General features: G+C 33.2%; 1 protein-coding gene across 2 annotated transcripts; it reads right to left on the bottom strand.

Annotated features, from left to right (window-relative positions):
- Window positions 1–10,024: 10,024 nt before the first annotated feature.
- Ugt50B3 (UDP-glycosyltransferase family 50 member B3) lies at window positions 10,025–110,820 on the bottom strand. Of its 2 annotated transcripts, none has more exons than XM_072530099.1 (6): window positions 110,792–110,820; window positions 34,890–35,221; window positions 21,637–21,945; window positions 16,335–16,526; window positions 15,277–15,505; window positions 10,025–10,548 (listed from the first exon to the last, which is right to left on the bottom strand). In XM_072530099.1, the coding sequence occupies exons 1-6, from the start codon at window positions 110,793–110,795 to the stop codon at window positions 10,034–10,036; spliced, it is 1,581 nt and encodes a 526-aa protein (XP_072386200.1). In that variant the 5' UTR covers window positions 110,796–110,820; the 3' UTR covers window positions 10,025–10,033. The 2 variants fall into 2 exon arrangements, with proteins under 2 accessions (XP_072386200.1, XP_072386201.1); XM_072530100.1 differs by lacking the exon at window positions 110,792–110,820 and adding an exon at window positions 89,573–89,914.
- Window positions 110,821–118,598: the final 7,778 nt, after the last annotated feature.

Genomic DNA, 118,598 nt, shown 5'->3' with positions numbered 1-118,598 from the left:
TCATTGTGAGTCTATATGGATCTTCGTTTTCCCCAAGGTACTTCTTCGTTTCCGTTAATATACACTGCGCGTCATTAAATAGAAGCCACCTAAATTTTTTGGCATTTTTTAATTTTTATGAACCGTACAAAAAATTAATTGTCATTAGATGTTTGTGTAATGTTTAAGAATATGTTCTAAAGCAGTATGCAACCATTTCTTAAGTAACAAATGTCAAAAAAATTACTTCTCCCAAAATGAAGGTATTAATGAAAAATTTCAAAAATTAACATTGTAATTTTTGCTGTTTTCTTTATAAAAATTACTACAAAGTCGTGATTTTTAATATTCTGTATTACCACCTCTATTTTGAATTACACTCCTCATTTGACTTAATTAAATTGATCAAATTCTGGATGTTGTCTTGAGGAAACGCTTCCCATTCTTCCATGAGCGCCAACCGAAGCTGCTCACGATTTATTGGAGCAGGTATTCTGTTTCTTACTCTTCATTTGAGTTGCTGCCAAACATGTTCAATCGGGTTAAAATCTGGAATTCATGGCAAATTCATTTTTCCAGGTATTTCGTTACCATCCATGAAAATAAAGTTTTCTCCCACAAACCCAGCAAAAGGCATTACGTGCTTGTCTAGAATTTCGATAATGTATCGGTGAGCATTCAACGCTCTTCTACCAATAAATACAAGATCAGTACGGCCTTCGAATGAAATGCCTTCCCAAAACATTTCTAAGCCTCCAAAAGCAACACGTGCTCGTCGAACACAAGCACCATGTCGTTCCCCCAAACAACCGTCCTGGACTCATCACTAAACAAAACTTTTTTCCAATCTTCTATCGTTCAATGCTCGTGGTCTCTAGCAATCCCAAGTCGGTTTTTTTGATGTGCTGCTGTCAACAAAGGTCCTGTTGCTGGACAGCGAGCCCTTAGACCAAATTTCCTCAACCTTCTTCTCACTGGGGAAGTGCTTAATGTCCACCCGTAAGCATATTGAAAACGGTTTTTTGTTGCTCTAGCCGCAAAGAAACGATTTTGCAAAGAATTGCGTTGTAAAGAACGGTCTTCTCTGGCCGTCGTGATTCTTCTCGCGCCTGATTCTTTTCGTCGATAGTGAGATTCAGTCTCTACGAATGATCGGCATGTTTTTTGGATCATACGACTGACTCCAAGCTGTCTGGCCACGTCTCTTTGACTCATTCCATTATCAAAGTAAATAAAGGCTTTAGAAAATTTATAAAATAATATAGGTGTTGTCTTTAAATGATTTAGAGCGCGCGTATCACTCTTACCTATTCCATAACAACACCGCTTCGTTCCTTTTCGCACATGTATCATAATAATAATCGATTAAAAAAATGATTTGCTAATTGTGACACTTTATTTTTTCAATAACCACTTTCTTTGGTATTGTTTATATTAATTATCTATATTATTTATATTACTAACCTAACCTGTTTGTTTTTGACGAAAAATCATATTCACAGCACTTACCATTTGAATATGTGTTAGATGCCAACGCTCCATGACTGTCGTTGCTTTTAATAATCTTGTTTTAGTAAAATTTTAAAGTAAATACAGACTATCTTTAAAATTTGAAGCACTTTTTCTTTACAATTTGAAGCTATTAATCGGTCGAATTTGAGGTACTGTCAATTTTGCCTTAATACAAATTTTTTCAAATCGAATTATATGTATCAACAAAAAATAAGTTTTTATTGAAAAAATTGGAATGATAGTGGTGTTCCTTAGATTTTTTTTGATGTCTGTAGTTTAATGTTTACCTTTATGTTATTTAACTCTCGGCATAGTTCTAGTTATTTTGTTTAGAGACTTCTTAAACTTCAGGTTGGTAACGCAAGTTATACCTAATCGTTTGTCCTTGTTGCACTTGGGTCGTGTTCCGTTACATCCATCTATTTTGTCTTTTGATGATAGCTTACATCCATAAATCAAAGATAACTATCGGCTGTAAAAACTGAAACCCCAGCAAACCAATCAAATGGTATTATAAATTAACATGTAGAGGAGGAGCTTTTAGTTAAAAAGTAATCTACTCTGAAATTCAATAGTTATTTTAATATTTGCTTTTCTGAAAAATTGGTCGAAAACAAAACATCGACTATAAAAAAATCGACATAAATTAATACATAATTTAATAGAAAAAGGTAGAGTATGAATAAAGTATAATTTAAATCACAAGATAAACTATTGTACGTTTATGTCTCTTCAGTAAATGTATGCTTATCTTACTCGAATTATTTTCCTAAACTCTTTAATTTATTGAAATGAAAAATTACAAACTCGCAGAAATTCTAAAAAATAAAATTGCTGAAAGCTGATAGGAATAGATTAAATAGTGGGACGTTTGGAAACAGGACCTATACTTACATAAAAAAAGACGTGACGATACACCACGGTGGCCTATTAGAAATATACAATTTTACAGTTGTTGAAAGTTATTGCTATTCACTTCTTTTATATTGTTTTTGATCAACGAATATTGATAGATGATATACACTAAAAACTAAAAAATAATTAAGCTACAATAAGAACATTCAATCATTTTAAAGAGAAACTATAGTAATGTCAAATTAAGAATCACTGTACGTCAATTTTTTTATTGGTTAGCATAAACTTGCAAAATATTCAAAGATCAAGTATTTAGAACGTTAATTCTTTATTTTCCAATAAGCAATCAATTTGGTCAATAAAATTGTCGCACGATTGAGGTTTCGCTGTTTGTAGCTCCTTTTTTTCATTCTTCATTAAAGGACTTTGTTCCATTGTCACAGTGGTATACGACTATCTTTTTGGTGGTCTTCCTAGTTCTATTTTATGTTATCTCCATTTATCTTTTTAATCAGCTATCTGTTTATAGCGTACATGACACATAACTGATGTTCTAACTTTTTGTTTGGTCTCTCTTCTGTAGTCTTTATGTTAATTCATAATAATAAATACAGGATAAAAAATATATTCTGCATCTTTTCTTGTTTTATGATGTATTGTTTGTTTGTTCCATTTATTGTACTTCATATTGTCTCTATTTATAACTTGAGTGGCATTTAAAGTTGACAATTTTAAGGTCCACCGTTCATCATAGGATCATGTTTGTTTTTGCTGATGTATAGTTAGTTTCTTCTGTTTCTTGTTATTTGCAAATAATAGAACACTTAGTGGGTGTCTCGATCGAGTTATCTACCGTAGTATTTTACTGATTTCCAGTGCTCTTCTTGCTGTTCGTCATAACTCTTCTATTTCTAGTGCTTGGTCATGGAACCTTTGTACTAAATCCTCTACTCCCTTTAAACTCCACCAAAAAGTCCTGTTTAACGTCCTGATGGAGACCTAAGGACTTCTTAACTCAATAATTGTTTTATCTTTGTAAATCCTCCTCATGTCACTAAGCATTTCACATTCACAAACGACATATATGGCAGATTCTTCCTCCATTTCGTTTTCCTACATTAATGTTCATTCGATATATCTGTGTTGTTGAGGTATTTCTTCATTAGCCAGCGACCAGTCACTGCCTTTTTGACTATATGCAGCTTTCGCCTTCTAAAATCCTGCAGACTAGACGAACGGGCCTTGTTAATTTTGCTAATGATTTTCATCTTGTATCTTCTTTTTCCAATCACTTTTGAATTTAGTTTCTAATGGTATCTTTTGTGATACTGTACTGTAGCTATTCAAAGATTCCTCTAGAGCTTTGCTTTGCCAGATAGTCTGCTAATTTGTTATTTTTGACTTATTCAAGCACTGGAATTCAGTTTAAAGACACCTTATTGTTTCGTCTCAGTTTATTAAGGAGATCCTCATAATTTTTTATCAGTTTTGATTTGATAAAGTTATTTATTGCCGGCTGTCGGTAAAGACATTTATTTTTTGTTCTGTAGGCCCCTAGTAATTTCTTTGGTGCATGCTAATGCTTCTGTCTGGAACACTAAGAAGTGTTGTATCAAATTGTAGTATCCGCTGAATTTGTTTGTCCCTTCTAGGACTCCATTTCCAGTTTCTTATTGTCATCAGTATATTTTAAAGATGTGAAGATAACGTGGCAGCTACTGTCTACCTTTTGTGTATATTGTGCTCTGAACAACTCCATTACAAGACTTTTAATTTTCGCAATTTACTCCACTTAGGATTTTAGTCGATGGTTCTGTAGCAGAATTTCTTTGAACCAATATCTGCGCTATTTCTAAACATTGGTTTATTATTTAATTGTGTTAACCAATTAACTAAGTCAACTTGATTCCTTCAATTATTTGAGCTTTATTTCCTAAGTCTTAGGCAATCATTTAGTGTTTTAACAGCTAACTATAACTGTAAGTGTGAATATTGTGATAATTTGTATAATCAGCCACTTTTGAATCAAAAACATATAGAGTAGTTCAAACTGCAAAATTGGTTTGTAATTCTGTTTTCAGATTTCAGTCATCATTCTTTACATTTAAACTAGGATATACAATGATTCTTAGTTTGTATGAATCATCATTCTTTTACCATGAAAATATTTCTGGTATTTCTGGTTTCTTGATGAAACAACTATTTCAATACGACAAAATAAATAGTATTTTCCAGAAATAAGAAATGCATGAACGTAATTTTAAGTATTTTATTTTTAGTTGTATTTATTGTTTATTAGATCATTTTCAGTTTAGATATAATGGTAATATTTACCTACTACTTTGCTCAGTGAATTCTTGTATATAAATTTAGTTAGTGTAATTAGTTTTTTGAATTTCATTTTGTCTAAAACACCATTTGAAAATATGCGAACATTGCCACTAAATACGGTATCCACCAAAATAACCAACAGAAATGTTGAACGTTGAATAGGTGATCAGGCAAGCAGTTGTTACTTTACCAATACACACTTCATCAAATCATTGTTCATTTTAACAATTTTTTTTTATTATTTACATTACACTGTTTACACAGTGCGCGTCAAAAGTCTCCCACGAACAGTGTTTTCGGAACCATAAAACAATAAAATTTTGGGTAACTAAGGAACCTATTCACAGTTTTTATGACATTTTTAATGACGTCATTATTAAAAATGGCGAATGACCATTTTGCCAAATTATTGAGACCATTCGGCTAGTAATGCTGCATTTAAAAGTTTGTTTTTAACCTTTTTCCACGATGTTGCAAAATTACTATAAATAATTAAACAATTCCTTATTTACGTAACTATTAACTAGTTTTTGATGGGATTCAGTGATTGAATCAGTAAACATAGAAGATGACTCCCATTTTGTAAGTGTTTGGATTTTATGGCAAATAATACATAAGTTGAAAGCTTAATTAAAGGTATTTTTATAATACCTATAAGTTTAAACATTTTCAATCCAATTTAAAATGATCATACTAAATGGCGCCCAATTTACTAATTTTAATACGTTATACTGTTTATTTTGGCGAATATCGTATTTTTCCTTTTTCTATAACAACTTTAGCAAATTATTTATTAAAATTAAAACTCTAATTGTAAAATTTTTAAACTTACTCCTTTTTAACGGAATTGTGTCTTTATGAAATTGTTTCCCACTATTGCTTTTAAAAGTTTCCTTTTCCCCTTTTATTACTTCCAGTGATAGTATTTTTAGTTTTTTAAGTTAGGTAGTACTGGCAAAAATCTTTACACGGTTATTTAAACAGCAAATTTTAAATAAGTGTTTGATTGTTAAGATGCGATTAATATTTTACCATACCTTTTAAGTTTTATTAGTCTTTTTAGTTTTGTGGCATATATTTCACGATTGATAAAGTAGTTAACTTTGTTTAAATATGTATGGTACAAGATAAATGACAGGTTAGGACCTTGCGATACTTCGTAGTCTTTTTAGCAGATATTTTAATGTAATACTGAATGGACTGGAATATATTTTCTAGCTATCAGTGATCCTCTGGTATTCTATTAGCGCAGCATCATCAGTATATTGTACCACACTATTTTATTGTAATTATTATAATATTAGTACAATATGAGTTTGAAGTACATCTACACAACACTATCCTGTCATAGCTATTGACTCCATCTCCAAAAACATCTAAAGTATTGCAATCCCCGAACAGAACTTTTATTTGAAAGTTCCAACGTTGATCTGTAAAGACGTATAAATAGGACTTGTCGTCTAGCTCAATCACGATTTTGCTTTAGGCTGCGTTAGACTAGAACAAAGACTTGTTTGCATTGCAACACCACCAAATTTTCATTGAAATTTACGTGCAGGCAATCGTGGATTAGTAGATTATGTGGAAGCCAGTAGATGTACGAACTATTTTCAAATCTTTCAAGTTCAACGATCAAATATATTGTAGTTGATGCCTAGGAGATGTTGATCAGTTACTAAATTGCGCATATCTCCTGAAATATTACTCATATTTAGATAAATAGATGCAAACCATGTGGTCATGCGCTTTTCCGTTTAAGGAAAATTATGTGCTGCTCACATTAAAAAAATTAAATGGGCAAGGAATTTGACAGACACTGCTCTAATATTGCTTGCCTTTACTGCTATATAATTGAGAAAGAAACAACCATTTATTTTCAAGTCTTCACTAAATGCACTCCACTAGGTATTATCCCACATTATTTAGTGACCATGTCTACATATTGCATGACTTTAATATAGTAATCAGGCGGTACAATCGTCTAATTTACTCTGATGAACTTCATAGATTCTTTCACCTTCGTTGTTTTATGTCTATTAATGATATTTTCTTCAAAAGTTACCAGTAATCAGTAATATTAATCCTAAAATATCTTTATAATGAGTGAAACCGCTAGACTTAGAATGACGGAAGTATCATTTCAAAAAATGTCAAAACCCTTGTGGGTAAAATTTGCGGTTTTTCGAACTAGTGTAAATAGTTTTTGCCGGAAGATTAGGTTTATTAGTTTAAAATGTACAGGTATTGCATATAATAAGACTGAACCTAGATATACGCAATGCACAAGGTAAACGTGTGTCTTTTTTATTTATATGTTTTGTTATTGTGACTGTTTATATTTTCTATAATATTTTATATAGACAATTGTACTTACACATTTGGTAATTATATTTTAAATATTTGAGTGTGCAATACTTATAAGTCCATTGTAACAAGGTTGTAAAAATGTACTTTGTATTTATATTTGTGTATATTATACATAACAGTATTTCGAAATAAGGCAGCTGTAATGTTTAGATTGTGTGGCAACATTACTTATTAGCTGTACTTTTTTACCCATGGCTTTTATTTACCAAATATACATATATTGTATTTTAATAAAAATTTATCTGAATAATTTTTTTTGTTTTTATTGTATAGTTATCTCTAGCGAACATTAATGGAGAGAAAATCAGACGAAAAGGTTTTTCGGAAGATTGCTAGAAAAATTGAAATGGTGTCACAAATAAATTAAAAAGTCTGGGCAGCGGAGATATAATAAGTTTACATATACAGAGTGTACCAAAAGTCTGGAAATGCCATGGATGGTCAGAATTATACAAAAACAGGGATACACTTATTTTGCAATATTAAGATTTGATATTTGTGACGTTGACAGATTTACCATTTTCCTGATATCATTAGTAACTTTAGGTTTTTTAAAACAACACCAAAGATACCTATTGTACCTTTATTGAAATCTCAGGAACATCTTAAAAAGATAAAACAAAAGCCTAAAAACGCCTAATTGTCTCAATAATTTTTTTTTATTTAAACTATGTACAACTAAATTTGAACATACTTTAATAAATACCTAAATTTAATACATTTCTAATTCAATGTCTACCTAATCAAGTATTCAAAATGTCCGTTGTTAATTTGACACTGTCCTAAACGACAGTAAAATGCGACTATTACGTTTCTCCATGTTTCTTTGGAAATTGATATGGATTCATCGATAATTCTTTGCCTTAGTTTCGCAACACTGGGTGGTTTCGTTTTTTAAATTCTACTTTTCAAGTATCTACAATAAAAATAATCTAGGATTAAATCGGGTGAATGAGAAGGCCATTCAATACTACCTAATCTACCAATCCATCGTCCGGGAAATCTAAATAACTGTATATAAATCTAAGTCTGATCTAAATAACGCCGAATATGTACACCAATTAGAAATCTTTACTGGAACCAGACAGCAAATCTCAGAGTTGAAGGTGAACACACTGACTATATGAAAATCATGCGTGGAGTGAGACAAGGCTGTATTTTGTCTCCTCTAATCTTCAATCTGTACTGTGAAAAAATATTTATCGAAGCTTTGCACGAAACTGAAAAAGGTATTCTACTAAATGGTTACCGGCTAAATAATATCAGATATGCAGATGACACCATAGTATTTGCGGAAACTTAGAAGACCTACAAGTTCTTATGAACAAAATCACGTATTACAGTCAACAGTATGGACTCACTATAAACGTTAAGAAGACAGAGCTTATGATAATAAGCAAGAAAAGGATAACAGAAGGTCAACTCTTCGTCAACCAAGTCACTGTAGAAAGAGTGACGCAATACAACTACCTCAGCACCATAGTAAATGAATAATGGACCAACAACCAGGAGATTAGAGAACGCATAGGAAAAGCTAGATCCACCTTCAATCGGATGGGGGCCTTCTTCAAGAGTCACAACCTCTCTCTTGATACAAAAGTAAGAATGCTGCGATGCTACGTCTTCTCTGTCCTTTTTTATGGTGTTGAATCGTGGACCTTGAACGAAGCTATGTGCAGAAAACTAAAAGCATTTGAGATGTGGCTATATCGCAGAATACTTAAGATCCAGTGGACTGACCAAGTCACAAATAGTATAAGTCTTGTCGCATGGTTCCTTCTACGACATACAAACGTCCCATACCTTTGCCACTAATCACCGACCATATCATTACTGAAGTAAGATGTTTAATTTGTATGAATTACACACCCCTTTTCATATTCTTCCCCTGGACGTCTTCAGATAAACTGGGCCTTGTGATCCATAATTTAAAATGTGGCTTCAACGCTAAAGCAAACCTGTGAATATGAATAACAATTATAAAGTGCAAAAATAAAATGATTATTGTAATAATTTACCTTACGCCGATCATCAATATACCAGTCTTTATGGATTTTGGCTCAAGCTAAGCGTTTTTGAGCATTTGGTGTTAGTTTAGCATCTTATCATAACGGGCCTGTGACATTTGAAGCCCATGCCATACAAATTTCGGCGTACGGTGGCCACCGATACTGAACATCCTGCTTCTTCCAACTTATTTCTTAAATCCCTATGGGTGGCCCTTCTGTGTGTTACAGCTAATTTTTTTAAAATTCATTGCGCGTTGGGGAGACTGAAGGTTTTTTGCCACACCGGCCCTTCCGAACTGACGTCACAGGTCGCCTCTCTTTGAGTTTTTGACTTAATCTTCTCACTGATGACTGGAATACACCACATTTTCGTGCTATCTCTCTCTGACTAAGTGCTGTATTTTCTAATAGATGAACTAGATTTTCTCAACACAAAAATCTTTAGATATACCCATCTAATAATTCCAATCCAAGATTAATCGTAACACTATTATGTAATAATGTCAATACTTACTAGTGCACATTTTAAATGAACTGACCACAAATGAATGTTTTGAGCAAAAAAACTCGAAATGTAAAACAATTAGTTACTCCACACTTTGAGCACATTCTACTGTCATCTGTAAATTTTTGACACTTCTAAGAAAAATTTATAGCATTTTCTACGTAACTATGTACCCAATAGTTATGCAACCCATTTAACACCTTAGTATCCAAGTAAACATACTTTCAGTGCGATTGAAATCGAGAAAACTGAAATGGTGAGTCTAATAAATTGAGCAGGTACTATATATATATATATATATATATATATATATATATATATATATATAATAGTAAAGAATATTGTAACATATATTATCGTTGTAGACAATACACATATATTTTTTTAAATATCAAAGAATTGCAACTCAAAATTACAAGTAAATAACAAAAAAGGGAAGTAATCCATAAATTTATTAACAACCAAATTAAATGTGTCAGTCTACTTTAATATTTTTTTTCACAGAATTTACAGAACTACTTAAAAAATATTTTAAAAACAATTTCAAAGTAAGTATTAACATGGTATATAAACAAAATGCTCCAAAAATAATCACAAAAGCTACATCTATTAAATAATATTCTATAAATCCTAAATTACGAGCAGGCGATTGGAGATGCTTAGCTCCATCATGCCTTATCACATATTCTGTCCAATACACAGCCTTTTGTAACGGAGTTTCAGGCTGATCCCTCAGTAAATACTGTCTCTTCTTAACTTCTTCCTTATATTTCGAATTGTATATAACTTGCCGGATGGCCCATAGTAGTTTCTCTGCTGTCAGAGTTGAAAAGTCAAGTTTCAGAGCATATCCATCGATTTCAGCTTTAGCGGCATTTGAGTCATGATCGCAAAAGACTGGAATCGATACTATTGGAACTCCGTGGTACACCGTCTCGAACATACTTAGGAGACCCCCATGTGTGACGAAGACTTTAAGTTTTGGATGACCTAAAAAAATTGTATATTTCTTATAAAAATTATTTGATTTACTCATCAATTTGTGTTTTTGACATAACGGTATGATAACACTATTCTATTTACTGACTTTATCTTAACATCTCCTATTGTACCATATGAATTGTTTTATATATGAATGTAGAGAATACTCAGTTGGCTTAGTGTAGTCGTAATCTTCTATTTTATTTATCGTTTCATTATCCAATTTTTCTATTTTTTTTATTTAGTATCATTTATTAACTTTTGCCATACGTAATTTTTATTTTTAGTCGACTTTTCCCTGTATTTACAAATATACAGTGACATGTTTCCTATATTGGGACTCATCACATAGTGGTAGGTGAACAACAAACTTGACGTTAGAAAGGCAGGTTCCTTACCAAAATTTCTCATCATTTGCAAAAACAATGAAAAGGCGCAATCTACTTTGGACGGCAGAAGTTATTGTTGATGGTTAGTGTTAGTGATGGGACGTAATTTCACTACCGGTGATTTCAAAATCACCGGTAACTACCGTTACTTGCTAACTTCGATAACCGTGACCAGTGACCAGATAATAGGGAGTTTTTGTAACTACCTAACGTAACGTATCTCCCTATACGTAAAGAACTAACGTATCGAAGAAGATGAACTTTAAATTGAGAGTTAATAGAGAATTTGTGTGCAAGCAAATACGTATACGTAACGTTCCTTTTTGACATATAAGCATGCGCATTAATGGTTGAACTAACGTTTCTGGATACGTATTACCTGACGTAACGGGCTGATACGTTACGTTCATACGCATCCCTATCGAGCCGAAAGTAACCGATTGCACAAGGGGATCTTACCCGATTACCAAAATTTCAACATCCACATTTCATCAGCACACGTGACACGTGTTTTTCATATTTGTGGTTAAATATATTTGTTTTTAATTTTTATAAATAATGAAAAGCAGTAGAAAACGACTTCACTTTAGCAATGAAGATGATTTGTTCTTGTTGAACGAAGTCGTAGGCCAGAACCCTTACGACCATCCAGAAAGGTGGAATTTAATCCAAAAGCGAAAAAGATTTTTACATTGTATATTAGACATGGTATCTAAATTAAAGCGGCCGTATAGTCGTGCAAGATGTGGAGAAGAAACGCATTTTCTATGTCTTCGTATTCTTTATCATCAATAAAGGCACCTACATTTAATATCGCGTCCATCTCCAAAATTACAAATTATTAAAAAAAATTTTTGTTGTTTATTTTAATATCAAAAATACAGTTAAGTGACAAGGACAAGACTGGCACTGACAACTTATTAGTTTATCACAAATTTGATAAGGGCAACACCATCGTTATGTTACGTGCAGAACTTCGCATCCCTTTCGGCTCGATAGGGATGCGTATGAATGTAACGTACCAGCCCGGTACATACGTATCTAGATACGTTAGTTCAACCATTAATGCACATGCTTATATGTCAGAAAGATACCTTACGTATACGTATTTGCTTGCACAAAGACTCTCTAATATCAGATATCAATTTCACGGTCACTGTCTCACCAAACGTGTTTTTTTGATTGATAATTAAAAGGTTCTGAACTGAATAGTCAGTAGGTTGTCGTTTACAAAACAAACTTTCATAGGTATTTTATGTTATTATCTACTAATATTTCTATTTTCTATCAAATTTCATTAAATGTATTGAATATATTTGTCTCTTTCACAAAAAAATTCTTAGAAGCTTAAAAAATTGTAATTGTAGAGTTAATTCTAGTGATAATGTTGTTTAGTTTACCAGTACTTTGACTACCTGTTACTGTACATAAAAGACCGATGATCACAGTGACCACTTAAAATATCGTTATTCGAAAATCATAGTCACTGATCACGGCGTGATTTAAAAATCATCACTTTTACCACCACTAGCTAGTGTTGATAGAGACTTTTCCTTCCATTGTTCCATAATTAATTATCGCTGTGCATATCTGCAATATTAGGCATCATGAGAGCGAACGGATCTCTCCTTATCTATTTTGATTTATTTAATAATCAAACTTCTAGCTGCTCTATTGCGTAACAGTTTCTTATTTGGTGTAAGCCACCTTTTGAAAGTCTTCAAATTTATACTTTCGAAAGATTTCCGAGAATAGTACAATTAAAAGTAAAGCTAAGATTAATATTACAAGAATTAATATTAAACTCAATAGGCTTCCGGGGTGAACCGCGTCGATTATCACTGCACCGAGCTTTCGACATCCTCTCTGATGTCTTCTTCAGGACTTCCGAGGTCTACGACTACCGAACCCCCAGACACTACTACAGGGATAACCAAGCAATCCACTACTGCTACTGAGAACAACGGACGGTTCACTTATACCATCGATGGTAATTTGGTTTGGTTAAAGGTTGCCGCGAACATTTCTGATGGTGGGATTTTGATTGGAGGGTGGAGTGGACGATATTTTCTTTATGAGTCGAGCCGTGTCGAATGTGACCGGATGCCGTCATTTTGTATATTGAGGCAATTTGGCCTTTTTTTCAATTTCTATGCCTTCTCGGATAATTTTTGGTATATAGAAGTGTATGTGGGCTATGGTTCTGGAGTTTTTAAAATCAATTTTGTGACCTATAGGAAGATGGTGTTTACCTAGAGCTGAAATTGAATCGAAATTGCGAACTGAAATAAAATTTTCATAAATCCTATTTTCGATTCTACGATTGGTTTGGCCTATATAAGATGGGGGCAGATCGGAATTTCATAAACTCCGTGTTGTTTATTTTGAATGTTGTCTTTGATTGATCGATTGATGACAGTTTTTGTTGGAGCGTAAATATTGCCGTTATCGTAAAGAAGAAAAGCTTTCGTGTGACAGAAAAAAAAAGAGAAGGGTCTGAGTTTTTGGGTTGAGATTGATGTCTGTGGATGCTCCTATTGATATGATTTTCTCGGTAACCGTTTTGGATCAGGGCTTATTTTAAACTAGAGAACTCAGCGGGTCTACTTCATAGCAAAGGCGTATTGATCTGGGGACAAGGGTATTAATGACTGAATTGATTTGTGAAGGTGGATGATAAGAGTTGGTATGCAAATAACGATTGGTATGAGTTGGTTTTCGATAAACAGAGTGATGAAAACTTTGGAATTGGTTTTTCTTTATAATGACTTCGAGAAACGGTAGGTATGAATCAGTTTCTACCTCCAACTGGATACTAGAATGTATACCATTCAAAGGGGTTTGAAAAGACATCAAAGCATCCATACCGTGAGGCCAAATGGCAAATGTGCCATCAATATATCATAGCCAACATGTGGGTTTGATCATTGATGTGGATAGTGCTCGGGTCTCGAAGTCTTTCATAAAGATATTGGCAATTACTGGAGATAGTAGAGAGTCCATTGAGACACCATTTATTTGTCTGTAGAATTGATTTTGAAAGATGAAATAAGTGTTGGACATACAATGCTTATTGAGAGTTGAGTGGACTTGCTGGATACTAAATTTAGTTTTCAGAATGTTTAGAATTTCGTCTATAGAAATGTTTGTAAAGAGTGAAAAGATATTGAAACTTACTAGAATGTCTGATGGTGAGATAGGGTATTTTTTAAGCAGTTCGATAAAATAAAAAGAATTTTTGACGAAGGATAAAGCATTTTCGGCGACAGTTTGTATTGTTTTGGTCTAGTACTTGGTTAATGGTTGTTTAGGTCAGAAGATGCTGAAATAATTAGACAAGACATCGCTAGAGTTCTTAGAAACTCAAAGCCTCCTACTCCGAACATTATCCAAAAGCCATCATGACAAAACAACAAAAGCCGTCATAAATTAAACCTCTCTTCCTGTCGACATAAAACAATCTCTAATTTTTCGTCCAAAGTCTTCCAGAACACCACAAATATATGGTCCACCCAAAATTCACAAACCCGATATTCCTCTAGTCCCATTGTCAGTGCATTTAACTGCCCTAAACAATCATTGGCAAAGTACTTGACCAAAACTCTATAACCTCTCGCCGAAAATGTTTCATCCTTCGTCAAAACTTATTTTAATTTCATCGAACTTCTTAAACAATACCCTATCTCACCGTCAGACATTCTGGTAAGTTTCGATATCGTTTCACTCTTTATCACTTATCTCTCATTAAACATTGTATATTTAACACTTATCTTCCAAAATCAATTCTACAGACAAATAAATGGTGCCCCAATGGTCTCCTTACTATGTCCAGTAATTGCCAATATCTTTACACATCAAACCCATATGTTGGCTACGATCGTCATTTGGCCCCACGGCAAGGATGCTTTGGTGTCTTTTCAAACCCATCTGAATGGTATACATTCTAGTATCCATATCACGATAGAAGTGGAAAATAATTTATTCCTACCGTTTCTCATAAAGAGAATATCGTCCGCTTTACCCTCCAATCAAAATCTCGCCGTCAGCAATGTTTGCGCCAACCCCCGCGCCAACCCAGACGCCAACCTATCGATGCTATAATTGAACAGTGCGTTGTTTTCAGTAGCAGTAGTGCATTGATTGGTGCTCAGTGTAGTAGTGTCTGGGGGCTCGGGAGACTGAGACTTCAAAAGCTCTGAAGAAGACAGCAGAGAGGATGTCGAAAGTAATAATCGACTCGATTCAATAGAGAATCCTGTTAAGTTTAATATTAATTCTTATAACAGTATTAATCTTAGCTTAAATAAAATAAAATTTACATACAAGAGATTGCTAAGCATATATTTACCTAAGATGTCTTGTTGTGGTAGCCATTTGCCCAATTTTACGTTACTAGGTAAATCTTCCAAGATGTTTTCAGATTCATATTTCCATAATACCCTCTGAGGTAGACTTTTGAAAACAGCAAATAGTAACTGTCTAAGATATACAGGCATATTGGCAGCTTTAACTGAAGAGCCCATGCTAAAATATATAAAACCAGCATCTCCTGCTCCTCTAACGAATTCTTCTAAATCCTAAAAAATAAATTGTGGAAACGCTATGTGGTTTAGCGTCTAGATTAGAGTATGATGGCAGAGAAGGGAGTTCTCTCAGGGATTCCTGATATTTTTAGATCTTACTTTACTCTAAAAAAGGTCAGGAAGAGGACAGTCAAAAGTACTCCTGAGACTACGAGGTACAACTTACCAAAGAAATCTAGAATACTATTAAAATAGAAGGTCATTAGATCATAACCTGTGGGGAATACACTTATAAAATATATCGTATGAAGGAACATCAACTAGAGATATACAGAGTACAGAGATATACAGAAGATCGAAAGAAAAATGGCAATCCAAAAACGAAATTCAACATATAATACAATCAACTAAATTCAATACGTTGGACTACAAATTTCTCTTTTTATTTTTTGCATATCCTTATACCCATTAAAGATATTAGACCGTCGGATTTCCGACGAAGGTAGTCCACGATTTTATCCCTTATGCCTTTGAGAGTACTGAAAGATGAAATCAATTGTCACATAGCTCTCATCAATTTATTAATCAAAAATGATATTCACCATCGACATGGTTTTTAGAAAAAAATTGACAGAGATTATTTGCAGACATTTTTTGCTATAGAAAGAAGCAATTACTCCATAAAAAGTAATTTAATAACAAAAGGGACATTTTCTTGTAAATTGATGAATGTCTGCTAGATAAAATAGATGAGCAATGACGTGTTTAATAACATTTGTAAGTTTTTAGAAAAAAAAAAATGGTATATTAACGTATTTATTGGTTGCTATGAAATAAAGATCGTTGATGTAATGTAAAACTTTAATTTTGATTAAGTACTTACTTCTGGTAATGGTTTCGATTTCTTGCAATGTATGCAAGCAATTTCGGCAACATTTGGTAAATAAGACCTAGGATATGACATTGTAGCGTAACCGTTTTGTAGAATAAAACTTACGTTTTTGGACATTTCATATATTTGTGGTACGTCAGGTCCAAAATATTTGCTGAGTATATTTTGAAGTGACATCCTAACCTAAAAAATAACTATAATCTCAAATGTTATTTTGAAGAGCAGTGAAACAGTCTAAGCGGTATGAACAAAATATTATTCATAATGGAAAACAACTTGTGCTCAATTAGGTGAAGAATACGCAAAAAAGACATTAAAGTTCAGACATATCCTTGCTCTAGCGCACAAAGGTGCTAAATGAAAAATAGCAAATTCGGCTATATTTAATATAAAATTAGTGTTTCTTGGGTTTAGGTTCAATAAGTGTTATTTAATTTGGAACTAGATTTTATTGTCCATTGAAATCAACGTTTCGGCAGGAAACCCTTGCCTTTGTCAAGATTCTAAAATGTACAAGTTTAGGAACCTAAAATTATTGTAAAATATGTTTAAAAATACTAACCAAAACGTAAATGGGACACTGACATTATCTATCTCTTCTATATTGCTCAAACCAGTCAACTGCTTCAATCTAAAATTCGTTCTCACAAATATGACAAGAACAACATCACTGCGCTCAAAAAACATGAAAATGGAAAGAAACATAAAATTGACTTCGAAAACATCAAAATTTTTAAAACCGAGCAAAACAAAAAGAAGACGGAGATATACGAATCAATAAAAATAAAAAGAAATACCAACGCAATCAATGACAAAAAAGATACACAGAACCTAAATAAAATATATTTTAATGTGATTTAAATAATAACAAATATAACACCATAAAAGACTCTTAAAGTCATAACATATCTCCACTTTACCTTTTTCGAAAACACCAACGATACGCCCATGTAAAAATAATTATATATTAATGACAGTAAACCATGAGATATCAGACATCCATCTTTATTTCTGTCAATTCATTAAAGTCAGTGTCCCGTTTTAGGTTTTGGTAAGTTTTTAACATATGTTACAATAATTTTTTGTTCCTAAACTTTTTAGAAACATTTAGGTAATTTAGTACATTTTAGAATCTTGACAAAGGCAAAGCTTTCCTGCCGAAACGTTGATTTTAATGGACAATAAACTCTAGTTCACTAGATTCACAAGGTACACTAATATATATATATATATATATATATATATATATATATATATATATATATATATATATATATATATATATATATATATATATATATATACAGTCCATCTAATTTACAGACCATTGCACGTCATTATCTACGTCATAGATCTAAGTTGACATAGTTGCCAAAGTATAAAAAATTCCTGAATCCATTTTAAATAAAGTAGGTCACATAATTATTGCAAAAGTGGATTATACAACAAAATAAATTAATATTTAATGTAAATAAATAGAAACAAAACAAGAGTTAAAAAATAATCTTGTTAAAAACAATTTGAGCCGCTTGTTTAAAAAACAACATAGTTTAATTAATAGTAAATAATAAAAACAAAACTAAAGTGTCAACACCGTAACTGTCAACTAAGTGTTACCAATTTATGCCAACACTTCACCTTCGTTCGATTACAGTTACAGTGTGTTCCGAACAAATGTTCTTTATAAAAACGCTTGATAATGCATTTATACAAATTAAATGAAACATATTATTGTGTATTTCTTTAAGTTAACATTAATAGAAATCTTTAAATATTATTTCTACGCGTATATAATAAAATATGTCTAGTGGCTGTAATGCCAGTGTACTCGGCAAAGTGATTCTAAAAAGAACACACCTACCGCCTAAATATTTCGTGTTGGTATCATGTGACGACACGGGCTATGACGCCTATGACGTGCAACGGTATGTAAATTAGATGGACTGTATATATATTACATATACGTATATTTATATAAACATATACAGTGTGTTTCTTTGGGAAAGTTACATACGTTATCTGGAAAAAGAGACAGTAAGGCGAATTCAAAAACCCCATAATTACTCCCCTAGTAAAACCCCATGGGTCTTACTTCATCAATAATAAAGATACTGGGTGTTTCTATTTTATCAATTTCTTATTTGATTCATAACTTTTTAACCACACTGTATACTTTCCTTATATTTGGCACGTAAATATTCTTTAAGGTGTTCAATCGATTAATTTATTTATATATTATATTATACATAAATGACTATAATATAATAATATAATATAATAATATTATATTATTATATATAATATTATTATGACAAATCCAGGTCCGGATTACAGATACTGGATATATATTCCGACACAAAAACAAAACCATCGATTTTTTTTAAATTGATTATGTATTTAAAAACAGGATCAAAACTAAATTTAGTGGTATACTTTGAATTTTCAAGACATTCACAACATGATCCAGAAAACAACACAGCTCAACACTGCCCGAACACATTAAAACAAAAACTCTGCTTTTATTCAGGTCGCCTAAGGAGATACAAAGCTAGTAACAACCGGAAATGTGACAATATACTTTTTGAGTATGTAGAGAAGGCTTTCTATAGGAAATTGAATTCCACCGTAGAAAATGAAAATAAATCCTACCCAACTCAAGAAGAAATTCATGAGTTTTGGGGAAACCAACTTTCGACGCCAGCTACTCATAACAACAATGCTGGATGGATTGAAGATACGACGAACAACCGTCAACACTACAGTAATATTCCCTATGGACCTTTTACCACTGAAAAAGTCTCGAACATTATCAAAAAGCTTCATAACTGGAAATCTGGACCAGACGGAGTTCAAAACTTCTGGCTAAAGAAGTTTTGGAGTGTCCACGAGCTTTTAAAATTATTAATTAATTATGTTATCTCTAATCCGCAGGAAATACCATCATTTCTTACTCAGAGAACCAGTTATCTAATACCGAAGGATCAAAATAACACCCAAGATTAAACCAAGTACCGCTCAATTACTTGTCTTCTAATTTTGTACAAATTGGTCACAATCTTGTGTAGCCTAGAGTCTCTACCAACACTATTCTCTAAAAATATCATAGAGCATTAACAGAAACTATGCGCTAAGGGTTCCATGGGCTGCAAAAAACAACTTATAATCGACTCAGTCATTTCCAACCAGCCGTATACTAAATATTTTCAGTGGAAAGGTTCAGCCCGGAGATTTCGATATGCAAGGTGGCCAAAACATCGAGGCAATGGGTGAACATGACATGTACAAATATCTCGGAGTAAAGCAAGCGCGGAAAATTGACCGTAAATAAATAAAAACCGAACTAACTTTAACTTCCGAGTTCGTACAAAGAGTAAGACAACTAAATCGGTCATTTCTTAATAGTAAAAATTTGTTTAAGGCAATAAATACATACGCTGTTCCGCGCTGAGCTACTCATTTGATATTATAAAGGGATCAAAAACGAATATAGAGAGTCTTTAGCTGAAAGTAAGAACACTTCTCACAAAGGCGATTCATGAAGTGCAGTAGAGAGAACAGTTGTAGATTACGGCAATATCATGGAGGAGAAGGAGTTATGGATATAGGTGAGCAACTGGATAAACAGGTTGCTAATTTAAGAACTCATTTTCAGTCAGAGACATCTACTTTACATCGAGAAATTTGCGCAGAAGATGGTACAACGCCTCTTAAACTAAGGGAACAAGAAATGCGCATAAACCACCTGACTAAGTAAGAAAAAATGCGCACCTGGATAAGTATACTTCTGCATGGGCAACATCTCAATGAGATCAGCCAAGAATATGTCGACAATACAGCGTCGAACCATTGGTTAATATCAGGAAAGATGTTCTTCGAGACTGAGGGTTTCCTACTTGCCATTCAGGATCAGGTTATTCCAAATAAAAATTACCTTAAATATATTGTTAAAAATCCTCAAGTCCAAAATGACAAATGGAGTCCAAGCCCAAGAAACCATCCAACATCTTACAGGGAGCTGCTAGGCGTTTGTCGGTACTGATTATAAAGAATTCCATGACTCAGTAGGAAAGATTATCCACCAAGAACTAGCTGACAAACTGGGACTTCTCCAAACCGACCATCTTCCTTAGTTAATAAACTTACTATAGAGCGTTCCACGTTAAGAAAATAACATTAGGCTTATGGAGATCAGTTTTGTCAAAACTCTCAGGCATGCGGTTTTCTAGATTGTCGATATATTTTTCGAATTTCCATTTTCAATTAACATTTAACTGTAAAGTCAGAATAACAACTGAAGAACCACAAAGCCTTATTATCATTATGTAATCTCAGAGAACGACATAAAATCGCTGACATACGCACACCGTATTATTTTAAGTTGCAATTAGTAATTAGATATATGCATTCCAAGCGGTCCGTTTTGCTTTTAAATCTTTAATAGCCGGCAAAGTGCATGATTTAACTAAGCAATATTTTCTACTGATTTCTATGATTCATGGTATATGATATGCTTACCGAAAAACAAATAAACTGTCGTTACTATAATTAAAATAAGATAAAATAAAATTATCTTTTGAAAATACTATTTATTTAATTAAAATCATTTTTCCTACTTTTCATCTCTTGTTTCGAATGGGCACTTTTGGTCAATTACGTTAAAAAACATTAATTTAATTCATGTATGTGAAAACGAAAATACAAATTATACAACCCTGAATCGTGCTTGTGTTCATCGTGGCATCGCTGAGCTTTTATCGTCCATAAGAAATACATGGCCCTATCTCCGCAATGTTATTTTCTTAACGTGGAACGGTCTATAGGCCAACAACACTTATTATTATGTGGCGATACCCAACACCAATAATTTGCGTGTTAAATACAACGAAAAGATCGACAAGTACAGAGATCTAGAAATACAAATCAGGAGATATGGAGAGTACCCAGACAGTACCTTTTATTCTATCTACTACTGGTGTTATTCCCAAAAACCTTTTGGAGAACATAAAACAGCTGGGTCTAAATGAACATCTCTATAAGGCCAAGCAGAAATCTGTACTCCTCGCGACGTCCAAAAGTGTACGAAAATTTTTGGGAGATACTCAGCATACTAAGTCACCTAGGACTCGATAACACGGAAAGCGTTCCACCAGAGCTCAATCTTTTTAAAACCGTAGGTGTCTGGGATGAGTGAATTTTTCTCTTACAGGGAGTGTGAGCCGTATGGCTAAATCTGGATAATAATATTAAATAGATAATTATACAACAAATATATTTTAATACAAAAAGAACCTACCATTAGTGAGTGAACACCATTCGCTAATAAATGCATCATTGTATTTGCAGTCCTCTGATATAGATTCATGTTATCCGTATAAGCTAGAGATAAGAATGGCGTTACGGCATACGGAGTAGGATTTCCAGCAATGGATAAGGACCCAGTGTAAAATCCTACAGTATTTATGTACATAAACGGTGCATTAAAATGATAAACGAAACCCAGCGCACATTCGGGGTATGCACCATCTAGTATTAATAAATCGAATTTATGTTTCTCTTCAAGAAACATCTGGATTTCGGAATCTGAGAGCAACACATCACATACCTAAAACAGATTAGACGTATATATTCAATTTAGCAATTACTTAAAGTTGTTTAAAAACCTAAGCGCTGGTGGCGCTGTTCGAATTATTTTTTCTCATTTTATAATGGCTGTCATAGATTATAAGTATTTGTTATTTTCCTTTTGAAATATCTTTTGAATTAAATTTCGCAAAATTTTGGGTATAATGAGTCTACAGGATTTTAAAGACTATTAGCAACGGCATTGGCAGAAGAACAAATATTGAAATATTAATGAACAAGCGATCATGCTGTCGAAGTGAGTGGGTTTTTAAAGATAAGAGAAAACTGACCAAAGTTAATTTATTTTTCAATGTACAGTGACTTTTATGACGTTAGAGCAGCGGTTCTCAACCTTTTTTACTCAGCGACGCACTAACGGACTCCTTACAGATTCGCGACACCCTTAGGTATATGTACAAATTTTTGCTAGTGGTAGGTAAGTACAAATGAATATATTTAACATATTATTTTTTATTTCGTTAGAACATAACAAGCAAAAAACAAAACAGAAAGAATACATAAAATTAGTGTGAAATTTGACCCTGATGACTTTTGCAAAGTATATCTATCCGTAGCCGTAGACCGGTAGCTAGATTTTATATTTTTCATCGCAGAAAATGCAGATTCACATAAGTATGAGGTCGAAAACGGCAGTAAAAGGGATACTGCTTTCTTTGCTAATTCTAAGTGAAATCCAAAAAACATCCGGAGCTACTTCTCTAAATTTTGATTTTAAAACTGTGTCAGAATACACTTCAATAAGTTGTTCCTTTTCAGAACAGGTTAATTCTGCCTTGCTTACGTTGTTCTCGTCAAATGCAATCAACCATTCACAGTTAGCACTTAAGACAGAGGGAAAGTATTGAGTTATCCCTTGCAACTTACATAATTGCTCTTTCATGCTCTCCTTTAGTAGAGTCTGTTCTTCAGATTCCAAATTAATTAAAGTTATAGAGGTTTCGGAAAAGCAGTCAAATCGTTTTTTTCTATAACCGAGTTCCAGAATGTAAGTGTTTTGGAGAACACACTTATTTTATCAATTGATGATACTATGGTTTCCTTGCACACTTGCATAGTTGAATTTAAAGAATTTAGCTTATTAAAAATGTCAGAAAGGTAAGCCAACTTAGCATACCAAAGAAGGTTTTTAAGATTTTTACAAAAACCACTTTGGCCATCTTCTGTTTTAAAAAATTCGAGTAGTTTGTCTTTAAGTTCTAAAACTCTATTTAGTATTTTTCCTTTCGAAAGCCAACGAATTTTTCTATGAAATAACAAGACTTTATGATCTTCGTCCATGTCTTTACAAAGTTTCTCAAACATCCTTGATTTCACTGGACGAGTTTTGATATAGTTGATCATAGAAACAACAGTATGAATAACTTCACCCAGTTGGCTTCCATCCGTAGTTTTTCGTAATAGAGCTTCTCGATGTAAAAAGCAATGAGTTATTATTATCAACTGGTTTTTCTTTAGTGTGAAACTTAAAAATCCTTTGACATTTCCCGTCATTGCAGCAGCACCATCTGTACATATCGCAATACAATCCGCCCACTTAAGTCCGTGATTCTGAAAGAAGGTGTCAACAGTAGAAAATAGATCAGCTCCAGTGGTTGTTGTTTCCAATTCACGTCAGAATAGGAACTGTTCAATAATTTCCGGTCCGTACACAAATTTTACAAAAGATATTAATTGGGCCTTTCCCGAAATGTCCATGCTTTGAATAAGCTTTCTTTATCCGTTTTTGGCGGATGAAAAACCATAAAATATTCTGTAATCAGCAAATCACTACCACTACGTTGCACGAATTGATTTTCACTATTACCTGTGACGCCTGCGACGGATACTCACTACTGGGACTGAGAGCTGAGAGCATAATGCAAAGCAAAAACTGGTTAATCGGATCGCGTCCGCGTACGTCACGTGTTGCTCCGTCTTAAAGATAAGAAACAAGATCTCTCGCTTTGCGCAACTATTCATAACGCAAGTTATGTCGGTTAAATTTTAAAAACAGAGAGGAAACAATTACGGATTGGCACTTTATTGATTGGTATAACGTGGTATATACCTAATAGTTAAAAAAATGGTTGAATGCATGATTGGTAATAGTATATTATAACAAGTAAAAAAATATAAATAAAAATATCGTATTCGTAAATCTCGCGACACACCTGATAGGTTCTTCCGGCACACCAGTGTGTCGCGACACGGTGGTTGAGAACCGCTGCGCTAGAGGACTAGAGGAGTATATTGAATTGAATAACACCATTTCTTTGCCAACTATGTTTCGAAGAGAGCAATAGAAACGGATGAGAGGAACACTTTAATTCAAAATTTCTATTCACGCGTTTATCACGCAAAGCCTTTTCAAGGGGGTGTTTAGGGGTGTAAGCAAAATTGATGAAATTTTAGCGGGGAGCTTGAGCATTAACTTAACTAAATACATTGACTAGTGCGTGGATAATAGTAGGAATAATTAAAAAAAGTAGTTAAAATAATTGACTTTTGTAGTACTATACGTAAAACTTCACCCCAGAGTGTATGCTAAAATTGAAGAAGAAATTAGTGTTACTTAATTTGGTTTCCGTAATAATCTTGTGGGGTCTAGAGTTGTGCGTGTAGAGTAGCACCTTTTATCGGAACGACCACATCGATCGTCATAGACGGGAGATGGTTCTTAATAACTGGTCCTCATAAGACAACTAACTCTCACTTATGGCTCCACGTGCCACACCCCGGGAAACTGCATTGGTCTGGGGTTAAAAAATTGATGGCATAAGGACTCCTCCTCCTAAGGCGGAGGAGTTACAAACAAGTAACCAACGGCATAAGGTTGTGGAAAGCCACGGGATGACTACCACATTAAAGATCCTTAAGGATATTCCTAGAACAATCATCATGGCAATGATCACAATAGTAACAAAACCAGTAGACATTACTGATCACGGAAATTGGAAGCCGAGATCCGGCAGGAGAGGAACAAACCTAAAAGATCACAAGGCCCCTCAGGTCGTCAACAAGCGAAATCCCAGTGATGTATTGAGAAAAACATCTACAAGACCAGCCATCCAACTAAATACTCTGAAAAAAATAGTGACTTGGAACGTGCGGAGTTTGTACCAACAAGAAAAAGCCATAATCTTACACAAGAAATGAGACGATTAAAGATAGATATTCTTGGATGCAGTGAAGTCCGATGGCCTAACAGCGGCAGAAGTGTCATAGACACCTACGTGTTTTACTATTCCGGAGATAACAACACACAGAACCGCAATGGAGTAGCAATAGTCATCAGCAAAGAAATCGAAAGATCAGTCAAAGGGTTCATACCGATAACGGATAGAATGGCACTATTAAAATTAAACGCTGTACCATGCAACATAAACATAATTGTAGTGTATGCACCAACATCTCAAAGCACAGAGGAAGAAGTAAACAGCTTCTACAATGACCTACACAAAATATTTAATGACACTAAAAAAGAAGAAGTAAATTTGATTTTAGGTGACTTCAACTCGAAGGTAGGGAAAGGAAGAGATGGAGAAGTAGTAGGAGAACACGGACTGGGAACATGTAATGAAAGAGGTGAAAGACTAGTTCAGTTTTGCAAAGATAATGAACTCATTATCAAAAACACGTAGTATAAACTTCCAAATCGAAGAATATATACATGGAAAGCACCTAGAGATAATGGTGAAATTATAATAAGGAACTAAATAGATTACATAATAATAAATCAAAGATTCCGAAATGCCATAATATCGGCTAAAGCGTACCCAGGAGCAGATATAACAAGTGACCATAATCTGGTTCTAGCAAATATGAAACTTAAGTTAAAAAAGGTAAAAACAACTGCCAAAACACCGAGAATCAATCTGAGAAAACTAAAAGAAACTGATATATACCAACAAATCAAAGAACAAGTGCATAAAGAAGTTCAGGAAGTAGAAAGGCAAAAGCCATTGACAAAAACAGATACATGGAGGAAAGTAGAGGAGATCTTGAGAAATATCACAAAACAAAAACTTCAAGAAGACACATCATCTAAAAATAAACAATGGATAACGCAGGAGATAAAAGAACTGATGGCGGAAAGAAGGGCACACAAGAATAAAAACGAACAACAGTACAAAAAAATTAATAAAATAATCAAACAGAAAATCAAAGAAGCTAAGGAACTGTGGCTATCAGAAAAGTGTGAAGAAATAGAAAGGTTAGATAAACAACATGGCATTTTTAACTTACACCGGAAAATCAAAGACAGCTGGCATATACAAGAAGAAGGGTATCGGAAATATTATGGATAAAAATAACAAGATAATAACGGAATGTACAGATAAAATAAACAGATGGGAAGAATACATAAAAGAGCCATTCGAAGATGACGAGAAAATTAAGGTCATTGAACCAAGAGGAAGAAATGGGCCACCAATCACCAAAGACGAAATTGAGAAAGCGCTAAAACGTATAAAAAATGAGGAGGCCATAGGACCAGATGAAATACCTACAGAAATCCTAAGAATATTAACAAAAAATCATATGGGCACACTAATAGAATTATTTAATGACATTTATTATACGGGAGAGATTTCCAAAGAATGGTTAATATCAATTTTTATTCCAATACCCAAAAAATCGAACGCAATGAAGTGTGAAGAGCACAGGACAATTAGCTTGATGAACCATATTCTAAAAGTGTTCTTACAAGTGATACACGAACGTATCTATAAAAAGCTAGATGATAGAATAGCTGAAAACCAATTGGGATTCAGAAAAGGCTTTGGCACCAGAGAAGCATTATTTACTGTACAAACACTAATCGAAGGATGTCGAGATGTCAATTGCGACGTATTCATATGTCTAACGTATGGTCCTAAAGTTTTGGGAAAAATTTCACCTGGTCTGATTGAGAAGCAAAATGCATTTAACAAAGAAGGCCATGGAATTGAAATGTCATCAGTTATTGACATTTAATAAACAAAGCAGAATATTTTGGTTTGTGCTCTGCAAAATGTCTTATAAAATTGATATTCGACGAGGTGTTTATAATATGGTTGGGCGAATGTCGAAACGAGATATTGTTAATATTTATCGAGATCAAAACATAAGCAAATCGACAATTTACCGCACAATCAGAGAATGTGAAGAAGGGATACCATGTGTTAACTTGCGTAAAAGTGGCCGACCGCGGATTTTGAACCATATAAGAGAGGCAAGACGGATTGAAGCAGCTAAGAACAAAATTGGGGTCTCACAACGAAAACTGGCCAGAAGATTTCATGTTGGAAAGACTACAGTATACAGGACCCTATCGAGTAACAATATTATCTACCGGAAAAGAAGGAAAGCTCCAAAATACACAGAGGATCAATTAGAGAGAATTCCGAGATGTTGTTAAGGCGAGTGCATTTCATCAACAAGCCGAAACTTTACTTTACCTTTGTACCGAAAGCAGACAATCCCCCCAACCTACCACAGGCTCGTCCAGTTGAAGAGTTCTGGGCAATATTAGGTCGGAAAGTCTATAATAACGGATGGAAAGCACAAAATCAGGAACAGTTAAGACGCCGCATATATACAAAAATTAGAGAAATTGACGCCGAGGTCGTCCAAAGGATGATTCAACGTGTCAGGGGAATTATTAGGCAAATCGAAAATAATGGTCCATTGTCTGTCATTTAAATTTTGATTTATAATAAGGATAGTTAAGTTAAATTGTTGAATAATTTAATAAAAATATAAGATTATTGTGGTCAGAGTTATATGCTTTTGAAATTTTTCCCAAAACTTTAGGACCATACGTTAGTCGACTTTCCGAGCTTTTTCGAAAAACACCGAAAAATGGCAAAAATACTGAAGAACACAGAATAAGATGACGAAGACGTGAATATCATTGCCAATCTATACCGATATCAGAAAGCCATAATACGAATAGACCAACAAAAATCGAAGAAATACCTATAAATCGTGGAGGAAGACAAGGATGTGTGCTTTCCCCTTTACTTTTTAATATGTATTCAGAAGAATTGTAAACGAAGGCATATTTTATTAACGGAGCACTTCTGAATAATCTTAGATACGCAGATGACACAATACTCCTTGCGGACAGCAGAGAAGGACTATCATATTCCCAAATACTGCGAAAGGTATGGAATGGCACTGAATACAAATAAAACAAAAATCATGGTGGTAAGCAAAAATGTTTATGCTAAAGGAAAACTTTTAGGCAGGGTGCACAGATATCAGTACTTAGGTTGCGAACTAAATGAAGAATGGGAAGAAAGTATGGAAATAAAACGGCGTATTGAGATAGCTAGAAGTGCTTTTAATAAGATGAAAGCAATATTATGCAATGGAAAACTAAACATCGAAATTAGAACTATAGTATTGAGATGCTACGTGTTCTCTGTCCAGTTGTATGGAGTTAAGGTCTGGACAATTACAGAGGCGACAGAGAAAAAACTCATTAACTTTGAAATGTGGTGTTATCAAAGAATGTGGAAAATATTTTGGACACAACACATTACAAATGCGGAAACGCTACGAAGAATGAAAAAAGATAAAGAAATACTCAACACTATAAAGAAAAGAAAAATGAGCTACTTTGGTCACATACTAAGAAACGAGAAACACAAATTGATGCGGCTGGTCATACAAGGGAAGGTGGAAGGCAAAAGAGGACCGGGGAGAAGACGCAGGTCCTGGCTGAAGAAGCTGAGACAATGGAGTAGGAAAACGTCAATAGAACTTTTCAGAACGGCTGCAGATAGAGTCAAATGGGCCATGATGATCGCCAATGTCCTTAGGGATGGAGCACGTTAAGAAGAAGAATAATCTTGTAACAAGAGAGGCACTATTCAGCGTACAAGTACTGGATGTCAATTATCCTGTGTAAATGTGCTTTATAGACTTTAAAAAGCCTTCAAAAAGGTTAGCCATGCAAAATTGATGTACATCACTGAACGAGTAGGAATAGACGACAAAGACTTATATGAAATCTATTCAATCACCAGCAAGAAAATGTCAGCATTGGCCTAGATAGATCAATTAAAATTTTACTTGGGGTTAGACAAGGGTGCATCTTGTCACCATACTACTACTCACTTTAAAACTAAATACCTATATGATAATCAGCAAACCCCTGGTGGACGACTACATAATTACTGCATATATGGTATTGAAATAAAAAGAAACCGAGAACATTATTTATCTCGGTTCAAATATAAATGACAATTGGGATATGAGCAAAGATAAAAATTCGCATTGAAAAGGTCAGAGCAGTGTCTTTCCGAATGAAAAAAGTAATATGTGGAAATGTTATTAATAATAAATTAAAAATAAAACTCGTCAAATGTTTGACATTATTGTATAGAGTTGAAAGCTTGACGCTCACTAAATTTAAATCACTTAAATAAACTTCAAGCTTTCGAAATGTGGGTGTATCTAAGGCTACTGCGCATGAGCTGGGATGACAGAGTGGTAAAGGTAATTTCAACGTTTAAAAAAAGAGTTTACGAAAATCGTAAAAATGCGAAAATTAGAGTATTTTACCCATGTCATGAGACACCAAGAACGATATAGAGTCCTCTATCTTATTATTTAGAGCAAAATATGTGAAAAGAGTGTTCCTGTTAAAGAAAAACATCATGACTTCATAACCTACGTGAGTGGTTTAATCAGTCTTCATTGTCACTTTTCAGAGCTGCAGTGAACAAAATTATGATAGCCAGTATGACAGCCAACGTTCAGTAATGGACATAATACGGAGAAAAGAGAAGAACGCAGTCACAATATTATTATAGATTTGTAAAAAATATGTACAATTTTTAATTTATTTCTATTAAATAATATTTATAATTACCAGTATAACAGTTAGTTTACGAATAATATTATGGTGACACAGATAAAAGTATTATGTAAAATTAAATGTCAAATGTTACTATAAAATCAAATCATACAGGTCAATATGAGTAGGTTAAAGACTATTGTAGATAAAAACGAATATATAAAATTGTGAAATAGAATCTTTCACGCTAAAAGGTAAAATATAATATTTAAGTATTACTGGAAAGGTTGTTGAGAAGAGAATTACAGTATACTGATAACTAAGGTTTTAATTTTCTATATTTTATATTTGCATAAAGAAAAGTACCCAAAAGTGGACACCAATTTTGTTTTTAACTTTCTTAAAATAGGTAGACTCTGAAATTCATGCCATATGAGCATTCAATGTATACTTCATTTAGTTGTGCATGGCTTTAAGTGATATTTTCAAGAGTTTGAAAACACTTTTTCATTTGAAAAATTGATGCATACTGCGGTCCCTATAAAAATATTCTAATTAGCAATGAAAATGAGTCAAAACGGTCATACAGCGAAAAAAAAAACACACTAAAAGGTAAAAATAATATTTTAATTGAACCAAATTCAACAAAATCGAGATAAAACTAAAATTTTGAAAATTATTCGTCTACCGACAAAAGCCCCACATGTATGTATATGTCTTTTTTAGTACCTGTGCAGTTTGCGTGGGCCCACAAACTCCACATGATGCACATTACCCACAATTCTCCTCTCACGCGTCATCATCATTAGGTTGTACAATTCTTTAAATTACTTCAATCACATCCGACTTTCCGCTGTAAATCCTTGAGTATTCTTCACTACTGCTAGATAGATGATCATCTTCTTTCTTGAAATCAAGTTTTCTTCTTTCTAATTGGAATTTAAAGAAAATAGTAAAATATGTACATTCAAATAATATTTTAATAACGTGTTTTTTATTAACTACAAACACAATTTATATTAAACTTAAAGGTCCATCTTCTTCGATTCACTTGCCACATCATGTTCTGGATAGTATTATTTTATCTACCTCGCGATTTTTTTGAAATATTCGGCATCGCAGCTGTTGTTCGTTTTTCGGCTTTCTATCCATTATCGTAAGCTTTCCAACAATGATATTTTCATATATGAAACACAGTTTATCAAAACTTCTTAATCTATCGCTCTTAACATTTTCTTTTGCAGAATTTTGTATCCTGGTGTTCAATTTTAAAATACCAAAAGGGGGCCCGTATTAGATATATCTACCTTATTTATAGTTTGTAACTTATTTATTTTAAAAGTTTTGCTTCAACGATCCCAATTTTTGCACCTATCGTAAGTTAGTGTGGGTTCCACGCAGAACCGCAGCACCCGCTGTGGCCATGTCTATGGTTGGGGGTCTATAACAAAATTCGTGTTGTTCTAGAGTAGAATAAGATGCAAGATCGGTCCAAAATTAAATTTTATCGTTAGCGTGTAATCTATTAATAAAATTAAAAAATTTGTGAAGGCAATGCTTACTATAAATATTGGAGTCCAATACCTCACCTCTCACCCGGCCATTATAACGCCTTGAAATGTCAGTACCTAACTGGTATGGCACACAAGACTAAAACATTTCTTCAAATTTCTTTTTTGATTTATATTTCAGGTTATTTGGAAAATTTTGTATATTGTAGCATTTGAAAATTCTTTGGATATGTATTAAAATCCTATTGTATTTGCTAAAGCAATCGAAGAATATTTTAGTGTATTTCATTTTCCATTGAATTAAAACACCGAATTCTTCCAATTCATCTTTACGTCGCCAAAGTTAATGTAAACCATTTTATAGTTTGTTTATATTTCACAAGATTCGTATTTTGTCGGTATTCTTTGATCAAAGCCTCTTTTAGGATATTCTGCGTTTAAAAAAAAGTTGTGGTTTATATGTTTTGTTTATACCAAGATTGTGCGAATGAATTTTAAAAGTAAGTGTTCACTCTCGGTAAAGTCCGAATTTATTTTCAAATTCGAAATCTTTTCGTTTTTCTTTTCTTGTCATGGAAATGTATTACAGAAATTAAAAAATAGAAAATCACCAGGAGAGGACAGAATACCCTATGAACTTCTAAAGTACGGAGGACCAGATTTGACCAAACAACTATTAATACTAGTCCAAAAAATAATAGAACAAAAGAGAATACCAAACAATGGATATCATGCATCCTAATACCTCTCTTTAAAAAGAGATAAAAGTCCTCTATTGTTCAACCTGATCGTGGATGAAATAATAAAAAAGGTAAGAACTAAAAAAGGATTCCAAATGGGAGAAAATTAACTTAAAATAATTTGCTGTGCAGACGATGCAATTCTACTCTCTTAAAGTGAAGATGATTTACAACATATGCTGCACAAATTTACTAAGATGTAAATTGGATCTGGAAGGTTAGATAATAGAACAAGTGAAACAGCAAATTTACTAAGATGTAAATTGGATCTGGAAGGTTAGATAATAGAACAAGTGATGGAGTTTAAATATCTAGGCATCACACTATCTAGTTATGAAAAGTCTGAAACAGAAGTAGAAGATCAAGTAAATAGAGCAAACAGAGACGCAAGTTGCCTGAATGAAACAATATGGAGAAATAAAAATATCGGAAATGAAATAAAAGGCAGAATTTACAAATCAGTCATCAGACCTATAGTGACATACTCGGCAGAAACACGACCTGGCACAAAGAGGTCAAAAAGAATGTTAGTGACAGCAGAGAAGGAAATTCTTAGAAAAATTGATGGTAAGACACTATGGGACAGAGCTAGAAGTACAGATATACGACGTATATGCAAGGTGGAGACAATCAAGAACTGGGTAATAAAGAGAAGAGTAGAATGGACCGATTATATAAGACGAATGAAAATAAGTAGAGTAGTAAAGACGGCGAAAAACGGTTCCCCAATAGAAAGACGATCAGTGGAAAGACCACGAAAATAATGGAACAACAACTTATGGAGGCACATTGAAAAACAAACAGTGTAATCTCTACATACAAAGAAGAAGAAGAAGAAGAAAAGAAGAATAAGGAAATTTATTATCAAGTACTTTTCGTCATTCAGTCCTATTCACTAACAACTGTTGCCAGTTTGTCTCATACACACCATCTTTCAATGGTTTTCCTATACCTCTACGACAACTTCCGGGTTGTGATATAAGGATTCGACTCAGAGGGTGGTTCTGTTGTAAGCCACAGTTAGATATCTGGACAAATTGACTGTTTTCTAAGTTTTGCTTCAATGTACTCGACATTACCTGTATTTTCAGTACAACACAGAGATTTTTCGAAAAACATGTTTATTTTTACGAAAACAAAATATGACATATTATTTTGAAATCCATAATACGCAAATAACCCAAAATGACAATGGTGAAAAATTAATTCAAATTTGCGAAAACCATCAGCTAAAAAGAACAAACGGATTTTTTAAACACAAGAAGATACACAAATATATATGGATCCAAGTAACCAGAAATTTAAAATCGATCATAGATTACGTGATTACAAAACAAAATACAACATTACACGTAATGGACACAAGAGTATATAGAGGAGTATCATGTGATTCGGATCACTTTATGGTAAAGCCCGAAATAGTTTTTCCGTTTAGATCCAAGAAAACAAAAGAACCACCTGAAGACACAGAAATTGTTAACACAACAAATTACAACCTGGACAGCTTACAACATGAAAGTACGAGAATACTATATCAACGAAGACTAAATGAAAAATTAGTAGACATAATCGACAATGTATCCGTGGAAGAAGTGTATAAAAATATAATAGACAGCGTGCAAACAGCCGCAAAGGAAGCGCTTGGTTTAAAATCCCAACGGTACATGCCTGCACAGAGAAAGAAAAAAAAGGGAATTGTGAGACAAAGCCCTATTTTTGTACCAGCAGAACTAATTACCGTAATGAAACTGGCTAAGAAAACGGGTAAACCGTACATTGTTAAGGAATATGCAAATAAAGAATTTTTGAATTCGAAGAAGGCATCATAACATATAGGAAAATTTTTTAATATAGATGATCAAGGCACAAAATGCAACTAGAATACTTTCAAAATGATAAAAGTTTCGTCCGAGGACCCATATAAATTTTATTACAAAAATAGATACGATGAAGGATTTAAAAGATTTCTCGCTTTGAGACACAAAGTGCGAGGAAGAAGGTTTGAAAGCTCAAATATGATTATTGAAAAGGCATATAACACCAAAAAATAAAAAAGCGGACCTTATGTCTCTTTGCCAGTCACGAAATATACCTGAAAGGTACTATAAGTTTTATCAGGATCTTAAAGAAGAAAATTCTGATAAAAATCACAAAACGAGACCGAAAACTGACTAATTTTATTATTTTTATAGTAAAATAATACATTAATAAAGAATATATACATAAATTTTGTTTTATTTCCTGTCAATACTAATTTCAAAGATAAAGATTGTTATGAGATAACTAACTAACTTGACTGTTGTATAATTGCAACAGTGAGATCTTTTACAAAAACCTGTAAATAATTCTATCTAACATTTTTATCTTCTTCTTTTGGGGCCTATTCGTTTAGAATATTGGCGATCATTCTGGCTATAATTATTTTATGAACTGATGCTTTAAATATATTAAGTTGTTGTTGTGGAGAACCATTTCCTCAGGTCTTTTAACCATGATATTCTCCCAATTGTTTTTAATAAACATTGAATATGTTTAAATCAAATAACGGATGAGTTACTATTATTACAAATCACCAAAATTGCCCTAATCAGCAACACTAAATTAATAATCAATTTTGAATATTAAATACTCAATAGTAACTTGCGACAATATTTCACTGTTGCTTTGATGTTTAATATGATATGTGTTTGTATTTGTTATTAATTAGGCCAAAAATCTTTAATTGTGAGGAAGCCATTACGATTTTACTAAAGGTTGGAGTTGCTACATACATATAGAAAACTATACTGATTTAGTTATATTTAAGGGGATATAAAAATAAATTGATCATGTCTACATCAAAACTAAAAGCTGAGCTGTTTTGTCTTTTTTTTATTATACAACTTACCTCTGATGCATACCTAACCATATCTAATGGAGGAACTGGTTCCTCTCCTTTCATTCTAGCACCTACCAAGTCCCAATTTGTAAAATTTCTCACGTAATATACTAAATTAATTGGCGTTATCTCTTCTAATCCTTGAAAATGAAAATCTGGAGCAAAAGCATTGATAAAAGTTATGTTGTGTCCACGTGGTATTAGGCCCTTCGCTAGTTCCCAAAATGGAATTTTATGTGATTTTGTGCCTCCCAACGTAATCATCAAAATATTTCCCCCGGCAGAGATTTTTACTAATGTCAAATGTGCCACTAGCATTGCGATCCATATTTTGGACATTTCTGTAAAAAACAGTCTTGAGTTAATAACTGTATATAGTTGCGTAGCAGTATTACAAGAAAAATATAATAAGGTTTGCTACGCTGAAGATGTAAAAATAATAAAACACAGGCGAACGATGAGAAAACTTTTTTGATAAAATTACCTCTATCTTATTTATATATTTATATATGTATTTTAGTGTGCTAAGTTCGAAAATCATATTAAAAATGTTGTATCATCCACTCATGAGTTAAGAAAGTTATTACTATTAAAGTTAGTTGACAGTTTAACATAGTAAGAACACCAGAGATGATATCTTTAGGAAATATATTAATATCAAAGATTTAACAATTTAAATATTTTAGTCAATATCTATCAATATATTTATGAAATTTAAGAAATAATCTGTGAAAATTTTGAGTCATATAATCTACCATAAATGATGACAATCCAATACCGCTTATGTAACTCGTAACAAACAACTTCTAAAAAAATTTTTAAAATCGATTTTACTTTCTTTAACCTCCTGTCTATAGTAATGTTTTTTTTCTTCTAAATTTAATATTTTTAGCTTTCAGACTTGCTTAAGGAAGTTTAAAAAGTATCTGAAAAAATGTTTAAAGAAATCTTAATCCTAAAATATTGATTTTATTAATGTCCTACATAAAGGACAGATGTAGGTTGTTGATCTTTTAAATCAAAAATAATATCCTTCTCATAGGACTCTGGTTGCCTATATTACGAGATTAGTAAAGGTAAAAAAATGAAAAATTATTAAAGAAGTTAATATGTCTTTTATTGTTAAGACTACACAAACAAGATTCATTCTTATAACAAAAAAATGAACATTCTATAAATGTTTGAAATAATAAAAATATAAAATTTATGCATTTTCGTGAAAATTACTAAAACAACGTCTTGCAGTTGTAAAACATAAGAAAATTCAACATTTTTTGCAAAATATTATTGTCTTTATAGAGCAGCCATCTTTTCTGCATCTCTTTTGTTTAGGGGCATAATCTGGCATGTGTATTGCTTTTTCTTACCTTCGTATAACTGATGGTAAAGGAGTAATAGGCGTTCTTTGGTGTCTATGTTCAGGCATTAATTGAACTTTATCTTCTTCATCGCTATCACAATCGTTGTCCATATCATTTTGTTTAATTAGTTTCCCTCCCAATTTTATTTTATAGTGTCTCAATTGCCAAATATTTTCACTGCCTTTACTTCTTTCACGCTGTCTACATTGAAGCCAAGCGTTGACGACTGCTAAATCTATGAGGTGGCAAATAACCCGTATTGTCCATTTTTTGGTACGACTACGCGACAGACAAACGGCAAGCATACGATCTACTAAATCCACTCCACCCATATTTTTATTATACTCCTTAATTACTTCTGGCCGGCAAACTTGTTCATAGGATTTATTTTTTTTTTTGACCACCGCTTACAATAATCTATATTCCCTGAGGAAAAAATAGTATATAACATTATTACTGGTTTGTTGTCCATTCACCGTGTGATGGCCATTTTGCCATAATCTCTATTTTTGATTTCATAAGTACCCTTTAAAGATTTTGAAAAAAGTTTTTCTGGTTGCATGAAACAATCCTCAGGGATCCGGTTTTTCATATTGGTTCCAGTTCCATAAAGTCCACGAGATAATAATTCGGTACAAAGCTTTGTGGTAGCAAAATATCGGTATATAAAGTATATTTTATGTCTTGGTACCAGTGATCTTACTAGATACAATACAGCTGACTCTCCTAATCCAAAACCGTCACTAGATAATTCTGGAAATGTTGAATCCCCTTGATATATAATTATATTACGTACAATTCCTTGTGGAGTGGCCAGAACAAAAGCTTTTAACCCTACAGGATTTGGTTTATTGGGACAATACTGACGAATTGGACACCTACCGGAGAATGGAATAATTATTTCGTCGATACTTAATGATTCAGTGGGTTTTTAAGCGTGACAACCTTCACATATCCTATCAAATTATTTTCCAAATCTTGTCGCGTCTTTGTTCCACATTTATATCGGGATCAAAAACTACTTTTAATGAAGTTCTGATGTCATATCTCGGACTATATATCCTAAAACTTACGGAATATACCAAGAACCAGATATCGTGAGTAATACACATGAAGATATGAGTCTAAGGTGAGTAGGACATGCGGATGGAGCAAAATAATTCCGTACGAAAAACATTCCTTGATCCCAATATGGGAGGTCTCATGGTGTAGAGGAGAAGAGAAAAATCCAGTAAACACTCCTTAATAACATCGACGAAAGCATAAACACATGGAAATATGCGATTGGCGGAGGAATACGATGGACAGAGAAGACGAGGATAGATACAGTATCGTCACGTCTTGGCCCCTTCCTTTCTTCTCTATTGATCATCAGTCTATTCGATCGATCTGAAATGATGTCAATGAATGAGTAGATCTTCGCCAAGAATTGTTTTCAGTTGACCCATAGAGCTCTTTTGTGCACGTGATAGTTTGTTGCGTTTTGTGTTGTCTATATGCGATTTGTTTTGACTTTTAACACGTTCAATGCCGATAAGAATGTTGAGAGTATCGGAAAAACCGATACTAGTGTATTACTTGTATGGACATAAAAACCAATAAAAATTCTTCTTCTTCTTCTTCCTACTTTATAAATAGGCAAAATGTCTGTTTTACTTCGGTTTTTAGCCTCAATTGACGTTGTCTGACCATCTTTTTCTCGGTCGTCCCAATGATCTTCTTCCATTTGGCGATTTGTCTCTTGTTATTCGTACTATTCTGTTTTCTGTCATTCTTTCGATGTGTTGATTCCATTCTACTTTTCTTCTTTTGGTCCACGCGTTTATTTCCTCTATACCACAATTTGCTCGTATTTCCTCACTTCTTACTCTATCTCTTAGAGTTTAGTTTGTTATTTTTCGTAAGACTTTCATTTCTGTTGTTTCCAGTAGTCTTTGTGTTTTCGCCGTATCTGCTCTTGTTTCCGCTGTGTACGTCATTATCGATCTTATTGTTGATTTATATATCCTGGTTTTCGTTTCCGTTGTGAGGTATTTGTTTCTTCAGATTGTGTTGTTGAGACATCCTGCTGCTCTGTTTGCCATGTTTACTTGTTTTTGTACTTCTTCATCCACTTTTCCGTAGCTTGACAGTTTTATTCCCAAGTATTCAGTTTCCATCACTTGTTCTATTATTTTGTTATTTACGACTAGTTTACATCTTCTCGGTTCCGCTGATACCACTATCGCTTTAGTTTTCTCTGTTGAGATCTCCATGTTGTATATGAGCGCCGTATCTTCGAATTCTTTAATAAATCTTTGTAGGTCATCTTCATTTTCGGCTGTTATTATGGCGTCGTCGGCGTAGCATATTATCCTTATTTCCTTTTCTCCCATTGTATATCCTCTTCTTTTTTTAACTTTCTTTATGATTTCATCCATTATCAGATTAAATATTAATGGGCTCAGCGAATCTCCTTGTCTAATGCCAGTTTCATATTTGATAGGTTGTGATAGATTTCCTTTACATCTTACCATAGCTATGTTATTTCTATATATATTCTCAATGGTTTTTACTAAATCCAGTGATATTCCCTTTTCATATAATAAATGTATCGCGTCCCGAATTCTCACTCTATCAAACGCTTTCTTCAAATCTATCAGACACATATATGCTGGTTTGTTGTATTCCAGCGACTTTTCTTTTAGTTGTCTTATTACAAAAACTGCATTCGTGCATGATCTTCCTGTCCGAAATCCTTGCTGGTCTCCTTGCAGAGATATTCGTTCGTTTATTTTTGTCGCTATTATTCTTGTTGTCAATTTGAGTGTTGTATTTAATAGATTTATTGCTCGATAATTATCGGGGTCTTTCTGATCTCCTTTTTTGAAGAACATCACCATGATCGCTCTCCTCCATTCATCTGGTATTCTGTTCGTGGTGATTATTTTATTAATAAGAAGTTGCAGTTATTGTACAAAATGATCACCTCCATATTTTAAGAGTTCTTTTGGTATTTGATCTTCTCCTGGTGACTTTCTGTTCTAAATTTAGAAATAAAAACAACATACATCAATCATAAATATAAACTTATATTGCGTATTTAACAACAATAAATTTAAAAAACCATAAAAAATGTTTTAATTAATATATATTGATAGTATGAAATAGTCTGAAGCAGTCTCCAAGGCAAAGCCCAGGCTTATCGGGACACAAAGCACAAAAAATTATATATTATTCTCATAGCATACACTACATCTTTTCCTCATTTGTCTTCCCGTGGGATCAGAATTGTATTTTTCCGGAAGGTAAGTAGTAGAGCTCTGAAAATTATTTTTTTCTACATCGGCAGGTGTTTCCTCAATTTCTGATAGTAAAATATTTATAATTTTATGCGGAAAATCGTAATAGGAGAGATTTTTCTTTAGAGTGTTTGTTGAATAAATGGAACCTGTTTCGTAACATCGTTGAAATTGTATGAATGCCAAGTTTTTTGTACCATCTAATCGTTTTCCGTTTACTGACATACTATGACAACATCTGATCTTTGCGATCAATCTCTGACATGTTTTTGTTATACTGCACAATAGCATTCGGCTTTTCGATCATCTGTCTTCTCTTGTTCTGTAGACTAATCATTTCACCAATAAATTCTGTAGAAATAAAATATATTTCTCTCTTGTCACGCCATTTTCCTATTGCGACTCCGTCAGCATATTTAGTTATAACTTCCCCTTTAGTCAATTTTTGTGTTTATAACTTCTGTCGGGTTTCCTTTTCTGTTTAATCTTAACGTTCCTATTACGTAAGTTTTTTTAATTAGCAGTTCTTTACTGCGAGCAAGGTTGTTGTAATAATTGTCCATAAACAATGAATGCCCTTGATCAAAATAATTTTCCATCAATGAAAATACTATATGAGCGACATGCCCCTTGTCTCCCTGCATATCTTTCTCTGCTCCACTGTATATTGTTAATTTTAATTTAAGTCCATCTGGTGCAGTTAACATATACAGTTTTGTTCCAAATTTGTCGCTTGCTCTTGATATATTGTCTAAATGCTAAGCGCACTTGCCAAAGAATCATTGACTCGTCTAAGGAAAGCTGTTTATTTGGATAATAAATATAACCTGGCTGGTATACTGCCCTACTAAGAAAGAAGCCGTGTCTCCAAAATTTGAAAAATTGGGATATTTGCACCATATGAATAATTATGATTTATATAACATATTCACATAGAGAAAACCCCGTATTTTTCATTTCTAAATATTTTATGAAAGAAAATAGTTTCTATTATGCTTAGTATAAAAGACTAGTATGCTTAGTATAAACCTGACATTTAACGCTTCGTAGTAAAAACCTGGTATATGCTCAGCAGATACGGGTTTTTAACGTAGGATAAAACGATATGCGACGTTTTTTCTAAGGAATAGAGCAACCCCGCTAATAGTTTCCACCACCAAGTGGAACTATCGTTAAAGAAAAAGAAGAAAGTTTATGATTATCATGATTTTGTCGAGGCCGTTAAAATGTGTAATTTGAATCGTGTGGTGGTGAAAGAAATAGGGGATTCAGATTTTCTTATCTGGAAAGACTTTCATCACAGTCAAAATTAAAGAAAATAGAGTCACGTATTTACCTTATCACAAATTGTTAAAGTAATTGTGAAGAGAAAGAGCAAGATTTTACACGTTAAGATTGACAATAGCGAGGAGTTGATAGATATGGACTTTTTGAAGGCCAGAGTGTTAAAATCTGGGATAAAGGACCCCACACCTGTGACGAAAACTTCTGGGATTGCTAAGAAGAGAAAAGAACAAATATTAAAAAACTTAGGTCAAATTATTCATGTTGTATTTTTAAATAAACATTTTTCGTAAATACTTATGTTTTATTCAACAAATGTTCATAAAAAATATTATTAAAATATTTAACTGTTTTGCCTTTCGAGGCAATTTTTTAATAATTACATAGTTAAAACCAAGCTTAAGACAAATTTGGATAATACGTGGTTTTAGCTAAGTAAACTAGACATAATTCTTTGCTTTGCTAGCCCGTATGTCGCATAATTAATGTCCATATGGTAATTTTGCAATTTTTTTTTTGAAAAAATTAACTACGATGCTACACACTCTACCCTAAATTATTTTGTGTTATTATTGTACCAAAAGCTCAAGGGATTAAACAAAAATCTTTAATAGCATTTTTCTTAAAACTCGCTATAGTGGAGATACGGGGTTCTTTCTTAATAGCGCAGTATACTTGTGGTGTTGGCGAAAAATGCAAACATCTTAAGATTGTAAGAAAACGATTTCTGCTCATAGACTGTCTAAAATATAGAAGAATGTATAAGTTGTCTGTTTTCCAATAATCTTAAATACGATTCAATTGAATATTGCCCATGTGCAACCATAAACCCAAAAATATTTTTAGTGATAAAACGGTTCAGTGGCGCACCCAGAATTTGTTTGAGTGGGGGGGGGTTTGAAATTTTTTTATGCCACCTCCATTTTTAGTCCCTAAAATTTGGGTTTTAGTTTAGTTTAAAGTACTAAAGATAGCAGTGCTAAAGATTCAGGTATTTATTATCCTGCCTACCAACTAAAACCACTGTCTCTTACTTGTGCGCAGTTGACTGTGGCACGTACCGTACTCCGAAAGTGGGATGGCTGCTGTAAGGATGACGACATTTTTAGAACACTCCCTTCTCTTATCTAGATCATATCTATTGTTCTGAAGCTATTTCTTGTGTTATTTTGAAGTAATTACTATTTAAATGGGAACAAGCCACAATTGAAGGTTAAAATAAGTTTATTGACGTTTGACATTAATCCAACTTGTAAATACAATACATTTTACGGCTATCGCCGTATTCCCCTTCTCCTCCGCCAATCCTCCCGGTCCAAGGCATGCTCCTCCTCCAAACCTCTCGATGCCATCGCTCTTCTAATTCCTTCATTCCATGAGCGTCGAGGTCTACCTCCTTTTGTCCTTCCAGAGGGCTTCCATTTGTGAAGTTTTTGGGGCCAGCGTTCGTCAGGCATTCAGGTCTCCAAGTCCGGTGTCCAAACCATTTTGAACCTCTTGTTTCTATTCTGTCATGACCGTTTCTGTAGCGTTCATGTTATTTCTTATAGATTCGTTGGTATTCCTTTCCTGCCGTGATGTTCTAGCACTTCTTCTCAAATAATCCATTTCAACTGCCAACAATCTTCTCTCCAGGTCTGCATTAATTGTCAATACTTCAGTACCATAACAAAGAACTGATTCAATCATGGTTTGCCCTATTCTTTTTTTGTTCCTTTTGGAAATGTTGCGATCCCACCATAAGGAGTTCAGACATCCTACAATTTTACGTCCCTGATATATTCGGTGTTTAATTTCGGTTTCTCCCAAGCCGTTCTTAGCAATGTATGCACCTAAATATTTAAATTTTTCCACTTGTTTGATTTCCACGTCCTCGTCTATCCACACTTCAAACCTTGCATCTGAATTGATAACTAAATATTCTCTTTTCTTCATGCTAACTTGTTACCCCCATTTTACATATTGTTACGATAAATTCTGACCCAAAAACGGTAAATATGTTTATTACTGATATGCTATTCATTCGAGTATTTTCTAGGTCATGTCTACCTGACACACGATGTTATAAAAACAAAGTTCGAGGCGAGTCGATGGGAAATCCAGTTTGCCCTTACCGTTTTCGCCGTCCAGTCTACTCAAGAAGGTTTTAGACTTTTCGAGATAACGGCGATTTATGTATATAAATAAAACATTTTTATATGAAGGAACAGTTGATTTTGAAGACGCGCTCGCGATTTAAATGTTACGTTCGCCTATATAAATTATGTATAATTCGTTAAATAAATTAATATAAATTATTGTGCTTTTTAATGAATTAAGATAAGAACAATATAATAAATTATTAAAGACATTATAAATTAAATAAAGACACAACAGTTAAATAAATTCTCATTTCAATATTCTCTGTATAGACGCTTTATCATAAATTCTTCTTCTTCTTAAAGTGCCCTCTCCTCAATGGAGGTTGGCTACTACAATTTTAAAATCTTCTCTATCTTCAGCTGTTCTTATTAGCTGTTCAAAATTTAGCCCTGTCCATTGTCGGATGTTTCTGAGCCACGATAGTCTTAAGTTGGGCATATTGGTACTTATTATTTCTCAGTATGTGGCCTAGGTATGATGTTTTTCTAACTTTTACTGTGTTAAAAAGTTCTCCTTTCTTGCCTATTCTATGCAGCACTTCTTCGTTTGAGGTATGCGATGTCCATGAAATTTTGAGCATTCTCCGGTAGATCCACATTTCAAAGGCCTCCAATTTATTTACGGTTGATGTTTTTAGGGTCCACGTTTCAACTGCATATAGAAGAGTCGACCAGACGTAGCATTTTGATAAACGTAGTCGAATTTCGAGTTTTATTCGAGAATCACAAAGCAGTTTTTTTATTTTTTCGAAAGATTTTCTGCCCTGTTCTATTCTCGATCTTATTTCTAGATCAGGATTTAGGCTGCTATTGATCCAACATCCCAGGTACTTAAATCTATTGACCTGTTCTAAAATGTGCCCATTTATTGTGCAAGGTTGAGGTACGTTTTGGTTTTTTCGGATTCACATCACTTTGGTTTTTTTAATGTTTATTTTCATACCAAATTGCTCACAGGTCGAGTTGGTCTTGTCGATGAGTCGTTGTAGACCTACGTCGGAATCCGCGATCAACACTGTATCATCGGCGTATCTGATACTGTTGATATTTACGCCATTCACCTTGACTCCATCTTTGGAATCCTCCAATGCTTCTTTAAATAGAAACTCGGAGTAAAGATTAAACAGCAGAGGCGACAGAACACATCCTTGTCTAACTCCCCTTCTAATTTCTACTTCTGCGGATGTGGAACCTTCGATCCTAACTCTGGTGTTTTGGTTCCAGTACAAGTTTTTTAAGAATTTGATGTCTTTTCCATCTAAACCGACTTCTTGCAAACGTTCTAATAGTAGGTCGTGTCTTAATATTCATAATAAATTCATAATTCAATCATAAATTCTAGATCATAAGAATCTTGAGCTAGGATGATTTGGTCATCCGCAAAGTTCAGGGAGAACTGTATATCATTTCCTAAGGGGATTCTCATTCCCTGGCCGTGTTTTTCCAATTTTGGAGGGCTGCCTCAATATATAAATTAAACAGTAAGGGTAACATACTGCATCCTTGTTTTAGTCCTTTAGTTACTTTTATTGGCTCTGGTAGTCTTTTTTGGATTGTTAGGTAGGTAGTGTTATCCCTGTATACTTCTGTGATTATTTCTAAAATGTATGGACTGATGTCGAGTTGTTGTAAAGCTTGCCACAATTTAAGTATTGGAACTGTATAATACGCCTTTTCTAGGTCGATGAAGGCTAGATCTACTTCGGTACCAACCGCTATTCTTTTTTCTATTAATTGTTGGAGTATAAACAAGTTATCAGTGCAAGATCGAAGATTCAAACGTCAATAAACTTATTTTAACCTTCAATTGCAGCTTATTTCCATTAAAATAGTAATTGGATCTTTTCTCTGTCATTGGCCCGGTTGGTGTTTCTCTTCTTCTTTTTTCTTTTTAATGACTGCTTGGATGTAATTGTGAACACTATTCCATCCCTCCGCACTTCCAGTCATCTTCACGATCATCTCTCTTACAGTCACAGGGTTTATACCTATTTCTTTATACATTCTGTTTCTCTCCACTGTACATTTATTACACTCCAGCATTGTGTAACAACAGTATAGGCAACGCCCTAAAACAGACAATCGACCCAGTCCCTTAGGATCGGGATCAGCATCTTGGTCCACTGTGCAACATTTTCCTGGTTGTTCCACTGTTCTTGCCATCTTTCCATTGATTTTCCCTTTCTTTTTTTTATAGCTGTTGTCAAATGTTTTCTTCTCTTATAGAGATGTCTCTTTTCTACTGCTAACACATTCAGATGAACACAACCCGTGATAGTCCACAAGGCCGCCGTAGATACAGTCTTGTAGGTGCATGCTACTTGCAACAGACTCATTCTGTCTACTTTTGTCATAAGCCTAATATTAGGTACCTATATCTAAATATAATGAAAAATATTATTAATTATTGTGTATTTATACAATAATTATTGTGCTCTACATATTTAAAGTGGTAATTTAATTATTCAATTAGCGTTTTGGAATTTTTGTATTGTGTGTGAAAGACAAGTTACATTTTCCTACTATTCATATACAATATATTTTTTACTTCTTATGCCCTGGGGGGGGGGGAGGGTTTTAATTCTACAAATCCCCCTTGGGTGCGCCACAGAAACGGTTAACGGTTTCCAGGTAGTTATTTTGGGGTGCTCTTTTGTTTTTTCGCTCAAAAACAAATTTTCGGCATACGTATTGGTTGCCGCCACTATAAGTTCAAAAAAGTCATCAGTAAAGAATAATTGGAAAAAGTCATACAGGTTACCTGTAAGTACACTTGTTTTTAGCCCAGGTTTACTAGAAAATTTAAAATTATTAAAATTTAGTAAATCACTTCATAACAGCACATTATTTATGTCACGTATATTTTCATCTGAACGAGCATGTGAATCGTTAAGATTTTCTAAATTAATTTCATCTACGGCTTTTTCTTCGTAGGAACTTGGCTCAACATCATCGGGTTCATAGTCACTGCCACTTTCTGAAAATAGTTCGATATTACTATAAGAGGAATTAAGCAATTCTTCCAACTGTTGTTCAGATAAATTACATAGATTTATAGGTTTTTTATAGTCCTTTCGAGCACTCTTAGGTCTACATGATCTTGCAATTTCACCGTCCCGATTAAATGCACTTCACAAACTATTTGAAACCCAGAACTGTAAATATCTGTATAAAATAACTGTAAATATTTAGCAGTAGGCCGAAATAAAATAAACAACACTTCTTGAACGCCTAAGCTATACTGAATCAATTATGTCATACGGTGCACTTGACCCAAGGGTTAAGTCATCGGCCTGTAAGTAGAAACCGTCATGACTTAACTCTTGAGTCATCGGCAGTCAACGAATTAAACGCCAGCAGTAATTTTTTTGGGTTTCAACTTCTTGATTTAAAAACGATTGTAATAAAGTCGTTAATACATTCGGCTCGAAATATTATTCATCGCAGGTTGATCAAGATATGTTTGTTTTCTACATAAGATACCAAACTAATAAACCATAGGTCTGGAATATTTGTAGACTCAGAAGTGTGTTATTCTGAAAAAGAAAGTACCTTAACATAAATCTGTTACGAAGCGACGTCAACAAATTACATAATGTTATCACCGCAACCAAACTTAAGAAACCGATTTCTTCTTTATTATTTAATAGTCAAAGTTTACACATTTCTTAATCTTGGAGTTTACTGTAACAAAAGCTAAAGAAAAATATAGGTTTAGCATTGGAAATTACGGTAATAATAAGAATGTGAATATTGCGCCACGGTATTTCACTCGCGCCAATACGAGTATGCGAATATGTATGTGTGGTAGATAGAGTATGATTCCTATATTTTACTCCACTCTACTTATGTAATAAAATTATTAATGGACGTAGGTTACTTAGGAATAACCACAGTGTGGTCAGTTTATTAAATAGAAAATTACCTAACACTTTAAAGATCAAAACAAATACAAAAATGTATCAATACTACGCATTACATATATTATTAAGTATTATAGTATTAGTACTCAGAACTAATAACCGTACAGTAAAAAAGTATTATTACCCTACTTTAATAAGAACAAATAAAAGTCAACAACCATTACAAATAAGAAAAAAACTTTAAACTAAGAAAATTTATTGGTCATTTTTGTAGATCACTAATAATAAGAAGATATAATTCACAAATTCCATCATACTGTTCCACCTTGACATGGTGCGGAGGATTAGCTATAAAATCGTGACCGCCGGAGAATGTGTGCGACGAGTAAGAGTGCTGAACTGATTCGAAGCTCATTAGTACTCGACGCAAGATATATTAAGTGAGAAAGTGCTCATCCCCTATACACCGCGTCCCGGTAAATAAGAGAAAACGTCCCAATGTATTATATATATATATATATAATATATATATATATATATATATATATATATATATATATATATATATATATAATAATATATATATATATATATATATATATATATATATATATATATATATATATATATATATATATATATATATATATAAATTAAACCTAGAGCTAAGATTAATACTATTTTAGACACTACTACACTCACTGGTCACTTCTATTTCACTCACTAGTTCATTACTACACCTTATGTAGTAGTTTGATGAAATATTTGACTGTGACACGGACTAGAGACACTCGTCTTCAATCATACACAATACATGGGGAGTTAACATGCAAACAGGCTTAAGTCACATAAAAATCAAAGTTGAGTTAGATATGCCAATGCATTGTTCTGTTGTAGCCAAAGTGGTTTATCTGATTGATGCAAAAAAGTTATTTCCAATGATAACAGCATGTTAATAACCACCTTTACATACAAAACAACTTATTTCCACAGTTTTGGTCTATGCAAACCAGCTTATTTGCAACCAAATAATAGATGCGCTGTCACTGCCACTTAGCTGGCACAGTGGGTCCTGCAAATTTGAGGTTATGTAAGGGTTTTGTATTAAGTTTTTATGACTACTGTTTAAATTGGTAACATATTTAGAAATAATTAGTAATTACGTTATTATTTAAAGGAGAATGGATGGTTCAGATGAAAGTGTAAGTGTTGGTGAACTGAAATGAAGGGACTAGAAAGAGAAAAGTTACAGGAGGAAAAAGGAAAAGTGAAAAAATTACCAGGCATAAAGACGCAAATAAGGCCTAATTACATCAAAGCTTTCAAAGAAGAGTTTTATAAAGTTTCAGACAAGAAAAGACAAAGTATAACTGCCAGTCTGATTCATACAACACAAATCAAAAGACATAGCCCTAGGCCGGTAAACAAAAACAAAAATCAAAAACCTGGACCTGAGTAAAAGTACTGAATAAAATACTTCTTTGTCTCTGGATTTAAAACTTCTGTATGTTTAACATTTTTTTGCACTGTTATTGGTGTTGGAGAAACTAGAATAAAAAACATAGCAAAAAAAAATGCATTTTGGGTTTGCTGTTGGAGAGAATGCTTTGTTCGGCTTGAATGTGCTGGCTTAGAGATGCATGGACATAAATCAGGACATGTATTTATGTTTTGTAGACTTTGAAAAGGCATTTGATAAGGTTCAACATAAAAAGCTTGTAGATATATTAAAAAGCAAAAATATTAACAGTCGTGCGTGATATGAAAATTATATCTAATTTATATTGGAATCAAACTGCCAAGGTAAGAGTTGACAACCAGTACACCCAAAATATCAAAATACAGAGAGAAGTCCGCCAGGGTTGCGTGCTGTCCCCACTACTTTTCAATGTCTACAGTGAAGCGGTATTTCAAAAAGCGCTCTCAGACTCAATAGAAGGTATATCTATCAATAGAGAAGTTTTGAATAACTTACGTTTTGCAGACGATACAGTAATAATGACGGATAACAACAATGGTTTACAGAACGTAATGCAATGGCCTAATGAATGCTGTCATGAGTACGGACTGAAGATAAATTTAAAGAAAACTAAATGCATGATCATGACTAAATCTGCACATGCAAATATCCAACTGACTATTGAAGATACTGCAATTGAGAATGTTATCATCATCATTTTGGCTTTACAACCCTGTATGGGTCCTAGCCTCCCCAAGAATTTTTCTCCAGTCGTCCCTATCCATCGCCTTCCTCCACCAAGCACGTATTTCCATATTTCTCATGTCTTCATCGATGTTATCTAGGAATCTTGTCCTGGGTCTTCCTCTTCTTCTTTGACCAATAGGTCTATCAAGGAGCGTTTTTCTAGCTGAGTCGGTTTGCTCCATCCGGATTACATGGCCTACCCACCTCAGACGTCCTATCTTTATGTGTTTTACGATATCTGGTTCCTGGTATATCCTATAGAGTTCGAAGTTGTATCGTCTTCTCCAGACACAATTTTCATTTACCGCTCCATAGATGCGTCTTAGTATTTTTCTTTCGAAACATCCTAACATGTTTTCATTGCTTTTTGTTAAAGTCCAGGTTTCTGAACCATATGTTAGGATTGGATGTATTATTGTTTTTTAGAGTTTTACTTTTGTATTTCTTGATATAACTGTAGATTTAAAAAGGAGATTAAGCCCAAAATAGCATCTATTAGCCGTGCAAATTCTGCGGTTTATTTCTGCGAGAGTGTCATTTTCAGTATTGACGAGCGTTCCCAGGTATACAAATTCATTAACTGCTTCGATGACGTCATTTTCTATAACAAGTGGCCGTAGTGTTTGTGGTTGCGTACCTATTTTCATGTATTTTGTTTTATTGGTGTTTATTATTAAATCCATTTTTGTAGCCGCTTCCTTTAATGCTACGTACACCTCTCGTGCTGCGTTTTCCGTTCTCCCAACAATATTGATATCATCAGCGTATGCTAAGATTTGCACAGATTTGTTATATATTGAACCGGTAGTTGTGATTTGTGACGTACGTATTACTTTTTCCAGAGCTAGATTGAATAGTATACAGGAGAGTGGGTCTCCCTGACGTAGCCCGTTATTTGTTTTAAAAGGTTCAGAGAGTTCCCCCTGGATTCGTACTTTGCATTCAACTTTTTCAAGGGTTAGTTTGGTTAAACTTTCCAACTGATTTGGTACTCCTAGGTCTACCATTGCTCTAAAAAATTCTCTTCTATTTACAGAGTTTTCTCTAGAATTTGTCTCAGGGTTGAAATCTGATGAATTGTTGATTTACCACCTCTGAAACCAGCCTGGTATTGTCCTATTATTCGCTCTGCATATGGTGCAAAGTATTCCAATATTCCAATCATTGGGAAGGGACTTCTGTATCCATATTTCTTTTATAAGCTGCTGTAGCGCTATTATGATATCGTGGCCACCTTATTTATATAATTCCGCTGGGAGATTATCTATTCCAGGTGATTTGTTTCTGGCTAGTTTGTTTACAGCGTCTTTAACTCCCAGGATCGTTGGTGGATCCTCCTCCCTCTCGTTTGCTCTGCTTACCTCGCAGCTTCCGTCTTCCGGGTTTTCTTCTTCTTCCTCTATATTAAGTATATGGTTAAAATATTCCGTCCATCGGTTTAGTACGTCTGTTCTTGTTGTTAAGAGATTGCCATTTAAACTTCTACATTGATTTGTGTTTGCCTTAAATTCTTTTCTGTTGATGTTAACTTTCTTATAGAATGTTCTGAATTTTTTCTCTCTGTTGAGGCTTCATTTTTTTTCTGTGTTGCGTCTTTGCATTCATCGTCAAACCAGTGATTTTTTCGGGTACAAGTTTCTGTTCCTATTTCATCTTGTGCTGCTGACTCAATATCTTCCCTTATCCTGTTCCAGAATGAGTCTATATCTCTCTGGTCTTCTTCGCCTAGACTTTGATTCCTTAACCTATTGGTAATATTTTTCCAGTACTGTTTTGCAACAGTTGCATCTCTCAGCTTCTGTACATTCCATTTCTTTCTATTTATTTCTTTTTCTTTGTTGGAGTTTGAAATTCTAGCCCTTAGTGTTGAGATCACTAAACAATGGTCTGAATCTATGTTTGCGCCTCTATAACTTCTGCAGTTTATTATGTCCATTCCGTGTCTTGAATCTATTAAGATGTGATCAATCTGACTAGTTGTTTTTCCATCAGGTCCAGGTTACCTTGTGTATATTCTTGTGTTCAAAATAGGTGCTAGATACGGTCATGTTCAGTGCTGCTGCTAAGTTTATTAGTCATAATCCATTGAGAATGTTAATAACTATAAATACTTAGGAACAGGGATAACATCAGATTTGGACCAAACCAAACAAATTAGGACACGCATTGAAATAGCACGTGCATCATTCATTACACTTAAAAAGTTTCTTTGTTGTCGGGATATAAGGTTAGAACTACGCCTGAGAATGCTTCGATATTACGTGTTCTCTACTCTTCTGTATGGCTTGGAAGCGTGGACACTAAAACATGTCCATCTGAATAAGTCTGTCTTTGAATTTTGGTGTTACAGAAGAATCCTACGAATATCATGGATTCAAAGAATGTCAAACGTGGAAGTAACTAGAAGGATAGGAAATGAGGCGGAAATAATATTAACTATCAAAAGACGAAAACTTGAGTACTTAGGGCATGTGATGAGAGGGCAAAAATACGTATTATTACAACTTATTATGCAAGATAAAATCCGAGGAAAGCGAAATGTGGGAAGACGAAGAATATTATGGCTTAAGAACATAAGGGAATGGTTTGAATGCAGTAGTGCAGAACTTTTTAGAGCGGCAGTCAACAGAGTCCGCATAGCCATGATGATTTTCAACCTTGGATAGAAGATGGAACATAAAAAGAAGAAGAAGTTGGAGTGAAAAGAGGAGGTGACTCTACCAAAAATAAGAACTATCTAAAAAAAGAAAGTGTTAGAGAGTACATAAAAAAGCTCAGAGGAACTAAATCACATTAGAGCAGAACGAAGTCTAAAAGATTGTATCCGAGTAGTGAGTTAGGTCTTAGTAAACTAAGTAAAATGTATAATGATCAGTGTGAAGAGGATTTGAAAGTGAAATGCAGCATGTTTAGGAGATTTTTTATAAACGAGTTTAAAATAAGTTTTAAGTCACCTGCCTCCGATACTTACAGTACGTGCTGCCTTCTAAAAGAACAAATTAAAAGTGCACCAGCACGGTCTACTAAAAAGGCGCAGCTGATGGTTAAAAAGCGCATTCATTCAAGAAGATCAAAGGCGTTTTATGAGTACATGAAAATGGATGTTCCTCATTCTATTAGCCTTTGCTTTGATCTTAAAAAAATTCAGCCACTACCGAAAAGTCCAATTCAAGAAGCTTACCCGAAACAAATTGGGTTTTGTTGTTCTATGTTCACGTTCTATACTTGGACAGAGAACAGGCAGGAAAAGGCAGTGTGAAAATATCATCTACTCTATTTAAGCATTTGACAAAAGTGATTTTTAGGGCAGTTCTGCACAAGGTTGTTTAGCGATGGTTGTGTTTCTCAAAATTAAAATAATATTCTCCTGAGAAAACTGATTTATTTTTTGGAAACACACAAAACACCAATCCAAATATTTTTATTGTATTTCCCTGTACGCGGACATAGTTTTTTAACCGCCGACCGTGTTTTTTGAAAAGTAGAAAAGCAGTTGCGAAAAAAAAACCATAATTTTAATTAAACAGGAATACCATGACACAGTGGTATAGGCACTAGGAGAAGATTGGCCACTACTTGATACTAAGACGCTAAGTGAATACTATAAGGACACCCAATTAATCACTGAACTGAAGAGAATTACCCTACCGGACACAAGAAGAAACTGAACACCTCCGAAAAAAGGGAAAATGTAAGTGTTACAAAAAGATTCTGTTTTTAAAAGGCTTGAAAAACTACAGGTATGAACGAGAAAAGTCTTTTGTATCATTGAGAAAGAAAGGGAAAAATAACCTAAGATAAGTGAGACTGGAACAACTACCACTTTATCATGTGTTAACCAAAAAAAAAGACCAAAGATGTTGACAAACTTTTGAAAAGAATCTTCGGAGAGGACTGGTCTAATCTGATCCACGCCTTGGTTGCTACAAGAGTTTGATTTTTGATGACCCCACTACAGCAGCTGCTGGTGAGGACGAGGAAGAAATGTGTGACTGCCTTGACGATGAACGCTGTGACTTGCATATTTAAAAAACCGTTTGTTGCATTAACTACCTATTATGACAATGTTTGTCACTTAAGCAAGGCCTATATTATTATCTTATAAAAATAAAAGTTTATTCAGAAAACTATTGTTCCTTTACTTTATTGCTTTATTACTTTATTTACCTGTAAATCAGCTTATGTACATAACATTTTACATGTAAAACGACTTATTTCCACTGAGTTCGTGCAAAAGGACTTATTGCCAAAACAAAATCAATTTTTTAAACTATTTTTTAGCTACCCTAACTAAAATAAGTATTTTAGTCGCATGTTTGGAACCAATACTATTGCATAACATTAATTAGAACTCGTTATCCTTTTTCAAAGCAAAGCTATACGTTTTCCGCCCTCCCTGAAAAATTACTTATTTTTGACTTAAGCTTGTTTGTATTTTACCTCCTCACATATGCAAAACACAACACACGAACACTCACACACAAACGTTTATTAACAATAGCACATATTAATAATTCGGAACACTTAGAATAATCAGAATTTGAAGTTCCATAGGCAAAATGTTCCACCAATGAAGTTCCACCCTCATATCTTTTCAGCCAAAGCGAAACTGTTGCTTATAACACCGCGGCTCAATTGTTCAATTTTGTGAAATGACATAACCCCGTAAACAACTTTGGCAGTTATATATTATTTATAATAAAATTCTAAATAATATTCTTTTAGAACAATCTCCGGAGTGGGAATCAACACGTCAAATTTTTTCTAGCTAAAAGTGTAATTATCATTTCAATCAATTATGGTTTAATCCAATATAAAAACAATATTTAATTTTATTTCGTCTTTCATAATTTCTTCTTCAGCGTATTCATCGTATCATCAACACATATTGTTTCTATTAGCTCTTCAAAATTCTATAAAAAGCAGCAGTGCAGAAATTGAAGTTTAGTAGTGTTTCCGATACATTTAGTTTTTTAAAAAAACTTCTAAAAAAAGGAGTACCTATCGTCTAATTTAAAGAGATTTATAATTTCTACTACGAATATGACAAAAAATAATAAATAGAATGAAGATAAAATCTGCAAATAAAATTTATTGCTATATTATAATACAGTATAGAAGTTTTCTTCAAAAACACTTACAACATTTATACAGTGTGTCCGTAAAATATGGAATAAATTCAATATTTCCTAAATAAAAACGGATATAACTATATTAATTTTTATTGATTTATAATACCAATAAATTATAAATAAATTATAATAAATAGCTTGTAAGTAATTCAGTAATTAATACATGACTTAATCTTAAATGTTCGAATTGTAGCCCTTGTTGTATTCGACAGTAACCCAAACGTTGTACAAATTCTTGTAGAACCTTGTTTATGCTTTCTTGAAAAAAAATATTGTTTAGTTCTTTACGAATTCTTGTTTTTAAGTCTCCAATATTTGCAGGTTTCATTTTATAAACAACATTCTTTAAATTACCTCACATAAAATAATCCGAAGGATTGAGGTCTGGCGACCTCGCTGGCCATTCAATATGTCCACGTCTGTCAATCCATCTATTCGGAAAAATTTCGTTTGGGTACCTTCGAACATCTAAAGCACAATGCGGAGGCGCACCATCCTGTTGAAACCATAAAGTTTTATCAAAACCTCCAAGACTAATTGTACTGGGAAATAATTTAACTAAAGTAGGTACGAGATACCCACTTAAAAACTGAATGTATGCTGGCCTATTTAAATTACCTTCGAAATAGTAGTGTCCAATGATTTTATTTCTTACAATGCCAGCCCATACGTTTGCCTTTTGCGGGTATTGTGTATGATGTTCCCGCATCCAGTTGGAGTTTTCTTTTGCCCAGTATCTACAATTCTGACGGTTGACTTCGCCATTTAATTTGAATGTAGCCTCATCAGAAAAAATAATATTTTGAACCAAGAGAGGGTTTCGGTGGCTGTTATCCATCATTATTTCGCAAAATTGTATTCTTTTATCTGCATCATCCTCGTTTAATTCCTGTACAACTGTGCATTTTACTTAGTTTAATTACTTTTACGTACTTTGTGTAGCGTTATTTTGCAAACATCGAGATCGCTACTAACCTTACGAACAGAAGTGTGTGCATCTTCTTCAAAAGCAAGTAGAACATCTAATATTGTAACATAATTTACAGAGGAATGACCTGATTTGCGTGCATTTTCTACCGTACCTTTTTCCCGAAATTTCTTTTCAATCTTACTTACTGTTGACTGCGTGATGGGTATTTCTGGATATTTATCATTAAATAAATTACACACTTCCATCTGAGTTCGCGATTTGTCTCCATACCCAATCATCATGAGTATTTCAATTCTTTGCTTTACACTCAAATTCATTTCTACTTAAAATTAATTCTAAGCAATAATACAGAACATTCACAAATTAATACAATTATTGTACTACTTAATTGTTATTGAACGTTACTAAAAATAATTACAGATTACCAAAAGAAGTAGGATACTTTTTTGCAATTGATGATAAATAATTTATTTTCTAAGGGCATATATTTCAAATTATATCCATTAGACACGAGTATTATACTTTTTTGAAATCAGCTCATTTTTATCGATCTAAAAATGTCCTAAAATACAGAGTGTTACATTTAAAAAAAGAGCCGATGACGTCATCACTGTAATGTGTATCACCTTGTATAATGAAATTTTATTGTAAAACGTAGAACATTAAATTTAAAAAACGACGTGTTTTAGATTTTTTTAAAAAGGCTTTTCATTGAATGATTTGACAAGAAAAAAAGGGAAGAAAGAAACGTATTGGCCATATTATCAAAATGATGGTAACAATATACAAATATGATATAAATCGTCACAGACAAGATAACGATTGGAAGAAGAGCAGTAGGTCCATTGCGGTGAAGATAGCCCAATAAACTCAAAGTTTATTTCCAAAAATTACCCATAAAAAAGGTATAACATTTATGTTACAATATAAAGTATAAGAACATATGTATTAGTTAGTTTCCCCTGTTAGTAAATGAAATAATTATCTTTTATTTTTTGCATTGAAGAAATATAAAAGTAGTTGTGTTTATGTTTGTCACTGAAAATAATTATACAAACTGCTTGCGCTTCTAAGATTTCTCTATAGCCCCTCTAATTATGGTATATAATTATATTTTGATTACCGAATATGGATGAAAGCAATTGCTTTCAATGTAGTGGCAGGACATCGATTGTTTTTTTATTAAAATTATATTATATATATGTAGGGAGCGTGATGCTATTTTAATAATGAGGACCTTGATAATCGTTTTGGAACGAGGAAAAAATATGAATTTATATCCGTGGAATCCAAAAATTGCATACATGCATGTTTAATGTTATTATATTAAGGATTATTATGACCATTAAAGATCAAACACATATTACTAGATTAAATATTAAATATTACTTAAAACTCTAAATAGAAGTTGCCTAGACTTCACTGTATAAACAATTCACAATTCACAACATTCGATGTGATTTGATATATATTTCTTTTCTAATTTATTATACCACAAGGATTATATAAACTAAAAACTCACTCAGTAGTATTCCTTAGATACTAACGAACTTATAATTACACTTAGCCGCTCAATGCTCTGCTTTTAACACTGTTCATATCACCAACTTAAAAGACTTACTCCTCTTACGTCATCTTGTAAGGTTTGTTTTGTCGAGAATCTGAATAGCCTAGAAGTTCACATGATGGTGAAGTCTGATCGTGACTCTTGGCGAATTTGACTATAGTTTGATCCACAGTCTCCATCTCTAGATTTCTGTGGATGTCTCTGTTTCTGAGGTATCAGAAAGCATTTACACTATTCCTCAGCAGCATGTTTTGAAATCTTTGTATCATAATAATATTAGTTTTATTGGTACAACCATTGCTGAAAATTAAATGTCCATAGTGGTTCAATAATTTGTTTATATAGGGTGTCCAGAAACTCTCCCGACAAACGAAGACCAGAGATTTCTTCGATAATTTAATCCAATTTGCCCAGTCCGAAAATGTTTCCTAAGGGAGCTAGAGTAATGGAGTAGAGTAGAGAAAACTGGTACGATTATTTATCCTAATAATCGATTTTGTTAAATGAGAATTTCTATTGCCATTCATAGGCGTCCGTTTTGGGTAGGTCAACGGTTATTTTAACGCGTAACATTTTTGTCTGTAGTTAAGTTAGGTTAAATTAATATTTTGTGCACTTGTTGGCTTTGAACTGTCAACAGAAGTATAACCTACGTTTTTATTGTCAGTTCGCGAAGTTTGTATTTTAATTTGTGGTACTCAAACAAAACAATTTGCACGCTGAATACGCTGATATGCATTTAGTTTATGGTGCAATGAGCTGTAATGCTCGAGCAGCACAACGTAGATTCTGAAAACTTTAAGCATATCTACGTAGCATGCCAATCGCGAGCATGCTACTCACTCAACATTTACGTCAACTATTAAGAGAAACTGGTTCAATGATCAAAAAAAAAATAATAAAACAGGGCGACATAATGATGTAAGAGCAGCACATAAAGATGTTATTTTAATGGAAGTTGACTATTTGTCATGTATCCTACAATTTCAAAATCTTCGGTAGGAATTATTTTATACAACGAAAATTTATATCCTTTTCATTTCACAAAGATACAAGCACTACTACAAGGAGAATTTCCTGCTCGTGAAGAATTCTATAGATGGTTACAAAATCAGAAAAATCAAAATGCAGATTTTTCAGATAAATTTTGTTTTGCGACGAAGCTACATTTACAAAAAATGGAATTCTTAATGTACATAATGCACATTATTATTAGTACTTTGGTGACAATCCCCACGTTGTTTAAGAATTTAAGCATCAGCATAGGTTTAGCATAAACGTCTGGATAGGAGTAGTTGACAATTATCAACCTGTGGACCTGTGGAATTGCTTGCTCGTTTAAATGGTGCTGATTACTTATATTTCTTGAGTTATACAGAAGTTTTGGGGAACCTGAGGTTGTAAAATTTATTAAATTAGCACGCCTTCGATGGATAGGACATGTAATTAGGCGAGATGAAGATGCAACGATCAGAAAAATTTTCGACGGAAGAGGACCAGTGGAAAAACGAGCCAGAGGAACACCAAAACTTAGGTATCAAGATAACATAGATGATGATCTAAAATCCATCGGAGTTAAAGCATGGGGAAGAGTTGCCAGAGACAGGGGCGAATGGAAGATTATTCTGAAGAAGGCTTTGGCTCGTAACGAGCTGTAATGTCATTGACGATGATGACTTAGATTTCTTGAAAAATGTTTTTCCTGATTTGTTAGATGATGTGCCTTTAAATATTTGGCCAAACTTTTCTACATGACGGCTGTTTGGTCTACTTTCGCAGGTTAAGTTTGGCCTGGCGTTACAGATTTGAATCCTTGCGATTATTATGTTTGGATATACATAAAAGCATTTGTTTATTCTGTTCCGATACAAAATCGTGCACAACTCTGGCTAAGGATACAAAATAGGAATTTAGAAATAACTTCGGAATTTTTCGGCGTTCTCTAAGCAAAAGGGCTAATGGTCATCACATCGAGCATATTTTGTAACTATCTACCTTTGATGCTTGTTCTTTTATGTTAGTTCAGTTATTATACTTTGTTATTAAAAACTTTTAAATAAATTTTTGTTTTAATTTGATTTTTGTCATTTTCCTAAACTTTCTTTAAGAATTGTGTGCTGCATTTATTGAAATAAAAGATAATTTATAAAATTCTTTAAGGTAACTATTAATTTAACTTTTATAACAAAAAAAAGACAAATTTTCAAATAGTGTTTCCTAGAAAACGGTGTATCCTACTGACTTAAAGTAAGAGTACTTTTTAGTACTAGAATGCCTGAACATTTTTTTTGCGTTAAAGTATCCGTTGACCTACCCAAAACCAACGCCTATGACCGGTACTAGAAATTTTCAGTTAATGGAATCGATTCAACGCTAGAGAATAAATAATCGTACCAGTTTTCGTTTTTCTAAATAGAAGCGTACTAGAGGTATTTAAAAAAACACTAATTACATGGCGACATCTTCAAAAAGCTCTAGCTCTCTTTGGAAGCATTTTCGGACTAGGTGAATTGGATAAAATTGTTTTAAAATTATCTGAGGAATCTCCGATCTTCATTTGTCAGGAGAGTTGTTTCTGGACACCCTGTATAAAAGTAATTTATTGTATGTTGCCAACTTAGAATTTCTAAGAAGCAACCAATACATTTTTCTGTAATTGATTTCGAGTTCTTCTGGTTTCCATCTAAGTCCAGCTTCCAGTGTAATACTCAGATACTTTGCAGTGTTAGTATATGGGATATGGGCATTATTAATTCCAATTGACATATATTGCTCTTTTTCTCTGTGAAATTTACGCTTACAGATTTTGTTTTATTTAATTTTATTCTTCATTTCTTTGTCCAATTATTTATTTGGTCAATTGATGCATGCAATTTTCTTGCTGCATCATTATGATCTCTTCTATTACTGAGATAGTAGTGCCGTCAGTAATGCAGACAGTAATTAAGAAAACCCTTAATTATCTCTTAAATGGGTGGTCCGAATTGTACAAAAACCAGAATACGCATTTTCTACAATATGGAGATTTTAAATTTGAAGCTTGAAATGTTTCCAGATTTACCATTTTTCTGATATTACTGATCACTTTGATTTTTTAAATACAACACTCTGTATATTGTAACATTATTAGAATCCTCACTTTAATATGAGTTCACATATGTAACTCTTGGTATCTAAGGTATTGGAGTGAGGTAAATATTTGATACCTGAAAACCAATCAAGTCAAGTCAATCAAGTCCACAAAAACTGAATGTATGGTCAGGTATAGTGAGTACTCAGTTAATTGAGCCATTTTTTTAGAAAGAAATAAAACAATTAATAATTATAAAATACTACTTAGAGATTAAATTGTAGCTGCCCTAAAAAACAAGTTTGGAGCCAATTTTAATGAGATATGATTTCAGCAAGGCGGAGTTCCACAGCTCATTTTGGTGTAAATGTTCGGCGTTATTTAGATATGACATTTCCCTTGCCTAATGGCCTCTTCGTTCACCTGATTTGAATCTTAAAAAATATTTTTATTGGGAATACTTAAAAAGTAGAATTTATGAAATAAAGCAACAAGTGTTGCAGAGCTAAGGAAAAGAATTATCGATGAAATCATATTAATATCTAGAGAAACATGGAGAAATGTAATAAGTTTAGTTCTACATAGTTTGGATCAAAAAGTGTATTGAGGCAACTGGGCGTTTCTATATAGGCTTTTGTTTTATCTTTTTAAGACCACTACATAAAATTGCAAGTTTTGTGTACAGTTAAACCGGTATTGCAGTGGAGATTTCACTAAAGGTACAATATACAATATATTTAAGAAACCAAAGTCACTAATGATATCAATCAGATAAATGGTAAATCTGGCAATGTTAAAAATGGGTATCCCCGTTTTTTTATAATTCGAACCATTCATTTAATTAATAAATATGCGTTTCCAGACTTTTGGTTTACTCTATATATAAGGTACAGTACCGGACCGAGTACGCTTCCTTGTGGCACTCCTGCTTTGATTTCTTTGAGGTTTGAGTATGCATCTTCTTATTTCATTCTAAAACTCGCTTTATACTATGTACATGATTCTAATAACAGTGATAGTTGTTTTGATGAAACTAATTTCAATTTTTGCAGAAAACCTTTATGTGATACCCTGTCAAGCACTTGTGTAACATCCAGGATAACATCCAGTAGAGCATACTTTTCCCTTTTTTATTGTTATTTCTTTTAGGTAAATATTAGATGGACCTGATCGATAGTTGAAAAACCTCCCCCTAAATCCAAACTGGTCAGTTGGTATTAATTTTCTTTTCTCTATGATGGGTTTTATTCTTTTAAGTAGTATTTTTAATATAATTTTGAAATAGTTATAATTTGACTTAGTGTGGCGGTTTGTTAAATTTAAGAATCATAGGAACTTTTTCTGCTTTCCACATCATAGGAAGATATTTTAATCTAAATGTAGCATTAAATAGATATGTAAGTAAAACTAGTCACAGTTCTGATGCTCAATTCATTGAAGATTTTAAAGAAATAGGTGATGCTTCACTACTGAAAACTATAGTTATGTGTTAGTTAGTGATTTTAATATAGACTTGTTGGCTCGTAATTTCTATGGGGAAAAATAAAAAATAGTTTTCGGCTAATGGGATAAAACAATATATTAGTAATCCTACCCGTATGACCGTAGTGCCAGCACTAGCAAAAATTTGGTAGATTATATGCTTTCTAATCAAAATAATGTCTTCTAAAGGTACTGGAGAGGATCAAGAAATGCTTTGATGGTCTTGATCCCAATGAAGGGAACCCCCAATCTGCACCTCCGCGCGGTAGAAGACGGGCATCACTTAATTAGATAGCTTAGGTGGCTGACGCAGATGGGACCGAGTGCGAAAGGCAAGTGGGAAAGCATCGCATTATATTCCCAAGATAGTTAATATGACAAAATGCATCAAAATCAAAACATGGCCCCTAGTTCCAGGCAGGCGTTCAATCGTCAAAGAGTGCTAAGAATCCCCGGTAGGAAACTTGAAATTGCTACGTGGAATGTTAAAACTTTATATAGAGCAGGCAAATTAGCAAATGCTGAAAACGAGATGAGACGAATGAAGTGAAGAAGACCAACTTAAAATATTGATAAACATATTATCAGAAGAAAGTCATAGGCTGGACTTGGACATTAACTGTTCCAAAACCAAAATTCTGATATTCCACAAAAATCCCTATGAACAAGTTACACCTAACACAGAAATAAATGATATCACCCTTCAGATTTCCCAAAGCTTCATATACCCGGGCAGAGAACTAAATAGTCAACTAGACCACTCAAAAGAAATTAGAAGACGCATTGAAACAGCAAGATCTGGTTTCATGAATATGCGTAAAATGCTCTGTAACCCCAAGCTATCAGTCTTAATAAGATTGAGAACACTAGAGTGTTATGTGTGGTCTCTATTACTATATGGGTGTAAGACATGCACATTAAAATAATATGACGTAAACAAATTAAATTATTTGGAATGTGGATGTACCGCCGAATGCTAAGAATAAGCTGGACCAGCAGATCTACGAATGAAGAAGTATTGAGAGCAATGAACACATGCCCTCATCTGGGCAATACTATCAAAATTAGAAAGACGTCATATCTAGGGCACATAATGCGCCATAGGGAATTTGAGCAGCTCCAGGTAATATTAGAAGGCAAGATTGAAGGTAAAAGGGGCATAAGACGAAAGAAAAAATCTTGGCTACGAAACATCAGAGATTGGACCCACACAACAGGAAATGAATTAATTCATCAAGCCTAAAACAGAGTTAAATAGTTATAATCTATCTGATGGTAATATATCCAAGTTTAGAAATTTATGTAGCCATAACTTGAATAAAATCAAAACTAGTTTTGTTATATGTCATTTTAATTAAGATTCTGTTGATGTTATCATTTACTAGGAAATTTGGCAAAATTGTGAAAACGTAATCAATGGCATAACACAAATTCTAACATGTCCGTTTTAATCCAAATTACCTTAGTTTGATTATGATGTGTTTAAACAAATTAAACAGCGTGACAGGGCCTATAAAGATTTCAAAAAATGTATTGACATTAAAAAACAACATAAATGGCAAGTTTTTAAGATACATAGAAATGAAGTAGTAAATATGTTATACTAAAAGAAGAGCGGTTCTATTTTAACAAAATTGATCGGTATAGAAACAATATAACACAAATGTGAAAAACTTTAAAAAAATTAAACAATGATAAAAGCCGAGAAATTCCAAACTCTGTAATAATTGAAACAGCTACAGGCCCAAAAACGGTTAAAACACAACGTAGAAATAGTCTTACAGTCTTACTGAGTATTTTGTTGAAAGCATTAAAAGTATTGTGATAAGACTTAAAGAGTCTCAAGGTATTGAGAATTTTGAAACATCTTCTTGTAGTGCCGATCCGTTTCGGATGTTGGCGACCATTATGGCAATCTGTATTTTGCAAACTGTGGCTCTGAAAAGATTTGTGGTTGTTGTGTTGAACCACGTACGTAGATTTTTCAGCCAGAAAACTCTTCGCCTTCCTGGTCCTCGTTTTTCTTCTACTTTTCCTTGAAGAATTAATTGCAGCAATCCATATATTTCGCTGTTCCTCATGAAGTCACCGAGGTATTCAATTGTGGCTATTTTTATTGTGGTTAACAACTATTTTCCTTTTTACATTCTTAATAAAACGTCCTGATTAGTGACGTGGTCGGTATATGATATCTTCAGGATTCTACGATAAAGCCACATTTCGAAATCCTAAATTTTTTTACAGGTAGCGTTTTTGAGAGTCCACGACTCAACTCCGTACAACAGTATAGGAAAGATATAAGAGAACTGATAAATCATGGCATTTGTATAGCTTAGACATTTTTTGAAATGCAGATCTTGCTTTCTATACCCTTCAACATCTTCTACTGCTTCTTGAAAGATTTCCTCAGAGTATATGTTACACAGTAAGGGTCATAGTATACATCTCTGTGGGGTCCCACGTTTGATTTTTATATCATCGGATTCTCCTGCCTTTGTACGGATAGACGATGTCTTGATTCCAGTAAAGATTGGTAATAATTCTTAGATCACAGGTGTTTATTTCAATATTTGTTAATATTTCCATCAGCTTGTCGTGTTTTACTGTGTCAAATGCTTATGGTAATCAATAAAGCATGTTTAAATATCTCAATTCACATCTCTACATCGTTGAAACCTGGTGTAATGTTCTGAAACCATGTTCTGAAACATGGTGTAATGTAAATAGTAATCTATATTTAAATTTTAAAGAGGTTTCTATGCAGGATTTGCGAAAAATTTTTAGCAATTTAGATAATAAATTCTCCTTACATGAAAAATTAAATTGCAGAATAGTAAAGAAAATGTTTTAAACCATTGGGCACGTTATGTTGAATTTAATTAATACGTCTTTTATTACGGGTAGAATTCCTAATGTATTAAAAATAAGTACTATCACCCCTATACAAAAAAAAACGGGTGTGGCAGTCCAGTGGGACTGCCGGTGGAAGTTACACTTCTATACACGCATTCGCCGTTACAAATTTATTTGGGAGTCAATCTGCACAATCATTACATATGTAATTCTATAGGTAAGGCATAGCAGAAAGAGAAACAGAATTAATTAATTAATTAATTAACTTACTAACAATGAGGGATTGAATCAATATTTTGATGAAAATGTATATTTTTATTTTCATATATGTATGAAAGGAGTTGAATGCAAAAATTTTTTTACACATACTCTGCAGTAAAATTCATTGTTTATTTTGTTATTAATATAATAATACAATACAAATTAAACTGCAATATTCATAAGTATTTAAAAATGACAATAATATACATAAAAAAATACACTACAATACAGTGTGACATAATTCCATATAATAATACAATATAAATTAAAATGCAATATCCATAAGTATTTAAAAATGACAATAATGTAATAATATTAATAAAAAAGTCCTCCCCGACTGGGAATCGAACCCCGGTCTCCCGCGTGACAGGCGGGGATACTGACTACTATACTACTGAGGACATGACTCAAACTTATTTCAAAATTGACAGTTCTGGATCATACAGTGATTTATTGAGATTATTATTTTGAAATACAAAAGACTAATATAATTATCAACATTTAATAAATAATACAAAACATATCACATAAATAATAATATTAATACATATTTTATTATATGTATATATATCTTTATATAATATTAAATTATATATACAAAAGGAACATTTTTATATTCGAGAGAGGAAGAGAGAGAAAATATATCTTCTGTCTCTCTCTTACTCATTATCTTACATATTTAATGATTTCACAGATTCACTCCCATACAAATTTCCAACGTGGAGCGCGCGTATAGAAGTATAGCTTCAAAAATACCCAATACTATTAAAGCTGAAGAATTCCGACCAATCGATACTTTACCTCCTATAGAAAAACTATTAGAAATTGCTGTTTATGAACAATTATTCGAACATATAACAAAAAATAAAATTTTAATTAATAATCAATCAGGTTTTCGACAACAATTCTCTTGTGAATCAGCGTTTCAAGTTATATTATGTCATTACATTATGTCACATAAAGAGTAATTTAGATAAAAAATAACCTCGTAATCGGTATACTTATTTATTTAAAAGGTAGACCATTGACAGGACAATATTGATTTCGAAACTTAAACAATATGATACAGGAGGTACAGTTATTGCGTGGTTCGAAAATTATTTATGTCTGATTGACCCAAAGAAAGCGTTTGACAGAGTAAGACTCAAAGATGTAATCCATCTTCTGTGTAATAGAGAAGTTCCCCTTCTTCTTCTTCTTCTTCTTCGTCTAGCCATTCACGTCCACATCTGAACATAAGCCTCTTCAAGTCTTCCTTTTCATTGTTTTTTATTGTACGCTACTTGTAGCCAATTTTTCCCGGCGGTCCTTTTCAGATCATCTGTCCATCTCATAGGAGGTCTGCCTCTGGGTCTTTTGTGTTGGTATGGTCTCCAGGTTAAAATTGATCTGTGCCATTTGTTTAGATCGCTCCTAGCTACATGTCCAGCGTATTCCCATTTAAACTTTAATGATTTTTGCACCACATCGGTGACTTTGGTTTTCTGTCTTATCCATGTGTTTGTTTTCTTGTCCTTAAGTGATATACCTAGCATTGCTCTTTCCATCGCGTGTTGGGTGACTCTAAGTATATTCATATTCTTTTTTGTGATTGTCCATGTTTGTGCCGCATAAGATAATGCATGCATCAAAAACTTTAGATCTAAGATGTAATTGAATTTGTTGATTTCTGAGTATATAGTTCAGTTTACCGAATGCTGCTCAAGCTAACTAGTTCCCCTAAATATTATAAAAACTATCGAAAACACATATCAACACAACAAAATGAAAGTCAGAATAGATGGACAACTTATAGAACCTATAGAAATAGGCAGCGAAATAAGACAAGGGGATTCATTGAGCCCTATGATCTTCAATTTGATCATAGATGAAATCATCAAAAGCGTTTACAAAGGAAGAGGATACAAAATGCGAAACAAAGAAATAAAGATACTCTGTTACGCAGACGACGCAATATTGATAGCCCAAGATGAAGATAGTCTGCAAAGACTGGTCCACAGATTTAACATAAGAGCAAAAGAATTTACTATGACAATCTCATCTCAGAAAAAAAATAGTCAGCAAAGAACCAACCAGAAAAATAGAAATTGATGGCATTAGTATTGAACAAGTAATAGAAAGAAAATACCTGGGAATTACACTGTTTAGCTATGGAGACCTGGACAAAGAAGTGAGAGACCAAGTACAAAAAGCAAATAGACTGGCAGGATGCCTTAATAACAATATATGGCGAAAAAGACATATTAACACTGAAATGAAGTCAAGAATTTATACAGCCAGTGTAAGACCAATAATTACATATGCCTCAGAAACAAGATCTAACACACCCAAATCTCAAAGGCTACTGGAAACGGCAGAAATGAGAATACTGAGAAGAATTACAGGAAATACGCTGAGAGATCGAAAGAGAAGTGAAGATATTAGAAGAAAATGTAACGTACAGTGTATAAATGAATGGACACAAAATAGAAAAAAAATGGAATAACCATGAAAGCAGAATGGAGGAGACCTGTGTCGTCAAAATAGCAAGAGATAAGTGACCAATCAGCAGAAGAAGTATCGGACGACCGCGCAAAAGATGGACAACCTTCCATAGAGGTATTTATCCGCCAAGAAGAATTGCTAATAAAGAGGAAGAAGAATAAAATTATTTACAACATCGCAAACATAAAGTGTGTTTTAAAGACCAATTGTCATCTGAAATGGAGAGTAATGCAGAACCGGTATTTCTAAAGGCAGTGTATTAGGCTCCCTTTTATTTATTCTGTACATTATCGATATCGATATTTTTGCAATCTGTGAATTTATTAATCTTTTTGCCGATGATACTCTAATTTGTTGATAAAAATATTGATGTAGATATTCAAAAAATTAATACTATTTTAGATATGCTTGTGAATATTTAAAAATAAACAAACTGAAGTTCAGCATGAAAAAAAAAATAAATGAATGGGTTTTGTTGGTCACTTCGAGTACATCCATGAAAAAATATCAAAAAAAACAACTATACTTTCTGAGCAGAATATCTCAAATTTTGTCAACGGAGACCAAAATCACGATATATAACACAATTATTCAACTTTATTTGGACTATTGCTCATAAATTTTATTTTTAAAACATGTTTTAAATATTACAAAATCGGGGATCTGGGCAATAAATCTACTTTCAGATCTTTTCTCTCCAAAAACTCATTGACATGACTGATTTTTTTAAGTAAGCATGCTAAAACCACTTCAAAACGCTCAAAGTTTGAAGCGTTGATAGATAGTGGTTTTAAGATCTTCTAGAGCCTGCACAACTTTATGAAGTGAAGATGAAGCTGCAAAGAAAGAATACACAATAATTTTTTAAAGTTCCGAAAAAATTCTGAGCCTTATTAGTAGCACTGGCTACCTTAGCACTAACAAAATTGTGAGAGTGGGAGCACATGGAACATATGAGAGCTCGTTCATCTGAAGTAATCTGGACTTCTTCTTCTTCTTAAAGTGCCCTCTCCTCAATGGAGGTTGGCTACTACAATTTTAAAATCTTCTCTATCTTCAGCTGTTCTTATTAGCTGTTCAAAATTTAGCCCTGTCCATTGTCGGATGTTTCTGAGCCACGATAGTCTTTTCCTTCCTAGGCCTCTCTTTCCCTCGATTTTTCCTTTCACTATAAGTTGGGCATATTGGTACTTATTATTTCTCAGTATGTGGCCTAGGTATGATGTTTTTCTAACTTTTACTGTGTTAAAAAGTTCTCTTTCCTTGCCTATTCTATGCAGCACTTCTTCGTTTGAGGTATGCGATGTCCATGAAATTTTGAGCATTCTCCGGTAGATCCACATTTCAAAGGCCTCCAATTTATTTACGGTTGATGTTTTTAGGGTCCACGTTTCAACTGCATATAGAAGAGTCGACCAAACGTAGCATTTTGATAAACGTAGTCGAATTTCGAGTTTTATTCGAGAATCACAAAGCAGTTTTTTTATTTTTTCGAAAGATTTTCTGGCCTGTTCTATTCTCGATCTTATTTCTAGATCAGGATTTAGGCTGCTATCGATCCAACATCCCAGGTACTTAAATCTATTGACCTGTTCTAAAATGTGCCCATTTATTGTGCAAGGTTGAGGTACGTTTTGGTTTTTTCGGATTGACATCACTTTGGTTTTTTTAATGTTTATTTTCATACCAAATTGCTCACAGGTCGAGTTGGTCTTGTCGATGAGTCGTTGTAGACCTACGTCGGAATCCGCAATTAACACTGTATCATCGGCGTATCTGATACTGTTGATATTTACGCCATTCACCTTGACTCCATCCTTGGAATCCTCCAATGCTTCTTTAAATAGAAACTCGGAGTAAAGATTAAACAGCAGAGGCGACAGAACACATCCTTGTCTAACTCCCCTCCTAATTTCTACTTCTGCGGATGTGGAACCTTCGATCCTAACTCTGGCGTTTTGGTTCCAGTACAAGTTTTTTAAGAATTTGATGTCTTTTCCATCTAAACCGACTTCTTGCAAACGTTCTAATAGTAGGTCGTGTCTTACTCTATCAAATGCTTTTTCGAAGTCTATAAAGCATATAAATATATCTTTCTGTTGGTCGTAGCATTTTTGGGCGAGAACTAGTAAACTGAACAGGGCTTCTCTCGTTCCCATGCCGGCTCTGAATCCAAACTGATCGTCTCCGATGATTGTTTCGCACTTTCTATAGATACGATTATGTACGACTTTGGACTGGAACTGAATCTGAATCTGAACTGAATCTGGACTGAACTCTTATAATTCCCCGCCATATTGTTTTGGGATTGACCCCTATATATCTTCAAGTTAAGTCCATCTTTGTCTAATTTTTTTAGGATTACTTGGCTGAGACCTTCACTTGTTTTGTCACTAACTGGAGAAAATTAATTAAATGACTACTACTTGAGTCATTTGCTCACTTTGACTGATATTCGGAGTGCAGTCAAACATTAACAAAAAATATTTCTCATCTAAAATGTCTTGTATTATCTTTTGTCTTATGTTATTGGAAATAATTTCAAGGAAGTCGTCTTTTATTTTATGTGAGAAATACGGGATTTACCCTTTCTTAAACCCCTCAATATATTGTTAAAGAGGGACATTGTAATGTGAAAAAAGTTCTAGTTTTCTTAGCTTAAGAAGTTTTCACCGGATAGATAGCTGAAATCATATTCTTCCTTAGTTTCGTGGAACAGACTCCCTTGCTTTGCAAGGAAAAGGAATAAATATCATCAATACTACAGCGCAATACCGCCTTCCAGTTAGCCTCTTTTTGTTGGATCTGGTTTTGGAGTTCTGAATCAATACCATCCATTCCTAAACAAGATCAAGTTTTTCACGAAGAAAAGCAAAGTTTGTAGTTGGATAATTTTTAATGTTCAGGCAATTTTTCACCGAGTGTTTTCCAATTGGTAAGTCGTTTTTCTTTAGATAATAATTTGGTATATAGTGTCAGTGTAATGGAAAGACCTATTATCCAAGGAAAGGAACGAGGCCGAAGATCACGAGGAAGATCACCAACAAGATGGAATGACCAAATTACAGAAATATGCAGAAGACCTATGCAATTATGCATGGTTTAAAAGAAATGACCAGGGACAGATGTCTTGAGAGACGGACAATACATTTCATCACGATGAACACTACACTTCCTCCAGGAGTTTTGGACTGTTGAGTGAGTGAGTGTCACTGTAATTAAACTGATAAATTATGCAGCAAAATCAAAGAAAATTAAGCAATATTGATTGTCGTATTAATATTTTGAAAAATTTAAACTTATTATCTTTTTATAAATTTCTCAAATTTTGCTGCCCCTTGAAATCTGCCGCTCAGGCCCTTCCCCTTCCTAGTTCCGTGACCCATGGAGAATATTGTCAATTTTCCAATTTATTTTTAAATTTGTATAGGATTAGTTAAATCTTAACTGTAACTAATTCTGCTATTCAGATTTATGCATATTATTCTCAACATAGGTTATTTGAATATTTTTAGAGTCTACTTATTCTGGGGGGATTTCGTGAGTATATCGTGTTAACTAAGATACCATTATGTAGATACAACGTTTAAAACAATAATGATCATTTTTTAATTGGTATTTTATGTATATGGGCTAATGCAAAAATACGAAACGTTTCATTTTTACAAGCAACTGTAAAAATTTGGTGACTTGAGGCATGAAATTTAATTTTTTACGAATCCAAGTTTATTGACCGTTATGGTTGTTTGCTTAAATATGAAAGTAGTAGAAACAATTTATTTTATCGTTGCAAAAGAAGACGTATACTGAAGATCGCATAGACATCACAAAATAGTCTACTTTAGGTTGGTTTACTTAGGACACTTATCCCTTTTGTATTTCGTTGTTTGTCACTATTGCAGTTTTTTTAACAAAAGTCAATAACTGTTTTACACCATTAAATTTTAGAATTAATGAACTTAAGTTGTATATTTCAAATACGTCCATTAGGTACATTTTAGCAATAAAAAGATACAAAACAAAAACTAGAGAAGCTGTATTTAATTTAGCCAAGGAACTACGTTTCTTATGTAGAATATATTCGGATTTGATTTATTTCTTGCTACATTTAAATTGCATTTAGTAATTACTAAAACAGAATACCAATGTTTCCAAGGGCACAAAAATACGAAATATTATTATACTAATAATTATGAAAAATTATAGCTAAGTGACATAGAACAGTAATACTTAATTTATTACAATCATTTTTTGTAAAAATTTCTCTTAGGGTCAGACTTCGAGTACCCAGATGACTCACCAGATTTAATAACACCTGATGCATATATTTGAGGCCATACTAGAGAAAGCAGAAGTTAAGCTTAAGTCAGAAGTTCCACTAGCAGATATTGGAGAGCTACCACAAAAGATAATAACCTGTTTTCAACTGTAACACTTTTTATAAATGTTGGATAATCTGCAAAATGGTTATGGCTTGTTTGCGCTATGAAATAAAGTCTGCATTTAAAAAAATTGGATGTACGAACCCTATTAGTATCACACTAATATTGGTAACAGGTTATAGGAAGATACCCGGCAATGAGGAACTAATGAATTTGGTAACAGAGGATTAGCTGCAATATACTTTGGTAAAACGTTGGCCTTAGGAGTGCCAAAAAGCACTGTCCGCGATCAGATGAGAGCCTGAATCAGAATACATCATCATCATTAACATCGACAACCTGTATGCGTCCACTGCTGGACATAGGTCTCCTTCAGCTCTTTCCATCTGTCTCTGTCTTGTGCGGCTTGCATTCAGTTATTGGTAACACGCTTCAGGTCGTCGGTCGATCTAGTTTTTGGGTGTTTTTTGGTGTTTTTGGGTGTTTTTGGGTGTATTGCTTCTTGTCTTGGTATTCAGTCGACAATACGTTGTGTCCATGGGTTGACTAATCTGGCGACGTGTCCTGACGTGACGCGAATTTGACGATGGCATCTGTTGTTTTTGTTCTACGACGTATTTCTTCGTCTGGGATTAGGTCTTTCAAAGATACACCCAATATCTGACGCCCCATAGCCCTCTTAGTCACGCGAAGCTTATTCATTACCTTTTTTGTTGGTAATAATGTTTCCGCTTCATAAGTAAGTACAGGTAACACACATTGGTCAAAGATTTTCCCTTTGAAGTATATGGGTAGATCCGATTTAAATACATAGCTTAATTTACCAAACGCTGCCCAGGCTAATTATATGCGAAGTGGGAGCTCTTATATCTGGTTATCTCTGCCCAACCGAATTTCATGTCCTAAGTACTTATACGATGTAGCCTGTACAATGTACCTTCCATCAACAGCAATATTTCGATTTAGCACCAGATTAGTCATTATTAGCGTCTTGTTAATATTAATCTTTAGTCTAATCTCCAAGGAAGCGTGATACAAAAACATTATTATTGCACCATCCATACGATTGGCTATAAGGACGATGTCATCTGCAAATCTCAAACGACTGAGCTTCTCTCCATTTATGTTTATACCATGCTTGTTCATATGTGCCTTCTTACAAGTATGTTCTAAAAGCGTCGTGCATAGTTTTCGAGAGACGGTGTCTCCTTGCCGTACTCCTCGCTGTATACAGAGTTTATTTATTTCATGGTAATAGAATATACAGAATATATAGAATAGAATAGAAAACTCTCCACATGGAGAACATAACTTCAACAATATGGCAAAATATATATTGGACGGACATGTGCTAGTAGGGTTGAAATATTGCAGAAAACAAGCAATAATCAGCTCGTAATCATCGCAGGATTCCTTATTGGACTTACACCAGTCAAAGGATATCGACCCAGAGTGAGTCAGTTTTATCTTGGTTAGTCTGTAGTACTTGTAGCATAGAACCTAAACAATCAACCATACTTTGAACGACTACTAAATACCAGATCGAAGACGGCAAGTTCTTTTTGAAGACTGCCAAGTAACTCCACTAACATATGGTACGTATATAAAAGATGTACACTAATTCTATTGGTTGTAGTACGATCGATGGCAGACAGGAAAAAAAAAAACAAAAATAATCAAAACTAAGTTGAAGGCAAGACCAATCGACATATAGAAATGTTAAGACAGTTTGGAAATTCACGATCTAATATCTTTATTAATAGACCAGCTACTGTCAAGAATATCAAAAAAATCAAGTTGTTAAAAGTATATTTCCAGAGGATATAAAGTTGAAGAAATACATAAAAAAGCCTAAATACATTTGCTACAATAATCAAAAAAGATACACTATTAACATTAGTTGGTATAAAAACGGTATAATTTTATATACATTTATTGATTTGTAGCGAAGACACAAAAGGGTTTATACATATTTATAGTGGAGTAGAGAAAGACGAGATTCAAGGTGGAATCAAGATTAACGGAACCAGCATAGACAACATCAGGTACGCTGATGATACCGTCTTAATAGCAAGCAACGCACAAGAACTACAAAATATAATAAATGCGGTAGTTTGTCATAGTGAAATGTTCGGTTTACATCTAAATGTTTCCAAAACTAAAATCCTAGTATTTTCAAAGTTACCAACAAACGTACATTTGTATGCCAAGGGACAAATAATAGAACAAGTAACTTTCATAACATATTTGGGAGCAAATATTAACAGCCAGTGTAATCCAAAAAAAGAAATCCTATTAAGAATCAAACAAGCGAGGAAAATACTCATAAACATGAAAACATATTTTACAAGATCAGACTTTAGTCCAGAGCTCAGAATTCGAATGATCAGATGTTACGTTTTCTCTGTTTTGCTGTATGAGTGTGAAAGTTAGACAATGGACTTTAAAACAGAAAAAATAATAGATGCCTTTGAAATGTATATATGCAGACGGATGCTGAGAATTCCATGGATACAAAAAGTTACCAATGGTACCAGAGGTACTTCAGTGCATATGTAAATAAAAAGAATTACTCAGCATAATTAATATGAGAAAAATACAATACTTGGGTCATGTGTTGAGAGGTGAAAGATATAAATTACTCCAAATCGTATTGGAAGGTATAGTTCAGGGCAAAAGATCGGTTGGAAGACGCCAGAACTCGCTGAAAGAACGGCTGAAAGATCTGAGGAGATGGTTTGACTGCTCATCCACAGAAATCTTTAGTGCAGCAGTTTCCAAAGCTACAATTGCCATTTGGATCACCAACCATCGAAAGGAGACGGCGCAATAAAAAGAATAAGAGAAAGACGAGAAAGCACAAACAGAGGTATCAATATTAATAAAAAGACAAAAGGGAACCTGAAAAGCTGAGAGCAAATCAATAATTATTAGACTATCTATTGGAATATATACTTCATCAGAAAATGCATCAATAACAGATAAACAAATTTTTATGAAATCCTACCAGAATTTCTGGAAAATATAAATAGCCGCAAAGAAATTGTGCTGTAGGGAGATTTTAATGCTTGGAAAGGAAAAAAACAAATTAAAAAGTCGTAGGAAAATATAAGAATGTTAAAATAAATAAAAATGGGAAACAGTTAATCGAATCCTGCGACCATCACTCTTTAAAAATCCTAAACTGATTTTATATGGTAAGATAACTATATGGTAAGATCAAAATGCTACCTGCAATAATGACCGCGACCACTACACGTAAGTGACAACCAACCAGCACAATTAAAACCACTGGAAACAAATTCACCTAAATACAATACTGCCCTACTAAGAAAGAACCCCGTATCTCAAAAATTTGAAAAATTGGGATATTTGCACCATATGAATAATTATGATTTATATAACATATTTACATAGAGAAAAACCCGTATTTTACATTTCTAAATATTTTATGAAAGAAAATAGTTTCCGCGTAAACGCAAAAAATGACTATTATGCTTAGTTTAAACCTGGCATTTAACGCTTCGTAGTAAAAACCTGCTATATGCTCAGCAGATACGGGTTTTTAATGTAGGATAAAACGATATGCGAGGTTTTTTTGCGAGGAATAAAGCAACACCGCTAATAGTTTCCACCACCAAGTGGTGGAACTATCGTTAAAGAACAAGAAGAAAGTTTATGATTATCATGATTTCGTCGAGGCCGGTAAAACGTGTAATTTGAATCGTGTGGTGGTGAAAGAAATGGGGTTTTCCGATTTTCTTATCTGGAAAGATCATCACAGTCAAAATTAAAGAAAACAGAGTCACCCCAGTAAGCACAAGTACTTACATAAGACAAACTAAGTACGTACTTATGGGACATAAAGTATGTACAATGTACGTACTTTGCTGTACGAAGTACGTAGTTAATACGTACATAAGTCGTACATTTTCCAATTGATGGTACATACCTAGTACGTACTGAAGGTACGTACCTAGTACATATTGAGGAGTGTACCTAGTACATACTATATATACATATTATGTACATACTATACACATTTATGATGATTTATGTAAATAAAAGTAAATATAGGTGAATATATCTTTATTATTTTTTTTTAAATAATTTCAGTTTTTATTCTGATTCCTTTTCTTTGAAACCTTTTAAGCAATCCCCGGCTCTCCTCAACCATCGTCCAACTTCTTGCTCCGCCACCTTCTTATCACTACATTTTTCTAACACTAGACTGAATAAGATAACAGGAAATCACACTTTAAGCACCAACACCAAAAATAAGTAAAAAAAATCTAAATGAAACTGTCTTGCAATGAATTATCACATCAAAACTGTACTCGAGGTAGAAAATTCCTAACCAAATAAATTAGGTTAGGTTAACATAACCTAACATAATAAATATGCTTTAGCTCTTCTTTCTCATGGTACATACTTAAGACGTAATAGTACGTACTCTTCTGTACGTACTGGTATGTACCGCAGTGTACGTACTTAAAACGTACATTTTACATCATGTACGTACAGTACCAAAATTGTACGTACTCAAAGCGTACTGTGCTGTTTGGGACGTATTTACCTATCACAAATTGTTAAAGTAATTGTGAAAAGAGAGAGCAAGATTTTTGCAGGCCAGAGTGTTAAAATCTGGGATAAAGGACCCCACACCTGTGACGAAACCTTCTGGGATTGCTAAGAAGAGAAAAGAACAAATATTAAAAAACTTAGGTCAAATTATACCGGCGAACCGCCATCAATTGCCAACTTCCGATTAATAATAATTTTCATTTTGTATTTTTAAATAAAAGTTTTTCGTAAATATTTATGTTTTATTCAAAAAATGTTCATAAAAAATATTATTAAAATATTTAAATTTTTTGCCTTTCGAGGCAGTTATATAAATTTTATAATAATTACATAGTTAAAACCAAGCTTAAGACAAATTTGGATAATATCCGTGGTTTTAGCTAAGTAAACTTGACATAATTCTTTGCTTTGTTAGCCCGTATGTCGCATAACCAATGTCCATATGGTAATTTTGCAATTTTTTTTGAAAAAAGTTAACTACGATGCTACACACTCTACCCTAAATGATTTTATGTTATTATTGTACCAAAAGCACAAGGGATTAAACAAAAATCTTTAATCGCGTGTTGCTCAAAGCTCGCTATAGTGGAGATACTGGGTTCTTTCTTAATAGGGCAGAATATTGATGCACTATATATATATATATATATATATATATATACATATATATATATATATATATATATATATATATATATATATATATATGTATATATATGTATATATATGTATATATATATATATATGTATATATATATACATATATATATATATATATATATATATATATATATATATATATATATATATATATGTATATATATATGTATATATATATATGTATATATATATATGTATATATATATATATATAGATATATATATATATATATATATATATATATATATATATATATATATATATATATATATATATATATATATATATATATATATATATATATCGGTTATTATATTATATCGGTTTTTAAAATTTTGATGTTTTCGAATTCAAATTTATGTTTCTTCTCATTTTCATGTTTTGTGAGCGCAGTGACGTTGTTCTTGTCATATTTGTGAGAACGAATTCTAGATTGAAGCAGTTGACTGGTTTGCCCGATCTGAGATGGAAAAATCTTTATTTTTTCTGAGAAACTCAATATTTCGTTATTTATTTGATAGCTTCATCAGGAGTACACTGTAAAACAATTTAAACATTTCAAAAATTGCATACAAATACATTTAAAAAACAATTGCAGAAAATTATTTGTACGCCATTTTTGTAATGTTCAAATTGTGTTACAGTGCACTCCTGATGAAGCTATAAAAAAATAGCGAAATATTGAGTTTCTTAGAAAAAACAAAGATTTTCATTAGAGACCACTTTACCTGATAATTCCTACGTATTTATAAATTATTTTTTGTCGAAATAATCACTTTTATTATATATAACTTTTAATAAATAATCACTTTTATTATATATATTATATATAATCACTTTTATTATTATATATATTCATTGATTTATTGATTTGTTCAGTCAGGTAAAAACAATAAAATTTAAAAGAAGATTCTTATAAGAGTTTTATTTATAAACATAAAACGTAAGCTTGCATACAATGCTCCAGTTTCTGTTTTATAATACCCGTTTATTTTAGGTCAACAATCGATATTGTTCTTGACGTGAATCACCATTAATACCGATATTATTGAGAAGAAATATTACATAATATTAACTTACATAAGTCGTTAAATAATATTCAAATAAGTATCTAAACATATTTGTAGATAATGGTTTAACGTATATAAGTATGTTAATTAATTTCTTAAATTCTGGGTTTACCAATTTCATGAGCTCTTTGATTGGTATTTCCAGTTATATAACTTAAATTGACTAAGTGGCACACTCGGTAGGCTGCAATCTATTGATTAAATGGAACACTGCTGAAATATTGTTTTTTTTCTTTTTTATCCTTGTACTTGTTTTTTACTTACCAGCTTACTTTATAACCTAGATCTGATGAATAATAATTAATCTTGTTTGCGATTCTGTTGACCAATTTTACTGTAATCTCGTCGGTGGATTCGCTTATAAATCTTTCGTCTTCTGTTTAGGTTTTAGGTTTGTTTGCTTAAAACTAGAAGGACTGGGGGTGGTCATTTGATCACTAAATAACTTTTATTAATTTGCAGTTTTTACCCATAGCTTTATAGTGAACGGTTAATGAAGAGAGAGAAAAAGAGAGGGATAGAGAGAAATAAAGAGAGAGAGAAATATCTATCTACTAAAGTCTTCCAACCATAGTGAACGGTATTTTTTTTATTTATTCTTAAATAATTATCAAGAAAATCTATATCTTTTCAATATAGACAATATACCTTATTGGTAGCAGGCACGTAACTCCTTTGTAATCTCAATAGAAAATAGACCAACTTTAGAGATGTCTTCACTACCTACGCGAGTTCCTGGTTTTTTCTCTGATGCACAATCCGAGAATAACAATTTAAAATCTCAGTATCATTGCAATCTAAACCTCACACGTCTTTCCTATATCTCCACCACTTACCAACTCGTATAGGCCAGCGTAATGCGTTATTGGTCAATCCATTCGCAAATTTACGAGTTAATACAAGAAAACGAAAATCTGAAAAAGGAAATTGCGTCATGAAACACAAAAAGGAGAAAACACAATTAACTGTAGTATGCGAGAAATAAAAGTGAAAACATAATTAGTAATGAGAGGCATACCAATAGAAACATCAAATAAAAGCAACTAAAACTCGAAATAAAAAACTTAATAAAAAAGAATTGGTGACAATGCATACTTGGGGCACATTATACGAGGAGAACGATACACTTTTCAGCAACTGATACTCGAAGGGAAAATAGAGGGTAGGAGAGGTCTCGGACGTAAAAAAATGTCATGGCTGCGCAATATTCGACAATGGACAGGAATCCACAGCTATGAAATGCTTCGAAATGCTGCTAAAAACAGAATTATTTAACATCCCACCTGACAAGACGATGTACGGTGGACGCCTACGCAGAAATGCATGGCACCTTAAGAAGAAGAAGGTGACAATAACAAAAATAAACAGAGCACAAAAGATAATATGATGTGTGTCATTGAATTTAAAAAAATTGAAGAGAAATTACAACTTCTGAAAGCCAAAAATAAATCAACAAAATATAAACAACACTGAGTATACACAGAATGTGATCTGACACTAAAAGATGCAGAAATACAAAGAAAACTTGGGAACATACCCGCAAAGGAAAAAACAAATGGGAAAAGGAGAAAAACAGGTTATGGATTTATAATTATAAAAGATACAAGATGAATTGGAACCAAACAACAAACATGATAGAAAAAGTTTAGAAAAAGAAAAAAAAAACAGTGCTAATTCAAAAAACTGGTGGAAGAAAATACGTGGACGGAACGACAAATGGCGAAAGTACAGAATAAGAACATGAGTAAATAAAGATGATAACAAAGACAAACAAGGAGTTTATTTTTAAGCCCATTTTTGGGCTTAATGGAATTAATTTTGGGCTTAATAATGGGCTTAATTATCCAACATGGAATGTAAGAGGCATAAATGCGAAACAAAAAGAAGACAAGAAGATTAAAGTAGTAGCTATAAAAAACAACAAAAAGAAAAGTAAGAGAAACTACGACTTTTGAAAAACGGAACGGAAACTTACTAATATATAACGGAGTTGAAGATAAAAGGAGAGTTCAGGCAGGGGTAGCATGCGTGGTAAAGAAAAATATCATTAATAAAGTAAGGAATTTGATATATTTCAATAACCGTATACTTAGAGTTGATATAGAGATGGATACAAAGGAAGTAATTACAAACCTAATTATATGTTATGGACCTGATAAAGATGCAACAAAAAGCGAAAAGAATGAGTTCTCGGATAAACTGCAAAAAGTAATAAATGATTGTACAGTCAAAATAGTAATCACAGGAGATATAAATGCTATAGTGGGAAAAGAAGCAAAAAAATGGAATGATATTATAGGACCATACGGAGAGAACAAACACTTCACAACACAAAAAGATACGTAAGATCACGAGAGAAGTCATATTAGGGGACAAACATTCCATTATTGACTAAACTATAATGTAAAAAACGAGAGGAGCTAGAGCTGTAAAGAGAGGAGCTAGATAAGAGACGTAAGGGTGAGAAAAAGCTACGAAATAGGCAGTGATCACTACTCACTGGAAACTACATTTAACAGCAAAGGAATAAAAACAAAAAGCACATACGACAAAAATAAGAAACGCAAGAACATAATCAAGATACATAAACTACGTTAAGAACCAACAACAATCAGATATAAGGAGGGGTTAGAGAAGGAAATGTACAAAGAAAAAGAAATTGCAGAAATAGTAGAAGAAGAATGGGGAAAAATTAGAAATGTTGTTCTAAAGCTATTTGCTTGTGGTATTTTAAAGTAATTACTATTTAAATGGGAATAAGCCACAATTAAAGGTTGAAGTAAGTTTATTGACGTTTCAATTTCCACTTCGGAAATCGTTCTCAAAATACAAAATACAATATGTATTTTGAGAACGATTTTCCAAGTGGAAATTGAAACGTCAATAAACTTACTTTAACCTTTAATTGTGGCTTATTCCCATTTAAATACTAAATTTAGAAATGGTATGATAAATACGACAGAACAAGTATGTGGACCACAAGAAAGAATAGGAAAAAAAGGGAATACCATGGCGGAATAAGTAAGTAAAAATCGAAATAAAAGAAAATAAGAAAACAGACTTGAAGACAGAAGTATAGCTTGCAGCGAAAAATAATTATGTAATTGTCAGTATTAACTTTTAGAGAAAGGATATCCATAAAATACCAAGAAAATACCAGGAATCAATGAAGTCGATCAAATTGATCACGTCCTAATCTCAAAAAGATGATCAACAGATATAACTAATGTTCAGGAGCTTTTAGAAGGATGTCCAAGGTATTACGTAACAGAGACCTGAAATTGGTATTTCGGATCCGCCTACTTCGCTGCTACGTGTTCTCGGTCTCACTTTATGGTGTCGAGTCTTGGACCATAAATAAAAATGATCTAAATCGTCTCGAGGCTTTTGAAATGTGGTACTATAGAAGAATTTTGAAAGTTTCTTGGTTGGAGAAGATTCGAAACTCCACAATACTAGAACATCTCAGCAGACTACTGAGATTATAAAAAGCATCAAGAAGAGAAAACAGGAGTACTTCGGACATGTATTGAGAGGTTCCAAATATAAATTGTTACAAAATATTAGCAAGGGAAAATAGCAGGCAGACGCAGTCCAGGACGAAAAAAGACTTCATGGTTGAAGAACTTGCTAGATTGGTATGGTATAATGGTATTGATACAAGCATGCTTTTTAGGATGGCAGTGAATAAAATTAAGATAGCTATGATGGTGACCAACGTTCTGAAAGGACAAGGTACATAAAGAAGAAGAAGAACATATTACACTGCGGAGCTACACATTGAGAATCCAAGTTATGAAAAAGTGGTACATATGTCAAAGATTTTGAGCATGATATTGAATCAAAATATTAACGTGGAATAGCGGCTGGCCTTCTGAGGTCGTTACGTACCGAAAGATACCAACCTATATACAATATTGTTCCTTTATTTCTTTTTTTTTTGTCATGAGCATTAAAATTTCAATTAATCTTAGTCTTCATTATGGTTTATAGTAAGAATGTTTATGTATTTAAGTCCGTCTATGGTGTGAGAGTACGATCGTATGTAGTTCCATTATTTAATAATATATTTTCAAATCCTAATCCAGTTACTAAAACTACAGTTTGGAGTATTGTCAAAAGTTTTGAAGAACTGAGGAAAGAAAGAATTGCTCTGTAAAAAGACCGCAACTGACGATTACATTCTTCTACAATATTCAAACATTTGTAAAAAGCCATTGTAAAAGCTAGATAGTTATAATAGAATATAATGAGCGTGGAATCAGTTAGCATGTAATATTTTATGTAATAAAGAATTGTCTTGTGGAACAAGATATCTGAAAACTCTAAAGGTTACCAGCTGCAAAAACAAAGGAAGGTATAGATTAAAAAGATGGAAAACTATACAACAAGCCAAGTCTTATACAGAATTGTCGAGCTAATGATGACCATGATGATAATGCAAAAGGTAGATATAAAACCTTAATTTACAAATAAAATAGTTTTTTCCGATGGAGCCACATTCGTATTAAATAGTAATGTTAGTCATACAGGGTAAGTCATAAGGAACTGTACATACTTGTATGGAGGCCCCATAACAAAAGACTATTAAAAGTGTTTGCTCCCATTGTTCAATAATATACAGGGTGAGTTAAAAAATTTTGACTGAAATTTCTATTCGTCATAACTTTTGAACGGTTAGTTCGATGTGTCTCATTTGATTTTGGTCAAAGGTTACACTACTACCACCTTATTAACACTGATTTATTGAAACTAGAAAAAAATCAAGTCCGGCTTAAAAAAATTAGTTCGCTTTTGTTCATAGCAAACAATTTACCCTGTATACATGTTAATTTGTAAATAAGACAAATGGTCAATTAAAGAGACATATTTATTTCTATTTCCACACGATTACTTAACTTTTAATTAAGAAAATAAAATTTTGTATGAATTAAAAGTTTAGCAAAGTGAACCATATATGTAAAAAATATATTTTTTCTTTTTTACTACAGCATCTAGCTGTAGTCTACAAACCTTTAATTAAGCATCTAGCAAACAAACCGGACCTGATATTTTTTTGTTTGATTGATTTAAACTTAAAAAAAATCAGGTCCGGTTTTCATAAATTAGTTCGTTTTATTCATAGAAAATATTTCACACTGTATACAGTTTTTAAAAACTCTTTGTTGGCATATTTATTTTTCCCCACACGATTACTAACTTTGTTATTAAAATATCAAATTTGACTATGAATTAAAAGTTTGGCAAACTGAACCACAGATTTAAAAAATTTTCCTTTTCTTGCAAAAATTATTTTTTTTTAAATCTGCTTAATTTAATAATAATACTATGACAGCTCGTGCTTTATATTTTAAATAATACACTCTTTAACCAATTTCCAGAATTTACCATTTACCATTTAAGTTGTTTTGAATAATACTAAAACATCGCCATGTATAATATTTGTTTAGTAGTTCATTGTTAATCTCGTTTTATTGAATTCTCAGAATTCTATTTTACTTTTTTTCAAAAGAAAAGGCTACAGTAATAATCAGCTTTATTTTTGACTTGCATGGCAGCTTGAAAAATAAAACTAATATTTAAAATAACTTGCATTCAATGTTTGGTTCAGTTTGCCAAACTTGATTAATAGTCAAATATTTTTATATTTTTGAAGTATTAAAGAATTTGAATTACTTTTTTCTCTATAGTAAAATGCTGAGACGAGCGTCACGGAGCTAGCGTCACGAGAAAGCGTCACGGTTAGCGTCACTAAATTGCGTTTATTAACATCGATTTACTATTCGTTTCTAGTCATATTTATTCTAAGCAGGTTTAAATTAAAAACCGCATGAAAAATATCAAAATACAGATATTAAATGAGAAGTAAAAAATTAAAAGAACGTCTGTCAATAAAAGATTCGATTCGTAACGATTGTCAAAATTTCAAGGTCATAAATGTGAATGAACTGTTTAAACTTTTTATGACACTTCTAATTTTAAAATAATTTCATATAGATACAATTATTATTTTACATCCTATTTAGTAAATATAATAATTAAACTTACTAACAAATGGTATTTATTTATATTTTATTATTAAATTAATATTTTTTCTGAATTTGACAGTTCTGTCAGAAGTAAACTGTGTATACTTTGTTAATCCATTAGCAGGTGGCGTTAGGATCAAACAGAATAATTTATTGAATTATTTTTTATAATATAATAAGTTTTAAAAAATTATTTAAATTTTAAAAATACGGAAAACACAGTATGAAGCTTCTCGTTGGCCGACTGTACGATCTTTTTTTAATTAAAAATTAAGTAATCGTGAGGAGAAAAAAAATATGCTATGTTATAAGCCTATTTGTCTAATTTATAAAATTCTTAGAAAAAAAAGGTGGATACCCTGTATAGGGGGAAATTTTTTCTATGAACAAAACGACCTAATTTTTTATAACAGGACCTGATTTTGTTCCAGTTTGAATAAATTAAACTGTAAAAAAATCAGGTCCGGTTTGTTTGTTAAATATTAAATTAAAAGTTTGTTCAAAAAATTTTAATTTTACAAGGAAAGTTACATTTTTTATATCTGTGGTTCACTTTGCTAAATTTTTAATTCATAGTCAAATTTGATATTTTAATTAAAAATTAAGTAATCGTGCGGGGAAAAAAGAAATATACCATTGTATAAATGCTTATTTTTCTAATTTATAAAATCCTTGTTAGAGTTTACAAAAACAAATGAACAAAACGAACTAGTTTTTTAAAGCCGGACCTGTTTTTTTCTGGTTTGAATAAATCAGTTGATTAGGTGGCAGTAGTGTAACGTTTGACCAAAATATGAGACACGTCAAACTTACCGTTCAAAAGTATGACGAATAGAAATTTCAGTCAAAATTCACACCCCACCCTGTATATTGTTAAACAATGGGAGCAGATACTTTGAGGAAAACCTAAATGCAGACAATGGAAATGATCAAAACGAGACAATATATTTTACGGCGGAGCAGCACATTGAAAATCCGAGTTATGAAGAAGTAGTTCAAATAATAAAGAAACTAAAAACCAGTAAAGTGATAAAAACGGACGGAGTTTCGGCAGAATTGTTGAAATATGTAGGACCCGAACTCTGGGGAAGAATCCATTACCTGATAAAGTTGGTATAGACCAAAGAGCAAATGCTGGAGGAATGGGCAGTTGGTCTTATACAGCCAATATATAAAAAAGGAGAGAAGAGGGAATGCCAGAATTACAGACCAATTACATTGCTGAATGTAATATACAAAATCCTTTCTGGCATTATCTACACTAGATCGTCAGAATACTCCAAAAATATAATTGGTGATTATCAAAATGGATTCAGACCAAATAGAGCCACTACCGACAACATATTCATACTTAGAACAATACAAGAGAAAGCTTTTGAATACGACAGAGAACTATATAATATGTATATAGACTTTAAACAAGCTTTTGATAGTGTGAAAAGAGACAAAATGCTGGAAGACCTCCGAAATCTAAATGTACCAAAAAAATATATCAGCCTCATAAAAATGACGTTGCAGGGTTCAAAAACCGCAGTAAGAGTAGATGGAGAACTGTCTCCCCTGTTTGACATCAACATGGGAGTGAGACAGAAAGACGCACTTTCAACCATGCTGTTTAACTTAGTTCTTGAAGCAATCATCAAAAAAACCAACGTAACCGGCCCTATAAACACCAAAATAGTACAAATTACTGCATATGCAGACAATATCGCCATCATTAGTAGAAGCCAGACACGACCAATGGAAACGCTCAAGGAAATTGATCCTGAAGCAAAAAAAGAGGGCTTAAAATAAGCGAAAAAAAACTAAGTACATGACCATCGAAAGAACACCTGAGAATAAAAATAATATAGCAATAGACAACTATACTATTGTACGTGTGGATGCCTTCAAATACCTGGGCACAGAAATTAATTAAAAGAATTCCGTAAGTAGTGAAATTAATGCACGTATTTCCAGTGGAACTTGTACATACTATGCTAATAAAAGATTGATGTTATCGAAATAATTAGACAAAAGAACCAAAATGACTATCTACAGAATTTTGATTAGACCTATAGTAAGCTATAGTTGTGAAACCTGGGTAATGACGAAAAAAGAGGAAGCCCAACTCAGAACATTCGAGAGAAAGATACTGAGAAAAGTATATGGCACAAGAGGAAGACAGCACATGGAGAACCAGGAGAAACGACGAGGTTAATGAACTGAATAAAGGGTATGACATTGTAAGATGTGTGAAAAGTCAAACAGTCAGACGAGATGGTTGGATGGCATGGAAGACGACCTGAAAACCATAAATATAAGACAATGGAGAAGAAGGGCCCAAGAGAGATCTGAATGGAAGGATATAGTCAGACAGGCAAAGACCCATCCAGGGTTATGATGCCAAAAGAAGAAGGATGGGAGCAGATACTTTTCAATGGTCATTTGATACTCCCATACGATACCTAGGTGTATGTGCAGTTCCTTATGACTCACCCTGTATAACGCAAGGGCATTTAAAAGCAAATGTTTGGATACATATTATCAGTACTACAATGATTGGTCTATTTTTACAGAGTGTATTTTAGATAGGTACACATAATTTGCACTTGTTAATGACGTCGCTTGGATGGGGATCAACATACTTTAGCGTTAATGTTTAAAATTACTTAAATTAAGTTTTTCAAGACAGGTGGACAGGAAGAAGGGATACACGTGACTAGAAAGATTTATCTATCGTGCTTCGATCTATCGTTTTAGCCAACTGGATACCGCAAGTCATCTGTCATCTCAAATGTTCTTATATTTATCAACAATAAATTAAACATATCGCCTGTTATAAATATTTAGGGTCCTTGATTATATAAAATATGAGGGCAGAACATATAGATAAAATTAAAAAGGGAACATTCCAGTGGCTGTATACCATAATTTTAAAAAACTTACAATGAAGTAAAAAATTCTTCAGTAAAATGGCATAAAATTTATTAAAAATTTTAAAAATTATCCAAAATGGATTTATAAATATTAAGAACGTTTTAAGTCTTATCGGATCATCATCAGTGAAAATTAACATCTACTTGGTTATTACTCTCGTTGGACCAAGTCCATTTTTCGAGCTGGGAATTTGTATGTTCCCTTAAAAATGTAATCCTTTATCATGGTCTTTGTGTTATAATCATAATAATGTTTATTACTTAAATTATGTAATTCGAGGGTCATCTAACCTCGTTATGTGGCTAGTTTCAAGTAATGTATAATATACGTTTTTTACTGAGGATGGTCCGATGCTACTGAAAGTTCTGTAAATTTATAAATCCATTTTAGATAACTTTTAAAACTTAGTAAATTTTATACCATTTTACTTAAAAAGTTTTTTTATATAGTTCTATACAATTAATATATATTTTATAAAGCCAAAGTACTAAAGGATGAAGTCGTCCCAAATGTGCTGTAAACATGTAATTTTGAACTCAAATTAATATTTTTATTTACACAATATAACAAAAAGAATTTTTAAAATCTCAAACACATTGGTATTAGAGAGAAGATAGTACGTAGAAGAGTAGACGCAAGAAGAAACTATTTAAGGTGAAGATAGCCTCTACAAAAGTAGTTATTCTAGTGTTAGTGACCATTTGGTTTAAAAGACAGTACTTCTTAATATAACATACACTTAGGGACAAAAATATCCAATATTTTGGAATATTCTAATTTTTTTTTAATAAATTCAGGTCAATCAACTTGTTTATTGTAAACAATGTTTAATGAAAAATTTTAAGTCTTTTTGCGGAGAAAATTGTGAAAAAAATAATGCTTAATGTTAGGTAAATTGGGTTATTTTTTACTTTAAATTTAAATGCTAATTTAAATTGCTTAAACAAGTCTTTTTAACTGAAATAAGTGCATAATCAATAACGAGTGTTCCCCCTTTAGTTGTTATTACTGCTTGCATCCTTCTCTGCTTAAAGAAATGCTTGCAAGTACATTTTGGACATTTCCTTGGGGAATTGCATTCCATTAATCCTGTGCAGCAAGCCGAAGCTGTTCTATCGTATTTGGAATGAGTTTTCTTTGTCGTATGTGGGATTTTAGCTAATCTCGCATGGACTCTATTGGATTTAAATCCGGGCTAAATGGTGGCCAATCCAATTTTCGAATTTAGACCTCTTCAAGATAATTACTCACTATGGCAGTGTCATGTGGTCTAGCATTATCGTGCATTAACATGAATTTGTCTTATCCAATGTAACCAACATATGGCACAACATGATCTTGCAGGATATTTTGAACGAGTTAACAATCATTCACTTCCACAAGTGTGGTGAGTCCCTCCCAACTAATATTAGTCTGGGCGAGATCGCAGGTGGCAAACCGTTTTCTAACTCTTCTGTAGACCATCTGGCTTCCATAATAGGATTATGGTCTCATCTCTAAAAGGAAACATTTTTCCAGTTGTCGATATTACAGTGAATTTATGTTCTTGCAAAATCTAAACGAAAAGCTTTATGATTTTGGAAAAGACGTGGAACTTTGACAAGGCGTCAAGGTTTTAGGTTTGGCTCTTTTAATCTTCTCCTAACTGTTTATGGAACTTACACTAACTTGTCTAACATTTAGTAGTTCATTTTTGAGGTGCATCGATGTCAATGAGCGATTTCGTGTGGAATTAAGAACCAAAAAACAGTAATCAACTCAGACATCCTGAACCAGGCCTTCGTACAAAGTTTGCTGAATCGTGTTACTTTCGAGTAATCGTGTTACGAAGTATTCGAAACTGTAGATTGACTTCTCTTGAGACGTCGTGCGATATCCTTCTGTGTATATCCTTCCTCGTACCAAATTACAATCTGTGCTGCTTGGGCTTGATCTCAGTGTCGAATTAGTGGCATACTTGTTTTAAACTTAGTTAAATAAAAAGAATATTTAATTAAACTTAATAAATTAAACTAAAAATAACCGAATTACTATGGTTTTTCCTTTATGTGAAGAAGTTTTTTATGATAAAATGCACGAATGACACATAATGCTGAATAAAATGTCACAATAAACGTTATAATATTTTAAACCAATTGAGTATATTAGCCTACTATATAAGCAACATCCAGAAATTATTTTGAAATAATAGTGACTACAAAAAAATTGTAAAGTCCTAAAATATTGGATATTTCTGTACATGAGTGTATATGTATAATAAAACACTGTTTATAATTTTTCACCAAAACTGTAAAAATCAAATCTGTGAATCTAATTTAAAAGCTAAAAATTTGCATGCAAATGTTGCAATACCCTGACGAGTTACATTTAAGTCACTCAAAGTTTCTTTAAAATCATAAGAACTATATTATATTTTATTGCCAACCGCAGTTGACACATTCTACAAGTCTATTATAACAAGACTGAAACTAAATTACATAAACATTTTCCCGCACATTTATATAAGATTAAAATTGTAGACTCACCTAACAGTTCTTGTGATAATAAGATGTCAGAATTAAATCCTATATTCTTTGAATGTCCTAAATATTATGATAATGATATTCTCATTTATGACCTCATTGATACAACTAAAGTTTCCCCAACCAGTTAATATTTGAACCCCGCTTGTTTGAATAGAAATGTTTATGGTTTATTAGTTAACTTTGTAGTAAACGCAAAATTTGAACTGTGATTCGAATTTGTATCATTCTGTGGCTAATAGACTTCTGCCTAATGCTAATATACACAGAAACACGCACAAGTACTCAGATAATAATGTAATACCAGCCAAACCTTTAGAATAATTGCAAGAATTTCTGTGGTAATAGTTATGAGCTGTGGTATTTGTTATAGTTATGTGGTTAAGTTGCAACAAGATTTAAATATCCAGGTAGCAATTAATTCAAAAATAACTTTATAAAAAGACATACAAGGCTATACAGCGCATAGTAAAATGACACCTGTTCTGTACAAGCTCAAGTAAAATAGTATATTACAAAATTCACAATGCAAACAAAATAATTACCTTAGACAACAGTTCATAATAATGGAAAGTGCGCTGATAATAAGGTCAAATACAACTATACTTACTTTTACTCTTCGGCTGATTTTATATTCGCAGTAGAATAGATATACTTAAAGCAACTTGAATCATCTAAAATCCATTTATCGCTAAACCATTTCAGACTTCAGTGATGAGATAAAAAAAATCCTGAATTAAGAGCACCACTTAAAATAACACTATCAACAAAAACAACTTCACAAGAGAGTCATTAGTGGAAGAGAGTCGAGTTACCACTAGAAATAAACGAATGGTTTGAAAGTAGGGAAATGTAAAGTAATAGTGGTACCTCGCGAGGAATCAAATGTCTCTGGCGCGATGTTTTGATATCGACGGTGTCGGTACTTCGGTATAACTGTTTCAGTGTGTCAAATGTTCTTGCATAGTATGAAATAATCTACAACTTTCGGTTTTTGAGATGTTAACCTCAATTAACTGAAATCGAAAGTAATATTACCGATTGTTAAGAGTATAGTAGATTATTACGTACAACACTGACTGCGCATACTTACCTAAATAAATAAATTTTGCAGGCGACTATTTGCACAAAAGGTAATAAGCGTTCGATGGTATTTACATAATCGAAGGATTGAGATGTAGGACAAGGGATAAACGGTTGTCCAAAAAATCCGGACGCTTATTTTTTGTTACTTTGTAATTACCGAAGAATAAAGATGTAACAGCCAAAGTTGTATATGCAGAAGAGACACATTGTAATATTTATTTAGTCCAAGTTGTAGAGATAAAATGAATGATTTAGAGCATTAATTATTGAATTTTTAAAAGCAGCACAGCGTTATAAAGCGCAATGCTTCGAGTATCTTCCAAGTGTTTAGAGCTCCAAAGTGTTGGCTATAATTTTTTTATGGCTCTTTTATGTAAAAAACGGTGTTTTTTTTATTATTTTGATTTTTTTTGTATCAAATATAATAGGGTAAAATTAGCTCAATATTGAATGAAAGTACATAAAAAAGCTGTAATTTCAGCTGTGCTACATTAAATTTGACCAAACAATTTATCAAAAATTAACGATTGAAAGTCCAAAAATGTGAATTTTTCACGCCATTTTTAATTTTCGAAGTAACTTCTGTAAAAATTTTTTTTTTATGCAAAAACATTATATTGCAGCTCTTTTAATTACAAATCGAATGAGTCTTCCTAATATCCGATCGGTCAATTTCGGAGATACGTTTAATTGTTTATAAAAATTCTTCACTTTTTATAAATTTTACAGCGCCAAAACTTTTTTTCTGAAAAAGATAGAGATCTAATTTTAAACGAATTCTCGTGTTGGTTAATTTTAAACGAATTCCATTTTTATGTAGAAATAAAAATAATTGCTCAAATAGTTTTTCAACCCCTTATTACTAATTGAGAGTCCTAGTAAAAAGTCAGTAATCTCCACTTTTTACCAAAATTTAGTTCTTCTTCTTAAAGTGCCCTCTCCTCAATGGAGGTTGGCTACTACAATTTTAAAATCTTCTCTATCTTCAGCTGTTCTTATTAGCTGTTCAAAATTTAGCCCTGTCCATTTTCGGATGTTTCTGAGCCACGATAGTCTTTTCCTTCCTAGGCCTCTCTTTCCCTCGATTTTTCCTTTCACTATAAGTTGGGCATATTGGTACTTATTATTTCTCAGTATGTGGCCTAGGTATGATGTTTTTCTAACTTTTACTGTGTTAAAAAGTTCTCTTTCCTTGCCTATTCTATGCAGCACTTCTTCGTTTGAGGTATGCAAAATTTAGTTAGTTACATCAAATTATTCGTATTTTAAAACACTATGCAAAAATAAAGAGAATAAGAATCAAAAACGGTATTATCCGCCTATAAAATAGCATATAAATTTAGCCTAAGAATCAAACACGGCAATCTTCATGAACGGTTTAGAATCAAAGTCGGCAATGAGTCTTTGACCCATGAGAATTCTCGCAGCCACCATAATGATATACCACTAGGAGTCAGCTGGAGTCTTTATCGTTATAATTTCTCGTAGTTTCTTTTCAACCAAGGTGCCAAGCTGTTTGTTTTTTTTTATTTTGTTAGTATTGTAAAATGGAATCTATTAGAACATTTGTTGAAAACAACAAAGCTCGTAAACGATTTTGCAATCCTTCCACATAGCGGCAAAATCTGCGGAAAAAATGAGGTACGTTCTTTAAATTTTAGTTGTAATTTTTACTCGAAAGATTAGGTTTAAGAGCAGATCCGGATTCAGATTTTATTTATATAATTTTTTAATTTATTTTATTAATAAAACTATACTCAGTGACATTAGAAGTGTTACACCCAGAAGGAGTAATTTCTTGAACTCAATTTTTTGGCAACAGAATGACTATATTTAAAACATGCTATGATAACAATACCAATGGTTTATCTCTTCTACTTTTTGTAAAAATAAAGTTTTATCTTCTAAATTTTTTTTAGGAATTTCACAAGAGACCGACTTGTGAAAACCGGTTCGTATAGACATTTTTAGTTATTGTTCCTCAGTCTAATTGTATTCAGTGTATGAAAATGCCTCGAGTTCGAATACACCATAATTACCACCATTTTAGCGATTTTAACAGGGGTAGAATTATTGCGTATAAAGATATGGGTTTGTCGTATCGCGAAATTGACCGTCGTGTTAATTGTACGGCAATGACGGTTATGCGTGTCTGTCGTATGTGGACAACTAAGGTAGAGGAACACGAAGAAGACCAACTGGTTAACCAAGGCGTACCACAGAGCGTCAAGATAGGCGCTTTAGATTACTGGCTCTGCGAGACCGTTTTTATACTGCGCGTCAAATTGCTGACCAATGGTTTGGAGTAGTAGGTGGACGGTAGACCTGTTAGTATGCGTATACTATACCGTCGCATTCGAGCTTGTGTTTATTCGAGGCAATATCACAGCTGCGCGTTATGTTGAAGACATCTTACAAACCAGTTTACTGCCTTATCTCGACGGCCGTCGAGACGTCCTTTTTCAACGTGCGTCTCCATATGGCTCATCAAACTATGGACTTTTTTCAAGAAGCTGGCGTTAATGTGTTGCCACGGCCGCCCCGTATTCCGGATTTAAATCCTATCGAACATGTATGGGATATGATGGGAAGGAGACTGTTCACTTTGCACCATCCTGCACAGACTCTGGCACAGTTAATACATGAAGTTTAAGTTGCTTGAAACGAAGTGCCACAAGCAGACATCGCACATCTCATTTTGTCAATGCCTATACGTATACAGGAGTGTATTCAGCTACGGGGTCGCCAAACACATTATTAATTTTTTTTTGATTACTTGTTAATAAAAATTCTTGACAACGTTATCGATTCATTCTTGATGTAAATCTACCATGTTGCCAAAAAGTTAAAGTTCAAGAAATTATTCCTTCTGGGTGTAACACTTGTATATTTGTAATGTCACTGAGTATATTTGTGATGTTATGAAAAACTAATCAAAGAAGAACTAATGATTTGTTCAAGCTACTGTTAATTTTATAACGTCAGTATTACAAATATTTTTTGAAAAATGTTATCTTTTCAGGTACTCTTCATCACAGTTACCACAATCCCACTACTTGCGGTCACAAAACGAAGGTCTATCAATATTCTTCTCTAACAATGAGAGATATCAAGTGTTTTCATGATGCGTTTTATGCAGCTAAGGACAAGATTAGACAAGATTCCTTTATTCTAAAATTTGATAAAGTTTAACTACTTAAACGTCGCCGTCCAAAAAACTCTAGACATAAAGCAAAAACAACGTCTGTGAAATGCTTTGTAAGGAATAGTGTAATGAAGCAAAATATTCCAGTGTGCCAAAAAGCCTTTTTAAATATACTAAATATTACGAAACATTGCCTCACATATATTATGAAATCATTTGTAGAAACAGGAGCAGCACCTACAGAAAAAGAGGGGGTGACAGAAAAACTGCAAATTTTAAAGGAAAACAAGAATCAATTTAAAAATTTATAAATACTTTTAAAAGTATTGAATCGCATTAGGGAGGAATCAGACTGCTCGACCAGACCGACCGTCCACGATCGACCAACATTACGAGTCTATGAAAATGTATGCGCAGAGTCAGACTGGTGGACCGTCCATCACTTATAGCGACCGACCGCGATCGTCCAGTTTTGAAAGTCGGACTTGTTGGAATTTTTGACCGTTGGTCGATGAATATAGAACATTTCGCATTCATTTATACTGCACTAAGCAATGATATTGACCATTGACATTTCAAAATTTGTAATTAACCAATAATATTTGGGCTTGTTTATGCGATAATAATTTTGAAATTTAATAGAATGGTATATAACACAAATAATTCTTCTTGTTGGTGTCTTTTTAAAAAAATGTCACGCACCCAAACTGTCCTACGCCTACGAAGACCTCTTCACATAAATAAGTAATAAACAATTTATCAAAATAATATTACAAAAATGTGGTTATGTTGCTATAGATTCATGATGTGTTGACGGTCGGTCGATAGAACACGAACGAGTAATGTGAGTTTAAAAATAAAAATACAAAAGTTGGTTGTTCGACGTTGGATGGTTTGGTCGTGGTCGGTTGGTAGTCTGATGTCTACCTTACTATCGCTCTTCCACACGTACGCGCTACCTTTCTTCCGATTTGTCAATATAAAAGATGTTCCAAATGTATATTAATGAGTATTATTCAGAGGAGAGAGAAAAACCATCATACTTTAGAAAGATTTTTAATACTAAGTATAACGCTAGCTTTACTACTCCCCGTACGGATGTGTGTTCCCTATGCATTGAATTTGTAAAAAAAAATAAAGGATTTATAAATAAAGAACGATATCTGTGAAAATCACGTAGCATCAGACCACAATCCGGTGGTATGTAAGTTTGAAGTAAAGTTAAAAAAGCCAAATGTAAAGAACAGGCCCGAAACGCTAGATATTAGGAAGCTTTCCAACAATAATATTAAACAACAGATGCAGGAGAATTTAAATACCGAAATATCAAAAATCCTTAAAAATAACAATGAACCGCTGGAAAAGTGGAGTGAAATTAAAGAAGAGATTAGGACTTCAAGCACTAAGTTTTTACTACCTGATAAGAGAAAAAAGAAAGACTGGATGACTGCAGAAATCCTTGACATGATGGAAGAGAGACGGATATATAAAACTAAAGATACTGCCAAATACCGCGAAACCCATAGACGAATTAGAGCTGAGATAAGAAAAACTAAAGAGAAATGGTTCTCGGAGAGATGCGAAGAAATCGAACAGTGCGAAAAGGTATACGACTATCACAATATGCATAAGAAGATAAAGGAACTCACAACAAAGAAAAGCTACAATATTTTATCGAAAGGGCTATGCGATGATAATGGAAATCTACAACTAGACCCCGACAAAATAGTTAGAATTTGGGAAACTTATGTGGAACAACTGTTTAATGATGACCGTCCTAGTGGGTATACACTGAGCAATGATGATACTGGCCCTTCTATTCTAAAATCAGAAGTGGAGAATGCTATAAAGGGTCTTAAAAATAACAAAAGACCAGGCAACGATAACGTATACGAGGAAGTATTGAAAATGCTGTGCGAAACAAACAGTCAATTTCTAGACTCACTCGTTAGACTCTTTAACAATATTTATAACAGCGGGGAGTTTCCTGAAGACTGGCTAGAGTCAACTTTTGTTGCCATACCGAAAAAACCAAAAGCAAAGTCTTGTGATCCACATCGGATGATAAGTCTAATTAACCACATTTCGAAGGCATACACCAAGGTTATTTACAACAGAATAAGCAAAAAATGTGAGGATAACATTGGAGATTCGCAATTTGGGTTTCGGAATTCTCTTGGGACAAGAGAAGCACTTTTTAGTCTACAGGTACTCATCCAGCGCTGCAGAGATATGAACAAAGATGTGTACATATGCTTTATAGACTACGCAAAAGCATTCGATAACGTAAAGCACGAAAAGATAATTGAAGTTCTCCATAAGATCGGAGTCGACTACAGAGACATTCGAACAATAGCGAGTCTCTATTGGGGCCAAACAGCTAAAGTGAAAGTAGGATCTACATTGACCAATAAAATTGAGATCAAGAAAGGGGTACGACAGGGCTGTATCTTGTCTCCTATTGTCTTTAATATATACTCAGAAGAAGTATTTAAGACAGCGCTAGAGGAAAGCACAGAAGGCATAAAGATAAATGGAGAAATAATTAATAACATAAGGTATGCTGATGACACTGTGATTCTAGCAAGTAGCATGGAGGAACTGAGTTGCCTAATGAGTAAGATACAAAAATCAAGTGCACAATACGGACTCAGACTAAATATCACAAAAACCAAATGGATGTTAGTAAGCAAAACCCAACAACCACCACAGCAACTGATATTAGACAATGAAAGAATTGAACACGTGGATTCGTAAATCTACTTGGGAACAACAGTTAACTCAAATTGGGATCAAGCGAAGGAAATACGTATAAGAGTAGAAAAGGCAAGAGCATCGTTCACTAGCATGAAGCAAATTTTCACCTCTAAAAGCCTCACCCTAACTCTCAAAATTCGACTTCTGAAATGTTATGTATTCCCGGTTTTGTTATATGGAATGGAGGCGTGGACAATGACCGCAACATTGATGAAAAAAGTAGAGGCCTTCGAAATGTGGGCTTACCGACGTATATTACGTATATCCTGGACTGAGCACGTGACCAACGAAGAGGTACTACGCCGGATAGGTAAAGAGAGAGAGGTAGGAATAAGTATAAAGAAAAGAAAGTTGGAATACTTGGGTCACGTTATGAGACATAATAAATATAGAGTACTACAACTGATCGTTCAAGGGAAAATAGACAGCAGAAGGGTTCCAGGGAGGAGAAGACACTCGTAGCTCCAAAACTTGCGGCAATGGTTCGGATTATCATCTGCTGAACTATTCAGATCTGCCGTAAACAAAGTCAGAATAGCCATGTTGATTGCCAACGTTCGGAACGGACAAGGCACATGAAGAAGAAGAATCCGTGAAAAGATTTATAAGAAAAAAGAAGGACGATATCCGTGAAAGCCTAACGCAGTGTATTTGTCTAATTTCACAATAGTCCGGGGAACCTTTCAATCAAAGCTCACTCAAAAAAGACGAATTTAGAAAAGGTTCCAACGAAATTTCCTCCGCCGTTTTTGACAGGCTTAACAAAATTGATTTTCTCTCTGAAGTAACCACCATTGGGCTAATAGCAGATGGCTGCAGTGGCCAAAATAAAAACACTACGCTTATGGAATGTGTTGCAACTTTCATCAAGAGCACCAAAACATGTTATAAATATCGAGGTAATTTTTCCGGTGGTAGGCCATTCTTTCTTGCCAGCTTATAGGGTCTTTGGTAATATTGAGAAAGATATTAAAAAACTGGAAGTTATATCGCACCCAAAAACGTATTTGGAATTGTTTTTAAAAATAGCTACAGCTACTCACTAAGGGCAAAATTGCAAAGTGTTTAATTGGAAAGAAACAATCTCAAGTGTTTTAGACCCACTGGTACATGGCATTTTTCTTTTAAAAATACAAACCGCTTTTTCCTAAGAAAATGCAAAGCTGGAAATATTACCATTAGAGGAGAAATTAATTACAGAAATGATTTGCAAACATTTAAAAGTGTTTTAAAGAACGGTTGTACGATCTGTATGATTGACCCCGTTATTATAGAAAGTGGTCTGCAAAATTTAAATTCACTAAGCTTAAAGATGTTGATAAACTTCTCACGAAGTACTTTGGAAATACTTGGAGAACCATGGAAAAAATCAAGTTTTTTGAAGATATTATCTTCAATAAGAATAAACTAGAGCAGCTAGCAGTTCAAGAAGGAAGTGCTGATACAGTTCAAGATACTGAAGAAACTTGTGAGTTTTTTGAAGAAATTCCTTCTATTTTAGTATAATATTATATAATATTTTGTTTCTTAAATTACATAATTTTGAAAACAAAATGTTGCTGTTTTATTTTTATGAGCTGTTATAAATAAAATTATCTGTAAAACTCATCAAGATAACATAAAACCTTTTATTCTTTTGCCGAATTTTAGTATCAAAACCGGCAGTATATTTATTTTAGTACTACAACCGGCATTCTCCATTATTTTTTCCAATTAAAAAAAAAACTATTAATAATTTAGGTAAAGTTTCTTTACTATTTGCTGTCATTTGCCATTGTCTCATAAATTAAACTATATTTGGTTCGATATGACCTACAATAAAGGCATATCATTGTTTTGTGTTTTACTTAAAAGTCAAAATGATGGAGATTGCCTACTTTGTTACTAGGACTTTCAATTAAGCACTCCTTATACAAATTACATACTAATTACTTCATAACTTTAAATTACATAGTAATAGTAATCCCATAAAAATAAAGCGGTGGGTTAGACAAGGAAACCCAATATCACCTAAACTTTTTAATACTGTGCTGGAACATGCATTTAAGAATTTGGTTTGGCTGACAAAGGGAATAAAAATAGATGGAGAATATCTGAACAACTTACGTTTCGCCGGTAATATAGTCATAATAGCTAAGTACTTAGGAATGGCAAGAGAAATGGCTACAGAAAATGTTTTAAATATAAACATCTCGAAAACAAAAAATTGACAGATTTGGTACTTAACCAGAACATCAGTATTGTTGGGCAAGAAGTAGAACTCGTAGATAAATAGAAGTACTTATGATATGAAATTATGATTGGCAGGGATAATCAGATCCAGGAACTGAAGATAAGAATCGGTCTTGTTGTGCAAATGGAACACAGAGAAACTTTTAAAATTAAGCTGCCCACATGCCTGAAGATGTGTATATTTAATCAATGCGTCCTCCCAGTGTTGACATACGGAACAGAAACACTAACTTTAACAAAAGCCTCGGCTAGCAAACTAAGAGTCACACAGAGAAGAATGGAGCCATCCATGTAAAGAATAACTGCGAGACCAAATAAAAAACGAAGAGGTCAGGAGAAGAAACAAGGTGACTGACGTCATCGAAAGGATAGCCAGACTAAAATGGAGGCGGACAGGGCATATAGCTTATATGACGATGGGCGATGGACAAAGAGGTTAATGGAATGGAGATGTACGAAGGCAAAATGAAAACCGAATGAGAGTGGCGCAAGATTGGCGGGGTTGGAAACACGAGGAAGAGTCCCATGTTTGGCAGTGGACTTTTAAGGCTAAACGATGATGATGATGACTCCCTATACAGTAGACACATTTTTAACTCATTGATTCCTATAGCTGAAATCAAGACAAATATTAAAAAAAAATAAAGTTCTTTTCGATCAATAGAAGGCATTCACAGCTACTGTGTTTATAACAGTTAAGAATTAAAATTGGCGTCATTCAATAGTTACAGGCCTATATTTTATGATCATATAATTTTCATTTAAAAAAACCGCTGTTTCTGGTCAAAAAATATGAGTAAAGTTGAATGTTTCTTCAAGTAGCCAAATCGGCTTGTTTTGTTTTGGCTGGTTTTCTTGTCAACCCGGCGCACTTAAATCCGCGGCCTTCGGAACAATTTATCGCATCTTCGTTATATATGGTCTAATTTCGCCCTTTATTTTGATCTGCAGTAGTGGAAAAATTTGTGAACATTTTTGATTTTTTTTTGTCTGCGATTTATACTTTAGTGACTGTTTTTTTGTGAACATTTTTTTAATTACTCTTAATCATCTTTATTTTTCATATAGAAAATATTCATATTGGATTTATTTTATAACGTGTATTTAGTGCATGCAATATTAAATATTTTTAAATTGAAGAATAGAATGTTCAAAATTAAAGGGTGTGGTGTAAAATAATAAATGTAAAATACACTCAAAAAAAGTTAATTGAAGAAAGAAGAAAAAATAATTGGGCTACGAACTGTTGCATAATATTGTGTATTGATATTTTGTAGTAAAATGAGTATTTTAATATAATCATAATAATTTTTATCCTTACCGACGTAAAATATCGTTGTTTGTGCTATTAAAAAAATATCGGTATGTGTTAAATAAGATATTTACACCGAAAAATAAATAAAAATTATGTCGTATGTATATGATACAATGTTTTACGTTGGCGTTTTATATATACATTTTTTTAAAATCTAATACTTGCCATAGATTACTTCGTTTAGTTATTTAAGTTACAACATTATACCTGTCAACAAATCTTTACATTTAACTAATTACATTTTTTTTCCAATATCACCTCTGCCATCGGACGTAGACAAGAGTACAATAGAACAAATTATGGGTTTTTTGTCAGATACAATTGATGAAGATTTTAATAACGTTTCTCCATTCCCGTTTTCTGCTAGTATTTACATATAAATAAAAATAATAAATATAATAATAATACTATTCTTAAGTCCAAAATGACCAATGCCGATATGGATGCCAAGCCCAAGAAACCATCCAATATCTTATTGGTGGCTGCCAGGCATTTGTCGGTACTGATTATAAAGAACGACATGACTCAGTAGGAAAGATTATCCACCAAGAACTAGCTGACAAACTGGGACTTCTCCAAACTGACCATCTTTCTTATTATCAATACGTCCCTGACAGAATGCTTGAAAATGACAACTACAAGCTATACTGGGACCGCACTGTGCTTACAGACCAACCAGTGGCGCATACTAGACCGGATCTCATACTAGTTAATAAACTTACTAGGCAAACAACACTCATTGATGTGGCGATACCCAACACCAATAATTTACGTGTTAAATACAACGAAAAGATCGCCAAGTACAGAGATCTAGAAATACAAATCAGGAGACAATGAAGACTGGAAAGTACCCACACAGTACCTATTATTCCATCTATTATTGGTGTTATTCCCAAAAACCTCCCAGCGAACATAGAATAGCTGGGTCTAAATGAACATCTTTATAAGGCAATGCAGAAAGCTGTACTCCTCGCGACGTCCAGATGTGTGCGAAAACTTTTGGGAGATACTCCAGCAAACCAAGTCACCTAGGGCTCGATAACACGGAAAGAGTCCCACCAGAGCTCAATCCTTTTGATACCGGAGGTATCTGGGATGAGTGAACTTTCCCCTTAGAGGGAGTGTGAGCCGTATGGCTAAATCTGGAAATACTATTATTTATAGGTACACAATGATAACTTAACATTGGATTATATTTAGAATCAATAGAGAACCAGTCAGAGGAAGATAACACACATTCTATCCCCAGAGTGTGCTAAGAACCATTTAGACTACGATTGTGATAACTACTTTTGCCCTTAGTATGAAATACTATACAAAAACCGCAGTCAGCCGCTTCATCGACTACTGATCTACTATCAACACCCCAAGCTAACGCCCCTATTTCTTCATTTTCTGAATAAACTCTGAAATGTTCTAGAAAACGAAAATAGGTTTCTCGAAAGGATGTAGGTAACATCAGACGTCGACATGTTGCATCTTGGATTAATAATACAAGAAAGAGACTAAAAAATAAAGGTAAATTATAAAAAACTCGTGATGGTACAACCAGTTTGCGAAATCATTAAAACCGATGTGTCCAAAAAATTGGAGACCAAAATTTTCTTCAAAAATTAGTATCGATGAAAGGATTTTCAGTTTCAATAAATTTTGGAATTTAGGTAAGAGAAAAGAAAGCAATTGGGTTTTGCAGCTTACTTAGTACTAAAACCAAAAAAATAATAAAGGGTTTTTACTGATACAGTATCAAGGCGGAATTTTACTCTCATTTACAGACTGAAAGGGAAGAGAGGTGATAAGGACGAATTTATATCTGTTTGTAAAAAGACATTATTAAATACTTTCTCTATAAGTAAATAGTTTGTCTAACTTTGGAAAAACTAGACGTTACTAGCGGTTTGATATAAATAGATCAGAGATGCCATCACAATCATCGTAAGATGATAACCGAAGACGTTGTCAAAAGTGTTGGTGATCACATGAAACTCGTATAATCTCATTATACACGAAGTAGAAGTGATAATCTTTATTTGGATAGAGATTTGAATTTCCATGGCTTATTTGATTTATACAAGGAATGGTTTGACGAACAGGTACTATGGCTAATACTGAAAGGCAATATCGTGACATTTTTAACGAACATTTTAAATTAAGTTTTACGTTCCCAAAAAGGATTAATTTGATAAATGTCATATTAAAAAAAAAACAAATCTAAACCAACATTACTTGAAACATAGATTTATGAATCACATTTGCATAGTAAAAATATCACGCGTGAAAGAAAGTGCTTTGATTACTAAAAACTAAGTTAACTTAAAACTAAGCTAAAACCTCTAATGGAAAATACTAACAGCTACATTCGATTTTGAAAAAATACTTTCTTTATTATAAAAAGGTAAAAGAAATAATAAATTAGACTTACTCACAATCAATTTAATTTAACTATCCAGACGACCGGTTTCGCTTTCTACAATATGCAAAGCATCTTCAGGTCTCGATACGAAGTTAAATAAATGATGCCGGTACTCTATTAATTGATGGTTGAAAGAACATGGTTGACACTATCCTGTATTGTTGATTGGAAACCTTAAGTCTGCTATTGTAATTGTTTGACAGTAAACGGGGAAGTTCTTGAGGAGACAGATTTTATCCAATGAAGTAGAGATAGGTGTAATGTGATTGTTTGATGAAAGTAATGTTCTATACCATGGAGTTATTTAAGTTATTTATATTTATTCTAGAGATATATTTATGAAATGTGTGTTATTTATTGAGATTTTCTTTTATGAAGGTGACAGTTTCACATTATTTCAGTGGGTGGACAATTCTTTCAACTTGTAATTATCAAATTTCTTTGATATAGTTCTATTGCAATATATGGCAAATGATTGTAAAGTCCAGTATTTAAAGTTATAATTAAAAATTAAAAATTAAGGACACTTTAAGACACACAGAAAACACACAGAAAACACTTAACAGGGGGACGAAACCGACATTAAATTTAAAAAAGGGGGAGGACTTGAATGTACTACATCTCTTACTTGGAGATAATAAGTTTTTATGTTATCTGTTAGATTTTAGAGGTAAATTTGACAAATTTGTCAAATCTGTCTCCTCAAGAACTTCCCCGTTTACTGTCAAACAATTATAATAGCAGACTTAAGTTCTCCAATCAACAATACAGGATAGTTTCAACCATGTTCTTTCAACCATCAATTAATAGAGTACCGGCATCATTTATTTAACTTTGTATCGAGACCTGAAGATGCTTTGCATATTGTAGAAAGCGAAACCGGTCGCCTGGATAGTTAAATTAAATTGATTGTGAGTAAGTCTAATTTATTATTTCTTTTACCTTTTGAAATGGACTCACACAAGCAACACATTCATGATTTCTTTATTATCTTTATTATAAACGTAAACTATCAATATTCAACTTTACGGTTTTCAATGTCGTGGGTAAAGAAGGTAACTGCTTCATTTGGCATGAAGGACAAGGCAAAACGGGCGCTAATGAGGTTTCTACGTGTTAAATGAAACTTATTCTAAAACATAAGAACCTAGGCACAAGTGAATTTAGATTTTGGTCGGATAATTGTGTGGGCCAAAACAGCAATAGCATAGCCATGTATTTGTATGCTACATCCACTTTAAAAGTATCTATTCGTCATTGCTTTTTACAAGTTGGCAAACTCAGAATAAGGGTGATAGTGAGTTATATTTTATTTTTATTTTTTTGTTACTAGAGGGTTTTTATGTTTTATTAAAATTTACGTTATATTGATGGATCTTAGAATAAGGGTTATTAAAAGTTACTGCATGATTTATTTAGACTACGGTACCTTAAAATAATTACAATAGGGTACTAATTTCTGAATTTGTATGGGAAATAACGATAATTTTATCAATAAAATATAGCAGTGTGATTCTATCAATAATTATTATTTCATGCTTTTTCATTGCAAAATTTCCTAAAAATACCCCTGGAAATTTTTATTACAAAGAGGTTAATAAACTTACGACATTATGATTTAAAATTTTAACGGAGTAGAATATATTATCTACTCCTTACAACAATTACTTACCATTTTTTACAAAGAAGAATATAGTACATTTGACATAAGTGCTTGGCGGAGGAAGGTGATGGATAGGGACGACTGGAAAAAAAGTGTGGGTCCTAGTCTCTTGGGGAGGCTAGGACCCACACAGGGTTGTAAAGCCAAAATGATGATGATGATGACATACGACAAATAGTTTTGTATAGTGTCCAACGTAATTCATAGTAAGTGTTGCATACTATAATTTACTTTTCATGTTCTTCTTCTCATTGCGCCGTCTCCTTTCGAAGGTTGGCGATCCAAATGGCAATTGTAGTTTTGGAAACTACTGCGCGAAAGATCTCTGCGGATGAGCGGTCGAACCATCTCCTCAGGTCTTTCAGCCACGAGTTCTGGCGTCTTCCTACTGATCTTTTGCCCTGTACTTTTCCTTCCAGTATAACTTGAAGTAATTCATATCTTTCGCCTCTCAGCACATGACCCAAGTATTGCATTTTCCTCTCTTTGATTATTCTTAGTAATTCTTTTTGTTTACACATGCGACGAAGTACCTCAACATTAGTAACTCTTTGTACCCATGGAATCCTCAACATTCGTCTGTATATATACATCTCAAAGGCATCTATTCTTTTTTCAATTTCAGAGTCCATTGTCCAACTTTCACAGCCATACAGTAAGACAGAAAAAACGTAACATCTGATCATTCGGATTCTAAGCTGTAGACTAAGGTCTGATCTTGTAAAAAATGTTTTAATGCTCATGAATGTTTTCCTTGCTTGTTCGATTCTTGATAGGATTTCTTTTTTTGCATTACACTGACTATTGATATTTGTTCCCAAATATTTTATGGAATTTACCTGTTCTATTATTTGACCCTTGGCATACACCTGTACGTTTATTGGTGTCTTTGAAAATACTAAAGTTTTAGTTTTGGAAACGTTTAGATGTAAACCGAACATTTCGCTGTGGTGAACTACCGCATTTATTATATTTTGTAGTTCTTGTGCGTTGCTTGCTATTAAGACGGTATCATCAGCATATCTGATGTTGTCTATGCTGATTCCGTTAATCTTAATTCCGCCTTGGACCTTGTCTAATGCTTCTCTGAATATAGACTGCGAATACAAATTAAAGAGTAGCGGTGATAAGACGCAACCCTGTCTCACTCCTCGTCGGATTTGTATGTCTTCGGATGTTGTGTGCTCTATTTCAATTGTTGCCGTTTGGTGCCAGTATGTGTTGTAACTTTTCTGTTGGTCAACGTAAAATATCGTAAGTGATTTTTCCCGAAAACAGGAAATAATGTTAATTTAAATACTACACAGGATTATTACCTACCTATTTCTTAATTAATATGCAAATTTTCAATATATTGGTTGTTCCCGTACTGAACAATCATCAGTAAACAATGAGCGAATTTTTAAACAGCTGTAATGTAAAGTTAACCGAATGCACTTACGATATTCTGCGTAGGAGGTGTCGACATATATATATATATATATATATATATATATATATTAAATAATCGTGGAGAGAGTATACATCCTTGTCTGATACTCCTGTTGTTACAATGATAAAGTTTCCCACGTTACCATTATCAAAAAAATCCAATAAAGTTAATTTTGGTTTAAGTAAAAAGGTGAAGTGGCCAGAAAAATTATATCGTTTAAATTGAGAGACAACATCCGAAAACTTTTATTAAATTAAAAGAAAAGACAGTTCACATTTGATTTCACGTATAGTGCCTCTGTATATCGCTTATATGTATTTCATCCTACCAGGATTCATTAGAGCCACTGGTACAGAAGCTCTAAAAGTGAAATCAAATCTTTTCTTTCAAAAAAAGCAACAATAAAATGGCTTCCATATGGACACTATAGTGACATCTGAGAATAAATCACCAAAGTAGAAATGCGAAGATTTCTTTGACGAAATCAAATTAATTTTATTAAATTCTTTAAAAAAAAATACGACAAGAGATAACTGGAAAAATGTCATATACAACGGCAGGAAGATTGTGGATTCTTGATAATAACATGAACTAGTTAACTATTATTAACAGATTTTTAAAATTTTATATATATTTTCTGTTTTTCATCCGCTTCATTTTCTATTTTCTCAGTATGTTATGTATGTTACATTTTGTATCCAAATATTCTTTTCTTTATTTTTATTACCGACTAAAAAGTTGAATATAATACCTCCTCGTATAACTGCATATAGATATTGCAAAATTTTTCTACGATTTTAGTCATTTTCATGATAAATACAAGAATGTTATTACTATGTGAACGATACACACAAAGTAATACAAAATTAAAATCACTTATGCAACGAATTATTTTCCTACAGAGGCAGTTGATACATTTATTACATCATATTTAATACGAGGAATAAATATTGCCATGCTTACCCTCAATGTTATTACGAAAATCAGAGTAATCTACGAGAAATCGCTGAAAATTAATGTCTTCAGTTTGATTTTTCACACACCAGTGCTTAATCATACAGAAAATATCTACCTTTAGATCTTGGGGAACGACTTCTACGCTAATTTTTAATATTCTCTGCATTCAGGTGCATAAGACGAAAAGGGTAGTATCTTTCAATTGTAAGTGCTGGTAGTGACAGTATCCTTTAATTGCTTTATTAAACATCTCCACATTGATTAAATATATTGTAACACTGAATAACAGGACACTGATATACTTTGTGTCTCCAAGGTACCACTGCTTGTTGCGTAGATACTACATTAAATAGAGGCACAAAAATATATTTTTGAATTGGAATAACCAAGTATTGGTTAGATATATTAAAAATATATTAAAAAGCAAAAATATTGACAGACGTGATATAAACATTATATCTAATCTGTATTGAAATTAAACTGCCAAGGTAAGAGTTGACAACCAGAACACCTGAGATATCAAAATACAGAGAGAAGTTCTCCGGGGTTGCGTGCTGTCACCAATACTCTTCAATGTCTACAGTGAATCAGTATTTAAAGAATCGCACTCAGATTCAATAAAAGGTATATCTATCAATGGACAAGTTTTGAATAACTTGCATTTTGCAGACGATACAGTAATAATGACTGATAACAACAATGATTTACAGAATGTGATGCAACGACTTAATGAATGTCATGATACGGACTAAGGATGAATTTGAAAAATACTAAATGCATGATCATGACTAGAATTAGATTAGAACTAGATTAGAACTACGCCTAAGAATGCTTCGGTGTTACGTATTCACTACTCTTCTTTATGACTTGGAAGCATGTACATTTAAAAAAAGTGCATTTGAATAAGTTGGCCGCCTTTGAATTTTGGGGTTACAGAAGAATCTTACGAATATCATGGACTTAAAGAATATCAAACGCAGAAATGACTAGAAGAATGGGAGATGCAGCTGAAATAATATTGACTATCAAAAGAAGAAAACTTACGTACCTAGGCCATGTTATGAGACTGCAAAGATACTCATTATTGCAGCTTATTCTGCAAGGCAAAATTAAAGGAAAGAGGAATGTGGAAAAGACGAAGAATATCGTGGCTTAAGAACTTGAGAGAATTATTTGAATGCAGTAGTGCAGAACTATTAAAAGCGACAGTCAACAGGGTCCGCACAGCCATGATGATTTCCAACCTTCGATAGAATATGGAACTTAAAGAAGAAGAATTGTTAAATATTTTAATAATTCTTCGTCATTTCTAGATTTATTGCTGTTTATTTTCTTATTTGATATTTCTTTTATTTTACTTTTATTTAACGGTTCTGACTAGTCTTTTTGACTCGTCTCATATCTATACTTTCAATTTTATCATGTTTTGTTTTAGACATGTTATCTAAAAGTTTTTCCTTTTTATCTGCTAAGAATTTTATTCGCTCAAATGAAACTTTTCCTTTGTTAGCAAACATAAATTGATTTGCTCTAAAATTCCATTTACTAATTTTTTATTCCTTTGTATAGATTTCTAATTTCTCTATTTGTATAGTATTCTTTTATAATTTTTAATGTATCTTTGATGAAGCTTCTTTTTTGCTTCTAAGATCTTTTTATATAATTGGTTTGATATATTTGTCCTTATTTTCTTTTTACTGTCCTTTAACGTAGTATTATAACTAATATATAGTTTTTTAGGACATAATTACACGTTGTGACAAATTTCTTAGAATTCACACCACTTTCGTAATTTCCAATAGTACAATTTTTTATTAATAAATAATATTAAATTAAATAGGATCACAATAGATTGTAAAATAGGCCAACTGGTTAAAACAGAGTTGTGGTCTTTATCCCTGAACCAAAATCCATAGATCTACAGGTGATTGGGATGCGCCTTTAGCATCTGAATCCAATGCTGAGGGCACAGAACTGATCCAGGTTAGGCAGGAATAAAGGGAGGGCCAGCTGCTGTCTCTTTCCATATATGAAGAATCCTTCAGAAATCTTAAGGAGAATTATAAGGCTTACTATGAACTTGGTAGGGTAACCTTTAGAGATCTACACGCCAAAAAATAAAGAGCTACTCTAAGGGTAGTCCAAATTAACCTCTAACACTGCAAGGTAGGCTAGGCAGTCATTGTAGCACTTTAGAGGATGTTTGCTATTGCCCTTGTGGTAACACAAGGGCAATACCTTGTACGAGAGCCGTAGATAAACCAAAGGGAGGTCAAAGATTTAGGGTTCAATGTGTTCAATGTAGATCGACAGTAGAGCTACTGCCATTAATTAATTTCTGTTTCAGTGACCTGTCGGCAGTAAGGGTCAAGATCTTGGAGGAAAGTGGGCCGAGAAAAATTATCCTGGGCTCGGCTTTTCTTACTTCGGACGATCCACCAGCGACACCGACCAATGGGGAGGGGGGTAAATATAAGTCCTTACAAATTCACCGTAGTCGCTGTCATAGGCAGATGAAAATTAGAGAGATTAGGTCCCCTAAAGTGACAAAGACACAAAATTTAGATAAAGGGACAGATACAGTATCTCTGAGTATACATCCAGTGCATTCACAACTCTTAGGAGGGTCAGACGCATGTATGGGAGAAATGGAGATTAAAACCGGACATGATATACTGGGTGTATATCATAGTAATCAAACCCTCAATTACCTATGCAGCAACGATGTGGTAGAGTAACACACTTCAAACAGCTGCAAATGTCAAACTCAGCAAGAGGCAAAGACTTGCGTGTAAGGGGATAACTGGTACTATACATACTACTTCAACAGTAGCTATGGATGCTCTACTAGGTCTGCCTCCCTTGCATTTGATAATATAAGAAGAGACAAAATTAGGGGTCTACAGAATAAAACAATCACTGAAACTTCACAATAAAAGGACAGGGACATGAGTATGATAAGAACTTTGACGAAGGACAACTTTAATGCAGAACCAGATCATATACCAAAAGATACAATTTTAAGAATTAATACAGGATGTCTATTCTAGACTCGAATGTATGGAAAAACAAGGATTACTTCAAAAAATAGGGTAAGATCTCGTATACAGACGGATCTAGGACTAGAGAGGGTGCGAGGGCAGGAATACACTCAAAAATTCCAATAATTAGCGAAAGATTTGCCTTAAAAAGAAACTGCACCGTTTTTCAAGCAGAGATTAATGCGACACTGTAATGTGCGAAATGACATAATGAGAGAGCATTGCCAAAGAGCAGATACATATATTATCTGACAGTCAAGTGGTATTAAACTCACTGGTATGTCAAAAAGTGACTTCCAGGCTCATGTGGAACTGCATCAGAAAACTGAATGAACTGGGAGACTAAAACAAGGCTAAACTTGTCCAGGGTACCAGAGTATCAGGGCATCGAAGACAACGAAAAAGCAGATAAACTTGCTAAAAGAAGATCTAACAGAGCAAACCGGCTGTGACTGTAGGAGTACGAATGGCTACAGTAAGTAGGGCTGTAATGCCTGGATCCGAGAAAGTCATGAAACGATATTGGAAAACAGTCCCAAAACAAACGTACGGCAAAATCTTCATTGGTGGGCTATGGACAAAAATAACAGAGTAAGTGCTCCACATTGGCAGGAACTTACTGGAAACAGGAACAGGAATGTTGAGTGGGCCTGCATCAGTAAGAGAATTTAATTACTATTTTTATTTGGAATAAGCTACAATTTAAGTTTAAAATTAGTTTACTGACGTTTCAATTTTTACTTCAGAAAGTGAAACGTTAATAAATTTATTTTAAAGTTAAATTGTGGCTTATTCCCAGTAAAAATAGAAATTGATTTAAGATGCCACAAGAAAATAGCTCAAGAAAAATAGTAAGAGAATTCCTGAATAACATAGGCATTTGCAGGAGACTTCATCTGCAAACCCTGCGATAAGGAACGAGAGATTCTGTAAAATATGTATTTTTCGATTGCGAGGCGCTGTACTCAAAAAGACAAAAACTATATAGGCAAACAAAAGCAGACATTGTTTTATTTAAAACACACCAAGCAAAAGACCTATACAAACTTCTACAGGGTACAACAATTCTAAGCTGGGTGTAGGAAACTACAAAGGACACCAAACACAATAAGCTTCATCTTCAGTAATAAATGAGATCTTTTTGAATCAGACGGACCTAGAGAAGGAAAAAAAGATCTACCGGTAAAACCACGTACACAAAATGCGATAAGTACATTACTTCACAGGTGGCTTGGAAATATGTGCATATTATGAAGAATACAGATTTTTCAACTTTTTTAATCAATATATTTTCAAAACGGTGATTCTTTGAAGCCAAAGAAAAAAAATTGATAGATAGTACAATGATTTACAATTTTTGTTTAATGTATTTTTATCCTAAAGATTAAAATTTGCTAGAAAAATGTAAAAAATAAATATTTGCGACCTTTGACCTTGAAACTTTTTTTTGCAAATGTGAGATTGGTGGAAACTTTTATACTTTATTTATAATGCTGTCTCGAACATTAACTTAGACTTTCGTACCAATTTTTAGCTTTATGTGAATTTCTGTAATCTTGAATGTCTATCTTAATCGGGGTATATCGGTAGGGTAGCATACGGAAAGGAGAAAAATATTGTATTAAAAAAAACTTCTTGGACGAATTTTGGTTACACTAAAATTTAAAACATTTATACCATGATAATAGTATTAAAGAATAATATGGTGCAGTACACTTTTCTTGCTTTTTGTTAAACAATATTCAATGATAAATGAAATTTTGTTTAAAATACGGAAGGAAAGCTTACCCATATTTATTACTACCAGTCATATAATGGTACTAAAAACGAATTCTAATTTATTTTTTGTGATTTTTTATTTTACAAGATAACAATTAAAAATATATTAAAACTGCAAAAACCAACCAACCGTGTCTTTAATATAATAACACTTTTGTGTTGTATTTAAAAAGAAATGTAACGATGTCATTACAAATAAATAATTTTGATGATATAATTTATTGTATTTTTTATAAATATAATCATTTTTAGGCTATGCTCATTAAACATGATGTGTGTCCTAAATATATGAAGGTTTTGTAAGAAATTAATATCTAACACACCTACTATAATAACCGTCAATACATCATACACATAAAATTCGGCGATTACACTTTTGTCCAAAATAATGAGTGTCATAAAAGAAGGTATACATTTTCGTCCAAGCCTCTAAAATTGAGGTAAACAAGTTCGTCCAAAGGGTCAGGTAAATTTTGGTAATGCTTTTCGAAGAAGCAATTAATATTAAACATATAAATATATAAATATCTTCGAGTTTATTCATTTGTGAAAATATTCTCAAAGTATTTATATTGCTATAGTCTTGAATTCTTTTATGAAAATCATTTATTCTTGAAACGTTATGGAGAATTTGGACAAACGTATGGTGGTGAAAAAAGTGCAGCGAAAGGAGGTGCTCCTTTTTTATTCACGAATAACTATAAATTCAATTTTGCTGAAAAGTTAAAAATTGGGGAATCACGCTGGAGATGTGGTACCAAAGGTTGTAAAGACAATTACTCCCAGTTTTACTAAAAACGTTAGAAGAAGTACTGGAATCATTGCGAAAATTAGAGGACCCTATCATCACGTCTAGAAATGAAAACTTTTTATTGGTAAATGATAAGAGGGCAGAATTGACTATTATATCTTGTGAGACAAATCTCAGACATTTATGTAAGTGTTCTGGAATACATATGGATGGTACATTTAAATATTGCCCAAAATTCTATTATCAAATGTTTACAATTCATGGATACTACAATGGCCACTACATTCCACTAGTATTTTGTTTATTGCCAGAGAAATTATCATCTACATATGAAACATGTTTCAATTTGATAAGGACCAAATGTTCAGAGCTAACTTTAAATTTTCTTCCAAAAGATATTGTCATTGATTTTGAAAAGTCAACTTATAAGGCTGTTAAATCAGTTTGGGGGCAATCAAAAATAATCGGATGTAGATCTTTCGCAGGCTTGGTGGCGTAAAATTCAAGAACTTGGCTTAACAAATGATTATAAAAACAGAAGATCCCACTTGAGATTTCCCACCGAAGTGGGAAAATGGATTATTCATTACTTTGGTTTTCTTTTTCTAGATCACCAAGAAGTTGGTGATTGTTTAGTTTTTGATCTGATCAAAATTATGCCCGAGAGTGTCGAACTAAATGCTTTTGTTGATTATTTAGTTAAGACATATGCTGATGAAAACTCAACATTTCCACCGATACTCTGGGCTACAAAATCATTAGGAACTACGAGAACAACCAATGCGTGTGAATCGTTCCATTCTGATTGACATAAATCCTTTAATACATACCATAATACGAATATATTCGTGTTTTTAGAGGCTATCAATCAATATCAAAACTGTAGCTCGTGAACAATTTTTGAAAAGTAAAATAGAAAATTTTAATTAAAAAACTATTACTAGGCTGGAATGTGTTAAATATACATCCCATTATTTTAGTTTTTAAGTAAGTTTATTATTATTTGCTACTCATATTTTAAGTTGTAAATGAAATTCACTAGTTAATCAAAGATAATAAATTTTATAACGCAGTAAGACAATTTTTTTTTTAATTATGGGATTGATCCTCGCGGAGCTCGACCGCTGAACGAAAGTGTATATGTAAAAATATTTGACTTGGACGAAAGTGTTATTTTTTTAGGTAAAAATTTAAGGTAAAACTGAACTCATTATGATATTCCGGACGAAAGTGTATCTGCTCATAAAATTACATCTACTGTCGATAACAATTTCAAACAAATGTTACCTTTAATCTGAAAGTATTAAGCTATCTCCAAAATGAGATTACTTAACCAAATAATGTTTTAAATCCATATATTCTGGTTCTTTAAGGTACACACTCGTCCGGTGGGATCTATTAACCCATGCCGAAACTTTTGTCTTTCTTATATTGATGAGATATTGAAATTTTAGGCTTATTTATGTTGACAAAAATAAAATATGGAAGAAATTTTGCAAAAAATATGGTATATTTTTCAACAAAGGGTGTTCTTTTAAAACCCCTGTGGCATGATCAATGATTGTGAATAACAAATAATTAACCCGGCGTCACATACGTGGATTTTTCTGTCATTAGTACATATGTGGGGTGTGACAAACCCCAATTTCTAAGAAAATCAGAATTTTTTCTGGCAGTTTTTTTATATGTTTTCTAATTTCATGGTCTGAAGTGATCATCTAAGGACTATTTAAGCAAAAAAGAAATAATCAGAACACCTTTATTCAAAAGAAATTAAAAATAAACTAATAATAGGCAATTCTCCATAAGCAAAAACCACAACTTAACTGAACAATCTTACCAAAAAATATAAACACCATATGATCAAAAATACAATAGTAAATGAAAATCTAATAGTAAGATAATACAAGGAAAAACTCTGCCTGGTTGTACAGTGAAAGAAAAAAAATTAATCGCTATTTGAATTCATGCAATTTTGACAACTTATGACAGCATGCTCCAGGCACAGTAATGATTCACAGTTTGAACAGAAATATTTAGTTTTCCGATCTCGGCTTCTTGGACATACTGAACATCTTCCCATGAGTTTTGGAATCTTGGCAGGTGGCACTGCAGGGGCATCTTGGCCAAAATGTGCAATGTTTTGACGAATACTCCTTGGTATTCTTGGATTATTTTTTCTTTCAGATAAGTGGTCCTGGATCAATTCAAAGCCATTTTGATTCAACATTTCAATTCAACATTTTGATAAACAATCTTCTGGCAAGTTTAAAATCTTGATTGTTTTCTCTGTATATCACCAAAGCATTTATGGCGGCTGTATTCAAGAGAGAAAACACGATCGTAAGAGGCCATCTCCGTGAGCTTCTAGATACGTTATATGATGCAGACAGTTCATCCACTACATCTACTCCACTTTTAGTAAAGTTGTAGAAGCTTATTATTTCTGGTAAATTTTTATCGCCAGTTGCTTCATCAACTGTTCTGGACTGTCAAAAATTGTGCTGGGATGCATAGTTTGTTCTTTCTCAGCGTGCTTACTGACGTAAGTTTATGCTCGTTCAGCAATTTTATCATTAATTCATAACTAGTGTATCAGTTGTCAAAGGTCACATTTCGGTTGGAACCAGAAATAGGTTGTATTAGCCTCTCTACTATATCTATTGGGGAATTACTAACACTGTAGGGACCTTCTGGCTGTTTTCCTGCATACACTTCCAAATTTAAAACGTAATACGAACGGGCATCAACTAGGGCTTGCACTTTGATCCCATACTTTGCAGGCTTGTTGGGCATGTACTGTTTGAAAGCACATCTTCCACGAAAAGACTCCAACTTCTCATCTATCGTCACATATTGAGAAGGAGTGTAGGCCTGCTTACAATTTTCAATAAATTTGTCCAGAATTCCACGAACTGGAGCTAATTTGTCAATCGCCAATCTGTCTTTACGATTCTCGATGTTATCAAACCGAAGACAGACCATCAGGAATTAAAAACGATTTATAGACATCGTATTGCGGAATATATCGACACCAGTCCCATCTGTTTGCCATAAGTCTCTCAAATTCTGACGATTAGAATGAAACATACCTACTAAATAAAGAAGTCCGATAAATGCTTTAATTTCACATTCATTGGTTGGTTTCACCATGCATTTATTTTGATATGCAATTGATTTTTGTTGAATTTTGAGATTGGTCCAGCGCACTATGTCTTCGATCATTTGTCGGTCAAAAAACAATTGCCAACAATCTAAAGCACGTTTAGCATTTTTTGCATAATGCTTCACACCCGGCAAATGAGTAATAATGTTCTCTGATCTTGTTCGAACCCGTTTATTATTTAAAGCAAGTTTGTTCCATTGTGTTCCGTCTTTTCCGAGATACATTTCTTCGTTTCTTGGAGGTCCGTCAGTGCTTTTATTTTCCGTCTCATTCTGAAGTTCTGTTTTTGATGTCTCCATGTCTGAATCTCCGTCAGAAACTACATCTTCTATTGCGATATCCTGCTCCGAGTCGGTGTTGTGGTCGCTTTCAGAGATATGGTCAATATCGTCATCGCTTCCCGATTCGATGGCATCGTCATCAATTTCAGCCCATAGAGCTTCAAGCTTTTTCTGTTCCGCTTCGTATGACATGATATTATAGCTAAAAAATTAAACAATTGAATATGCAGATTCAAATAAGTCAAAAATAAAAACTTACTTATAATGTCAAAATTGCAAACGCGAGTACATAGGTGGGGTTTGACACACCCCAGAGCGTTTCAGGCGCGTGTAACTTCACTCACTGCCTACAATGTACTGAGGTAACGCCTGAATTTGATGGTGGGGACATTTTTGGGAAGCTATTGGGGTGGACGTGCGCATAAGTCTGCGTTTAGTGCCGGGTTAAAAGTACCAAAATTTTAAAACTTGCAGATTTTTATTCTAATTATTCCAACAAATTAAAATAAAAAAATCTTAAATATCTAGAACATTACTTTCATCAAACAAACAATACATTTCACCTATCTCTACTTCATTGGATAAAATCTGTCTCCTCAAGAACTTCCCCGTTTACTGTTAAACAATTACAATAGTTGACCTGAATTCTCCAATCAACAATACAAGATAGTTTGAACCATGTTTTTTCAACCATCAATTAATAGAGTGCCGGCATGTAAGTAATGTTTATTTATTTGTTTATTTATTAATTCATTACAGTTTAATAGACTATGTTACCAATTTGTGGGTCTTACCTTGTCTGCTTAAACATTTTATTCATTTATAAAACCACAGACATGTAATATTGGCATAATTACTGTAATTTATCTTATTTATATCACCTACCTATGTTTTATCTTTATTAGACAACACCCTAATATGGGATTATTATTTTCAGCATTTTAACTTTGTATCGTGACCTGAAGATGCTTTGCATATTATAGAAAGCGAAACCGGTCGTCCGATTAGTTAAATTAAATTGATTGTGAGTAAGTATAACTTATTATTTCTTTTACCTTTTGAAATGGACTCACACAAGCAACACATTCATGACTTAAATATCTGGTTTGTATAATATTCATATAAACATTGTTTTGGATGTAGTGCTACATTACATTTATTGCAGTAAAAATTACATTTTTTGTGACAAGCAGCACAACGAGTTTGAGTGTCCTTATAGACAATAAGGTGGTCCATCCGATCGTATCTTAAGTGAGAAAATTGGCTGAAGTTTTGCTGGGTCCTCTTTTTGTTGTCTTTTTAAAAGATTAAAGAATGCCTACTGTAATTGTAAGAAGATGCTGTAAATGATCCATTTTACCACCACTAACTCCATGCAGTTGCCAGGCATTTTGTTCTGCTAGATCTACTATTTGGCTTATTATGGGAAAATACCATTTCTTGCCACAGATCGCTACTCTGTAGTACCTGATACTTTTCTGCCTGATCGACGAACCCATATTTTCATTATAATGTTTTATATTATTAGGTTGATCACCGAGCACCTTCTCTTTTTCCTTTTGAAAATACCGTTCTAATTGCTTTGTTGGATATATCTGATTGTGATTGGATATTATGGAAGCAACATTATTGTCATTCCATTTGTAAACTACTATTTTACTTTTCTCTGCCGTGCAGTAGTCAAACAAACCTCTTTCTTACTTTTTCAGTGTGTCTGAAATGTGTGCCCTCAATATCACAATTTTTACCCAGGCCATTTTCTCTTATTGTACCTGTTCCTTAACATCCATTTGATATAAGTTCTTCCAAAAGCAGCAGTATGGTAAAATAGTTGTCAAAATATATATCATAGGGTAATTGGGAAGACTTCTACAGCATCAACAAATTGTAAGACAACACTAGGTCCCAAACCAAGAAGTTTAAATTTATCTTGAATAGTGGTTGAAGATTCCTGATATGGATCAAACCACCCCACATAACCTAGCCGAGTAGTCTCCATTCGAAACTTATATCCCCATCCAATAGGTTTAGCGCGAATAACCTGATTGGATACATGTTTTGCAAAATAATACGGAACTATTGACTCATCCAAGCTGTGGTATTCTTCTTTTGGTGCTAAATAGAGAAATTTTTAATTTGTTACTTCAATCGTCGAATCTGAAAATTTGCACTATGTATCCAATTTTATTGTCACAGCAATAAATATGCTATATGATAAATCTGAAACGGGTTCTAGACATTGCATTAGCTACAAGATCGTGATTAGAATCAGAGGATTTTCCCCAGTACATATATTACGTATATTGCCTAGGAACACTCATATATCCACTATATAATAAAATTACAATAAAACACTTCGTTTGTTGTAATATCGAATTCACGGTTATGTATATTGACGAACATATTTGAAAATTCAACAAGCATCTGAATAACTGTATCATCAAAAAATAGAAAAAAAGTATCTACTGAGGAAATGATGTTTTTTGAACCTTCTATTATACTTCAACTTGAAATCTACGTATATCTCTCTTGGTCCATTGATAGTTTTTGCGGCGTTTGCTCTTCTGTTCTTTTACATTTACTGTAGGAGCTACTTGCTTTTTAGAATTTGACGTATTCTTTTTATATTGCGGCAAAGGCATGCCGTCTTCATCTTCATTGATATCAGATTTGGTATGGGTTTTTGGATCATTTATGATTATCTCTGCCTCTTCTCGTAGTTTGATTTCCTGGCAAGTTTCTTATTTCCACAGCCTCTTAATCACCGCTGTCCTCGTCAGTCTCTTTCCCATCTTTGGGTGAAAAAATAATTATGTCATCAGGAAGTTCATTATCTGACAGATTTTCTATCTCGTGCATTAATTTTTCTCTAGTACTAAAGACTCCTAAGGTTTTTTCCAGTACCTATTAAATACTTAACGCCACCGTTCTTTATAAAGAGCACCAAACTTTGATAACCAATATACAAAAATAACAATAGTTTTTCTATTATATAATATTTTATATATTCTATTACATATTTTACATATAATATTAAAGGCATTTAAAATACATACATAAAATATCTTCAAAATTAAAGGATTTAAACAATACATTTTACCACCTTTTATCAGTCATATTTGGAAACTATAAACTGTCTTTCAGGTAACCTCAAAAATTCTGACGAAAACATCAGATTTATATAACGATTGTTAATTTTGATTTAATAAAATGGCTTTTGGTTACACGAAACACCACGGGCCATCTTAATAACTAGCAATATAATTAAATTAAAGGCATATTTGTAACGAGGTCGTTTAAAAGGACGGTGGCCTTAAATGGATAAGTGAGTATCACCGACGGCAAGTTCCATCTCCTGCCGTACTACTCATCCAGAGGTCGATTCGACTCACCAGCATATTCTGGTTTAAGTAGCAGATTCATTTACAATTTTAAGTTACTACGTTACTCTTTTGCTTTATGAAAATGATTTACAGTGAAGTGAATGCGATTCATCCGCCAGGATTGCTTAGATATCTGACCGATATATTGTTTCAAAAACATTATGAAAATAATTTAGGATTGGCTTTCTTTAATGAACATAGCATAGGTCATGTATTACATCCTGTCTGCCATAAT

This window comes from Diabrotica undecimpunctata, chromosome 4 (assembly GCF_040954645.1).
Source record: "Diabrotica undecimpunctata isolate CICGRU chromosome 4, icDiaUnde3, whole genome shotgun sequence".
NCBI lineage: Eukaryota > Metazoa > Arthropoda > Insecta > Coleoptera > Chrysomelidae > Diabrotica > Diabrotica undecimpunctata.
Note: the sequence above shows the minus strand (reverse complement) of the source record. Positions and strands in the feature narration are given on the sequence as shown.

Bases quoted from the DNA above. Each gene is read 5' to 3' on its own strand.
- Ugt50B3 (XM_072530099.1), bottom strand. The intron at 15,506-16,334 runs GTAAGTACTTAA...TTTATTTTTTAG, and splicing joins AATCGAAACCATTACCAGAA to GATTTAGAAGAATTCGTTAG. The intron at 10,549-15,276 runs GTAAATATATGC...CAATTTTTTTAG, and splicing joins ACCACAACAAGACATCTTAG to GTCATCCAAAACTTAAAGTC.